The sequence below is a fragment of the Cherax quadricarinatus genome, unplaced genomic scaffold, assembly GCF_038502225.1.
Source record: "Cherax quadricarinatus isolate ZL_2023a unplaced genomic scaffold, ASM3850222v1 Contig452, whole genome shotgun sequence".
Classification (NCBI taxonomy): Eukaryota; Metazoa; Arthropoda; class Malacostraca; order Decapoda; family Parastacidae; genus Cherax; species Cherax quadricarinatus.
The window spans coordinates 14,448-158,626 of NW_027195478.1; the positions used below are offsets into that span (position 1 = coordinate 14,448).

General features: G+C 42.5%; 2 protein-coding genes across 9 annotated transcripts; both read right to left on the reverse strand.

Moving 5' to 3' along the window:
- Positions 1-40,945: 40,945 nt before the first annotated feature.
- On the reverse strand, positions 40,946-80,627 carry LOC128700996 (uncharacterized). 8 transcript variants are annotated; one of them, XM_070080444.1, is made up of 8 exons: positions 80,590-80,621; positions 72,739-72,841; positions 71,798-72,019; positions 57,097-57,623; positions 54,135-54,303; positions 46,671-47,737; positions 44,650-44,873; positions 40,946-43,229 (listed from the first exon to the last, which is right to left on the reverse strand). In XM_070080444.1, exons 4-8 carry the CDS (start codon positions 57,115-57,117, stop codon positions 41,546-41,548), a joined length of 3,165 nt encoding a protein of 1,054 aa, XP_069936545.1. In that variant the 5' UTR covers positions 57,118-57,623; positions 71,798-72,019; positions 72,739-72,841; positions 80,590-80,621; the 3' UTR covers positions 40,946-41,545. The 8 variants fall into 8 exon arrangements, with proteins under 8 accessions (XP_069936545.1, XP_069936544.1, XP_069936541.1 ...); XM_070080443.1 differs by having other exon boundaries at positions 71,758-72,019; XM_070080440.1 differs by having other exon boundaries at positions 71,433-72,019.
- Positions 62,154-120,440, reverse strand: LOC128705420 (zinc finger protein 271-like). The gene is made up of 5 exons (XM_070080449.1): positions 120,393-120,440; positions 112,664-112,841; positions 101,610-104,661; positions 71,882-72,019; positions 62,154-71,370 (listed from the first exon to the last, which is right to left on the reverse strand). Exons 3-5 carry the CDS (start codon positions 102,931-102,933, stop codon positions 69,524-69,526), a joined length of 3,309 nt encoding a protein of 1,102 aa, XP_069936550.1. The 5' UTR covers positions 102,934-104,661; positions 112,664-112,841; positions 120,393-120,440; the 3' UTR covers positions 62,154-69,523.
- Between the last annotated feature and the right edge of the window lie 23,739 nt (positions 120,441-144,179).

Below are 144,179 nucleotides of genomic sequence, written 5' to 3' on the forward strand. Positions count from 1 at the left end.
ACTACACATACATGTACAAGCATGTATATATATATATATATATATATATATATATATATATATATATATATATATATATATATATATATATATATATATATATATATATAGAGATACACACACACACACACCCCTCTGGGTTTTCTTCTATTTTCTTTCTAGTTCTTGTTCTTGTTTATTTCCTCTTATCTCCATGGGGAAGTGGAACAGAATTCTTCCTCCGTAAGCCATGTGTGTTGTAAGAGGCGACTAAAATGCCGGGAGCCTTGGTGGACCACCCTGCCTTGGTGGACCACCCTGCCTTGGTGGACCACCCTGCCTTGGTGGACCACAATGTCTTGGTGGACCACCCTGCCTTGGTGGATCACAATGTTTTGGTGGACCACCCTGCCTTGGTGGACCACCCTGCCTTGGTGGACCACCCTGCCTTGGTGGACCACAATGTCTTGGTGGACCACCCTGCCTTGGTGGATCACAATGTTTTGGTGGACCACCTTGCCTTGGTGGACCACAATGTCTTGGTGGACCACCCTGCCTTGGTGGATCACAATGTCTTGGTGGACCACCCTGCCTTGGTGGACCACAATGTCTTGGTGGACCACCCTGCCTTGGTGGACCACAATGTCTTGGTGGACCACCCTGCCTTGATGGACCACAATGTCTCGGTGGACCACCCTGCCTTGGTGGATCACAATGTCTTGGTGGACCACCCTGCCTTGGTGGACCACCCTGCCTTGGTGGTCCACCCTGCCTTGGTGGGTCACCCTACCTTGGTGGACCACCCTGCCTTGGTGGATCACCCTGCCTTGGTGGACCACCCTACCTTGGTGGACCACCCTGCCTTGGTGGACCACCCTACCTTGGTGGTCCACCCTGCCTTGGTGGGTCACCCTACCTTGGTGGACCACCCTACATTGGTGGAACACCCTGCCTTGGTGGACCACCCTGCCTTGGTGGACCACCCTACCTTGGTGGACCACCCTGCCTTGGTGGACCACCCTGCCTTGGTGGACCACCCTGCCTTGGTGAATCACCCTGCCTTGGTGGATCACCTGCCTTGGTGAGCCACCCTACTTTGGTGGGCCACCCTACCTTGGTGGACGACCCTGCCTTGGTGGACCACCCTGCCTTGGTGGACCACCCTGCCTTGGTGGACGACCCTGCCTTGGTGGACGACCCTGCCTTGGTGGATCACCCTGCCTTGGAGGGTCACCCTACCTTGGTGGACCACCCTGCCTTGGTGGGCCACCCTGCCTTGGTGGACCACCCTACCTTGGTGGACCACCCTGCCTTGGTGGACCACCCTACCTTGGTGGACCACCCTGCCTTGGTGGGCCACCCTGCCTTGGAGGGTCACCCTACCTTGGTGGATCACCCTGCCTTGGTGGGCCACCCTACCTTGGTGGACCACCCTACCTTGGTGGACCACCCTGCCTTGGTGGATCACCCTGCCTTGGAGGGTCACCCTACCTTGGTGGACCACCCTACCTTGGTGGGCCACCCTGCCTTGGTGGACCACCCTACCTTGGTGGATCACCCTGCCTTGGTGGATCACCCTGCCTTGGTGGACCACCCTGCCTTGGTGGATCACCCTGCCTTGGTGGACCACCCTGCCTTGGTGGACCACCCTGCCTTGGTGGACCATCCTGCCTTGGTGGACCACCCTGCCTTGGTGGTCGACCCTGCCTCGGTTGTCCACCCTGCCTCGGTGGATCACCCTGCCTTGGTGGTAAACCCTGCCTCGGTTGTCCACCCTGCCTCGGTGGATCACCCTGCCTTGGTGGTCCACCCTGCCTTGGTGGTCCACCCTGCCTTGGTGGTCCACCCTGCCTTGGTGGACCACCCTGCCTAGGTGGATCACCCTGCCATTGTGGATCACCCTGCCTTGGTGGTCCACCCTGCCTCAGTGGATCACCCTGCCTTGGTGTTGCACCCTGCCTTGGTGGTCCACCCTGCCTTGGTGGACCACCCTGCCTCGGTGGTCCACCCTGCCTCGGTGGTCCACCCTGCCTCGGTGGTCCACCCTGCCTCGGTGGTCCACCCTGCCTCGGTGGTCCACCCTGCCTCGGTGGTCCACCCTGCCTCGGTGGTCCACCCTGCCTCGGTGGTCCACCCTGCCTCGGTGGTCCACCCTGCCTCGGTGGTCCACCCTGCCTCGGTGGTCCACCCTGCCTCGGAGGGATACGGCCGGTTTGTTGAAAAAATAATATATATATATATATATATATATATATATATATATATATATATATATATATATATACATATATATACATATATATATATATCTCTGCAGAGATTGCAGAGATTGGTGGATGAATTTGGTAGGGTGTGCAAAAGAAGAAAATTAAAGGTGAATACAGGAAAGAGTAAGGTTATGAGGATAACAAAAAGATTAGGTGATGAAAGATTGAATATCAGATTGGAGGGAGAGAGTATGGAGGAGGTGAACGTATTCAGATATTTGGGAGTGGACGTGTCAGCGGATGTGGCCTGTGAAGGATGAGGTGAATCATAGAATTGATGAGGGGAAAAGGGTGAGTAGTGCACTTAGGAGTCTGTGGAGACAAAGAACTTTGTCCTTGGAGGCAAAGAGGGGAATGTATGAGAGTATAGTTTTACCAACGCTCTTATATGGGTGTGAAGCATGGGTGATGAATGTTGCAGCGAGGAGAAGGCTGGAGGCAGTGGAGATGTCATGTCTGAGGGCAATGTGTGGTGTGAATATAATGCAGAGAATTCGTAGTTTGGAAGTTAGGAGGAGGTGCGGGATTACCAAAACTGTTGTCCAGAGGGCTGAGGAAGTGTTGTTGAGGTGGTTCGGACATGTGGAGAGAATGGAGCGAAACAGAATGACTTCAAGAGTGTATCAGTTTGTAGTGGAAGGAAGGCGGGGTAGGGGACGGCCTAGGAAAGGTTGGAGGGAGGGGGGAAAAGGAGGTTTTGTGTGCGAGGGGCTTGGACTTCCAGCAGGCATGCGTGAGCGTGTTTGATAGGAGTGAATGGAGACAAATGGTTTTTAATACTTGACGTGCTGTTGGAGTGTGAGCAAAGTAACATTTATGAAGGGGTTCAGGGAAACCGGCAGGCTGGACTTGAGTCCTGGAGATGGGAAGTACAGTGCCTGCACTCTGAAGGAGGGGTGTTAATGTTGCAGTTTAAAAACTGTAGTGTAAAGCACCCTTCTGGCAAGACAGTGATGGAGTGAATGATGGTGAAAGTTTTTCTTTTTCGGGGCCACCCTGCCTTGGTGGGCCACCCTGCCTTGGTGGTCCACCCTGCCTTGGTGGTCAACCCTGCCTTGGTGGTCCACCCTGCCTTGGTGGACTACCCTGCCTTGGTGGACCACCCTGCCTTGGTGGACCACCCTGCCTTGGTGGACCACCCTGCCTTGGTGGATCACCCTGCCTTGGTGGACCACCCTGCCTTGGTGGACCACCCTGCCTTGGTGGACCACCCTGCCTTGGTGGACCACCCTGCCTTGGTGGGAATCGGCCAGTGTGACAATAAAAAAAATATATATATAGTCTATAGGGATTTGTTAAAAAGTAATGAAGTAGCAGACGAAAGGACATGGGCCGCTGACTTGTACAATAATGGTAGAACTTGAGACAGAATCCCTGATTTATTTATAAGCGACTTGATAATCGAGGTATCCTTGGTGACCTCGGTGACCTCGGTAGGTGCAAGGAGGTTGGGAAATTCCCATTTAAGTAGTCACTTGCTCGGGCGTTGGTACCTGGGATTTTACTGGGGAGGTTTGATCCTATGGTTGAGAAAAAGTCATTTATATTGTTAACTGCAGCATTAGGCTGTAATTGACCTTCATACAGTTTATTATTTTAAATTTATCTAAATTATATTTACTTGGATTAGGCTAAATTAAATTGCGCTTGATATAATAAGGTCAGGTAAGTTTTCTAAGGTTCTTTTGGTACAAAATTATTAATTTTTACATTAGCATGAATTAAAAATATATTTTTAAACGTGTAAGAGAAAATTTTAGAAAGGACTTAATTTTAAATGAGTTCTTGTTAATTGACCAGTTTTTCCTATTTGACACGACATATAGATACAGTCAATGGCCATAACACATTGAAAGCACCGCTTCCCGTCTGATCAGCGAAGTTAAGCAATGATGGGTTTGGTTAGTACTTGGATGGGTGACCCAGTTAAGCAACAATGGGTTTGGTTAGTACTTGGATGGGTGACCCAGTTAAGCAACGATGGGTTTGGTTAGTACTTGGATGGGTGACCCAGTTAAGCAATGATGGGTTTGGTTAGTACTTGGATGGGTGACCAAGTTAAGCAACGATGGGTTTGGTTAGTACTTGGATGGGTGACCAAGTTAAGCAACGATGGGTTTGGTTAGTACTTGGATGGGTGACCAAGTTAAGCAACGATGGGTTTGGTTAGTACTTTGATGGGTGACCAAGTTAAGCAACGATGGGTTTGGTTAGTACTTGGATGGGTGACCAAGTTAAGCAATGATGGGTTTGGTTAGTACTTGGATGGGTGACCAAGTTAAGCAACGATGGGTTTGGTTAGTACTTGGATGGGTGACCAAGTTAAGCAACGATGGGTTTGGTTAGTACTTGGATGGGTGACCAAGTTAAGCAACGATGGGTTTGGTTAGTACTTGGATGGGTGACCAAGTTAAGCAACGATGGGTTTGGTTAGTACTTGGATGGGTGACCAAGTTAAGCAACGATGGGTTTGGTTAGTACTTGGATGGGTGACCAAGTTAAGCAACGATGGGTTTGGTTAGTACTTGGATGGGTGACCCCCTGGGAGCACTAAATGCTGTTGGCATCAGTCTTTTAAGGATCCCAATATAAGATAATTTATGTAACTTGTATTAATGTGTACCTGAATAAACTTAACAAAACATCCTCTGTAATGATCACCTAGGAGAGACAAGTATGGATCGTGTTTACGGTTTATCGCCTGAATAACAACAGTCTCCTGGTCAGACATGGTACCTGCGCTGGTTCATGACATCCAACTCGTGGATGACATTCAGCCACGTCAAGCATCCGAACACACTCCAACAGATCTCATCTCATCAGATAATGTTTTAAATATAATCTAAGCAACAGCTTCCAGGTTCACTTGATACATGGACGCATTTGTGTGCAAGGAGTACGACAAACAGTTCTGTTTAAAGGGTGGAGGCCCAGTTATTGATGCGTGCTCCAATTTCTTCATGAGAGCCATCACTCTGTATGACAACAGCAGCACTACCAGCTGCACCAGTGTATGACAACAGCAGCACTACCAGCTGCACCAGTGTATGACAACAACAGCACTACAAGCTGCACCAGTGTATGACAACAGCAGCACTACCAGCTGCACCAGTGTATGACAACAGCAGCACTACCAGCTGCACCAGTGTATGACAACAGCACTACCAGCTGCACCAGTGTATGACAACAGCAGCACTACCAGCTGCACCAGTGTATGACAACAACAGCACTACCAGCTGCACTAGTGTATGACAACAGCAGCACTACCAGCTGCACCAGTGTATGACAACAACAGCACTACCAGCTGCACCAGTGTATGACAACAGCAGCACTACCAGCTGCACTAGTGTATGACAACAACAGCACTACCAGCTGCACCAGTGTATGACAACAGCAGCACTACCAGCTGCACCAGTGTATGACAACAGCAGCACTACCAGCTGCACCAGTGTATGACAACAGCAGCACTACCAGCTGCACCAGTGTATGACAACAGCAGCACTACCAGCTGCACCAGTGTATGACAACAACAGCACTACCAGCTGCACCAGTGTATGACAACAACAGCACTACCAGCTGCACCAGTGTATGACAACAGCAGCACTACCAGCTGCACCAGTGTACGACAACAGCAGCACTACCAGCTGCACCAGTGTATGACAACAGCAGCACTACCAGCTGCACCAGTGTATGACAACAGCAGCACTACCAGCTGCACCAGTGTATGACAACAGCAGCACTACCAGCTGCACCAGTGTATGACAACAGCAGCACTACCAGCTGCACCAGTGTACGACAACAGCAGCACTACCAGCTGCACCAGTGTATGACAACAGCAGCACTACCAGCTGCACCAGTGTATGACAACAGCAGCACTACCAGCTGCTCCAGTGTATGACAACAGCAGCACTACCAGCTGCACCAGTGTATGACAACAGCAGCACTACCAGCTGCACCAGTGTATGACAACAGCAGCACTACCAGCTGCACCAGTGTATGACAACAGCAGCACTACCAGCTGCACCAGTGTATGACAACAGCAGCACTACCAGCTGCACCAGTGTATGACAACAGCAGCACTACCAGCTGCACCAGTGTATGACAACAGCAGCACTACCAGCTGCACCAGTGTATGACAACAGCAGCACTACCAGCTGCACCAGTGTATGACAGCAGCACTACCAGCTGCACCAGTGTATGACAACAGCAGCACTACCAGCTGCACCAGTGTATGACAACAGCAGCACTACCAGCTGCACCAGTGTATGACAACAGCAGCACTACCAGCTGCACCAGTGTATGACAACAACAGCACTACCAGCTGCACCAGTGTATGACAACAACAGCACTACCAGCTGCACCAGTGTATGACAACAGCAGCACTACCAGCTGCACCAGTGTATGACAACAACACTACCAGCTGCACCAGTGTATGGCAACAACAGCACTACCAGCTGCACCAGTGTATGACAACAGCAGCACTACCAGCTGCACCAGTGCATGACAACAACAGCAGTACCAGCTGCACCAGTGTATGACAACAACAGCACTACCAGCTGCACCAGTGTATGACAACAACAGCACTACCAGCTGCACCAGTGTATGACAACAGCAGCACTACCAGCTGCACCAGTGTATGACAACAGCAGCACTACCAGCTGCACCAGTGTATGACAACAGCAGCACTACCAGCTGCACCAGTGTATGACAACAACAGCACTACCAGCTGCACCAGTGTATGACAACAGCAGCACTACCAGCTGCACCAGTGTATGACAACAACAGCACTACCAGCTGCACCAGTGTATGACAACAGCAGCACTACCAGCTGCACCAGTGGACTGGTGAACAGAACCATCGACGTAAATAATTTGTGAGAGTGTTCTGTGTGACTAAGTTATCAATACAGCTTAAGGCATCATGTTTGGCTTCAAGACGAAGCTTTGGTTGTGATTTAAGAAGAGTTTTGGGGGGAAATGGAGGAATGGTAGTTTGGAATGAGGTAATATCCCATGGAGCGGAGAAGTGCCTCTGTTGTCTAACTTGACATAGATCATGTCGCTGGTTCATGCGGAGGTCGGTTCCAGTTTTCTCGATCCATCTGGAGGAGTGTTCACCAGTGCTGAGGAAAGTTTGGAGGGCTTCTGTGCAGGAGTTTGAATGGGCTTGCCTGAGCATATTGACCCCAATTAGGATATTTCTTTCAGTAACACGATCTCTAATGCTTGGAATATTAAGTGCTTTCTGCATATTTAAAAGTTTGGCAGTGCGAGGGCATCCTAGGATGATCCTCATTGCTTCGTTTTGCAGTTTTTCCAGCCCTCCAAGCTTCCAGTCAGACACGAGTGCAAGTAGTGGCGCCGCATAATCATCCAATGATCTAATATAAGCAAGATACACCATTTTCACAATTTTAACATTAGCACCATACCTGGGGTGAAGCCCTGCCACAACTCTAAGTGCTCTCAGCCTTTCTTTGTATTGGCGACAAAGTCTTGTTACAACAGGTCCAAGTAATGGCGCCTGAAAGCCTAAATACCTGTATCTAGTTACATATTCTGGTACAGACCCAGGTCCTGACACCAGGCTAGTACATTGTTAAAAATCTCTTGGGTGTTGGAGAATCCGGTGGTGTGAATCATTATATCAGCAAAGCTAATCATATAATTATCGGGCTGGCTAGGCATAGCATTTAGTAAAACATTAATTAGAATACTGAATAAGGTGGGACAGAGCACACCTCCCTGTGGGGTCCCTATTTCAAAGTCTTTAGTTACACTTCTATGTCCCTGGAACAACACAGACGACTTTCTGTTGGACAGGTAACCTTTAATCCAGCGGGCGCTGTATAGTCCTTGTGGCTTAGCGCTTCTTTTTGATTATAATAATAATAATAATTTAATCCAGCGGAGAAGCCATCCTCCAACATCCCTTCCGGCAAGTTCACTAATGATTACATGTCGGTTGGCTACATCAAAAGCAGATTTAAGGTCAAGGAACTTAGTGTATGAGCTGTCAGTGTGCAGAGTGAGAAAGGTGGTAATGCAATGATGCACACTCCTTCCATGCATGAAGCCATGCAACCGGGGAGACAAGAATTGCTTAATTCTGTGTATGAGACGATTAAGAATCATTCAGATGTTTTACACAAGCAGCTAGTAAGAGATATTGGGCGAAATGCGTTTTGTTGACTAGCCTTTAAGAAAGGGAATAATGAGGCTGTTGGTCCATGATTTAGGGAGCTCCCCAGTGACATAGCTCGTGTTATATAATTCAAGTAATGGATTACCTGGTACTCGACACAGCAATCTGAGTATGTTGTAAGTAATACCATCCTCACCAGGCGACGTGGAGTTGCCCTTAGTTAGTGCTGCATTAGTTCATAGTGAAGGGAAAGTTAGTCATCTTCCTTGCTGAGCATAAAACAAATCAAGACACAGATCAAGGACACCTCCATAGATATGTGTGGGTTCAAGGTCACCTACAATTTGCACATTATCATGACTGTTTAAGAGTGACAACAGTTGATTGCCATTACGATTACCAAACTGAGAGTTTCCAATGTTTTTGTGTCTTGCATTGTAATCACCAATAATAAGAGTAGGCTCAGACTGAGCACAAGTTGGAAGCTCCAAGTAATTAAACTTACCAGCAGGAACATACAAGTTAAATATGTTGAGCGCACCGGGCAGTGGCCCGGTGGCCTGGTGGCTAAAGCTCCCGCTTCACACACGGAGGGCCCGGGTTCGATTCCCGGCGGATGGAAACATTTCGACACGTTTCCTTACACCTGTTGTCCTGTTCACCTAGCAGCAAATAGGTACCTGGGTGTTAGCCGACTGGTGTGGGTGGCATCCTGGGGGACAAGATTAAGGACCCCAATGGAAATAGGTTAGACAGTCCTCGATGACGCACTGACTTTCTTGGGTTATCCTGGGTGGCTAACCCTCCGGGGTTAAAAATCCGAACGAAATCTTATCTTATCTTATCTTATCCTAACACCGTGGTGCCCCGTGGCCTGGGGGCAAAAGCTCTCTTTCTTCACACGGTGAGGGTCCGGGTTCGATTTCCGGCAAAGGGTTGGAAACATTAAGCGTATTTCCTTATACCGGTTGTCTGTGTTCACCCATCAATATAATCATAATCATGAGGGAGCGCTAAACCCGTAGGATTATACAGCGCACGTTGGGGGGATGGAAGGTATTCAGTCTCAATTCAGGTTAGTGGACTGGTGTGGGTGGCATCCTGGGTGTTAGTGGACTGGTGTGGGTGGCATCCTGGGTGTTAGTGGACTGGTGTGGGTGGCATCCTGGGTGTTAGTGGACTGGTGTGGGTGGCATCCTGGGTGTTAGTGGACTGGTGTGGGTGGCATCCTGGGTGTTAGTGGACTGGTGTGGGTCACATCCTGGGTGTTAGTGGACTGGTGTAGGTGGCATCCTGGGTGTTAGTGGACTGGTGTGGGTCACATCCTGGGTGTTAGTGGACTGGTGTGGGTCACATCCTGGGTGTTAGTGGACTGGTGTGGGTCACATCCTGGGTGTTAGTGGACTGGTGTGGGTCACATCCTGGGTGTTAGTGGACTGGTGTGGGTCGCATCCTGGGTGTTAGTGGACTGGTGTGGGTGGCATCCTGGGTGTTAGTGGACTGGTGTGGGTCACATCCTGGGTGTTAGTGGACTGGTGTGGGTCGCATCCTGGGTGTTAGTGGACTGGTGTGGGTGGCATCCTGGGTGTTAGTGGACTGGTGTGGGTCACATCCTGGGTGTTAGTGGACTGGTGTGGGTCGCATCCTGGGTGTTAGTGGACTGGTGTGGGTGGCATCCTGGGTGTTAGTGGACTGGTGTGGGTCACATCCTGGGTGTTAGTGGACTGGTGTGGGTCACATCCTGGGTGTTAGTGGACTGGTGTGGGTGGCATCCTGGGTGTTAGTGGACTGGTGTGGGTGGCATCCTGGGTGTTAGTGGACTGGTGTGGGTGGCATCCTGGGTGTTAGTGGACTGGTGTGGGTCACATCCTGGGTGTTAGTGGACTGGTGTAGGTGGCATCCTGGGTGTTAGTGGACTGGTGTGGGTCACATCCTGGGTGTTAGTGGACTGGTGTGGGTCACATCCTGGGTGTTAGTGGACTGGTGTGGGTCACATCCTGGGTGTTAGTGGACTGGTGTGGGTCACATCCTGGGTGTTAGTGGACTGGTGTGGGTCGCATCCTGGGTGTTAGTGGACTGGTGTGGGTGGCATCCTGGGTGTTAGTGGACTGGTGTGGGTCACATCCTGGGTGTTAGTGGACTGGTGTGGGTCGCATCCTGGGTGTTAGTGGACTGGTGTGGGTGGCATCCTGGGTGTTAGTGGACTGGTGTGGGTCACATCCTGGGTATTAGTGGACTGGTGTGGGTCGCATCCTGGGTGTTAGTGGACTGGTGTGGGTGGCATCCTGGGTGTTAGTGGACTGGTGTGGGTCACATCCTGGGTGTTAGTGGACTGGTGTGGGTCACATCCTGGGTGTTAGTGGACTGGTGTGGGTCACATCCTGGGTGTTAGTGGACTGGTGTGGGTCACATCCTGGGTGTTAGTGGACTGGTGTGGGTCACATCCTGGGTGTTAGTGGACTGGTGTGGGTCACATCCTGGGTGTTAGTGGACTGGTGTGGGTCACATCCTGGGTGTTAGTGGACTGGTGTGGGTCACATCCTGGGTGTTAGTGGACTGGTGTGGGTCACATCCTGGGTGTTAGTGGACTGGTGTGGGTCACATCCTGGGTGTTAGTGGACTGGTGTGGGTCACATCCTGGGTGTTAGTGGACTGGTGTGGGTCACATCCTGGGTGTTAGTGGACTGGTGTGGGTCACATCCTGGGTGTTAGTGGACTGGTGTGGGTCACATCCTGGGTGTTAGTGGACTGGTGTGGGTCACATCCTGGGTGTTAGTGGACTGGTGTGGGTCACATCCTGGGTGTTAGTGGACTGGTGTGGGTCACATCCTGGGGGTTAGTGGACTGGTGTGGGTCACATCCTGGGTGTTAGTGGACTGGTGTGGGTCACATCCTGGGTGTTAGTGGACTGGTGTGGGTCACATCCTGGGTGTTAGTGGACTGGTGTGGGTCACATCCTGGGTGTTAGTGGACTGGTGTGGGTCACATCCTGGGTGTTAGTGGACTGGTGTGGGTCACATCCTGGGTGTTAGTGGACTGGTGTGGGTCACATCCTGGGTGTTAGTGGACTGGTGTGGGTCACATCCAGGGTGTTAGTGGACTGGTGTGGATCACATCCTGGGTGTTAGTGGACTGGTGTGGATGACATCCAGTTTCTTAGTGAACTGGTGTGGGTGGCATCCTGGGTGTTACTGGACTGGTGTGAGTCACATTCTGGATGATAATTGACTAGTGTGGATCACGTCCTGGGTGTTAGTGGACTGGTGTGGGTCACATCCTGGGTGTTAGTGGACTGGTGTGGGTGGCATCCTGGGTGTTAGTGGACTGGTGTGGGTCACATCCTGGGTGTTAGTGGACTGGTGTGGGTCACATCCTGGGTGTTAGTGGACTGGTGTGGGTCACATCCTGGGTGTTAGTGGACTGGTGTGGGTCACATCCTGGGTGTTAGTGGACTGGTGTGGGTCACATCCTGGGTGTTAGTGGACTGGTGTGGGTCACATCCTGGGTGTTAGTGGACTGGTGTGGGTCACATCCTGGGTGTTAGTGGACTGGTGTGGGTCACATCCTGGGTGTTAGTGGACTGGTGTGGGTCACATCCTGGGTGTTAGTGGACTGGTGTGGGTGGCATCCTGGGTGTTAGTGGACTGGTGTGGGTCACATCCTGGGTGTTAGGTGACTGGTGTGGGTCACATCCTGGGTGTTAGGTGACTGGTGTGGGTGGCATCCTGGGTGTTAGTGGACTGGTGTGGGTGGCATCCTGGGTGTTAGGTGACTGGTGTGGGTCACATCCTGGGTGTTAGGTGACTGGTGTGGGTGGCATCCTGGGGACAAAACTGACCTAATATGCAGGAAATGCTGTACATAACAAGGAACTTTCTATATAGTAGTATGTCATAGGTGTCAGCTATGGTCTGTATAAGTTGTGTCAGGTACTGGTAGTAATAAATATTATTATTATTATTATTATTATTATTATTATTATTATTATTATTATTATTATTATGGTCTGTATAAGTTGTGTCAGGTACTGGTAGTAATAAATATTATTATTATTATTATTATTATTATTATTATTATTATTATTATTATTATTATTATTATTATGGTCTGTATAAGTTGTGTCAGGTACTGGTAGTAATAAATATTATTATTATTATTATTATTATTATTATTATTATTATTATTATTATTATTATTATTATTATTATTATTATTATTATTATTATGGTCTGTATAAGTTGTGTCAGGTACTGGTAGTAATAAATATTATTATTATTATTATTATTATTATTATTATTATTATTATTATTATTATTATTATGGTCTGTATAAGTTGTGTCAGGTACTGGTAGTAATAAATATTATTATTATTATTATTATTATTATTATTATTATTATTATGGTCTGTATAAGTTGTGTCAGGTACTGGTAGTAATAAATATTATTATTATTATTATTATTATTATTATTATTATTATTATTATTATTATTATTATTATGGTCTGTATAAGTTGTGTCAGGTACTGGTAGTAATAAATATTATTATTATTATTATTATTATTATTATTATTATTATTATTATTATTATTATTATTATTATTTTGGTATTGAAGCCTCTCTTTTCTCTTATTTGTAAGAGGTTGATTGGGAAGTGATTTTTTAATATATAGAACACAAGAGTTCATAGATTTAAGGTTATATGTGACAAGTGAGGGCAATTTAGGGGGCTGGAATTTTTCAGGCACTCTGCACTCTCGTAGAGTGCAGAGTGCGTGCAAATACTCTTGCAGACACAACATTAATGGGTTCAGTAGTTACTTACTCACCCACTTATTCACCCACTTACCCACTTATTCACCCACTTACCCACTTATTCACCCACTTACCCACTTACTCACCCACTTACCCACTTACTCACTTATCCTAGACTAAATACTCGACACTCAATATTTAACTTCACCAAAAAATCTCCCAATTACCTAAATCTTAAAACTTCGAGACTAAACGACCAAGTTCATACATTACTAATAAAACACAGTAGTATAAATACCTACCCAGAACAACACTGACCTACACACAATAGTTACATTATCATACTGTAACTACCAGAACAACACTGACCTACATACAATAGTTACATTCTCATACTGTAACTACCAGAACAACACTGACCTACATACAATAGTTACATTATAATACTGTAACTACCAGAACAACACTGACCTACACACAATAGTTACATTATCATACTGTAACTACCAGAACAACACTGACCTACACACAATAGTTACATTATCATACTGTAACTACCGGAACAACACTGACCTACACACAATAGTTACACTCTCATACTGTGAACTACCAGAACAACACTGACCTACACACAATAGTTACATTATCATACTGTAACTACCAGAACAACACTGACCTACACACAATAGTTACACTCTCATACTGTAACTACCAGAACAACACTGACCTTCACACAATAGTTACATTATCATACTGTAACTACCAGAACAACACTGACCTACACACAATAGTTACACTCTCATACTGTGAACTACCAGAACAACACTGACCTACACACAATAGTTACATTATCATACTGTAACTACCAGAACAACACTGACCTACATACAATAGTTACATTCTCATACTGTAACTACCAGAACAACACTGACCTACATACAATAGTTACATTATAATACTGTAACTACCAGAACAACACTGACCTACACACAATAGTTACATTATCATACTGTAACTACCAGAACAACACTGACCTACACACAATAGTTACATTATCATACTGTAACTACCAGAACAACACTGACCTACACACAATAGTTACATTATCATACTGTAACTACCAGAACAACACTGACCTACACACAATAGTTACATTATCATACTGTAACTACCGGAACAACACTGACCTACACACAATAGTTACATTATCATACTGTAAACTACTTATAGCAAACCACAATGTTATATTCCCATAATATAATTTAAAACTACTGTACATGGTCGACAGGAATATAATTGAATCACGTTTCATAAAAAGCAGTTTTAAAAATATAATTTCCTGTTGTTTATATAAATTAGATTAATTTAAAATTAATATAACTTCTGTATAACTTAAACTATGATAATTTTCTTTAGTATTAAGACAATGGTTATAAATGACCGTAATTTTTAAAGGGGTGGACCGGTTAGCCAGCGGAAGGCCTCGGTCAGGTGACCAAAAGCTCCAAACGCGGGTCATCATCTAAGACCCGCGTTAGGAAACATTTGTCCTGTTTCCTGACGAACCTTACCTAACCTTTAGTATTAAGTAGTCAGTAAACCATTACATTAAGTCTGCCCATAATGCCCAGGCATGATAGATTATGTATTATAAATACATAATCTCAGTGTACAACTTGTAAATAAAACCGAGTGAAAGTCAGGATATCATTGTCCAGGTGATACAATATCCCAACTTAAAATATAAATTTAATACGACTTTTGTTCCAATATATAAGTCTTGGGATAGTATTTACTTTCTCAGCAACCTGAGAAAATTTGCTTACTATAAAACAAAAAGTATTATCAACAGGATTTCCCTTCTCCGTGGGGTATACTTCCGTTATGGAGGCCGTGTGGGATACCACCTGTTCTTGTTCCCGTTTGTACCACGGTGTTGAGACTCTCTAATCGCGGGTTCTATCCCCACCCGTGGCCCGGTGGCCTGGTGGCTAAAGCTCCCGCTTCACACACGGAGGGCCCGGGTTCGATTCCCGGCGGGTGGAAACATTTCGACACGTTTCCTTACACCTGTTGTCCTGTTCACCTAGCAGCAAATAGGTACCTGGGTGTTAGTGGACTGGTGTGGGTGGCATCCTGGGGGACAAGATTAAGGACCACAATGGAAATAAGTTAGACAGTCCTCGATGACGCACTGACTTTCTTGGGTTATCCTGGGTGGCTAACCCTCCGGGGTTAAAAATCCGAACGAAATCTTATCTTATCTTATCTTATCTTCTATATTATGTTTGGTAGCAGAGCAGGTGTTGCATAACCGGATATTATCACTGGCAACACTCTTATTACCAGACATAATGAGGGTAAATTTCTGGGCCAACACCTCGTCAGCAACCTGAAATTCATCACCCATATCCAACACATAACAGTATCCAAAAGGTTGGGATCCTCTCTAAGATACGTTACTACGTACTACAATCACCTCTACTCACACTATACCATTCATTCATCTATCCCTACCTCACTTATGCTATTCGTGTCTGGGGATCAACAGCAACAACCCACCTAAAGTCCGTGTCTTTATTCCCGTCTCTTTCCAGTCCTGAGGTCGTTGACTCATTCCCACTGGGGTCCTCGATTTTTCTCCATTGGGGTCGTTGTTCATGGCTGAGCTTGGTACAAGAAATATAAAATTTTGGACAACTATTTCCCTTATAAAGAAAGAAAAGGCACAATACCGTGACTGGACAATACACAAATAATCCGGACATAGGAGAGAGAAGCTTACGACGACATTTCGGTCCGACTTGGACCATTTACAGTCATATGCTTCTCTATCGCCTAGTTGTGGCTGCAGGGGTCGATTCACAGCTCCTGGCCCCGTCTTTTCACTGGTCGCTACTAGATCATCCTGCTCCATGAACTTCATCATACCTCGGGTTATGTGTGTACAGTATTCCTTTGTTTCTTCCTGGGTTGTCACCACATTAACCACAGACTTACTTTCTTCTAACCATTCTAACTGTGAGTTTCTTGTTTGCTTTCTATGCCCGACTGTGTGAGTTTAGGCTTGGGTGAGGCAAGTGGGTTTATGAGTGGTTAGGTTAGGTTAAGTTAGGTTAGGTTAGGTTAGGTTAGGTAAGGTTAGGTTAGGTTAGGTTAGGTTAGGTAAGGTTAGGTTAGGTTAGGTTAAGTTAGGTTAGGTTAGGTTAGGTTAGGTAAGGTTAGGTTAGGTAAGGTTAGGTTAGGTAAGGTTAGGTTAGGTTAGGTTAAGTTAGGTTAGGTTAGGTTAGGTTAGGTTAGGTTAGGTTAGGTTAGGTTAGGTTAGGTAAGGTTAGGTTAGGTTAGGTTAAGTTAGGTTAGGTTAGGTTAGGTTAGGTTAGGTTAGGTTAGGTTAGGTTAGGTTAGGTAAGGTTAGGTTAGGTTAGGTTAGGTTAGGTAAGGTTAGGTTAGGTTAGGTTAGGTTAGGTAAGGTTAGGTTAGGTTAGGTTAAGTAAGGTTAGGTTAGGTTAGGTTAGGTAAGGTTAGGTTAGGTAAGGTTAGGTTAGGTAAGGTTAGGTTAGGTTAGGTTAAGTTAGGTTAGGTTAGGTTAGGTTAGGTTAGGTTAGGTTAGGTTAGGTTAGGTAAGGTTAGGTTAGGTTAGGTTAAGTTAGGTTAGGTTAGGTTAGGTTAGGTAAGGTTAGGTTAGGTTAGGTTAGGTTAGGTAAGGTAAGGTAAGGTAAGGTAAGGTAAGGTTAGGTTAGGTTAGGTTAGGTTAGGTTAGGTTAGGTAAGGTTAGGTTAGGTAAGGTTAGGTTAGGTTAGGTTAGGTAAGGTTAGTTTAGGTTAGGTAAGGTTAGGTTAGGTTAGGTTAGGTTAGGTAAGGTTAGGTTAGGTAAGGTTAGGTTAGGTTAGGTTAGGTTAGGTTAGGTTAGGTTAGGTAAGGTTAGGTTAGGTTAGGTTAGGTAAGGTTAGGTTAGGTTAGGTTAGGTTAGGTTAGGTTAGGTTAGGTTAGGTTAGGTTAGGTTAGGTTAGTTTAATTTAGGTTTGGTTAGGTCAGGTTAGGTTTGGGTAGGTAAGGTTAGGTTAGGTTAGTTTAGGGAAGGTTAGTTTAGGTTAGGTTAGGTTAGGATAGTTTAGGTTAGGTTAGGTTAGGTTACGTTAGGTTAGGTTAGGTTAGGTTAGGTTAGGTTAGGTTAGGTTAGGTTAGGTAAGGTTAGGTTAGGTAAGGTTAGGTTAGGTTAGGTTAGGTTAGGTTAGGTTAGGTTAGGTTAGGTTAGGTAAGGTTAGGTTAGGTTAGGTTAGGTAAGGTTAGGTTAGGTTAGGTTAGGTTAGGTTAGGTTAGGTTAGGTTAGGTAAGGTTAGGTTAGGTTAGGTTAGGTTAGGTTAGGTTAGGTTAGGTAAGGTTAGGTTAGGTTAGGTTAGGTTAGGTTAGGTTAGGTTAGGTATGGTTAGGTTAGGTTAGGTTAGGTTAGGTTAGGTAAGGTTAGGTTAGGTAAGGTTAGGTTAGGTTAGGTTAGGTAAGGTTAGTTTAGGTTAGGTTAGGTTAGGTTAGGTTTCGTTAGGTTAGGTTAGGTTAGGTTAGGTTAGGTTAGGTTAGGTTAGGTTTCGTTAGGTTAGGTTAGGTTAGGTTAGGTTAGGCTAGGTTAGGTTAGGTTAGGTTAGATTAGGTTAGGTTAGGTTAGGCTAGGTTAGGTTAGGTTAGGTTAGGTTGGACTAGGTTAGGCTAGGTTAGGTTAGGTTAGGTTAGGTTAGGTTAGGTTATGTAAGGTTCGTCAGGAAACAGAACAAGTGATGCCTGACGCGGGTCTTAGATGACGACCCGCCGTTGGAGCTTCGGTCATCTGACTGAGGCCTTCCGCTGGCTTACCGGTCCACCCCTTGAAAAAATTATGGTCAATTATAAGTATTTAAATTCTTTATGAGTGGGTTGAGGACAGTACACAAGTGTTGAAGCATGTATGTGCAAATATACATTGCATGTATCTTAACAAGGACACACATAGGTCCCTGGACCCATTATGTACCTCTGTAATGTTGTGGTACAGTTCCTGGGCCCATTATGTACCTCTGTAATGTTGTGGTACAGTCCCTGGACCCATTATGTACCTCTGTAATGTTGAGGTACAGTCCCTGGACCCATTATGTACCTCTGTAATGTTGAGGTACAGTCCCTGGACCCATTATGTACCTCTGTAATGTTGTGGTACAGTCCCTGGACCCATTATGTACCTCTGTGATGTTGTGGTACAGTCCCTGGACCCATTATGTGCCTCTGTGATGTTGTGGTACAGTCCCTGGACCCATTATGTGCCTCTGTAATGTTGAGGTACAGTCCCTGGACCCATTATGTACCTCAGTAATGTTGTGGTACAGTCCCTGGACCCATTATGTACCTCTGTAATGTTGTGGTACAGTTCCTGGACCCATTATGTACCTCTGTAATGTTGTGGTACAGTCCCTGGACCCATTAGGTACCTCTGTAATGTTGTGGTACAGTCCCTGGACCCATTATGCACCTCTGTAATGTTGTGGTACAGTCCCTGGGCCCATTATGTACCTCTGTAATGTTGTGGTACAGTCCCTGGGCCCATTATGTACCTCTGTAATGTTGTGGTACAGTCCCTGGACCCATTATGCACCTCTGTAATGTTGTGGTACAGTCCCTGGGCCCATTATGTACCTCTGTAATGTTGTGGTACAGTCCCTGGACCCATTATGTACCTCTGTAATGTTGTGGTACAGTCCCTGGACCCATTATGTACCTCTGTAATGTTGTGGTACAGTCCCTGGACCCATTAGGTACCTCTGTAATGTTGTGGTACAGTCCCTGGACCCATTATGCACCTCTGTAATGTTGTGGTACAGTCCCTGGGCCCATTATGTACCTCTGTAATGTTGTGGTACAGTCCCTGGGCCCATTATGTACCTCTGTAATGTTGTGGTACAGTCCCTGGACCCATTATGTACCTCTGTAATGTTGTGGTACAGTCCCTGGACCCATTATGTACCTCTGTAATGTTGAGGTACAGTCCCTGGACCCGTTATGTATCTCTGTAATATTGTGGTACAGTCTCTGGACCCATTATGTACCTCTGTAATGTTGAGGTACAGTCCCTGGACCCGTTATGTATCTCTGTATTCTTTTGTCTACCGCCCACATGATGGGTCTGAGGTGCCTAATGAAGATGTTAAACTATATGGGTCTGTGAATGAGAATAGACTTAATTGTGGTTGCAGGGGCCGAGTTTAAGCTCCTGGCCCCTCGTTTAACTTGCTTGGTGCTGGGTTCACCTCTCACCTGGCTGCGAGAGCCCTGTCATACCTATCTTTAAAGCTATGTATGGATTCTCTCTCTCCCTACCTCTTCGCTGTATACATCGTTCCATACGTATACATGTACATACATAAATTTATTGCATGGCCACATACTCAGATACAATGTATATACAATACATAATACAATCATAGACGATTCCTCACAATACAACAACAACCTCGGGTGGACAGGGACTATGGAATTTTTGCAAGATCTGCAGGAGGCAGATTTAGGGAAAGTTGTCTCAGAATAAAGGTAATCTGCTGATGCTGACTGTCATCTCCCGCCTGGGAAAGATGCCAGGAACCTCTCCCATCACTCACACTTCCTGTTCCCTCACTCCCCCCTCCCTTCCCGTGTGTAGTAGTTGCAAGGGACCCCTGACGTTATAATAATAATAATAATAATAATAATAATAATAATAATAATAATAATAATAATATTTATTACTACCAGTACCTGACACAACTTATACAGACCATAATAATAATAATAATAATAATAATAATAATAATAATAATAATAATAATAATAATAATAATAATAATAATAATAATAATATTTATTACTACCAGTACCTGACACAACTTATACAGACCATAATAATAATAATAATAATAATAATAATAATAATAATAATAATAATAATAATAATAATAATAATAATATTTATTACTACCAGTACCTGACACAACTTATACAGACCATAATAATAATAATAATAATAATAATAATAATAATAATAATAATAATAATAATAATAATAATAATAATATTTATTACTACCAGTACCTGACACAACTTATACAGACCATAATAATAATAATAATAATAATAATAATAATAATAATAATAATAATAATAATAATATTTATTACTACCAGTACCTGACACAACTTATACAGACCATAATAATAATAATAATAATAATAATAATAATAATAATAATAATAATAATATTTATTACTACCAGTACCTGACACAACTTATACAGACCATAATAATAATAATAATAATAATAATAATAATAATAATAATAATAATAATAATATTTATTACTACCAGTACCTGACACAACTTATACAGACCATAATAATAATAATAATAATAATAATAATAATAATAATAATAATAATAATAATATTTATTACTACCAGTACCTGACACAACTTATACAGACCATAATAATAATAATAATAATAATAATAATAATAATAATAATAATAATAATAATAATAATATTTATTACTACCAGTACCTGACACAACTTATACAGACCATAATAATAATAATAATAATAATAATAATAATAATAATAATAATAATAATAATAATATTTATTACTACCAGTACCTGACACAACTTATACAGACCATAATAATAATAATAATAATAATAATAATAATAATAATAATAATAATATTTATTACTACCAGTACCTGACACAACTTATACAGACCATAATAATAATAATAATAATAATAATAATAATAATAATAATAATAATAATAATAATAATAATAATAATAATAATATTTATTACTACCAGTACCTGACACAACTTATACAGACCATAATAATAATAATAATAATAATAATAATAATAATAATAATAATAATAATAATAATAATAATAATATTTATTACTACCAGTACCTGACACAACTTATACAGACCATAGCTGACACCTATGACATACTACTATATAGAAAGTCCCTTGTTATGTACAGCATTTCCTGCAAATTAGGTCATTTTTGCCCCAGGATGCCACCCACACCAGTCACCTAACACCCAGGTACCTATTTTACTCATGGGGAACATAGACAACCGGTGTAAAGAAACACGCCCAATGTTTCTACCCTCGCCGGGAATTGAACCCGGATCCTCGCCGTGTGAATCGAGACCTGCAGCCACCAGGCCACGGACCACCATAAAGGTTTACAGAAAGCAAGTTACAGAATAATATGGAAGAGTACTTATGAACCCAAAGCTGCACCTGATTACCATCAGCTTGTCAAGTAAGTAATTAGGACACTCACACAGATTTCATGTGAATCTTTGTGTTTGTGAGTTCTAGATACTGTTGAGAACATTAGTAAGGTTAGCAAACAAGTTTATTTAGGTACGGGTACACATATATACAATTACGATACATAGTGTAAATTATCTACCAGTGATTTATTTTCATTGGGATCCTACACAGAGGTTAAGGGAACTCGACCCGACGACACTGGAGGACAGGAGAGATAGGGGAGACATGTTAACGACATACAGAATGCTGAGACGTACAGACAAGGTGGACAGAGACTGGATGTTCCAGAGATTGGAAGTTGAAGACTCAGATGAGTCACAGGGATGTTAGGAAGTATTTCTTCAGTCACAGAGTTGTCAGGAAGTGAGACAATCTGGAGAGTGATGTAGTGGAGGCTGCATCCATACATAGCTTTAAGAAGAGGTACGCTGAAGCTCATGGAGCAGGGAGAGAGAGGACTTAGTAGCGATCAGTGAAGAGGCGGGGCCAGGAGCTGAGTATCGACCCCTGCAACCACAATTAGGTGAGTACACACACACACGACATGAACGACATGACGGAAGGAATAGACTTCGGTGTCCCTGTTTGCAGATGACGTGAAGTTGATGAGAAGATCGAAGACCAGGCAGAACTACAAAGGGATCTGGACAGGCTGCAGACCTGGTCCAGCAATTGGCTCCTGGAGTTCAACCCCACCAAGTGCAAAGTCATGAAGATTGGGGAAGGGCAAAGAAGACCGCAGACGGAGTACAGTCTAGGGGGCCAGAGACTACAAACCTCACTCAAGGAAAAAGATCTTGGGGTGAGTATAACACCAGGCACATCTCCTGAAGCGCATATCAACCAAATAACTGCTGCAGCATATGGGCGCCTAGCAAACCTCAGAACAGCATTCCGACATCTTAATAAGGAATCGTTCAGGACCCTGTACACCGTGTACGTTAGGCCCATATTGGAGTATGCGGCACCAGTTTGGAACCCACACCTAGCCAAGCACGTAAAGAAACTAGAGAAAGTGCAAAGGTTTGCAACAAGACTAGTCCCAGAGTTAAGAGGTATGTCCTATGAGGAGGACAGGAGAGATAGGGGGGACATGATAACGACATACAAAATACTGGGAGGAATTGACAAGGTGGACAAAGACAGGATGTTCCAGAGATGGGACACAACAACAAGGGGACACAGCAACAAGGGGACATAGCAACAAGGGGACACAGTTGGAAGCTGAAAACACAGATGAATCACAGGGATGTTAGGAAGTATTTCTTCAGCCACAGAGTAGTCAGTAAGTGGAATAGTTTGCGAAGCGATGTAGTGGAGGCAGGATCCACACACAGCCTTAAGAAGAGGTATGATAAAGCTCATGGAGCAAGGAGAGAGTAGACCTACTAGCGACCAGTGAACAGGGGACAGAAGCTGTAACTCGACCCCTACAACTACAAATAGTTGAGCACACACACCAGCAACACCGAACAACATAACGACCAGAATAACACACAGTGTGGCAGCGTCGCTATGCATTATTACCTACAATAAACACTACATTGCAAGGATACACATTGCATGCAATGAGATACATCCGGCAAGTATGCACAGCAGGACCCGCGTTGCTTAAATCTTGTAATAAGATAACTCTCCGTTGTCTTATTACGAGTGTAGTAAGTATAGCACTTTTTAATATCAGTTTATAATAATATTTCTTTAAATACGACTCATAACACTTACAGGCGTTGTTGTTATTATTGTGGAGTTTATTGGCGGTGGTTGATGGAGTGTAAATACTGACAAGATTTTCCTGGTACCGAACGTTTGAGTGTGTGTGTGTGTGTGTGTGTGTGTGTGTGTGTGTGTGTGTGTGTGTGTGTGTGTGTGTGTGTGTGTGTGTGTGTGTGTGTGTGTGTGTGTGTGTGTGTGTGTGTGTGAACTCACCTAGTTACTCACCTAGTTGAGGTTGCAGGGGTCGAGTACAAGCTCCTGGCTACGCGTCTTCACTGGTCGCTACTAGGTAACTCTCCCTGAACCGTGAACTTTATCATACCTCTGCTTAAAGCTATGTATGGATCCTGCCTCCACTACATCACTACCCAGACTATTCCACTTCCTGACAACTCTGGCTGAAAAAATACTTCCTAACATCTCTTTGTCTCATCTGAGTCTTCAACTTTCAATTGTGACCCCTTGTTTCTGTGTCCCCTCTCTGGAACATCCTGTCTCTGTCCACCTTATCTATTCTCTGCAGTATTTTGTATGTCGTTATCATGTCTCCCATAACCCTCCTGTCCTCCAGTGTCGTCAGTCCGATTTGCCTTAACCTTTCTTCATAGGATATTCTCCTTAGCTCTGGAACTAACCTTGTTGCAAACCTTTGCACTTTCTCTAATTTCTTGACGTGTTTGACCAGGTATGGGTTCTAAACTGGTGCTGCGTACCCCAGTATGGGCTTGACATACACGGTGTACAGTCTTAAACGATTCCTTACTGAGGTATCGGAATGCTATTCTCAGGTTTGCCAGGCGCCCATATGCTGCAGCAGTTATCTGGTTAATGTGTGCTTCCGGAGGTGTGCTCGGTATTATACTCACCCTAAGATCTTTCTCCTTGTGTGAGGTTTGCAGTCTTTGGCAACCTAGCCTATACTCCATCTGCAGTCTTCTCTGATTTCCCTGATCTTCATGACTTTGCATTTGGTGGAGTTAAATTCTAGGAGCCAGTTGCTGGACCAGGTGTCCAGTCTGTCCAGGTCTCTTTGTAGTCCTGTCTGATCCTCATTTGACTTAATTCTCCTCATTAACTTCACATCATCTGAGAACAGGGACACTTCTGAGTCTATCCCTTCCATCATGTCATTCACATATACCAAAAATAGCACTGGTCCTAGGACTGACCCCTGTGGGATGGACCCCACTCGTCACAGGTGCCCACTGTGATACCTCATCACGTACCATGACTCGCTGTTGCCTCCCTGTCAGGTATTCTCTGATCCATTGCAGCGCCCTTCCTGTTATATGCGCCTGATCCTCTAGCTTCTGCACCAATCTCTTGTGAGGAACTGTGTCACAGGCCTTCTTGCAGTCAAAGAAAATGCAATCAACCCACCCCTCTCTCTCTTGTCTTCTGTTACTTTATCATAAAACTCCAGTAGGTTTGTGACACAGGATTTGCCTTCCATGAATCCGTGCTGGTTGTCGTTTATACTCTTGTTCCGTTCCAGGTGCTCCACCACTCTCCTCCTGATAATCTTCTCCATGACTTTGCATACTATACACATCAGTGACACTGGTCTGTAGTGTAGTGCCTCGTTTTTGTCTCCTTTCTTAAAGATGGGGGACTACATTTGCCGTGTGTGTGTGTACTCACCTAGTTGTGGTTGCAGGGGTTGAGTCACAGTTCCTGGTCCTGCCTCTTCACTGGACGCTACTGGGTCACACTTCCTGCTCCATGAGCTTTATCATACCTCTTCTTAAAGTTAAGTATGGATCCTACCTCCATTACATCACTTCCCAAACTATTCCACTTCCTAACTACTCTGTGACCGAAGAAATACTTCCTAACATCCTATTGATTCATTTGTGTCTTCAACTTCTGTGTTCCCTTGTTGCTGTGTCCCCTTCTTGCTGTGTCCCCTTGTTGCTGTGTCACATCTCTGGAACATCATGCCTCTGCCCTCGTGTGTGTATGTGCGCGCGCGCGCTAGTGTGGGTGTATGATCCACTTAATATTTGTATTTATAACTCATTACAATTGTGACCAGGTGTGGACGTATCAGTGGTTCATTACTTTGTAATTTGTTCATGACTGTAACCATGTATAGGAGTGAAGCTGATTCATTACCTCTGTAACTTGCCATGATTAGTGACCAGATCTACCTGGAGTTCATTACCTTTGTAACTAGTTCAGCTATCATAACTTTGGGGTCCAGTCACTGGACCCATTATGTACCTTTGTAATCTTTTGACTACCGCCCACAGGATGGGTATGGTGTGACTACCGCCCACAGGATGGGTATGGTGTGACTACCGCCCACAGGATGGGTATGGGGTGCATAAAGATATTAAACTAAAGTGTGTGTGTGTGTGTGTGTGTGTGTGTGTGTGTGTGTGTGTGTGTGTGTGTGTGTGTGTGTGTGTGTGTGTGTGTGTGTGTGTGTGTGTGGTGTGTGTGACTCAACAATCAATATTTGCACCAATAACTCACTACAGTTGTGACCGGGTGTGGAAGTGTGAATTGCTCATTACTCTATAATTTGTTCATGATTGTAGCCAAAGTATAAACGTAAGTAACCATTCTACAGAATTCATTACCTTTGTAACTTGTGAGCTCATTACCTTTGTACCTAGTTCAGCTATCAAAACTTTGGGGGCCCAGTCCCTGGACCCATTACGTACCTCTGTAATCTGTAAATACCTTTGTAACTTGTCATGATTGTGACCAGACTTACCTGGAGTTCATTACCTTTGTAAATTGTGAGTTCATTACCTTTGTAAATTGTGAGTTCATTACCTTTGTAAATTGTGAGTTCATTACCTCTGTAACTTGCTCAGCTATCAAAACTTTGGAGTCCAGTCCCTGGACCAATTATGTACCTCTGTAATCTTTTGACTACCACCCACAGGATGGGTATGGTGTGACTACCGCCCACAGGATGGGTATGTGGTGACTACCGCCCACAGGATGGGTATGGGGTGCATAATAAACATATTAAACTAACTCTGCCCACCTTGCCAATTCCTCTCAGTATTTTGTATGTCATTATCATGTCCCCCCTATCTCTCCTGTCCTCCAGTATCGTCAGGTTGATTTCCCTTAACCTCTCCTCGTAGGACATACCTCTTAGCTCTGGGACTAGTCTTGTTGCAAACCTTTACACTTCTCTTTTCCTTACGTGCTTGGCTAGGTGTGGGTTCCAGACTGGTGCTGCATACTCCAATATTCAGTTTCAAATTCAAATTCAAAGTTTATTCTCTATAAGGATTACAATGCTGAGTTTACAGAATTTGGTTATTGTGTGGTTTACATGTAGTAAAATTGTGATTACAGAGTGTACCACTAGAACACCTAGCATGGCTACGCATTACACAGCGTACCACTAGAACGCCTAGCATGGCTAGGTATTACAAAGTGTACCACTAGAACGCCTAGCATGGCTAGGTATTACACAGTGTACCACTAGAACGCCTAGCATGGCTAGGTATTTCGGGCAGACTTAGTTTAATTCTTTATTTTAAAGTATTACAAATTATGAGGTAAGTTGGTATTATGGCTAAGTGACTAAATACTAGTTTGTGAGTTTAGCAATGTGAATGCTTTTGTTTTGGCACAGTACATAGTTTCAGTATTGGAGTATCATAGGATTCATTATTTTAAATTTGAGATTAATATTTCTGTTTATGGTCAAATGGGTGAGTGAGTGTAAGTGTGAACCACCAGGTGGTATTAGTGTAGTTAGTTGACGGGGTGTATCAGGGAGATAAGATGCTTTCTAATGGTAGTTTTGAAGGTGATGAATGTGTCTGCAGTTCTAGAGTTCTCAGGTAGGGTGTTCCAGATTTTAGGGCCTTTGACATACATTGAATTTTTGTAAAGATTTAGTCGGACACGGTGTACAGGGTCCTGAACGATTCCTTATTAAGATGTCGGAATGCTGTTCTGAGGTTTGCTAGGCGCCCATGTGCTGCAGCAGTTATTTGGTTGATGTGCGCTTCAGGAGATGTGCCTGGTGTTATACTCACCCCAAGATCTTTTTCCTTGAGAGGCGTGTGTGTGTGTGTGTGTGTGTGAGTGTGTGTTAGTTACCATTTTGTCCTAGGCACATGTCGATTAGACACTAGGCCTGTTGTGTGTGTGTGTGTGTGTGTGTGTGTACTCACCTATTTGAGGTTGCAGGGGTCGAGTCCAAGCTCCTGGCCCCGCCTCTTCACTGGTCGCTACTAGGTCACTCTCCCTGAACCATGAGCTTTATCGTACCTCTGCTTAAAGCTATGTATGGATCCTGCCTCCACTACATCGCTTCCCAAACTATTCCACTTCCTGACTACTCTGTGGCTGAAGAAATACTTCCTAACATCCCTTTGATTCATCTGTGTCTTCAGCTTCCAACTGTGTCCCCGTGTTGCTGTGTCCAGTCTCTGGAATATCCTGTCTTTGTCCACCTTGTCAATTCGTCTCGGTATTTTGTAAGTCGTTATCATGTCCCCCCTATCTCTCCTGTCCTCCTCATAGGACATACCTCTTAACTCTGGGACTAGTCTTGTTACAAACCTTTGCACTTTCTCTAGTTTCTTTACATGCTTGGCTAGGTGTGGGTTCCAAACTGGTGCCGCATACTCCAATATGGGCCTAACGTACACGGTGTACAGGGTCCTGAATGATTCCTTATTAAGATGTCGGAATGCTGTTCTGAGGTTTGCCAGGCGCCTATATGTTGCAGCAGTTATTTGGTTGATGTGCGCTTCAGGAGATGTGCCTGGTGTTATACTCACCCCAAGATCTTTTTCCTTGAGTGATGTTTGTAGTCTCTGGCCCCCTAGACTGTACTCCGTCTGCGGTCTTCTTTCCCTTTCCCCAATCCTCATGACTTTGCACTTGGTGGGGTTGAACTCCAGGAGCCAGTTGCTGGACCAGGTCTGCAGCCTGTCCAGATCCCTTTGTACTTCTGCCTTGTCTTCGATCGAGTGAATTCTTCTCAACTTCACGTCATCTGCAAACATGGACACCTCGGAGTTTATTCCTTCCGTCATGTCGTTCACAAATACCAGAAACAGCACTGGCCCTACGACTGACCCCTGTGGGACCCCGCTGGTCACAGGTGCCCACTCTGACACCTCACCACGTACCATTACTTGCTGCTGTCTTCCTGACAAGTATTCCCTGATCCATTGCAGTGCCTTCCCTGTTATCCCTGCTTGGTCCTCCAGTTTTTGCACTAATCTCTTGTGTGGTACTGTGTCAAACGCCTTCTTGCAGTCCAAGAAAATGCAATCCACCCACCCCTCTCTCTCTTGTCTTACTGCTGTCACCATGTCATAGAACTCCAGTAGGTTTGTGACACAGGATTTCCCATCTCTGAAACCATGTTGGCTGCTGTTGATGAGATCATTCCTTTCTAGGTGTTCCACCACTCTTCTCCTGACAATTTTCTCCATGACTGGTCTGTAGTTTAGTGCTTCATGTCTGTCTCCTTTTTTAAAGATTGGGACCACATTTGCTGTCTTCCATGCCTCAGGCAATCTCCCTGTTTCGATAGATGTATTGAATATTGTTGTTAGGGGTACACATAGCACCTCTGCTCCCTCTCTCAGGACCCATGGAGAGATGTTATATGGCCCCATTGCCTTTGAGGTATCTAGCTCACTCAGAAGCCTCTTCACTTCTTCCTCGGTTGTGTGTACTGTGTCCAGCACATGGTGGTGTACCCCACCTCTCCGTCTTTCTGGAGCCCCTTCTGTCTCCTCTGTGAACACTTCTTTGAATCTCTTGTTGAGTTTCTCACATACTTCACTGTCATTTCTTGTTGTCTCTCCTCCTTCCTTCCTTCCTTAGCCTGATTACCTGGTCCTTGACTGTTGTTTTCCTCCTGATGTGGCTGTATAACAGCTTCGGGTCAGATTTGGCTTTTGCTGCTATGTCGTTTTCATATTGACGTTGGGCCTCCCTTCTTATCTGTGCATATTCGTTTCTGGCTCTACGACTGCTCTCCTTATTCTCCTGGGTCCTTTGCCTTCTATATTTCTACCATTCCCTAGCACACTTGGTTTTTGCCTCCTTGATTCTTTGGGTGAACCATGGGCTCATCCTGGCTTTTTCATTATTCCTGTTACCCTTGGGTACAAACCTCTCCTCAGCCTCCTTGCACATTGTTGCTACATATTCCATCATCTCATTAACTAGCTTCCCTGCCAGTTCTCTGTCCCACTGAACCTCATTCAGAAAGTTCCTCATTCCTGTGTAGTCCCCTTTCCTGTAGTTTGGTTCAATTTGTCCTGGCCTTCCTGCTTCCCCCTCCACTTGTAGCTCTACTGTGTATTCGAAGCTCAAAACCACATGATCGCTGGCCCCAAGGGGTCTTTCATATGTGATGTCCTCAATATCCGCACTACTCAAGGTGAATACTAGGTCCAGCCTTGCTGGTTCATCCTCTCCTCTCTCTCTCTTGTAGTGTCCCTTACGTGTTGGTACATGAAGTTTTCCAGTACCACCTCCATCATCTTAGCCCTCCATATATCTTGGCTCCCATGTGGCTCCAAGTTTTCCCATTCGATCTCCTTGTGGTTAAAGTCGCCCATGATCAGGAGCTTTGCCCTGCATGCATGAGCTCTTCTGGCCACTGCAGCCAGTGTGTCAACCATCGCTCTATTGCTCTCGTCATACTCTTGCCTTGGCCTCCTGCTGTTCTGTGGTGGGTTATACATCACTGCAATTATCACCTTGGGACCTCCAGAGTGAAGCGTTCCCACTATGCAATCACTTTCTTCTCCGCTGTCTCCTCTCTCCAGCTCATCAAAATTCCATCGGTGTTTGATCAGCAATGCCACTCCTCCACCCCCCCTGTTCCTTCTGTCTTTCCTCAGGATCTGGTATCCCGTTGGAAAGATGGCATCTGTTATCATACCTGTAAGCTTGGTTTCTGTGATCGCTATGATGTCTGGTGATGCCTCTTTGACTCTTTCGTGCCACTCCTCCCACTTGTTTGTTATTCCAACAGCGTTTGTGTACCGTACCTTCAGTTTCCTTTCCAACACCGTGGTTTGGGGGGCCTGTGGGGGTGGGAGATCTGGTAGCATACTGTGGAATTCTATGGTTGGGGGTTGGGTGGAAGCTGTGGGTATGGATTGTATTTGTGTGTTGGGATGGTGTGATAGGTTGTGGGGTTCTGAGGATAGTTGTGTGTGTGCTTGCCCTTGCTGCTCTGTTCTGCTCTGACTGACCTCTGCTGGTTCCATCCTTGTCTCCTTTCCTAGCTCCTTTCGCTTTTTTATCCTCTCCCTCAGCTGCTCTCTCTCTCTGTTCTGTCTCTGTCTAGGAACACCTTCTTGTACTCTTCCGAGCTTTTCAACCGTGGTTTCTCTTGGAGGATTCTGTTCTGCACTGTTTCTGTCCTGAGAATCAGCTTGATCGGTCGGTTTCTCCCCTCCAAGTACCCCCCTATTCTCTGAAAATTTACAATCTCGTCCATGTCTTCTCCCCCTATTTCCGTGATGATTTTCTCAATCTCCTTTCTTTCTTCCTGCCGTCTTTCAGTGTGTCCTTTCCTCTCTCTCCCGAAGCCCATGGATAAACACTGATTTTGCCCTTTCCTCCTCCCATTGCCTCTCCCTCTGTGACTCTGGTTCCTGTCTGTATGTGGTCATTTTCTCCCTTGATTTTTCCAGTGGCTCTTGGTAGCATGGTTGTGCCTCAGCATTCGACCTATCTCCCTCTCCATCTGCACCCATCTGCTCTTCCCTTCCACTCCCTGGCCCTTCTTTGCAGGCTGATATGACCTTAGCATAATTCATATCTCCTTCCTTCCTGTTCAGCCTCTCAGCTTCATATGGTGTGTCTTCTCTGGTCACTACCCCTGAGACTTGCTTCAGCCTGTTTACCTCAAATTCTAGGACCTTTACCCTGGCTACTGCAGTTTCGACTTGTGCCTCCCAATTCTTCGTCTCCTTCTCCAACCTCTTTTCCCATTTCACAGAGAGCTCTTTCTCCATTTTTTCAGAAAGCTCTCCTAATTTTCTCTCCCATTCTTGCTCTATCCTTCTCCACTGCTCCTCCATCCATTCCTCCCTACCAGTACCATTGTCATCTGATCCCTGATTCCTGCGAGTTCCAACCATTTTTTTTTTTAGTGAAAGAGAGAAAGAAAGAGAAAAAGAAAAAGGGGGAGAGAGTGAGAGGGAGAAAGAGAGAGAAGGGGAAGGTAGAAGGAGAGAGGGGAAAAGAAGGGAAAAGGGGGGAGAAAGTGAGAAAGAGGGAAAAGGGTTTAGTTATAGGTAATACATATTTTAAGAAAAAGAGGATAAATAAGTATACAAGATATGACATAGGGCGAAATGACAGTAGTTTGTTTAATTATGTATTGGTAGATAAAAGACTGTTGAGTAGACTTCAGGATGTACATGTTTATAGAGGGGCCACAGATATATCAGATCACTTTCTAGTTGTAGCTACACTGAGAGTAAAAGGTAGATGGGATACAAGGAGAATAGAAGCATCAGGGAAGAGAGAGGTGAAGGTTTATAAACTAAAAGAGGAGGCAGTTAGGGTAAGATATAAACAGCTATTGGAGGATAGATGGGCTAATGAGAGCATAGGCAATGGGGTCGAAGAGGTATGGGGTAGGTTTAAAAATGTAGTGTTAGAGTGTTCAGCAGAAGTTTGTGGTTACAGGAAAGTGGGTGCGGGAGGGAAGAGGAGCGATTGGTGGAATGATGATGTAAAGAGAGTAATAAGGGAGAAAAAGTTAGCATATGAGAAGTAGAAGTGATGCAAGGAGGGAAGAATATATGGAGAAAAAGAGAGAGGTTAAGAGAGTGGTGAAGCAATGTAAAAAGAGAGCAAATGAGAGAGTGGGTGAGAAGTTATCAACAAATTTTGTTGAAAATAAGAAAAAGTTTTGGAGTGAGATTAACAAGTTAAGGAAGCCTAGAGAACAAATGGATTTGTCAGTTAAAAATAGGAGAGTTATTAAATGGAGAGTTAGAGGTATTGGGAAGATGGAGGGAATATTTTGAGGAATTGTTAAATGTTGATGAAGATAGGGAAGCTGTGATTTCGTGTATAGGGCAAGGAGGAATAACATCTTGTAGGAGTGAGGAAGAGCCAGTTGTGATTGTGGGGGAAGTTCCTGAGGCAGTAGGTAAAATGAAAGGGGGTAAGGCAGCTGGGATTGATGGGATAAAGATAGAAATGTTAAAAGCAGGTGGGGATATAGTTTTGGAGTGGTTGGTGCAATTATTTAATAAATGTATGGAAGAGGGTAAGGTACCTAGGGATTGGCAGAGAGCATGCATAGTTCCTTTGTATAAAGGCAAAGGGGATAAAAGAGAGTGCAAAAATTATAGGGGGATAAGTCTGTTGAGTATACCTGGTAAAGTGTATGGTAGAGTTATTATTGAAAGAATTAAGAGTAAGACAGAGAATAGGATAGCAGATGAACAAGGAGGCTTTAGGAAAGGTAGGGGGTGTGTGGACCAGGTGTTTACAGTGAAACACATAAGTGAACAGTATTTAGATAAGGCTAAAGAGGTCTTTGTGGCATTTATGGATTTGGAAAAGGCATATGACAGGGTGGATAGGGGGGCAATGTGGCAGATGTTGCAGGTGTATGGTGTAGGAGGTAGGTTACTGAAAGCAGTGAAGAGTTTTTACAAGGATAGTGAGGCTCAAGTTAGAGTATGTAGGAAAGAGGGAGATTATTTCCCAGTAAAAGTAGGCCTTAGACAAGGATGTATGATGTCACCGTGGTTGTTTAATATATTTATAGATGGGGTTGTAGGAGAAGTAAATGCGAGGGTCTTGGCAAGAGGCGTGGAGTTAAAAGATAAAGAATCACACATAAAGTGGGAGTTGTCACAGTTGCTCTTTGCTGATGACACTGTGCTCTTGGGAGATTCTGAAGAGAAGTTGCAGAGGTTGGTGGATGAATTTGGTAGGGTATGCAAAAGAAGAAAATTAAAAGTGAATACAGGAAAGAGTAAGGTTATGAGGATAACAAAAAGATTAGGTGATGAAAGATTGGATATCAGATTGGTGGGAGAGAGTATGGAGGAGGTGAATGTATTCAGATATTTGGGAGTGGAAGTGTCAGCGGATGGATCTATGAAAGATGAGGTGAATCATAGAATTGATGAGGGGAAAAGAGTGAGTGGTGCACTTAGGAGTCTGTGAAGACAAAGAACTTTGTCCTTGGAGGCAGAGAGGGGAATGTATGAGAGTATAGTTTTACCAACGCTCTTATATGGGTGTGAAGCATGGGTGATGAATGTTGCAGCGAGGAGAAGGCTGGAGGCAGTGGAGATGTCATGTCTGAGGGCAATGTGTGGTGTGAATATAATGCAGAGAATTCATAGTTTGGAAGTTAGGAGGAGGTGCGGGATTACCAAAACTGTTGTCTAGAGGGCTGAGGAAGGGTTGTTGAGGTGGTTCGGACACGTAGAGAGAATGGAGTGAAACAGAATGACTTCAAGAGTGTATCAGTCTGTAGTGGAAGGAAGGCGGGGTAGGGGTCGGCCTAGGAAAGGTTGGAGGGAGGGGGTAAAGGAGGTTTTGGGTGCGAGGGGCTTGGACTTCCAGCAGGCATGCGTGAGCGTGTTTGATAGGAGTGAATGGAGACAAATGGTTTTTAATACTTGACGTGCTGTTGGAGTGTGAGCAAAGTAACATTTATGAAGGGATTCAGGGAAACTGGCAGGCCGGACTTGAGTCCTGGAGATGGGAAGTACAGTGCCTGCACTCTGAAGGAGGGGTGTTAATGTTGCAGTTTAAAAACTGTAGTGTAAAGCACCCTTCTGGCAAGACAGTGATGGAGTGAATGATGATTTAAGTTTTTCTTTTTTGGGTCACCCTGCCTTGGTGGTCCACCCTGCCTTAGTGGGCCACCCTGCCTTGGTGGGAATCGGCCAGTGTGTTAATAAAAAAAAATATATATATACACACACACCTTGTTCCAAGGTTCGTAGATTCAAGTCTACTTCAGCCAGAGATCAGTGTTTGTGTATATTTCGCCTGCTCTTGCGAATTCCTTGCATTGTTAAAATCTCTGGTAAGGCTGATGCATGCAGGGGATGAGATGAAAAGCTGTAAGCCTTCTCCCTGGAAGCTGGGGAAGTGGAACAGAATTCTTCCTCTGTAAGCTGTGTGTCGTAAGAGGCAACTAAAATATCGGGAGCAAGGAGCTAGTAACCCCTTCTATTGTACAAATTACTTAATTTAAAAAGAAAAGCTGAAGTTTTTCTTTTTGGGCCACCGTGCCTTGGTGGGATATGGCCAGTTTGTTGAGAATACACTTCCCCATGCAGTATACCCAGTCTGTGACTTGGCCTTGTGGAAGTTGTGGTGGATCAGAATCTTTTCAACCAGGTGATTGCTGCTGGCTACAGGTAAACCAACGAACCACACCAGGCTAGTCAGGTACTGACTCTAGGTGCCTGTCCAGTGCCTTTTCGAGGACAGTCAGGCATCTATTGGTAATCCCCCTTATGTATGCTGGGAGGCAGTTGAACAATCTTGGGCCCCTGACACTGTGTTGTTTCTTATAGTGTTAGTGGCGTCCTGCAGAGTCTTTTGCTTTCATAGGGAGTGATTTTCGTGTGCAAGGTTGGTATTAATCCCTCTAGGATTTTCCAAGTGTTTATTATCATGTATCTTTCTCGCCTGCATTTCAGGGAGTACAAATGAAGGGAAATCAACCATTCCCAGTACTTTGGGTGCTTTATTGTACTTGTACATGCCGTGAAAGTTGTGTACATTCTCCAGGTCTGCCTTGAAAGAGTCCATTTGAAAGGGGCTTGTAAGATAAGATAAGATAAGATTTCGTTCGGATTTTTAACCCCGGAGGGTTAGCCGCCCAGGATAACCCAGGACTGTCTAACTTATTTCCATTGGGGTCCTTAATCTTGTCCCCCAGGATGCGACCCACACCAGTCGACTAACACCCAGGTACCTATTTGCTGCTAGGTGAACAGGACAACAGGTGTAAGGAAACGTGTCGAAATGTTTCCACCCGCCGGGAATCGAACCCGGGCCCTCCGTGTGTGAAGCGGGAGCTTTAGCCACCAGACCACCGAGCCACGAATGGTATACAATACCAACAAGATGAAATTGAGACACATGTGTAACATCTGGGTATCTTTATTGTAGACGTTTCGCCATCCAGTGGCTTTATCAATACAAATTCCAGGACATAACTGGAAGACAGGAGAACTATGTACAGAAGATGAGGTAATCAGTCCCTCAACCTAGCAGTAGTGCGAAGACCACCGTAGTTGTGGAGATTCTGAAGCAGAAGCAAGGCACCTGATGCTTATATAGTAGCGTCAGGTGGAAATGGGACAGGTAGCAGACTACGGTGCTCTTCGCACCTACTGTTAGGTTGAGGGACTGATTACCTCATCTTCTGTACATAGTTCTCCTGTCTTTAAGTTATGTCCTAGAATTTGTACTGATAAAGCCACTGGATGGGCGAAACGTCTACAATAAAGATACCCAGATGTTGCACATGTGTCTCAATATATCTTTTGTGGTGTACCTGGAGGGAGTCTGGGTTGTTCCCCCCACAGCCCGGTCTGTGACCAGGCCTCGTGGTGGATCAGGGCCAGGTGTTTAGTAATTTCGAGCAAATGAGTGACTCTGTGACATACAGATGAACCACCTCCCATCTTTTTGCCTGTTTTTCCTGTCACATCTAAGTTATAACCTGAAATCTATATTTCGTTGTCAAAGTGATCCTTTACGTGGGTCTCTTGGAAAGCCACAAACACTGCATTTGACTCTGTGAGCAGTCCAGTGATGAAAGGTGTTTTATTGTTTGTTGGTGACTTTAGGCCCTGTATATTTGCTAATACAAATGTTGTCATATTGATTTATGTGGGTCGGTTTATTTGGCATTAATATCTGTTGTATTATTCCCCTGGGTGGTTGTTGTTTACCAACCTACTACCACAGGATGGTAGTACCTCCCTGGGTGGTTGTTGTTTACCAACCTACTACCACAGGATGGTAGTACCTCCCTGGGTGGTTGTTGTTTACCAACCTACTACCACAGGATGGTAGTACCTCCCTGGGTGGTTGTTGTTTACCAACCTACTACCACAGGATGGTAGTACCTCCCTGGGTGGTTGCTGTTTACCAACCTACTACCACAGGATGGTAGTACCTTCCTGGGTGGTTGCTATCTACCAACCTACTACCACAGGACGGTAGTACCTCCCTGGGTAGTTGCTATCTACCAACCTACTACCTTATCCCCTACTAAGTGAAGGAGTTTACCCTCACGGTGAACACCAGTTATACTCCCAAGATGAATAAATCAATACCGTACAATATTTATTACCCAGTGCCAAAAAGGGATCAACACGTGCTGGATATTTAACCATAACTCGCCGTGTGACCCTTATGGGAGCAGCGCATAGTTACCATACTAGATATTCATATCTTTTATTATGGTCCTCTCTGTTTTATATTCCTTTTTAGCCGTGATAATTCTGGGATAATCAGAGAGGGTCATAATGCAAGTTGTCTTTATTCTAAAACCTCAGACCTAACCATCTCACATCTACAACAAATGTCTTCCCTTAGCCATTAACCAATGTCTTAGCCATTAACCAATGTCTTAGCCATTAACCAATGTCTTAGACATTAACCAATGTCTTAGCCATTAACCAATGTCTTAGCCATTAACCAATGTCTTAGCCATTAACCAATGTCTTAGCCATTAACCAATGTCTTAGACATTAACCAATGTCTTAGACATTAACCAATGTCTTAGCCATTAACCAATGTCTTAGACATTAACCAATGTCTTAGACATTAACCAATGTCTAGACATTAACCAATGTCTTAGACATTAACCAATGTCTTAGACATTAACCAATGTCTTAGACATTAACCAATAACTTAGACATTGGTTATAAAGAACATAGATACAGATACATAAAGATAATTAAAGTTATAAAGAACAAAGATACAGATACATAAAGATACTTTACAGAACATAAAGATATACATACAAAAAGATACTTATAGATACATTATTGAACTCAAAGATACCTTATACAACATACACATTATAGATACATAAAGATACATCACAAAACATAAAAAGATACATTATAGAAGATAAAGATAATTTATAGATACATAAAGATACATTATAGAAACATATGGATGCCTTATAGATATATAAAGATACTTTGTAGATACATTACAGAACATAAAGATACTCTTTAGATACATATACTTATAGATACTTAAGAGACACATTATAGATAACTAAAGATACTTTAAATATACCTAAAGATACTTTATAGATCATAGATACTTTATAGATACACAGAACATAAACATGCATTATAGTTACATAAAGATACCTTACAGATACTTAATAGTTACATAAAGATACCTTACAGATACTTAATAGTTACATAAAGATACCTTACAGATACTTAATAGTTACATAAAGATACCTTACAGATACTTAATAGTTACATAAAGATACCTTACAGATACTTAATAGTTACATAAAGATACCTTACAGATACTTAATAGTTACATAAAGATACCTTACAGATACTGAATAGTTACATAAAGATACCTTACAGATACTGAATAGTTACATAAAGATACCTTACAGATACTGAATAGTTACATAAAGATACCTTACAGATACTAATAGTTACATAAAGATACCTTACAGATACTGAATAGTTACATAAAGATACCTTACAGATACTAATAGTTACATAAAGATACCTTACAGATACTGAATAGTTACATAAAGATACCTTACAGATACTAATAGTTACATAAAGATACCTTACAGATACTAAAAGTTACATAAAGATACCTTACAGATACTAATAGTTACATAAAGATACCTTACAGATACTAAAAGTTACATAAAGATACCTTACAGATACTAATAGTTACATAAAGATACCTTACAGATACTTAATAGTTACATAAAGATACCTTACAGATACTAAAAGTTACATAAAGATACCTTACAGATACTAATAGTTACATAAAGATACCTTACAGATACTAATAGTTACATAAAGATACCTTACAGATACTAATAGTTACATAAAGATACCTTACAGATACTAATAGTTACATAGATACCTTACAGATACTAATAGTTACATAAAGATACCTTACAGATACTTAATAGTTACATAAAGATACCTTACAGATACTAAAAGTTACATAAAGATACCTTACAGATACTAATAGTTACATAAAGATACCTTACAGATACTAAAAGTTACATAAAGATACCTTACAGATACTAATAGTTACATAAAGATACCTTACAGATACTAAAAGTTACATAAAGATACCTTACAGATACTAATAGTTACATAAAGATACCTTACAGATACTAATAGTTACATAAAGATACCTTACAGATACTAATAGTTACATAAAGATACCTTACAGATACTAATAGTTACATAAAGATACCTTACAGATACTAATAGTTACATAAAGATACCTTACAGATACTAAAAGTTACATAAAGATACCTTACAGATACTAATAGTTACATAAAGATACCTTACAGATACTAATAGTTACATAAAGATACCTTACAGATACTTAATAGTTACATAAAGATACCTTACAGATACTAATAGTTACATAAAGATACCTTACAGATACTAATAGTTACTTAAAGATACCTTACAGATACTTAATAGTTACATAAAGATACCTTACAGATACTAATAGTTACATAAAGATACCTTACAGATACTAATAGTTACATAAAGATACCTTACAGATACTGAATAGTTACATAAAGATACCTTACAGATACTGAATAGTTACATAAAGATACCTTACAGATACTTAATAGTTACATAAAGATACCTTACAGATACTTAATAGTTACCTAAAGATACCTTACAGATACTTAATAGTTACATAAAGATACCTTACAGATACTTAATAGTTACATAAAGATACCTTACAGATACTAATAGTTACATAAAGATACCTTACAGATACTAATAGTTACATAAAGATACCTTACAGATACTTAATAGTTACATAAAGATACCTTACAGATACTTAATAGTTACATAAAGATACCTTACAGATACTTAATAGTTACATAAAGATACCTTACAGATACTTAATAGTTACATAAAGATACCTTACAGATACTTAATAGTTACATAAAGATATCTTACAGATACTTAATAGTTACATAAAGATACCTTACAGATACTAATAGTTACTTAAAGATACCTTACAGATACTTAATAGTTACATAAAGATACCTTACAGATACTGAATAGTTACATAAAGATACCTTACAGATACTGAATAGTTACATAAAGATACCTTACAGATACTAATAGTTACATAAAGATACCTTACAGATACTTAATAGTTACATAAAGATACCTTACAGATACTTAAAGATACTTTATTCTTAAAATCAGATCACATTAACTGCCATATTAACCCTTAACCCGTAAACGGTCCAAACGTATATATACGTTTTTTCAACATTTGAAAGTATGAAAAAAAAGTAGATCTTCTTTTGTTTTTTTTTCACATTTGAAAATGTGTAAAAAAAACTTTGATCTACGTTTTGTTTTTTTGTTATGTTTGAAAATATGTGAAAAAAACGTAGATCTCTTTTTGGAGTACTATGCGTATGAACGTAGATCTGCTTGGACCGTTTACGGGTTAAACTGTCCAAACAGATCTACGTTCACATGCGTGGTGCTCCAAAAGTTTTTTTACATATTTTCAAATATAACGAAAAAAAACGTAGATCAAAGTGTTTTTACACATTTTCAAATGTAAAAAAAAAAAAGAAAGTCTATCTACGGCTTTTTTCCAAACGTAGATCTACGTCATGAGCTCAGCTCACTCTGATAAACTGTGAGTGGTACATTTGGGCCTAGATATGAGAAAACATCTATGTGGTATGTGTGCACCACATAGATCCTGCAGCACACTGTGTATAATGAGAGAAAAAACTTAAATCATGATTTTTCGATTAAAACAGCAACTTTGCAGTGTTTTTTCGTATGTTTTTTATAGTTGTATTTGCGATTTCTTGGTCTCATTTGATAGAATGGAAGATATATTACAGAAATAGAGATGATTTTGATTGGTTTTAGCACTGAAAATGGCTTGAAACTGAGCTCAAAGTAGCAGAAATGTGCCGATATTCAAATAAACAAACGACCTCACACGCATCAGCTGGTGGGTCTAATATACATTCACAAAATGGTGATGATATTTATACAAAAAGTATCATAACAGTAAATCTTCATTCAATGTGATCAGTGCCTCAAAACATAACTAATGAACAGAGGAAATGTTATGGCCAGGAATGCCTACAGTAGGACCCTGAACTTTGTGATTGGACGATCACTTTATTTTGTAGTTGAAACAGTTGTGGCGGTGCTCAATCGATAGAATAGAAGTACTAGTGAAATATTGGCCTAAAATGGGAGTCAAAGTTTGACACATCACGATTTCATAAATGAAAATTCTTGGACACTGGTGCGTGACTCCAGATTTGGGCCTTGGACCCTGAAAGGGTTAAGGGTTAAACACAAATTTAACTGAAGAAATGGTAATTAGATGGCAACTATCACAATAAATAAAAAAAATCCTATTCAAAGATCAGTGCTAATATGGAGGCCTAGTAGGCCTAGTGAGAACTCTTTGTGGGGCCTAGTAAGAAATATTTCAGAATCTGGATAGGCATGTAAACAAAAGATATAGAGTGGAAGACCTTTTATTTGAATGGCTTTTGAAATCTTTTATTGGTATGGGTTTCAAACCTTTGATTTATATGGGTTTTTCAAGACCTTTTATTGCATATCACAGAGGTATCCCATCAAAGGCCACTATGACCTTTTAATGCTAATTTTATATTTGTATTAAGTGTACTTTATATGCAGAATATACAGTATGTATAATGGTGAGTGAGGATGGTTGATATGCTGGGTAAATGGAGGCTTTAGAATAGAGGGAGAACGAGTTGTGTAGTAGCTGACTCATTCTAACAGAGGGGGAGAGTGATTTATGCATCACCTGATTGATCATTCTAACAGCGGATTTATAGTTTGATTGTCAGGCTGAGGGATTAAGCCTGACAGTGGCAGGGTGCTTGATCTTGACTGGTAGAGATACCTTGATCTTAACAGGTAGATACCATGATAGCGAGTAGTAGAGTGAACTTGATAGTGACTAGTAGAGAGATACCATGGTACATAGCTTCATAGTGATACCAGAGAATGTTTAAGAGTGACAGAGGGTAACTATCTCCTCGCCTGTCTACTAACGACAGGTGAGGAGATAGTTACCTGGTGGTATAATGAAAATGTCTGCAACAAAACATGGGTTACCGAGTTGGGTTATCATGAAGGAGTGTTGGGAGTAGCCTCTGCATATCACCAGGCACATTGACCAGCATTCTCTTCAAAAATCTTCGCAGATTGTTGTATATTGGTAGCCATTTTGGCAACCCAGGCCAGTTCATCATGGTACAAACCCCTGTGACATATGTGATCAAAATCACCACCTTCGGAACTGTTAAGTTGACATCCTCTCGTTGAAACACTGATTGAATTCTCCTATAAACTTTATGTCCTACTTCAATAACACTAAGTGAAATAAATTTTGCATTGATTTTCCCTCGTGGTGCCAAAACATTGCTCAACATAGCCAACAGCCTAGCTCCAGCCATAAAACCACTGCGCCATACATTGGTAATGACTCCATTGGTTTTTGTGTATGATGGATCTAGCATGAGTGGCTGAAGGCGTGTCAGTGTTACCTGCCTAAGCCTTTCCTTCACAAATTTTCCAGGGCTTTCGTAAGTGTTTAGGCGCATCGTATATTTAGGATAGCCAATGGCTAGGCTGGAGGTATTCACCAGAAGTTGGAGTGATTTCAAACATACGATTATACCACAAAAACTAACGCGGTGCTCAATCTGTGTGTCAAGATTATGAAGAGTTTTCTCTTTGTTCATTGAACAATTAAACTCAGGGATGCCACTCTTCACATGTTCCATGAATTGCTCTGCATCTCTGCGAGCTTCAGAAATGAAAAGAAAATCATCAACAGCTCGAAAAAGGACATTGCTGCCATGATTAAATCGACAAAAGTAAGCTGCACACATTGCTGCATAATAGAACTCACAGAGTGCGGCAGACAGGGAACCTCCCTGGGGCAAACCGCGAACAATTCTAAATAGCTTAGAGCCATTAGATATAATTAGCTTACATAAAAGTTGTTTAATTTCTTCAACAACTTTCTGTGGCTGAACAATCACTGGTGTGTACACTTCTACTAGTCTCTCTGCGCCACGTATGAGTGAAGTGGTGGGCTGTTTATTCCCGTCAAGAAGTATGTAGGTAATCTTTTTACCTGTCTTGCCACCCATCCTCATTGATACATACTGGCCAAATGCCAGTGTAGGGGCTAAATTTTCAATACACTGCTGCAGTAAATCTACTAATTTATTATGTAGAATTGATCCATAAGCATCTCTGATGTCCGTCCGCACAAAATACAAACGGTTGTTGCTGTTTTCCTTGACAAGTATTTTTTTGGTATACATGCACCAAGCATTGTGTAAGTCTGAAGATGATTTTGTTTTCATACTTCCTTTCATGTGCGCCTTGCTGAGATGGCCTAACAGAACACGAGCCTTTAACAAAAGCGATAGTGACATTCCACCTCTTCCTAGTGGCATAATGGGCCTTACATCTTGTTTTTTAGGTATAAATCTAATGCGAGGAAATTTATTTTGCCGGGGCTCGTCAGGGGATACCACCTGGGATATTTCTTGGGAAAACCTCACCAAAGAGTCGTTGTTCATTAGTGCATTCAATCCCCGGTCGTGTTGCTGTTGCCACACTCTCTTGCGGTAATACAGAAGCTGGTTGTGGTAGGCGGCATGTTCCGTCAAGTAGAAAAAACTATTCAATGTTACCATAACGAGTCGGCACATGACCCACACGAACAATTTGGCAATGACGTTCGTCTTCAGCCTGAAGTTACTTAGGGATGAAGCCCACCTGGAAATGATAAACAATTGTTCTCTTTAAAATATGGTGAAAAATATATAAGACTATTACTGCAGAATACCCTGTGGACCAAACTCACTAAACATAAATACTTGCCCAATCCTTATTCAACTTTGATAACCCTATTAACTCATGTGCAAGTCCCACTCAAATCCAGCCCCTCTTACTCAATATATATCTATATATATTTTTTTAAACAAGTCGGCCGTCTCCCACTGAGGCAGGGTGACCCAAAAAAGAAAGAAAATCCCCAAAAAGAAAATACTTTCATCATCATTCAACACTTTCACCTCACTCACACATAATCACTGTTTTTGCAGAGGTGCTCAGAACACAACAGTTTAGAAGCATATACATATAAAGATACACAACATATCCCTCCAAACTGCTAATTTTTTTATTATTTTTTATTATCACACTTGCCGATTCCCACCAAGGCAAGGTGGCCAGAAAAAGAAAAACTTTCACCATCATTCACTCCATCACTGTCCCGCCAGAAGGGTGCTTTACACTACAGTTTTTAAACTGCAACATTAACACCTCTCCTTCAGAGTGCAGACACTGTACTTCCCATCTCCAGGACTCAAGTCCGGCCTGCCGGTTTCCCTGAACCCCTTCATAAATGTTACTTTGCTCACACTCCAACAGCACGTCAAGTATTAAAAACCATTTGTCTCCATTCACTCCTATCAAACACGCTCACACACGCCTGCTGGAAGTCCAAGCCCCTCGCACACAAAACCTCCTTTACCCCCTGCTAATATCTAACCTAAATTTGAAGCTGGCCAAGGTTTTAGCTTCAATGACCTTACTAGGCAGACTCACTTGTCATCCACTCTTCAGTTAAGTGGGATTTCTAGAGCAGGCTCAAACTGTCTAATACTTATATCGATTGCTAGATTGCTAGCACACTCAGATCACACACTGAAGTCTGTGGTTCAATCCCTGGGATGGGTGGAAACATTAGGATGTATTTCCTTAAGACACCTGCTGTCCATGTTCACCTATCAGTTAAATAGGTACCTGAGTGTTAGTCAACTGGTGTAGGTTGCATCATGGAGACAAAACTGACCTAATTTGCCCAAAATGCTGTACATAACAAGGGACTTTCTATATAGTAGTATGTCATTGATGTCAACTATGGTCTGCATACATTGTGCATATACAGTGGACCCCCGGTTAACGATATTTTTTCACTCCAGAAGTATGTTCAGGTGCCAGTACTGACCGAATTTGTTCCCATAAGAAATATTGTGAAGTAGATTAGTCCATTTCAGACCCCCAAACATACACGTACAAACGCACTTACATAAATACACTTACATAATTGGTCGCATTCGGAGGTAATCGTTATGCGGGGGTCCACTGTACTTGCAGAAATGAAGATTATTATTATAATTAAGAAACTCACTTGCAATCCTTTAAATTGATGTTGGTCATTATGTGTCCAACATGGAAGCTATCATAGCGACCAAGAGATATAAATCTCTTCACAGCCCTCTTCATCATCCTGAAGTTATGAAATGATCCCCACACTTCCCTGGGCACAACGCGACGCAACATTGCAAGGAGGACTGAAAACACCTGCTGCCATCCCAGTGGTGGTGGGTTTGTAGGAGCCTGGTTTTTGAGCCCCTGTAAAACACACATATAAAAAGCATAAGTTAAGGACCAGAATGTAAATATGGTATTTTTTTTTTTTTGTTTACTGCCTAGTTGATCAGGCAGTGATCCATGGCGAGGCCTGGTCGTGGACCGGGCCGCAGGGGCACTGACCCCTGGAACACCCTCCGAGTATACATCACAAGTTTTTCCATCAAGGTAGGATGACCAAAGTTGGAAATATTGAAATTCAAATGAATAAAAAACAATTGAATTTAATGGAGCCAAAATCCCAGTACCTGAATAATGGCTTGTACAAACACTGCCTGGTACAAACACTGGAACAAGCACTGCCTGGTACATACATTGCCTCTCACAAACACTGCCTGGTACATACATTGCCTCTCACAAACACTGCCTGGAAGAAACACTGCCTGGTACAAACACTGGTTGGTACAAACACTGCCTTGTACAAACACTGGCTGGAAGAAGCACTGCCTGGGACAAACACTGTTGGAACAAGTGTAGAAGCCTTCAAGAATAAACTGGACATTTACCTTCACCAGGTGCCAGATCAGCTAGGCCACTAACAGCAATAGCCTGGTTAACCAGGCAAGCGCCAGACAAGCCTGGCTCAGGGCCGGGCTCTGGGAGCAAAACTCTCGGAACTCATCAAAGGTATACCAAAGGTAAAGATATATCTGGCAAAACAAACTCAACAACTGGACGGGCAACTAAAGTTAGTACCTGACCAGCTGGGCTGTGGTTCATACATCAGTTTGCGTGCAGCCAGCAGTAACAGCCTGGTCTCAAACTGAGCCACAGGGGCGTTGAACCCCAAAACCCCCTCCAGGTCCAGGTCCTATCCAAAAATACAGACCCATTCCCATTATAATCATTAAGAAGAGCAAAACCCACAGGGTTATACAACATCTGGGATGTGCGAGGTAATCAACTTTCATTATAGAAATGGGGTGTGTGGATCCTTATCCTTGGATCAAGAGCACTTGAAGAACAACTTAATACACAGATAACCCACACATAAGAGATAAAAACTTTTGACGATGTTCTGCTCTGCCATGGTCCATCAACTAGTCAAGACTAACACATGAAGGTAAGGGAGCCAGAGATTGTAAATTTTAAAATTCAGGCAAATTAATTTAATCTTTTCCATGGGGAAGTGGAACAGAATTTTTCCTCCATAAGCCATGTGCGTCGTAAGAGGCGACTAAAATGCCGGGAGCAAGGGGCTAGTAACCCCTTCTCCTGCGTAAATTACTAAATTTAAAAAGGAATTTTTTTCCTCTCTAGGCCACTTTGCCTCATCAAGATATGACCAGTGCACTGAAAAAAAATAATCTCAAAAATGTTTGTAGTTATAAGTTAATTTAAAATGTTCTGCATAACCAGTGGCTTTCTATAAAGTATAGAAAAAATGTATATAGAGCATTCTGGGCAAACTTAAGCCTATCTTAAGACATAATAAGGCTGGTCATGGACCGGGTCGCAGGGGTGTCAACCCCCAGAATATCCTCCAGGAATTCCTGTATTAATTATACAGTGGACCCCCGCTTAATGATCACCTCCCAATGCGACCAATTATGTAAGTGTATTTATGTAAGTGCGTTTGTACGTGTATGTTTGGGGGTCTCAAATGGACTAATCTACTTCACAATATTCCTTATGGGAACAAATTCGGTTAGTACTGGCACCTGAACATACTTCTGGAATGAAAAAATATCGTAAACTGAGGGTCCGCTGTATTATGTAATTTTAGAGAAATAAAGATTATCATTATCGCAAGACTTTCCAGAAGAAGGTAAATAATACCTGCAATTCTTGCTGTAACAGTGTTTCTTGAGTGTCATCAACAGTATGGTGAGGCTGTGCAGTGCTCAACAGTATTTGAGTGTCATCAACAGTATGGTGAGGCTGTGCAGTGCTCAACAGTGTTTGAGTGTCATCAACAGTATGGCGAGGTTGTGCACTGCTAAACAGTGTTTCTTGAGTGTCATCAACAGTATGGTGAGGCTGTGCAGTGCTCAACAGTGTTGCTTGAGTGTCATCAACAGTATGGTGAGGTTGTGCACTGCTAAACAGTGTTTCTTGAGTGTCATCAACAGTATGGTGAGGCTGTGCACTGCTAAACAGTGTTTCTTGAGTGTCATCAACAGTATGGTGAGGCTGTGCACTCCTCAACAGTGTTGCTTGAGTGTCATCAACAGTATGGTGAGGCTGTGCACTCCTCAACAGTGTTGCTTGAGTGTCATCAACAGTATGGTGAGGCTGTGCACTCCTCAACAGTGTTGCTTGAGTGTAATCAACAGTATGGTGAGGTTGTGCAGTGCTAAACAGTATTTCTTGAGTGTCATCAACAGTATGGTGAGGCTGTGCACTCCTCAACAGTGTTGCTTGAGTGTCATCAACAGTATGGTGAGGCTGTGCACTCCTCAACAGTGTTGCTTGAGTGTCATCAACAGTATGGTGAGGTTGTGCAGTGCTAAACAGTGTTTCTTGAGTGTCATCAACAGTATGGTGAGGTTGTGCACTCCTCAACAGTGTTGCTTGAGTGTCATCAACAGTATGGTGGGGCTGTGCACTCCTCAACAGTGTTTCTTCAGTGTGATCATCAGGAGGGCAGGGGTGCACACACCTCAACAGTGCAGCTAAATCATCAACACTAAAGTGGCACCTTTCGGCAGATGTCGGACCTTCACTGGTGTTGCAATACGTCTGCAGCAGGTGTCTAATGCACAATCTTCTAAAGTTAGCAATAATACGCTCAACTACACGTTTAAAGCCGGCCACTTGAAGGGCAATTTTAAGAGTGATGTTGTGCCTATGACCCACGTCTATGGATAGAATATCTTCTATCACCTTGGTAATTCCAGCATCATCTGCAAATCAAGGAATGTATATTAGTAGTAATACTGTAATAATAAATTCTCACAATTATATTTATACGTGTCATAAGAGTCAAGTAAAATGCCGGGAGCAAGAGGCTGATAACCCTTTCTCTCATGTAAATTACTAAATGTAAAAAGAAAAATTTTTGCTTTTTTTTTTTTAGGTCACCCTGCCTCAGTGGGATATGGCCAGTTTGTTGAAATAAAAAATTGTATTTATCAAAAGTAATAGGACTGTAATGGTCATTCAGTGGCGCAAGGCAGAGGTGGCTGGTGGTGGTGGTGCTTTTGAGGCCGCCTCTGTATCTGACTGAAGAAGCTTACTGTGTAGGCGAAACAGTTTGGAATAAAGACACCTAACTGTTGCATGTGTGTCTTATTTCTCAGCATCATCCATGCTACCTCTATCAGATGCAAAATTGGCTATTTCTAAACATAAAAAACTTGCAATTACTGGATTATTAGCAACACCTGGAGAATGCCTCCTCCGATCAGAGATAGTGGGCCTTGCTCAAGTGAAAATCTATCATGATTTTAGGCTGTGAATAGTTAAATTGAACAATTTTATTAAACAAACTGATTTTGATGCAATAATTGAAAGTTTCTTCTGTCTTTAAACCTTAAATGATGGAGCAGAGTAAACCTGCATTATAACAAGCTAATATGGAAGTCCCTTATATCAAGATAATGTTGAAAACTAGCAATAAAATAAACTCAAAGACAACATCTGTATAAATTGCTAAATACCAGTAGCAAGGTGCTAGTAACTCCTCCTGTATAAATTACTAAATACCAGTAGCAAGGTGCTAGCAACTCCTGTATAAATTACTAAATGCTGGTAGCAAGGTGCTAGTAACTCCTGTATAAATTACTAAATGCTGGTAGCAAGGTGCTAGTAACTCCTGTATAAATTACGTACTAAATACAGTGGACCCCCGATTAACGATATTTTTTCATTCCAGAAGTATGTTCAGGTGCCAATACTGACCGAATTTGTTCCCATAAGGAATATTGTGAAGTAGATTAGTCCATTTCAGACCCCCAAACATACATGTACAAACGCACTTATATAAATACACTTACATAATTGGTCACATTAGGAGGTGATCGTTAAGCGGGGGTCCACTGTACTGGGAACCAGGTACTAGCAACTCCTCCTGTGTAAATTACTAAATACCGGGAACAAGGTGCTAGCAACTCCTTTATAAATTCCTGAATACCGGGAACAAGGTGCTAGCAACTCCTGTATAAATTACTAAATACCGGGAACTAGGTGCTAGCAACTCCTCCTGTATAAATTACTAAATACTGGGAACTAGGTGCTAGCAACTCCTCCTGTATAAATTACTAAATCCCAGGAACAAGGGGTTATAACCTCTTCTCCTGTATAAATTACTAAACGTTAAAAGAAGAAAAACTTCAAATGAATTTTTTGGGGAGGTCACCCTGCCTTAGTGGGAGACGATCAGTGTGTTGAAGAAATAAATTGGGATACTGGTTTCCATGTGAGAAGTTGTAAATACCTATTGTGACTAGCCTCAAAATTTCAATGCTGATATTTAGCTACATTAGAAACTAATTAAGCTACAATCCGTACTACCGTATTTTGTTATACAGCCTCTCCTCACTTAACGACGGAGTTCCGTTCCTAAGACCACGTTGGTAAACGAATTCGTCGCTAAGTGAGGAACATACAGTGGACCCCCGCATAACGATTACCTCCGAATGCGACCAATTATGTAAGTGTATTTATGTAAGTGCGTTTGTACGTGTATGTTTGGGGGTCTGAAATGGACTAATCTACTTCACAATATTCCTTATGGGAACAAATTCGGTCAGTACTGGCACCTGAACATACTTCTGGAGTGAAAAAATATCATTAACTGGGGGTCCACTGTATTTTGTTATACAGCCTCTCCTCACTTAACGACGGAGTTCCGTTCCTAAGACCACGTTGGTAAACGAATTCGTCGCTAAGTGAGGAACATACTATAATGATAGTGGATTTGTGTCAATCATCTTTGATATTGTTTTAATGTCACATTTGCATGATTTATTACATTTTTAGTATATTTTTAAATGTTTCTTTAGTGGTGTACTGCATATTGTAATATACAGAATAGAGGAAATCAGCTCTAATATACATAATTTAGGTATGTATACTGGTCAGAGAGCCTGTTGTAAGTCCAAGTTGTCAGTAAACGAGTACATTGCTAAGTGTGGAGAGGCTGTAATGTGATAGAGAGGGCTGGGCTAATGGGATCCTGGGATATTTCTCTCGGATCATGCATCAACCAAAGCACATGTAGTTATGTCTATATTTCACTCAGTGTTGTAAGAGCAAATAATGAGGCAATGTTTCACTCAGTGATGAACATTTTCACGTTATGATTTAACAATGCTGCACAAAACTCGTGCAAAAACGTGAATGTTTTCCGAAGTCTTGGCTTAGTAAATCTTGACAATGAACAAATTATTACCAGAAAAGACTTGTTCTACAAACTGCAATTCTTCACCAAACTTGTTGGCAACATTTGCCAGTCAGAACACAAAGTGATGAACATGATAATGGTGTACAATCCTGAGATATGAGACACATGTACAACAGTTCTTCTTCTTTCAATAAACTGGCTGTATCCCACTGAGGCAGAATGACCCAAAAAGAAAAACAAAAGTTTCTCTTTTTACCTTCAGTAATGTATACAGGAGAAGGGGTTACTAGCTCCTTGCTCCTGGCATTTTAGTTGACTCTTAGGACACGCATGGCTTATGGAGGAACAATTCTGTATCACTTCCCCATGGAGATAAGAGGAAATAAACAAGAACAAGAGCTATCAAGAATACAGAAGAAAAACCCAGAGGGGTGTATATATATGCTTGTACATGTATGTGTAGTGTGACTTAACCCTCTGAGGGTTTCGGCCGTACTAGTACGTCTTACGCGCAGGGTTTTTTGACGTACTAGTACGCATAAATTCTAGCGTCGTCAAATCTCTCTGGAAAAGGCTGGTAGGCCTCCTTATGAAAGAATGGGTCTATGTGGTCAGTGTGCATGGTATAAAAAAAATCCTGCAGCACACAGTGCATAATGAGAAAAAAAAAACTTTGACCGTTTTTTTGGCATAAAACAGCAACTTTGCACTGTATTTTCGTATGGTATTTATTGTTGCATTCTAGTTTTCTTGGTCTCATTTTATAGAATGGAAGGCATATCACAGAAATGGAGATGATTTTGACTGGTTTTACAATGAAAAGTACCTTGAAATTGAGCTCAAAGTAGCGGATATGTTCGATTTTTACCAAAGTTCAAAAGTAAACAAATCATGTCAAGCGTCCAATACACGTCAACTGGTGAGTCTAACATTCTTTTGCAAGTGCGCCAATATGATTTATACCATTTTTTACACTAATGCAGTAATCTGCATAACAGTAAATCTTCTATTTTTCGTGAGAATAAAAATTCAAAGTGGAAAGCAAAAGAATGTAAGAGGGGCCTTGAGACGTGACTAATGAACAGAGGAAATGTCATTTTATTGCCAGGAATGTATTTCTTGTTTGTTCTGGACCCTAGACGGAAATTGGCATTTTTTTAAATTTGTGTGAAATTGGCAAAGTTCCTAAATTCTGACCACTGTATTGGATAGTTGAAAATGGTAAATGGGTGGTTTCTTGCACTCATTCAGTAGAAAAAATATAGTTCTAGCGAAATATTCATGTTTTTTGTCGACTAGTACAGTGGAATTGGCCGAAAATGGGGCTCAAAGTGGGCAAAATCGCCGATGCGTAAACATCGCCGAGACCGCTAACTTCGCGAGAGCATAATTCCGTAAGTTTTCCATCAAATCTCATAATTTTGGTGTCATTATGATCGGGAAAAGATTCTCTATCTTTTCATAAGAAAAAATAATTTTTTTTTTTTTAAATTTGGCCGACCCTGAGAACGAGTTTCTGAGAGGGCCTGTCGACCCTCAAAGGGTTAAGTGTAAGTAGAAGTAGCAAGACGAACCTGAAATCTTGCATGTTTATGAGACAGAAAAAAAGACACCAGCAATCCTATCATCATGTAAAACAATTACAGGCTTTCATTTTACGCTCACTTGGCAGAACGGTAGTACCTCCCTGGGCGGTTGCTGTCTATCAGCCTACTACCTAATATGTGCAACAGTTACACGTCTTTATTCTGAAATGTTTCACATACACAGTAAGTTTCTTTGCCTACTATATAGGCAAAGCATTTCAGTATAAAGTGCAGACTTTTTTGACAGAAGAAGCCTACTGTATAGCTTAGGGTTCCCAACCTGAGGGTACGAGACAGCATTTCAGGGGTTGCGACAAAGAGTCCTGATGAACGACACAGTTCTATTTGTAGGGGTGCAACAATAATTAACCCTTTGACTGTCGCAACCCCCAATCCTGAGGTGTCTCCTGGTGTCGCAAAATTTCAAAACAAAAAAATTATTTTTTCTTATGAAATGATAGAGAATCTTTTCCCGATTGTAAAGACACCAAAAAAATTAAATTTGATGGAAAACTGACGGAATTACGCTCTCGCGAAGTTAGCGACCTCGGCGATGTTTACAAATCGGCGATTTCGCCCACTTTGAGCCCTATTTTCGGCTAATTCCATTATTCCAGTCAACCAAACTCATAGCTATTTTTTCTTCAGAACTCCATTTTTTTCCATCGATTGAGTACAAGAAACTGCCCATTTATCAATTTCAACTACCCAATAACATGGTCAGAAATTTGCAATTTGGCCAATTTCACGAAAATTAAAAAATAAGACAATTTCAAAATAAGGACCAGAATGAACAATGCAGACATTCCTGGCTCTAAAATAACATTTTTTTTGTTCATCAGTCATGTCTCCAGGCCCCTCTGATATTACTCTTGCTTTCTATTTTGAATTTTTATTCAAACAAAACATAGAAGACTTACTGTTATGCAGACTACTGCAATATTGTAATAATTGTACAAATAATGTCAACCCATTCATGACTGCATATTAGAATGGCTATTTGGACATTTATTGGACAATGACATCATTTGTTTACTTTTGAACATTGGCAAAAATCAAACATTTCCCCTACTTTGTGCTCCATTTTCAGGTTCTTTTTATAGTAAAATTAATCAAAATCACCTCTATTTCTATAATATAGTTTCCATTCTATCAAATGAGACCAAGAAAACGAGAATACAACCACAAATACTATACGAAAATAGACCACAAAGTCGGCATTTTAATTAAAAAAAACGGTCGGAGTTTTTTTTTTCTCATTATGCACTGCGTGCTCCAGGATTTTTTTTATATGGTGCACACTGACCACACAGACCCATTCTCTCACATGTGGGCCTACCAGCTTTTTCCTGCCTGATTTGAAGCCGCTAGAATTTATGAGTATATATACGTGAACACGGTACCTCGTAAATGTATATATACGGCCGCGACAGTCAAAGGGTTAAATACAGTGGAACCTCAAAAATCAAACTTTCTTCGGTCCAGAAGTCTGTTTGAGAGCCTTTACCGAATGAATTTATTCCCATCAGGAATAATGTAAATTAGATAAATAACAAAAAGGCACAATACCGTGACTGGAACGATACACAAATAACCCGCACATAAAAGAGAGAAGCTTACGACGACGTTTCGGTCCGACTTGGACCATTGACAAAGTCACACTTTGTCAATGGTCCAAGTCGGACCGAAACGTCGTCGTAAGCTTCTCTCTTTTATGTGCGGGTTATTTGTGTATGTAAATTAGATTAGTCCATTTCAGACCCTTAAAAATACACTTATAAAAGCACTTACAAAAATACACTTACATAATTGGTCGTGTTGGGAGCAGTTCGATTTTTGAGGTTCCACTGTATTTCTTAGGGGTGTGGGGCATAGAAAAGGTTGGGAACCTTTGGAATAGGCAAAACATTTAAAAATAAAGACTAGGCTTCTTGTCTGAGGAAGCCTACTGTATAGGCAAGAAGTTTTAGAATAAAGAGTAGGCTTCTTTGACAGAAGCCTACTGTAGAGGCAAAAGTTTTAAAACAAAAAGTAGGCCTTTTTTGACTGAGGAAGCCTATTATATGGGCAAAATGTTTTGGAATAAAGAGTAAGCTTCTCTGACAGATGCCTACTGTACTGATGAAATGTGCCGGAATAATGAGTAGGCTTCTGCGACTAAAGAAGCCTACTGTATAAGCAAAATGTTTTGGAATAAAGAGTAAGCTTCTCTGATGGATGCCTACTGTACTGATGAAACGTGCCAGAATAATGAGTAGGCTTCTTCGACTAAAGAAGCCTACTGTATAAGCAAAATGTTTTGGAATAAAGATAATTAACTGTTGTACTTGTGTTTTACTTATCATCAGAACGCAAAGTATCACAACTTACTATTACGAATGTTGTCTAAGTAGAAAGTGGCGGGAAATTGTTCGTAGAACTTTCGGTTGAAGAGAATGTGTGAAAATGGTATTTCACTGGTGATGTTATATCCAAGATCATTGCAGGACACATGTTTCCTCTTCTTTGCTCCACCTTCTCTGACGTCGGTTCGTTTACGCTGCGGAGACAAAAAAAAATGTCATGGGAAGCACTAAACCCTTAAGGAATGGTGAATGAAAAATTATGCTCAATAATAATATTTTATTTTAGTGTGATACAATATTCTTACAGTGATGGGTGATATTTAGTTGTGCATGCAGAAAGTTCATAGATATGCATGACTCAAAAAATCGTAATGACATGATTGCAAACAAACCAGGGTATGGGTGGGGACTGAACCCATGGTGAGTGAATTCAGTCCCCGCCCGTACTGTGGTTTGATATGCAGAGCATTTCGGTCAAGCTTAAGCAATGGTGGCTAAATGCCAAATGCTCAATATAAAAAGAATGAAGAACTCAAAACAGCACTGGATACAGAGCTAAGGAGGAGCATCTCATAAAACAAAAAGTAAAAGACTTGAATATAATGCCAGATAATACTTTTAGAGAACACATAAAAGGGGCTCCTTTTATGTCTTCTCTGTTTCTTTTTTAGAGAACATATGTAGGTGTTCCTCGACTTACAATGGTTCGACTTAAGTTATTTCAATTTTACTATGGTACAAAAGAAATTACTTTGGAGAAGAAACTTAAGATAATTACCCAGCATGAAGGCAACAAATCCCTAACTTGAATTTATTTGTTTACTATCAATATTGGTATTTAGTTAGTTACAGTAATTACAGCCTCTCCTCCTCACTTGCTGACATACTCGTTTATCAATGCCTTGGACTTATGACGGGCTATCTGACCAGTATTCATACCTAAATAATCTATATTAGAGCTGATTTCCTCTATTCTGTTTATTACATTATAGAGTACACTACTGCATAAGCATTTAAAAATATACCAGAAATGTTATAAATGGTGCCAAGGTGACATTAAAACATTATCAAAGATAGTTGACACAAACTCACTACCATTATAGCATGATCCTCACTTAGCGATGAATTTGTTTAATGACGTGGTCTCAGGATCAAAACTCCGTCGTTAAGTGAGGGGGGCTGTACAAAATAATAATAATAATAATAATAATGCCTTTATCTCTACTTGTACAAGGTATACAGACCATAGATGACATCAATTACATACTACTATACAGAAAGACCCTTGTTATGCAGAGCATTTCCTGCAAATTAGGTAAATTTTGTCCCCAGGATGCAACCCACACCAGTCAACTAACACCCAGGTACCTATTTTACTGATGGGTGAACAGGGACAGCAGGTGTATTAAGAAAACACATCTTAATGTGTCCAGGTGACATATGAATGCAAGCAGAAAGTCCATGGTTATGCAGAGTATTTTGAGCAACCTGAAGGCTGACTTAAGACCACAAGGTCTTAGGTTAGCCTTCAGGTTGCTCAAACGTTGCTCAGGTTGCTCAAACATTGCTCAGGTTGCTCAAACGTTGCTCAGGTTGCTCAAACGTTGCTCAGGTTGCTCAAACGTTGCTCAGGTTGCTCAAACATTGCTCAGGTTGCTCAAACGTTGCTCAGGTTGCTCAAACGTTGCTCAGGTTGCTCAAACGTTGCTCAGGTTGCTCAAACGTTGCTCAGGTTGCTCAAACGTTGCTCAGGTTGCTCAAACATTGCTCAGGTTGCTCAAACGTTGCTCAGGTTGCTCAAACGTTGCTCAGGTTGCTCAAACGTTGCTCAGGTTGCTCAAACATTGCTCAGGTTGCTCAAACGTTGCTCAGGTTGCTCAAACGTTGCTCAGGTTGCTCAAACGTTGCTCAGGTTGCTCAAACGTTGCTCAGGTTGCTCAAACGTTGCTCAGGTTGCTCAAACGTTGCTCAGGTTGCTCAAACGTTATTGAAACCATGGTCCCTCATGAGCTCAGCTCACTCAGATAAGCTGAGATAATGGGTCTGTACAGTAAGTGTTCACAGTGTAAAAAAATCCTGCCCCATGTGGTGCATGATGGGAAAAGGAAAACCCTGATCATGCGTTTGGTTTAAAATAGTGACTGAGGTGTTTTCTAGGATTGATTTCATAGGCTGTTTCTTGGTATCATTTGATAGAAATGGAAGAAATTCTACTGAAATAGAAAGGATTTTGGTTGGTTCCAGGAAAAGAAGTAGCTTGAAATCGGCCTAAAAGTGGCGGAAATATTTGAATTTTGCCAATTTTCCTGTGGATGGGTAAGGTGCCCCACACCCAAACCATGACCAATCATTCCTGGTTATATTTTGTTATCCGAGAAATAGAGTAAATCTTCTATTGTTGTGTGATTATGAATTCAAAATGGAAGGCAAGTGCAATATAGGAGAGGCCTAGAGATGTGATTAATGAACAAAGAAAGAGTTTTAGTGCCAGGAATATCTACATACGTTCCTTATTTGACACTATTTTTAAATTGGTATATTTTTAATTTTGCATAAAACTGACCAAATTACTGATCCCTGTGAATGTTATGGGGTAGTTGTTGAAGTTGAATGGGCAGTTTCTTGTGCTCAACTGATATAACAAAAGGCAAGCTGGCAAAATAGCTAAGAATTTAGTCAAATGAAACTATGGAATTGACCTAAAATGGGGCTCAAACTGGGCAAAATCACAGCTGCATAAATTGCATCCCAAATTTTGTACTTTTGGTGTCATTACTATCAGAAAAGGATTCTTGATCATTTCACAAGGATTGTTTTTTAAAGTGGACACTGGGAGCAATATTAATTTTGGGGATCTGGAGAGTGAGAGAGTTAAGGAAAACAGACATTAATCGTGTTTTATCCAAGGAACAGCTCCACTTCCATGGATTAAGAACCTTCCAGCAGCCTCAAGGCACATCACTGAAGGAATGATAAGAAAAACCTACCTTAAGGGAAGCACTAGCCATTGTTTCCTCATCAAAAAACCGAAGTAAACTTAAGAGACTTTTTCAATCCTGATGACTGCACCAGTGGCAGTAACTTGTTGCCCTTGTTGTCTTGGTTCAATGATGTCAGCTGACACACTTGTTGTCTTGGTTTAGTAATATCAGTTGATGCACTTGTTGTCTTGGTTTAGTAATATCAGTTGATGCACTTGTTGTCTTGGTTTAGTAATATCAGTTGACACACTTGTTGTCTTGGTTTAGTAATATCAGTTGACACACTTGTTGTCTTGGTTTAGTAATATCAGTTGATGCACTTGTTGTCTTGGTTTAGTAATATCAGTTGACACACTTGTTGTCTTGGTTTAGTAATATCAGTTGACACACTTGTTGTCTTGGTTTAATATCAGTTGATGCACTTGTTGTCTTGGTTTAGTAATATCAGTTGATGCACTTGTTGTCTTGGTTTACTGATGTCAGTTGTCACTGTTGGTTAATGGTTGGAATCTTCATTTCAGCTTCTCATTACTCTGTAAAAGAGAACAAGTGCTTTATGTGTGTTCTTAAGGTTGCAACACCTCGTCCCTGATAATGTATTTACACTATCATATATTAAGTGCTCAATACAACTAGGCATAAAAAAAAAGACGCATAAGTAAAATACATTGCACATACAATACTTGCCTTAAAATATGGCACTTTCCCTTATGCAACTGATGTGTGGAAACAGTAGAAGAGAGGTAAAAGCACCGAACATAACGAACAATGGCTCAATTGAATGCCAACGAAAATGTGGAACACCGAAAAGAGGTGCTGTATATGCGAGGCAGTTCTATATTCCTTTATATATTAAGTGGCGTTCATCACCATTTGTAACCATAAGCCATCCTCCCTTTGCCAGTTGTGATGGAACTGGATCTGCTAGTTCTTTTCTTTACTATTCTTGTTTTCCCAAATAACATTCTACTGTTTTCCAAATGCCATAAGAATGATAAGAACAACTCACCTTAAGGGAAACACTAGCCATTGTTTCTTCATCAAAAACCCAAGTTAACTTAAGAGATTTCTTCGCCTCCTGATGACTGCACCAGTGGTAGTAAGTTGATGCTGTTGTTGTCTTGGTTTAATGATATCAGTTGATGCACTTGTTGTCTTGGTTTAATGATGTCAGTTGATGCACTTGTTGTTTTGCTTTAGTGATGTCAGTTGATGCACTTGTTGTCTTGGTTTAATGATGTCAGTTGATGCACTTGTTGTTTTGCTTTAGTGATGTCAGTTGATGCACTTGTTGTCTTGGTTTAATGATGTCAGTTGATGCACTTGTTGTTTTGCTTTAGTGATGTCAGTTGATGCACTTGTTGTCTTGGTTTAATGATGTCAGTTGATGCACTTGTTGTTTTGCTTTAGTGATGTCAGTTGATGCACTTGTTGTCTTGGTTTAATGATGTCAGTTGATGCACTTGTTGTTTTGCTTTAGTGATGTCAGTTGATGCACTTGTTGTCTTGGTTTAATGATATCAGTTGATGCACTTGTTGTCTTGGTTTAATGATATCAGTTGATGCACTTGTTGTCTTGGTTTAATGATGTCAGTTGATGCACTTGTTGTTTTGCTTTAGTGATGTCAGCTGACAAACTTAGTTAGGAGATTTTCCAGACAGTGGTCGATTTTCTCAAGCTGCTCCCAGAATTGCTGTGAAGTTGCATCCAGAGGTTTCTTTACAACCACAATGACAATGTTTTGGTTTTCAGTCTTTACCGTCAAAACTTCAACTACATCATTTGAGGTGTTTAGTGGTTCTGAGCAAATGAACGACTGTGTGATGCACAGGCCTCAATTTTTTTTTATTGTATTACCTACAGAAAATTTTTATCTTAAATTCTATAAGAAATTTTTTTTTTTTGTTTTCAAAAATTCTTGGACCCTGGCTCACACTTTTGAGGTTTGGCCTCTGGGCCCTGAAAGGGTTAAAAACTGTAGTGTAAAGCACCCTTCTGGCAAGACAGTGATGGAGTGAGTGATGGTGAAAGTTCTTCTTTTTCGGGCCACCCTACCTTGGTGGGAATCGGCCAGTGTGCTAATAAAAATACAGTGGACCCCCGGTTAACGAACTTTTTTCATTCCAGTAGTATGTTCAGGTGCCAGTACTGACCGAATTTTTTCCCATAAGGAATATTGTGAAGTAGATTAGTCCATTTCAGACCCCCAAACATACACGTACAAACGCACTCACATAAATACACTTACATAATAGGTCGCATTTGGAGGTGATCGTTAAGTGGGGGTCCACTGTAATCTTATATTTACTACCAGTACATATACAAAGTATACAGACCATAGCTGACATCAGTGACATAGTACTATATAGAAAGACCCTTTTTATGCAGAGCATTTTGGGCAAATTAGGTTAGTTTTATCCTAGGATGCAACCTACACCTGTCAACTAACACCCAGGTACCATTTTACTGATGGGTGAACATAGACAATCGGTGTATGGAAACACGTTCGATGTTTCCGCCCCTTTGCCGGGAATGGAACCCGGACCCTCACCATGTGAAGCGAGAACTCTTGCAACCAGGCCACAGGGCATCATATTCCAGTGGTTGTTTACTAATGTTTGTTAAGATGAAGGTGGGGTAGTGGTCAGTAGTGCTGTCTGTGATTATCCCTGATTTAAGGGGAGCTAGTATATTAGTCCATATATGGTCAATTATGGTTGCACTTGTCTCAATTAGTCTGGTTGATTTTGTTATAGCTGGTATGAGTAGTGTGTTGTTCATATTGTTGATGAAATCAGTTACTGGTTGGTCATCTGATAGGCCAAGGTAAATGTTGAAGTCTCCGGCTAGGAGAAGGTGGTGGTTGTTCATTTGGTTGTTTGTTATTAGTGTCTTTAATTTATCACTGAAATCTGGGATGTTTGCATGAGGCATCCGGTAAATGGCACCGATTGTTATAGGAGTCTTAAGGCTTTTTACGGTAAAATTTGCAAAAATATATTCTCCATATTCATCACTATAGCAAGTGGTGTTATAAAATGATAGTTCATTAGAGTAATAGATGGCAATACCACTGCAAACTTGGTATGGTCAGCAGCAGTGGATTGATGTGTATTCTGGTAGTGAGTAGGTATCTATTGTGTCCTGTGAGAATAATACAGGAGAATAATACAGGAGAATAATACAGAGAGAATAATACAGAGAGAATAATACAGAGAGAATAATACAGAGAGAATAATACAGAGAGAATAATACAGAGAGAATAATACAGAGAGAATAATACAGGAGAATAATACAGGAGAATAATACAGGAGAATAATACAGGAGAAATAGATGGCAATACCACTGCAAACTTTGTATTGTCAGCAGCAGTGGACTGATGTGTATTCTGGTAGTGAGTAGGTATCTATTGTGTCCTGTGAGAATAATACAGGAGAATAATACAGGAGAATAATACAGGAGAAGATTGTCTTTAGGGAATGAAGAAGTACCAGGAAGTCATCATAGTGTTTACTTAGGGATCTAATATTGTAATTGAGAACTGTTATGTTTGTGGCATTACTTAGGAGAGTGCAGGCTTGTGATGCTGTGTAATAGAGGCAGTTACTTTCCATTAAATTTTGATTGGGAGTTAGGTTACATAGATTTAGATCTGGGTCGACATGATCATTCAGCATTTAGGTTAAATAATAGTTATTTATATTATTTACAGTGTGTTGAGTTCCAGTAATGATATATGTAATAAGGGGATGATTGGACAAGTGTATCTAATGTATGTTGGTCAAGTAGAGTGTAAAAACTAATTATTATTATTATTAGAATCAAAAAGAAGCGCTAAGCCACAAGGGCTATACAGCTTAAAAAAAAAAAAAAAAAATAATAATAATAATAATAATAATAATAATAATAATAATAATAATAAAGATAAAGAACTTAAGTATTGACTATGTATTAAGATATTAAGACTAAGATTATAAGATAATGTAGCACCAGACTATGACTTATAATGGCACTGAAGCCAACATAAGTTGTTTACAATAGATATTTTTATTTTAATCAAGGGGTAAGCGCTAAACCCGTAGGATTATACAGTGCCTGAGGGGGGGGGGATGTGGAAAATATTCAGTTTTAATTCAGGGAACTGGAGCACAGATCCAATTCCCTAGATCAAAAGCCTCTCACCAGCATCAAGGAACCTTCTTTGAGGGGTTTACAATAGACAGTAGAATAAAATATGCACAGTTTTAAATTAAAGACTATATGGGTTTTAGCAGTAATATAATAAGATGGTAAATCTTGATAAATACTGACCCAAAAAATTTTTTGGTGCGAGACCTGGTCACAGACCGGGCTGCAGGGGGCGTTGACCCCCAAAACCCTCTCCAGATATACTCTAGGTAATTATTACACACAGAAAATTACCCACTTCATATAATTTTTTTTTTTTAAATATTATGAGCACTAGCAGTAGAAACATAGATGAACATTTGGACAGTTAAGGGTTTAAACACAGCCACTAATTATTTACAACACTTCTACAGTGGACCCCCGGTTTACGATCACCTCCCAATGCGACCAATTATGTAAGTGTATTTATGTAGGTGCGTTTGTACGTGTATGTTTGGGGGTCTGAAATGGACTAATCTAATTCACAATATTCCTTATGGGAGCAAATTCGTTCAGTACTGGCACCTGAACATACTTCTGAAATGAACCATACCCCGACCGGGATTGAACCCGCGGTCAGAGAGTCTCAAAACTCCAGCCCGTTGCGGGTTCAATCCCGGCCGGGGTATGGTTTGTTTGCAATCGTGTCATTACGATTTCGTGAGTTCTGGAATGAAATAATATCGTAAACCGGGGGTCCACTGTATATATTCTGCCTTGGTGGGATACAGCTGGTGGTTTGTTGGAAGAAGACATCCACGTATCATATTATCCACCATGCAAAAATACAGATTAACTGGGATACTCCTTCCAAATCAGTATTACCTTCTAGTTAATTATCCAACAATGGTATGTAAGGGAGGGGTGACATACAAGGATAAAATCAAAATGGATAAAATGGCTACAATTTACTGATTAAATGAAAGGCAGGAAGTACACTTTTACCTTATACTTCACACAATAACTTTAAGAATACAAATATTACACATTATAACATTGTGAGGTATGCATAAGGCACATTTCCCTAAGAAAACAGAAAAGATGTAAACTAGAAACAGAGGCGGCCTCTACAAACAAAGGCGAAGAATTGCAGCTACTCAAAAGGGCAAGTTTATCTGAAGCACTGGCCAGAGAAATGGAAAATACTGAACTTAAGCTTAAGGAATCATACAAGAGCCAAGAAACAGAGAAAGAACGTAAAGCCATAAATGAAAATTGAAAAACCCAAAATATTCCATTTCTTACATCAATGAAAAGCAGGGGTGCCACTTGCATGATAAAAGACAACTCAATAAATGTCAGGGGCCCAAAACTGTTTGCCTCCCAGCATACAAAAGGAGACAGTCAATAGACCCCTTGGCTGTCTTCAAGAAGGCTTTGGACAGGCACCTAAAGTCAGTACCTATCAGCCGGGCTGTGGTTCATACGTTGGTTCATGTGCGGCCAACAGTAACAGCCTGGTTGATCAGGCCCTGATCCCTAGCTCCTACACTTCTCTTGTATAGCAAAGAAACATTATACAGCATTATTATGCTGAAGGCACATACCATATCTTAAGTACCGTCTGGTACCAGTAAGCAATTATAAACATAATACGTACTAATATGTACGTACAAGTGAGTGTGTGAGAATGTGTGTATGTGCTCCAAGTAGTTCGCCATGTCTCAAGACTTGACTCGACTTAAACAGTGACTGACTACATGTTCTCAAATAATTGAACTTCTTGATCAGCCTGGCAATCAGAACAGCTTGCTTGAAAAATAAGGTGAACAATTTGCTGAACACAATTTGACAAGTAGCAGCACAGTGTCAGGAAGGAGACAAAATAACAACCCTAACTGGGGACCATCAGGAGATCCTCCATGAAAGTGACAAAACTCCCTTAATACTGAATCTAGGTTCTGCATAACTAAATCCACGACTATGACGGCGCACAGATACCAAGCAAATTAGGTCAGAAGCTACAGCTCAGGACCTGGGTAACCTTAGAGTGTCAGTGTGACACACAACCTCAGTAAAACATCAAAAATCACTAAGTCTGAGCTATGTTTTGTGAACAGAGTTACACAAAGTTCCAAGAAGTACGTTTCATCTCACCACCGAAATCATACTCTACCAAAACAGAGTCTAAATAACGAACAAACAACAGGAGAGAGCGAGAGAGATGTTGGTCGCACAAGGACCAGCAGAGAAGAGAGCGATGAAGGCAAGACAGTCTCCAATCACAGGTGCAATCACGCGACTGATCACATGATTTGCCCAGCAACTGCTCCAGCCCGGAGCCGGCAGGTAAACAAGTGAATGGTAGTTAACAAGGTAGTTTGCCAATGCGGGCAGCCACTCAACTCTCAAACAGCGAGCACAGAAAGTGTAAATGTTACATCCTACCTAATAATATAAGCCAAGTCAAATAATTACATAAGTAAAGATATTTTCAGTTTCGCTAATACTGAAAATATCAGCAATATAAAATTATACGAAATACACTTTATAATTACAATATATATAGATACATTATTTATAAATACATACTGTGTCCCATTTAGGGAGTGCAATATGGACCAAGCTGCATTTGCATTGACCCACACAATACCCTCTAGATATACTCCAGGCAGGTATAGATATCTCTCTCGCAGATTTGGATGAAAGAAATGAGGGTCACAGATGGAGCTCCTGAGATATATAGTTGAACCTCGGTTTTTGTACGCCCCAGTTTTCACAGGATTCAGTTTTCGACGACTTTTTCCGTCAAAATTTTGTCCCAGTTTTCATACATCACCTCGGCTTTCGTAGAGCTGACAATGGTCCATACCAAACGCGCCCACGTCACTTGGCCATTCAAGCGCTGAGTGACTCAGTCTGCCTTTGTTTATTGTTGAGTGAGCATCACCCTGCGCATTCAGCCAAAACATTTCATAATAATCTAGGATTTTAAAGGATTTGAGACTGACCCTGACGACCCTGTGCCTGTTGTGGAATCTATTGTGTCTTGGGGAAGTCCACGGGGTTGGATGTGAGTGGCCAGGATGTGGAATAGTTGGTGGACGACCACAGGGAAGAGATAACCACTGAAGAGCTGCAACACCTTCAACTGGAACAGCAACGGATCACAACTGAGGAAATTGCTTCAGAGGAGGAGGAAGACAGGGGAGAATGTGCCTTTTTTAGTGATTAAGAATATGTGTGCAAAGTGGAGTTGCAAAGTTTTGTGGAGAAATATCACCCTAACAAAGCTGTTGCAAGCCATGTCTGCAACATGTTCAATGACAATGCCTTGTCCCATTTTAGCCAAATCTTAAAGACACCAGAAACAGATCTCTCTGGACAGACGTTTTATGTGACAGGAGTACAGTAACTCTCAAGTTGGTCCTAGTGCCAGTAAAAGACAAAGAGAAGTAACCCCGAAAAGGGCCTTGATACCAGAAGTCCTTATGGAAGGTGATTCCACTTCCAAACAATAGCCTCTCCTCCCTTTCCCCTCCTCGCTGTCTTTCATATGCCAACAAGTCTTCAATAAAGGTAAAAGTGATGTTAAATGTTCATTTATCCATTTCATTAGTCATTTATATTTACAGTGGTCCTTCGTTTTTCGTAATTAATCCGTTCCTGGAGGAGCTACTATAAACGAAATTTACGATTTGCTAATCAATTTTCCCCATAAGAAATAATGTAAATACAATTAATCCGTTCCTGACACCCAGAAGTATTAAAACAAAAAAATTTTTTACATGAAATATACATGTAGTACATAAACAATACAATGGGAAATGATGAATGAAACATTAACAGCATAACACCTTTATTGGAGATTCTTCTAAGTGTATGGGAGACTGGAGGAGGAGAGAGATTGGATTCTTTACAGTTTGGAAGGGAAATCCCCTTCCAGCAACACCTCAGATACCAATTGCTTCTCTGGGTTTGCTTCTCTTCTCTGTTTCTTAATGCCACTAGGACCACCTTGAGAGTCACTGGAGTCCTGTCTCGCAAAGTAACTGTGGAGAGAGCTCTGTTTCTGGCGTCTCTTTAACACTTCCCTAAAATGGCCCAAGACTTTGTCACTGTACATATTTCTCACCTTTACCACAGGCTTGGCACAAGGAGCTTTCTTTGGAGTCATGGTAGCTTATTTAGTACTTGCAAGCACTAAAATGAGTGGAATATTATGAAATATTTCATAGGAGCACTTGCGGGGACCTTCACTCACTGGTAAACAATGCCAGACTGGCTGGGTAGGGAGGCCTCCCCGGCTCACACCGTGCATACGCGTCCCGAACGAACTACTATTCGCGAGTCAACCTATGAAAACCGAGTCCATGTTTATACAAAAATACCCCTATGATTTGCGAAATTTATGAGTGCCGAGAACTACGAAAAGCGAGGGACCACTGTATTTCTAATTGTTTTCTGTATGTAAAACTATAGTTATTCTCTATAAAATGTATTTTTTGATAATATTTTTGGGTGTCTGGAAAGGATTAATTGGATTTACATTATTTCTTATGGGAAATATTGCTTCAGTTTTTGTACAATTCGGTTTTCGTCAGACTTTCTGGAATGAATTAATCACGAAAACAGAGGTTCCACTGTATTGACAAGATGGCTTCCAATTGCTGTTGCAACTTCAGAAGGGTCTGCTATGCTGACACCAGCAACCCTAAGGATGAGAGCTGCATCTGGAGAGAACCTGACACTCAATTTCTGTACTTTCTTCCAAACTGTACTCATAGAGGAAGTGGGAGTGATGGTAGAAACATAATCCTGCCAATGTCTTTTGTTTCATGGATTATGGGTCGGGCAACTGCCCTCTCGTTTAAAATCAAGAAGTTGCTCTGTGGTTCTATTGTAATGCTAACTGCTGTATGCGGTACACTTCAAATGCACGACATGTGCACAAGTAGACCACCATTTCTGAGAGGATCTACTTATTGTTTAGGAATTGTACTTAAAGCTGTGGTTAAATCTGAGGTAAATAACAGCTCACCAGAGGACAACAAAGAAAAAGGCGCTGGGTTTCCTAATGGTACAGTTTCCTCTGACCCCCACTATATGCAGCACTAGCATCACCACCACCACCAGTTATTTCTAGTAATGTATCAACACCATTTTGCAAAGCATCATCTGCATTTTTGACACCACAAGTTGAAGCTCTATTTTGTATTCCTAGAGTTTGTATGTCTAGGTCTGTACCAGTTTTGTCAGAAATAGCAGGATCACTATCTCCAGCTGGCATACTGCCTCTTATTTTGAGATCTTTACAGGCACTGTCTTTGTGGAAACTTACTTGGTCCCCAAAAATATTCCACTGATGGGTTCACACCGTATGAGCTGTAGAAGCTCCTAACATTTCACAGATAGGTCCTCTGAGTTTTGCAAGCCCCCACAACCACCCAAAACACACACACTCTTGTTGGGAAAGGTTGCGAGACTGTACATATTAACTGATAAATATACCCTTCAAGGAAGGTGTGGGTAGGTTTATACAGTTCTTCTTTCTTTCTTTCAATGTACCAGCCGTATCCCACCGAGGCGGGGTGGCCCAAAAGAAAAAACTAAAGTTTCTCCTTTTAAATTTAGTAATATATACAGGAGAAGGGGTTACTAGCCCCTTGCTCCCGGCATTTTAGTCGCCTCTTACAACACGCATGGCTTACAGAGGAAGAATTCTGTTCCACTTCCCCATGGAGATAAGAGGAAATAAACAAGAACAAGAATTAGAAAGAAAATAGAAGAGAACCCAGAGGGGTGTGTATATATATGCTTATACATGTATGTGTAGTGTGACCTAAGTGTAAGTAGAAGTAGCAAGACTTACCTGTAATCTTGCATATTTATGAGACAGACAAAAGACACCAGCAATCCTACCATCATGTAAAACAATTACAGGCTTTCGTTTTACACTCACTTGGCAGGACGGTAGTACCTCCCTGGGCGGTAGCTGTCTACCAACCTACTACCTACAGTTTATACAGTTAGTAACTAATATTAGGATTATTGAGGCAACTTTAGATATTAATAATGTAATCCTAGGGCCTTAACATTGGTAGGCTTAGGCTTTTAATAAAGGTGAATATTAGGTTATGTTAGCCAAGGAGAACTGGCAACCCCATGCTTGAATTAGGCGGGAGAGAGATGCCAGCTCTCCCTTCTTGGACTGGACACCGTGGAGACAACAGTACCCAGAGCTACAGCTTGGTGCCCCACGTGTCTCCAAAATACTTGGCCTGAGGAATAAAGAATCATAGAGGCTTCCCAATGTACTGTGGGTATTCGTCTCTATCCAGGTCCCCACAGTAAGACAATACCTTTCATTTCTCTTAGTATAAGTATAGCTGGCCGGCGATATTCTGAGGAAGGTGCGTCATTTGAGCTGTGGGTTATAAGCGGGCAAATGCCCACTGAAAGGTAATAATTGTGGGCATCTCCCCTTAAGCATTAGTCTGGAAGCTAGCATCACTTACTGCATAAATATGGCTTTGGGAATATCCTTTGAAATCAGAGAGCTGAGGTGCAGGTAGGACACTAATACCTTCTGAATACTTGCAGAAATTAAGCCCTTCACTGCACGTGTTGTCATGAAGGTGAGAGACCAGAGGGGTCTAAGTCTTGAGGAGACTGGAAGAACCTGGTGACATTATTCTCCACCAAGTAAGATAGTCCTTTTATTTGTGCATGTAGTTGGGAATTTTTCTTGCGAGTTCAGTTATATATGGAAAAGTGTCCCATAAATTACTTGAGACTGAGAACTATTCTCGGGGTCTGTGTCAACAGCACCTGCTAGGGTAAGCATCTCACTTGGAGGCAGTCCAGACAAATTTCTAGTCTTTGAAGGAAGCACCAGGGCTGACAGCACCAACTTGAACATTATCTTGCATCACTGAGTTCCCCCTGCTGTCCTGCTTTCTGATCCCCACGTTTCATTGTGACATGCTGTACTTTCTAGATCCTCTCTTAACCCTTTGACTGTCGCGGCCGTATATATACGTCTTACGAGGTACCATGTTTGACGTATATATACTCATAAATTCTAGCGGCTTCAAATCAAGGAGAAAGCTGGTAGGCCCACATGTGAGAGAATGGGTCTGTGTGGTCAGTGTGCACCATATAAAAAAAATTCTGGAGCACGCAGTGCATAATGAGAAAAAAAAAACTCCGACCGTTTTTTTTAATTAAAATGCCGAGTTTATGGTCTATTTTCGTATAGTATTTATGGTTGTATTCTCGTTTTCTTGGTCTCATTTGATAGAATGGAAAACATATTATAGAAATAGAGGTGATTTTGATTGATTTTACTATAAAAAGAACCTGGAAATGGAGCTCAAAGTAGGGAAAATGTTTGATTTTTGCCAATGTTCAAAAGTAAACAAATGATGTCATTGTCCAATAAATGTCCAACTAGCCATTCTAATATGCAGTCATGAATGGGTTGACATTATTTGTACAATTATTACAATATTGCAGTAGTCTGCATAACAGTAAGTCTTCTATTTTTTGTTTGAATAAAAGTTCAAAATAGAAAGCAAGAGTAATATCAGAGGGGCCTGGAGACATGACTGATGAACAAAGAAAATGTTATTTTAGAGCCAGGAATGTCTGCATTGTTCATTCTGGACCTTATTTTGAAATTGTCATATTTTTTAATTTTCGTGAAATTGGCCAAATTGCAAATTTCTGACCACATTATTGGGTAGTTGAAATCGGTAAATGGGCAGTTTCTTGTACTCAATCGATAGAAAAAATGGAGTTCTAGAGAAATAGCTATGAGTTTGGTCGACTGGAACAACGGAATTAACCGAAAATAGGACTCAAAGTGGGGGAAATCGCCTATTTGTAAATATCGCCGAGGTCGCTAACTTCGCGAAAGCATAATTCCGTCAGTTTTCCATCAAATTTCGTTTTTTTGGTGTCATTACAATCGAGAAAAGATTCTCTATCATTTCATAAGAAAAAATAATTTTTTTTTTAAATTTTGCGACACCAGGAGACACCTCAGGATTGGGGGTTGCGACAGTCAAGGGGTTAATTCTTCACTTTCCAGTCATATAAAACTCAATTCCTCAAAGGATTTTTTTTTTTTGTTAGTGTTTCTATAGTTTATGATGTAATATGCTCCCACTATCTTGTGTCTTCCAAGGAGACCCCAAAACACTTCGCTACTTTAATATCAGTGTTGGTACAGGTAACAATATTGATGCATGAAACTTGACACCACTTCTGGCAAAGGTTCCTCTTCAGTATGACTTCTCATGTGACTTACTTAAGCTCCTTTTAAAAGAAGTCTTTCGGATATTCTGAACACTGATACGGCTTCTCTCCAGTATGAGTACTCATGTGACGAACTAATCCCGATTTAGCAGAAAAGTCTTTGAGACATTTTGAACACTGATATGGCTTCTCTCCAGTATGAGTTCTCATGTGACTGACTAAATTTGATTTTGTAGAAAAATCTTTGAGACATTCTGAGCACTGATATGGCTTCTCTCCAGTATGAGTTCTCATGTGATTCATTAAATCAGAGTTTCGAGAAAAGTCTCTAAGACATTCTGAGCACTGATATGGCTTCTCTCCAGTATGAGTTCTCGTGTGACTAACTAAATTTGATTTTACAGAAAAGTCTTTGAGACATTCTGAACACTGGTATGGCTTCTCTCCAGTATGAGTTCTCATGTGATTCATTAAATCAGACTTTCGAGAAAAGTCTCTCAGACATTCTAAACACTGATATTGCTTCTCTCCAGTATGAGTTCTCATGTGACTAACTAAACTTAATTTTGTCGAAAAGTCTTTGAGACATTCTGAACACTGATATGGCCTCTCTCCAGTATGAGTTCTCATGTGATTCATTAAATCAGACTTCCGAGAAAAGTCTTTGAGACATTCTGAACAGTGATATTGCTTCTCTCCAGTATGAGTTCTCATGTGACTAAATAAATTTGATTTTGTTGAAAAGTCTTTCAGACATTCTGAACATTGATATGGTTTCTCTCCAGTATGAGTTCTCATGTGATTCGTTAAATCAGACTTTCGAGAAAAGTCTTTGAGACATTCTGAACACTGATATGGCTTCTCTCCAGTATGAGTTCTCATGTGACTAAATAAATTTGATTTTGTCGAAAAGTCTTTCAGACATTTTGAACACTGATATGGCTTCTCTCCAGTATGAGTTCTCATGTGATTGACTAAATTAGACTTATAAAAAAAGTCTTTCAGACATTCTGAACATTGATATGGCTTCTCTTCAGTATGAGTTTTTATGTGTCTTATTAATCTTGATTTTACAGGAAAGTGTTTCAGACATTCTGAGCACTTAAATGGCTTCTCTCCAGTATGAGTTCTCATGTGACTGGCTAAACATGACCTTCTAGAAAAGTCTTTTAGACATTCTAAACACTGATATGGCTTCTCTCCAGTATGAGTTTTCATGTGTCTTATTAATCTTGATTTTGTGGAAAAGTCTTTGAGACATTCTGAACACTGAAATGGCTTCTCTCCAGTATGAATTCTCATGTGACTGACTAAACATGAGTTTCGAGAGAAGTCTTTCAGACATTCTGAACACTGATATGGTTTCTCTCCAGTATGAGTTCTCATGTGACTAACTAAATTTGATTCTGTAGAAAAATCTTTCAGACATTCTGAACACTGATATGGCTTCTCTCCAGTATGAATTCTCATGTGACTAACTAAATTAGACTCATAAAAAAAGTCTTTTAGACATTCTGAACAATGATATGGCTTCTCTCCAGTATGAGTTTTCATGTGTCTTATTAACCTTGATTTTACAGAGAAGTCTTTCAGACATTCTGAACACTGATATGGCTTCTCTCCAGTGTGAGTTCTCATGTGCTGTAGCAAGTAACAATTTTTAGAAAAATCTTTCAGACACACTGAACATTGAGGTGTTTTTTTGTCTGTAATAAATTCGGTCAGATATTCACACTGAGGTTGTTGTGAAGATTGTTTGAGTGAGTGTGATTGTTGATCTAATTGGCCTCGTACATGAACAACTGTACATTGTGTTGCCTCAACACATTGTTTTCCAAGTATTTTGGACATAGTGAACAATAAATTCTCAAATGTATTAACCTGTTTAACCAGAGGAGATTTTGAGATATCTTATTTCACATAAAAATATTTCTGTAAAATACTGTTATTATAAATATAAGAAGCACTAAACCTGTAAGGGTAATAGTGTGTCCGAGGAATGTGATGAAACTAGCTGATATTTATGACGCATTAACCACATGACACTGTTGCTGACACTGTAACTGTTGTATTAACACTGTAGTTAGTATTATCTTTATTATCAACACTAATTGTCACTGTATCAACACCCTCGTGTTGTTACTATTAACACTATTGTTGTCACTATTATTTACACTGTAGTTAATGTTACTGTATTACCACGGTAGTTATTATTGACACTGTAGATGGTGTTGTCATTGCATTAATACTGTAGTTACTGTTGTCACATTATACATTATAGTATTTGTAGAACTTACAGGAGATTTCTAACACTGATGTTGGAACTACAAGTATCACCTTGTACCAGGATAACCTGCAGTACAAGTGCCACTTTGTACCAGGATGACCTGCAGTACTGACACAACAAGTGCCACCTTGTACCAGGATGATCTGGAGTATTGATATAAGTGCCACTTTGTACAAGGATGACCTGCAGTGTTGACACTACAAGTGCCACCTTCTTGTACCAGGATGACCTGTAGTATTGACACAAGTGCCAGCCTCCATTATCAGAATGACCTGCAAAATGAAACTGAAATTTATATTTTATTAATCATTAGATTATTATTATTTTAAACACACCAGCCATCTCCCCTATGGCAGGGTCAGTTGATAAAAAAAGAAACACTGTCTCCATCACTCACTCCATCACTGTCTTGCCAGAGGACTGATATTACAGTTTAGATGCCAATCCAAACTGCAAATATCCTCACTTATCCTTCAGAGTACAGGCACTGTTCTTCAGATCACCAACCCTCCTTAAGAATGCAGGCCCTGTACTTCGAACCTCCACTGATCATTCAGAGTGCAGGTAATGTACTTCCCACCACCACTCCTTCAGAGTGCAAATACTGTACTTCTCACCACCATTCCTCCTTCAGAGCGCAAATACTGTATTTCTCACCACCACTTCTTCAGAATGTAGGCACTGTACTTTGATGGAAAACTTACAGAATTACACTCTTGCAAAGTTAGCGTTCTTGGCGATATTTACATGTCGGCGATTTTGCCCACTTTGAGCTCCATTTCTGGCCAATTCCAATGGTCCAGTCAACCAAACTCATAGCTATTTTCTAAGTACAGTGGACCCCCAGTTTACGATATTTTTTCATTCCAGAAGTATGTTCAGGTGCCAGTACTGAACAAATTTGTTCTCATAAGGAATATTGTGAATTAGATTAGACCATTTCAGAGCCCCAAACATACACGTACAAACGCACTAACATAAATACACTTACATAATTGGTCGCATTGGGAGGTGATCGTAAAGTGGGGGTCCACTGTACTCCTTTCATTCCAGCATTTGAGTACAAGAGTCGTCCATTTACCTATTTCAACTACCTAATAAAGTGATCAGAAATTAGTAATTTGGCCAATTTCAAACAAAATTCAAGAAAGGCAATTTCAAAATAGGGTCCAAAATAAACAATGCAGACATTCCTAGCACTAACCCTTTCAGGGTCCAGAGGCCAAATCTCAAAGTGTGAGCCAGGGTCCAAGAATTTAAAAAAAAAAAAAAAAAAAAAAAAAAATCTTACAGAATTAAAGATAATTTTTTTGTAGGTAATAAGAGAAAAAAAAATTCCAATCAGTACTTACCGAGATATAGAGGCATGAGGTTGACCCTCAATGACTGGGTGGCGGCAACATCCGTGACTTGCGTAAAGTTGTATTATTTTATTTTACGTTTTGGTTGCTGTTTTTCTTTTCCTTTCTAAATTTTTTCCGCAACTTTTCTGGCCTATGAGACCAATATAATGTATAACTGTACACTCGTATGCAACACAATAACTGCGCTAATTTAACATTATTTTCCTTACAAAACTTGTTTACAAGGTTATTGTAAACAAAATAATGATAAAAATATTAGTGCAGTTATTCTGTTGAATACAACGGTACCATATAGTACCATATGGTACAATGGTACCATATGGTACAATTTACCATATGGTACAGATACAGGGATCCCAGTGGAAATAAGTCACCCTGACTTTTTTGGGTTATCCCAGGATATTTACACATTTACTGTTGCATTGGGCTGGTGCAGTGTGCTGCATGCTCGTGGCACCATATGGTACATTGTACCATATGGTACCATTGTACCATATGGTACTATATGATACCGTTGTATTCAACACAATAACCACTAATATTTTCATCATTATCTCATTTACAATAATTGTTTACAACAAAAAATATACAAAAATGTTATATACTGTATTAGTAATATTCTGTTACATATTTACATAGGTACAGCCACTGGACATGTTGCTAGAACTGCCACAGTCTGTGAAAGTCTCTGAAAGAAGGTGTCATGTACAGTTGTGTTTTGCTTATCTGTGAACCAGTATGATTTTATATTATGCTTATAGACATGAGGCAGAAGCATTATTGTTGCAAAAAAACAAAACAAAAGAACATATACATTTCAGCCACGGTTGTCTTCCACTGGTGGATGACGAAGCGCTGAGTCAGTGGCTTGGGTCCCAGACTCACTCCCAGTCTGGGATGGTGCCTCGTGGCACCACCGCCACCTACTGACCATGTGATACAGGGTGTCATGTGGTGTAGGGTACCATATGATACAGAGTACCATATGGTGCAGGGTACCATACAGTACAGGGCACCATATGGTACAGATACAGGCATCGCTACGGAAATAAGTCACCCTGACTTCTTTTTGGGTTATCCTAGGATCTTTACACATATGCTGCTATGTACGATAATATATGTAATATTATTTGTGTATACCTGAATAAACTTACTCGAGCGCATGTGGCATCGTAAGTTTATTCAGGTATACACGAATACACTTACATAGATTATCATAGCAGCATATGTGTGGAGAACCTAGGATAACCCAAAAATATCAGACAGACTTATTTCCATTATGGTACCATTGCACCATATGGTATCATTGCACCATTGTACAAAAAAGTACCATTGTACCATATGGCACTATTGTACAATATGGTACCATTGTACCATATGATACCATTGTACCACTTCCATCAGTGTTAGAACTATAACTTGGGAAGAGGAGAGTCAGAATTCGCCAGGGAGTGAGAGGTTCCTTGCCGCCAGGCATGGTGAACAAAGCGTACTTAGGCAGCATTCCCATAATAATATGTGGATGCCCAGATTTTTTGCTTACTGTGCACACTGACCACACAGACCCAGTCTCTTAGATGTAGGCCTACCAGCCTTCTCACGCTAAATTTGAGGCCACTAGAATTTTGGTGTAATTCTACGGTTTGGACCCTGGCTTCATAGCCATAGAACTACAGCACGGACCCTCAAAGGGTTAATATATGATAGTGAAAATGTGTTATCAGGCTTTTGTATGCATTTGAAAGTAAAAAAAAGTTTAAGATTCACTTTACAGATAATTTTTGCTTTACAGCAGCAGCCTGGAACCTAACCTGCTGTATAAGCAGGGCCCTACAGTAGCCTGGAACCTAACCTGCTGTATAAGCAGGGCCCTACAGTAGCCTGGAACCTAACCTGCTGTATAAGCAGGGCTCTACAGTAGCCTGGAACCTAACCTGCTGTATAAGCAGGGCCCTACAGTAGCCTGGAACCTAACCTGCTGTATAAGCAGGGCCCTACAGTAGCCTGGAACCTAACCTGCTGTATAAGCAGGGCCCTACAGTAGCCTGGAACCTAACCTGCTGTATAAGCAGGGCTCTACAGTAGCCTGGAACCTAACCTGCTGTATAAGCAGGGCCCTACAGTAGCCTGGAACCTAACCTGCTGTATAAGCAGGGCCCTACAGTAGCCTGGAACCTAACCTGCTGTATAAGCAGGGCTCTACAGTAGCCTGGAACCTAACCTGCTGTATAAGCAGGGCCCTACAGTAGCCTGGAACCTAACCTGCTGTATAAGCAGGGCCCTACAGTAGCCTGGAACCTAACCTGCTGTATAAGCAGGGCTCTACAGTAGCCTGGAACCTAACCTGCTGTATAAGCAGGGCCCTACAGTAGCCTGGAACCTAACCTGCTGTATAAGCAGGGCTCTACAGTAGCCTGGAACCTAACCTGCTGTATAAGCAGGGCCCTACAGTAGCCTGGAACCTAACCTGCTGTATAAGCAGGGCCCTACAGTAGCATGGAACCTAACCTGCTGTATAAGCAGGGCTCTACAGTAGCATGGAACCTAACCTGCTGTAAAAGCAGGGCTCTACAGTAGCCTGGAACCTAACCTGCTGTATAAGCAGGGCCCTACAGTAGCCTGGAACCTAACCTGCTGTATAAGCAGGGCCCTACAGTAGCCTGGAACCTAACCTGCTGTATAAGCAGGGCCCTACAGTAGCCTGGAACCTAACCTGCTGTATAAGCAGGGCTCTACAGTAGCCTGGAACCTAACCTGCTGTATAAGCAGGGCTCTACAGTAGCCTGGAACCTAACCTGCTGTATAAGCAGGGCCCTACAGTAGCCTGGAACCTAACCTGCTGTATAAGCAGGGCTCTACAGTAGCCTGGAACCTAACCTGCTGTATAAGCAGGGCCCTACAGTAGCCTGGAACCTAACCTGCTGTATAAGCAGGGCCCTACAGTAGCCTGGAACCTAACCTGCTGTATAAGCAGGGCTCTACAGTAGCCTGGAACCTAACCTGCTGTATAAGCAGGGCCCTACAGTAGCCTGGAACCTAACCTGCTGTATAAGCAGGGCTCTACAGTAGCCTGGAACCTAACCTGCTGTATAAGCAGGGCCCTACAGTAGCCTGGAACCTAACCTGCTGTATAAGCAGGGCCCTACAGTAGCCTGGAACCTAACCTGCTGTATAAGCAGGGCCCTACAGTAGCCTGAAACCTAACTTGCTGTATAAGCAGGGCCCTACAGTAGTCTGGAACCTAACCTGCTGTATAAGCAGGGCCCTACAGTAGCCTGGGTCCTACAGTAGCCTGGAACCTAACCTGCTGTATAAGCAGGGCCCTACAGTAGCCTGGAACCTAACCTGCTGTATAAGCAGGGCCCTACAGTAGCATGGAACCTAACCTGCTGTATAAGCAGGGCCCTACAGTAGCCTGAAACCTAACCTGCTGTATAAGTAGGGCCCTACAGTAGCCTGAAACCTAACCTGCTGTATAAGCAGGGCTCTACAGTAGCATGGAACCTAACCTGCTGTATAAGCAGGGCCCTACAGTAGCCCAGAACCTAACTTGCTGTATAAGCGGGACCCTACAGTAGCCTGAAACCTAACCTGCTGTATAAGTAGGGCCCTACAGTAGCCTGAAACCTAACCTGCTGTATAAGTATGGCCCTACAGTAGCCTGAAACCTAACCTGCTGTATAAGCAGGGCCCTACAGTAGCCCAGAACCTAACTTGCTGTATAAGTGGGACCCTACAGCAGTCTGGAATTTAACTGCTGTATAAGCAGGGCCTTAAAGTAGCCCAGAAGCTAACCTGCTTTATAAGTGGGGACCTACAATAACTCAGAACATAACCTGCTGTATAAGTGGGGCCCTACAGTAGCCCAAAACCTAATCTGCTGTATAAGCAGTTCCTGCCTGTATTACCATGGCTGTAAAATTATACACAAATAACCCGCACATAGAAGAGAGGAACTTACGACGATGCTTCGGTCCGACTTGGACCATTTACAAAGTCACACTGACGAAAAGTGGAGCAGGATGGCTATATACAGTGGACCCCCGCTTAACGATCACCTCCAAATGCGACCAATTATGTAAGTGTATTTATGTAAGTGCGTTTGTATGTGTATGTTTGGGGGTCTGAAATGGACTAATCTACTTCACAATATTCCTTATGGGAACAAATTCGGTCAGTACTGGCACCTGAACATACTTCTGGAATGAAAAAAGTTCGTTAACCGGGGGTCCACTGTATAGGCAGGAAGAGGTAGTGGTGGTGGTAGTAATAGTAGTGGTGGTAGTAGTAGTAGTAGTAGTAGTAGTAGTAGTAGTAGTAGTAGTAGTAGTAGTAGTAGTAGTAGTAGTAGTAGTAGTAGTAGTAGTGGTGGTAGTGGTAGAAGTAGTAGTAGTAGTAGTAGTGGTAGAAGTAGTAGTAGTAGTAGTAGTAGTAGTAGTAGTAGTGGTGGTAGTGGTAGAAGTAGTAGTAGTAGTAGTAGTGGTAGTAGTAGTAGTAGTAGTAGTAGTAGTAGTAGTAGTAGTAGTAGTAGTAGTAGTGGTGGTAGAAGTAGTAGTAGTAGTAGTAGTAGTAGTAGTAGTAGTAGTAGTAGTAGTAGTAGTAGTAGTAGTGGTAGTAGTAGCGGTAGTAGTAGTATTGGTAGTAGTAGTAGTGGTAGTAGTAGTGGTAGTAGTAGCGGTAGTAGTGGTAGTAGTAGCGGTAGTAGTAGCGGTAGTAGTAGCGGTAGTAGTAGCGGTAGTAGTAGTGGTAGTAGTAGTGGTAGTAGTAGCGGTAGTAGTAGCAGTATTGGTAGTAGTATTGGTAGCAGTATTGGTAGTAGTGGAAGTAGTAGTGGTAGTAGTTGTAGTAGTAGTAGTAGTAGTGGTAGTAGTAGTGGTAGTGGTAGTAGTGGGGAATAAGGAGGAGGAGCCAGTCAAATACAAAGAAAGGGGAGCACTGCAAGGGAGCTAGGTGCCCACAAGGGAGCTAGGTGCCCACAAGGGAGCTAGGTGCCCACAAGGGAGCTAGGTGCCCACAAGGGAGCTAGGTGCCCACAAGGGAGCTAGGTGCCCACAAGGGAGCTAGGTGCCCACAAGGGAGCTAGGTGTCCACAAGGGAGCTAGGTGCCCACAAGGGAGCTAGGTGCCCACAAGGAAGCTAGGTGCCCACAAGGGAGCTAGGTGCCCACAAGTGAGCTAGGTACCCACAAGGGAGCTAGGTGCCCACAAGGGAGCACTGCAAGGGAGCTAGAGTGCCCACAAGGGAGCTAGGTGCCCACAAGGGAGCTAGGTGCCCACAAGGGAGCTAGGTGCCCACAAGGGAGCTAGGTGCCCACAAGGGAGCTAGGTGCCCACAAGGGAGCTAGGTGCCCAAAAGGGAGCTAGGTGCCCACAAGGGAGCTAGGTGCCCACAAGGGAGCTAGGTGCCCACAAGGGAGCTAGGTGCCCACAGAGGGAGAGCAAGTGCACAGAGGTGGGGGGAAGGGGAAGTGATGAAATCATCACTTCCCCTTCCCCTGGCTCCTCCTCCTTAATTCCCCACTACTACCACTACCACAACTACTATTACTACTTCTACCACTACTACTACCACCACCACCACCACCTCTTCCTGCCTATATATAGCCGTCCTGCTCCACTTCTGGTCAGTGTGACTTTGTAAATGGTCCAAGTCGGACCGAAACGTCGTCGTAAGTTCCTCTCTTCTATGTGCGGGTTATTTGTGTATCGTTCCAGCCACGGTATTGTGCCTTTTTTGTTATTGTAAAATTATCATATTTCATTAACCCTTTCAGTAGCTGTCAGGTAGTTTTATGTCATGAACTCAGCTCAATAAGAAAAGCTGTGAGTGGTAGATTTTAATTAAGCAATACCTAACCAAATCTTAATGATGCAATACCTAACCTAATCATAATTAAGCAATAACTAACCTAATCTTAATTATATGATACCTTACCTTACAATACCTAACTTAACCTAACTTTATCACAAAAAGTACGTATTGCGTAACATACACTGGTTCTATTTATTGAAAGTGCAAAAAATGTTCGACTTGAAGTGTTATGATTATTATCATTACTAATATTATTATTATTATTTTGAATTATTATACCTGGAGTGCTATGATTATTATTATTATTATTATTATTATTATTATTATCATTCTGAATTACATTCAAGAGAGAAGCACTAAACCCATAGTAGAATTTAGTGTCTGGAGAAATGGGAGGCAATTTAGGTCAGTTCAAGGAAATGGAAGACAACTCAAGTTCCTTGGATCAAGACTCTCTTATCATGAAGGAATTTTCCACATAAGAAATACACTATTAAAACTGAAGTGTAAATAACTGCCACATTTAGCTACATAATAACAAATCTAGGCCTATGAGGGCCTACATTACTTCCCAGGAAGTACAAGTAGATCAATGAATAGTATAGTGTAAGTAGTGCTGTTTGTGATAAGATTTCGTTCGGATTTTTAACCCCGGAGGGTTAGCCACCCAGGATAACCCAAGAAAGTCAGTGCGTCATCGAGGACTGTCTAACTTATTTCCATTGGGGTCCTTAATCTTGTCCCCCAGGATGCGACCCACACCAGTCGACTAACACCCAGGTACCTATTTGCTGCTAGGTGAACAGGACAACAGGTGTAAGGAATCACGCCGAAACGTTTCCACCCCGCCGGGAATCGAACCCGGACGCTCAGCGTGCGAAGCAAGAGCTTCGCCCGCCAGGCAGCGGGGCACACAGTAACACATATTTGACAGGATCCCAACTGTTTTTAGAGACTTTTATTACGTGTTGGATATCGATGTTGATTTTCCGATTATTATCGAGGTCCAGAAATTTTCCCTCATTATGTTTACCAATAATAATGTTAAACTTAATGTTTAGTTCAACATTGAGTTAACACACAAAATATTGATCTCTTTCTAGACCAAATAGGCCTATGAAGGCCTAAATTACTTGCCAGGTGGGATATATATCACAAAATAATAATATAATAGGTAAAATAAGGCCTACACACCGTCACCTGAGAAATAAAAACTAGAGTGCAAATTTTTAGTAAAAAATAGGCCTATGAAGGCCTAAATACGTCCCCTGGTGCGATATATATCACAAAATTGTATTATAATAGATAAATTAAGTACAACACAACACCTGTAAGAAATATATTAGTGAAATATACGAGTTTTGCATGAAACAAAATTTAACATGTAGGTCTATGAAGGCCTAAATCACTTAGTAGTCTGTCAATAATAACACAAAATATAAGAAAATAATATTAAATAAATGGTAGATAAGAGGAGCTGGAAGAAATATATTGTTGAAAGATACAAGTTGAGGGAAACGTCAATATTTATCATCAATAAAACAACAAGTTAGGTCTATGACGTCATCAATAACTAACATCAACATTAACATCAATATTTCTCACATCATCAATTATCTTGGACCATCAGGTCCCTTAAAACACAAAAAAATAACTAATAAACTCACCTGGAAGATAAATTTGTCGCCGCCATAACAACAACAATAACAACACACATTCATTATTAACAAAATTAATATTTTAAACCATATACTTAATAGTTCATAAATAAATAACATTTATTTTAAAGAGTATATATTATTTTAAAACTTTTCATTAATAACTATACTATAATAAATTTATCTTCAAGAAATTTTGGCTCTAGTGAACAACATCACATTCGTTATTAACAAAATTATTAATATATAACTAATACTTAAACTTCAATAACGATGAATATTTATTTTATTAAGTATAAATTACTTTCAACACATATAATAACTAAAGGTACAATAAATAATAATAAATTAATCTCTGATACCTGGAGAAGGTTCTCGGGGGTCAACGCCCCCGTGGTCCGGTCTGAGACCAGGCATCATGGTGGAACAAGCGTTGATCAACCAGGGTGTTACTGTTGGCCGCACGTAACCCGAAGTACGACCACAGCCCGGCTGGTCAGGTACTGAGTTTAGGTGCATGTCCAGTGCTTTCTTGAAGACAGCCAGGGGTCTTGAAGACAGCCAGGGGTCTTGAAGACAGCCAGGGGTCTTGAAGACAACCAGGGGCCTTGAAGACAGCCAGGGGTCTTGAAGACAGCCAGGGGTCTTGAAGACAACCAGGGGTCTTGAAGACAACCAGGGGTCTTGAAGACAACCAGGGGTCTTGAAGACACCCAAGGGTCTTGAAGACAACCAGGGGTCTTGAAGACTGTAGACAGCCTGTACTGTTAACACAGACAGCCTATGCTGTCTGCCAGCTTAGTTCATATTCCGCGACATTTAAGTGCTGCCCTCTGTAGGCTTACCCAGGTCGGTGGGATGCTGGGCCCATTCGTCCTCACTTCCCCGCCGACTGACTTGAGAGGTACAAGTGCTTCCCCTCCACGGACTGGCTATCGGTCATTCCCTCACATTACCTGTTGTGTACTCACTCCTACCCAATTAAAGCCAAACTAGTCCACGGCCGTATCATTGCTACCTACGCTACCTCCATCGGCACTAAACCGTTGTTCAACAGCAAGAACAGTAATAACAAGACAGCCAGGGGTCTTGAAGACAACCAGGGGTCTTGAAGACAGCCAGGGGTCTTGAAGACAACCAGAGGTCTTGAAGACAGCCAGGGGCCTTGAAGACAGCCAGGGGTCTTGAAGATAACCAGGGGTCTTGAAGACAGCCAGGGGTCTTGAAGACAACCAGGGGTCTTGAAGACAGCCAGGGGCCTTGAAGACAACCAAGGGTCTTGAAGACAGCCAGGAGTCTTGAAGACAGCCAGGGGTCTTGAAGACAACAAGGAGTCTGGAAGACAGCCAAGGGTCTTGAAGGGAGCATGGATCACGGGGGTCGTCCCACAGTTACTAAAAACAACAGACATAGCCCCACTCCACAAAGGGGGCAGTAAAGCAACAGCAAAGAACTACAGACCGATAGCACTAATATCCCATATCATAAAAATCTTTGAAAGGGTCCTAAGAAGCAAGATCACCACCCATCTAGAAACCCATCAGTTACACAACCCAGGGCAACATGGGTTTAGAACAGGTCGCTCCTGTCTGTCTCAACTATTGGATCACTACGACAAGGTCCTAAATGCACTAGAAGACAAAAAGAATGCAGATGTAATATATACAGACTTCGGCAAGTGTGACCATGGCGTAATAGCGCACAAAATGCGTGCTAAAGGAATAACAGGAAAAGTCGGTCGATGGAACTATAATTTCCTCACTAACAGAACACAGAGAGTAGTCGTCAACAGAGTAAAGTCCGCGGCAGCTACGGTGAAAAACTCTGTTCCACAAGGCACAGTACTCGCTCCCATCTTGTTCCTCATCCTCATATCCGACATAGACAAGGATGTCAGCCACAGCACCGTGTCTTCCTTTGCAGATGACACCCGAATCTGCATGACAGTGTCTTCCATTGCAGATACTGCAAGGCTCCAGGCGGACATCAACCAAATCTTTCAGTGGGCTGCAGAAAACAATATGAAGTTCAACGATGAGAAATTTCAATTACTCAGATATGGTAAACACGAGGAAATTAAATCTTCATCAGAGTACAAAACAAATTCTGACCACAAAATAGAGCGAAACACCAACATCAAAGACCTGGGAGTGATCATGTCGGAGGATCTCACCTTCAAGGACCATAACATTGTATCAATCGCATCTGCTAGAAAAATGACAGGATGGATAATGAGAACCTTCAAAACTAGGGAGGCCAAGCCCATGATGACACTCTTCAGGTCACTTGTTCTATCTAGGCTGGAATATTGCTGCACACTAACAGCACCTTTGGCAGGTGAAATTGCTGACCTAGAAAACATACAGAGAACCTTCACGGCGCGCATAATGGAGATAAAACACCTCAATTACTGGGAGCACTTGAGGTTCCTAAACCTGTATTCCCTGGAATGCAGGCGGGAGAGATACATGATTATATACACCTGGAAAATCCTAGATGGACTAGTACCGAACTTGCACACGAAAATCACTCACTACGAAAGCAAAAGACTTGGCAGACGATGCAACATCCCCCCAATGAAAGGCAGGGGTGTCACTAGCACGTTAAGAGACCATACAATAAGTGTCATGGGCCCGAGACTGTTCAACTGCCTCCCAGCATACATAAGGGGGATTACCAACAGACCCCTGGCAGTCTTCAAGCTGGCACTGGACAAGCACCTAAAGTCGGTTCCTGACCAGCCGAGCTGTGGCTCGTATGTTGGTTTGCGTGCAGCCAGCAGCAACATCCTGGTTGATCAGGCTCTGGTCCACCAGGAGGCCTGGTCACAGACCGGGCCGCGGGGGCGTTGACCCCCGGAACTCTCTCCAGGTAAACTCCAGGTAAACAGCCAGGTGTCTTGAAGACAACCAGGGATCTTGAAGACAGCCAGGTGTCCTGAAGGCAGCCAGGGGGCTTGAAGACAGCCAGGTGTATTGCAGACAACCAGGGGTCTTGAAGATAGCCAGGAGTCTTGAAGACAGCCAGGGGTCTTGAAGACAACCAGGGATCTTGAAGACAGCCAGGTGTCCTGAAGGCAGCCAGGGGGCTTGAAGACAGCCAGGTGTATTGCAGACAACCAGGGGTCTTGAAGACAGCCAGGAGTCTTGAAGACAGCCAGGGGTCTTGAAGACAACCAGGGATCTTGAAGACAGCCAGGTGTCCTGAAGGCAGCCAGGGGGCTTGAAGACAGCCAGGTGTATTGCAGACAACCAGGGGTCTTGAAGACAGTCAGGGGTCTTGAAGACAGTCAGGGGTCTTGAAGACAGCCAGGAGTCTTGAAGACAGCCAGGTGTCTTGAAGACAGCCAGGAGTCTTGAAGACAGCCAGGGTTCTATTGGTAATCCCCCTTATGTATGCTGAGAGGCAGCTGAACAGTGTTGAGCCACACTCTTATGTATTTCAAATCCTACCTTACTAACAGGTATCAATACGTCATCATTAAGGACACAAGGTCATCTACACCACCACTTGGTACTGGAGTGCCACAGGGAAGTGTACTTGGTCCCCTGCTCTTTCTCTTATATATCAATGATCTTCCTAATGTATCACAACACCTGAAACCAATTCTCTTTGCTGATGACACGACTTAGGTCATCTCCCACCCTAACGTTGCCTCACTCAACAGCATTGTTAACGAAGAGTTTGTAAAAATATGAACCTGGAGGACTGCCAATAAAAGTTTATTGGCAGTCCTCTTAACATTGACAAAACCTTCTATATAATGTTTGGAAACAGAGCAAGTGTTGCACAACTGAACATTATGATTGACAACACTCTTATTGCTAAACATAATGAGGGCAAATTCCTGGGCCTACACCTTGACAACAACCTGAATTTCGACACCCATATCCAACACACAGGGAAAAAAAAGTATCCAGAACTGTTGGGATCCTCTCCAAGATATGTTACTACGTACCACAATAAGCCCTTCTCATGCTGTAGTATTCACTCATCTATCCCTACCTCACCTATGTTATTTGTGCCTGGGGATCAACAGCAGCAACACACCTAAAGCCAATAATAACCCAACAAAAAGCCGCAGTAAGAATTATCATGCAGTCCAATGCTAGACAACAACTTTCCCCCAACTCTTCAAAGACCTAAACTTACTCACTGTACAGAACATCCACACTTACTACTGTGCAACCTACATTTACACAACTGTCAATTCCAATATTAACCCTGAACTAAAACACTTTCTTGATAGTTGTGACAGGAGCCACAGGCACAACACCAGACACAAACATCTCTATGACATTCCCCGTGTCCAACTAAAATCTGGAACTCCCTGCCTGGAAACTCTAGAACTGCAGACTCAGCCACCATTTTCAAAACTACCGTCAAGAAACATCTTATCTCCCTAACACACCCCATCATCAGCTAACTACATAAAAACCACCCTTTCACATACATACACACACACACACACACACACACACACACACACACACACACACACACACATATTTAAGGAAACAGAAACGAGGTGCTAAACTACAGACCTGTGTCTCTGACATGTATTGTGTGCAAAGTCATGGAGAAGATTATCAGGAGGAGAGTGGTCGATTATTATTATTATTATAATCAAGGGGAAGCGCTAAACCAGGAGGATTATACAGCGCCTGGGGGGGGATGTGGAAGGCATTCAGGCTTAATTCGGGGAACTGGACCACAGATCCAATTCCCTAAATCAAGAGCCCCTCACCAACATCAAGGAACCTTCCTTGAGGGGGAAGAGTGGTCGAACACCTGGAACGGAACAAGATTATAAATGAAAACCAGCATGGGTTCATGGAAGGCAATCTTGTATCACAAACCTCCTGGAGTTTTATGACAAGGTAACAGAAGTAAGACACGAGAGAGAGGGGTGGGTTGATTGCGCTTTCCTAGACTGCAGGAAGGCCTTTGACACAGTTCCCCACAAGAGATAAGTGCAGAAGCTGGAGGATCAGGCGCATGTAACAGGGAGGGCACTGCAGTGGATCAGGGAATACCTGACAGGGAGGCAGCAACGAGTCATGGTACGTAATGATGTATCACAGTGGGCACCTGTGACGAGCGGGGTCCCACAGGGGTCAGTTCTAGGGCCAGTGCTATTTTTGATATATGCGAACGACATGATGGAAGGAATAGACTCTGAAGTGTTCCTGTTCGCAGATGATGTGAAGTTGATGAGAAGAATTAAATCGGATGAGGATGAGGCAGGACTGCAAAGAGACCTGGACAGGCTGGACATGTGGTCCAGAAACTGGCTTCTCGAATTCAATCCTGCCAAATGCAAAGTCCTGAAGATTGGGGAGGGGCAAAGAAGACCGCAGACAGAGTATAGGCTAGGTGGACAAAGACTACAGACCTCACTCAGGGAGAAAGACCTCGGGGTGACCATTTATTTATTTATTTATTTATTTAGTAATTTTAGCATACACACAGAGGTACAAAAAATACAGGTAAGAGCAGCATGCCAAAGCCACTTATATGCATAGCATTACGGGCTGGCTTAAAATTAACTTAAGATTAACTAAGCAATGATGAAATCAGTGATAAAACATTATTGTAAACAGATAACTATAAAATACAAATGAGTATTACAAAGACAGGTCATAAGGTTGCATGCATTGTTGTACATTCAGTCGTATGGAGTATTCTGTTAGGTAGTGTATTTAAAAAATAATAAAGTTAGATTGGGTTTTAGGCTTAACATTTGTGATATAATTGTGAGAAACATTTAAGATATACAATTTATAAGGTTCAGTTATTCAGTATTTATTTGGTTTTGGGTGAGTAAGTGATCTTTGAGAAGAGACTTGAATTTATAAACAGGTAGTGTTTCTTTTATATTTACAGGTAATGAATTCCAGATTTTAGGGCCTTTTATGTGCATTGAGTTTTTGCATAGTGTGAGATGGACACGAGGAACATCAAAGAGTGATCTGTGCCTTGTGTTATGGTCAAGTGTTCTGTTGAGCACATCACCGGAGGCGCACATCAACCAAATAACTGCTGCAGCATATGGGCGCCTGGCAAACCTACGGATAGCGTTCCGATACCTCAGTAAGGATTCGTTTAAGACTCTGTATACCATCTACGTCAGGCCCATACTGGAGTATGCAGCACCAGTTTGGAATCCACACCTAGTCAAGCACGTCAAGAAATTAGAGAAAGTGCAAAGGTTTGCAACAAGACTAGTCCCAGAGCTACGGGGATTGTCCTATGAAGAAAGGTTGAGGGAAATCGGCCTGACGACACTGGAGGACAGGAGGGTCAGGGGAGACATGATAACGACATATAAAATACTGCGCGGAATAGACAAGGTGGACAAAGACGGGATGTTCCAGAGATGGGACACAGACACAAGAGGTCACAATTGGAAGTTGAAGACTCAGATGAATCAAAGGGATGTTAGGAAGTATTTCTTCAGTCATAGAGTAGTCAGGCCGTGGAATAGCCTAGAAAGTGATGTGGTGGAGGCAGGAACCATACATAGTTTTAAGGCGAGGTATGATAGAGCTCATGGGGCAGGGAGAGAGAGGACCTAGTAGCAATCAGCGAAGAGGCGGGGCCAGGAGCTGTGACTCGACCCCTGCAACCACAAATAGGTGAGTACACACACAAGTGGTAATGCCTTATTTGCAGGGAGCAAAGTCAGGGTATATTTTTTCAGAATGCTCTGTCACCACAAATGCAAGTTTTGACAGACGAATCTCCCACTAGCATGGCCGTGACGAACTCTAGCTCAGGTCCCCTTAAAGCCGCCGACATGACTCACAAAATCGCAATGACACGATTCCAAACAATCTATCGTATCATTATGATCCCCTGACTGAATCCGTACATAAGTAAACATCAGGGAAGAGCTTTGTGGCCCAATATATCATCCCACCACAAACATACCTTTGTACCTAGTTCAGCCATCACAACTTTGGGGGCCCGGTCCCTGGACCCATTACGTACCTCTGTAATCTGTTAATACCTTTGTAACTTGTCATAGTTGTGACCAGACCTACCTGGAGTTCATTACCTTTGTAAATTGTGAGTTCATTACCTTTGTAAATTGTGAGTTCATTACCTTTGTAAATTGTGAATTCATTACCTCTGTAACTTGCTCAGCTATCAAAACTTTGGAGTCCAGTCCCTGGACCCATTATGTACCTCTGTAATCTTTTGACTACCGCCCACAGGATGGGTATGGTGTGACTACCACCCACAGGATGGGTATGGTGTGACTACCACCCACAGGATGGGTATGGTGTGACTACCACCCACAGGATGGGTATGGTGTGACTACCACCCACAGGATGGGTATGGTGTGACTACCACCCACAGGATGGGTATGGTGTGACTACCACCCACAGGATGGGTATGGTGTGACTACCACCCACAGGATGGGTATGGTGTGACTACCACCCACAGGATGGGTATGGTGTGACTACCACCCACAGGATGGGTATGGGGTGACTACCACCCACAGGATGGGTATGTGGTGACTACCGCCCACAGGATGGGTATGGTGTGACTACCACCCACAGGATGGGTATGGTGTGACTACCACCCACAGGATGGGTATGGTGTGACTACCACCCACAGGATGGGTATGGGGTGACTACCACCCACAGGATGGGTATGTGGTGACTACCGCCCACAGGATGGGTATGGTGTGACTACCACCCACAGGATGGGTATGGTGTGACTACCACCCACAGGATGGGTATGGGGTGACTACCACCCACAGGATGGGTATGGTGTGACTACCACCCACAGGATGGGTATGGGGTGACTACCGCCCACAGGATGGGTATGGGGTGACTACCGCCCACAGGATGGGTATGGGGTGACTACCGCCCACAGGATGGGTATGGGGTGACTACCACCCACAGGATGGGTATGGGGTGACTACCACCCACAGGATGGGTATGGTGTGACTACCACCCACAGGATGGGTATGGTGTGACTACCACCCACAGGTTGGGTATGGGGTGACTACCGCCCACAGGATGGGTATGGGGTGACTACCACCCACAGGATGGGTATGGTGTGACTACCACCCACAGGATGGGTATGGTGTGACTACCGCCCACAGGATGGGTATGGTGTGACTACCACCCACAGGATGGGTATGGGGTGACTACCACTCACAGGATGGGTATGGTGTGACTACCACCCACAGGATGGGTATGGGGTGACTACCACCCACAGGATGGGTATGGTGTGACTACCACCCACAGGATGGGTATGGGGTGACTACCACCCACAGGATGGGTATGGGGTGACTACCACCCACAGGATGGGTATGGGGTGACTACCACCCACAGGATGGGTATGGTGTGACTACCACCCACAGGATGGGTATGGGGTGACTATCGCCCACAGGATGGGTATGGGGTGACTACCACCCACAGGATGGGTATGGGGTGACTACCACCCACAGGATGGGTATGGGGTGACTACCACCCACAGGATGGGTATGGGGTGACTACCACCCACAGGATGGGTATGGTGTGACTACCACCCACAGGATGGGTATGGTGTGACTACCACCCACAGGATGGGTATGGGGTGACTACCGCCCACAGGATGGGTATGGGGTGACTACCACCCACAGGATGGGTATGGTGTGACTACCACCCACAGGATGGGTATGGTGTGACTACCACCCACAGGATGGGTATGGTGTGACTACCACCCACAGGATGGGTATGCTGTGACTACCACCCACAGGATGGGTATGGGGTGACTACCACCCACAAGATGGGTATGAGGTGACTACCACCCACAGGATGGGTATGAGGTGACTACCACCCACAGGATGGGTATGGGGTGACTACCACCCACAGGATGGGTATGGTGTGACTACCACCCACAGGATGGGTATGGTGTGACTACCACCCACAGGATGGGTATGGTGTGACTACCACCCACAGGATGGGTATGGTGTGACTACCACCCACAGGATGGGTATGGGGTGACTACCACCCACAGGATGGGTATGGTGTGACTACCACCCACAGGATGGGTATGGTGTGACTACCACCCACAGGATGGGTATGGGGTGACTACCACCCACAGGATGGGTATGAGGTGACTACCACCCACAGGATGGGTATGGTGTGACTACCACCCACAGGATGGGTATGCTGTGCATAATAACCACATTAAACTAAGAACTAACACAAACACACAACATAACTCACATACCGTCACCACCACCACTACAATAGATCCTAAATAAACACATAACTCGACCTATACCATATATGGTCAGGAACATTGTACCTTCTAACTCAACCACTCTACATCACATTGTACCTTCTAACTCAACCACTCTACATCACATTGTACCTTCTAACTCAACCACTCTACATCACATTGTACCTTCTAACTCAACCACTCTACATCACATTGTACCTTCTAACTCAACCATTCTACATCACATTGTACCTTCTAACTCAACCATTCTACATCACATTGTACCTTCTAACTCAACCATTCTACATCACATTGTACCTTCTAACTCAACCATTCTACATCACATTGTACCTTCTAACTCAACCATTCTACATCACATTGTACCTTCCAACTCAACCACTCTACATCACATTGTACCTTCTAACTCAACCATTCTACATCACATTGTACCTTCCAACTCAACCACTCTACATCACATTGGTTCATTATATACAATTCCGCTAAAATGTTTTTTTGGTGTGAGGTTCTGGTCACAGACCGGGCTGCAGGGGGCGTTAACCCCCAAAACCCTCTCCAGGTATACTCTAGGTAATTATTACTTACAGAAAATTGCCCTCTTTATATATATATATATATATATTTCAGATATTAGAAGCACTAGCAGTGGACACGTGAATCAATATTTGGACAGTTAAGGATTTAAACATGATAATATACACTTGGAAAGTCCTGGAGGGATTGGTACCAAACTTACACACGGAAATCACTCCCTGTGAAAGTAGAAGACTGGGCAGGAGATGCAACATTCCCCTGATGAAAAGCAGCGGTGCCACGAGTACACTGAAAGACAACACAATAAGTGTCAGGGGCCCAAGACTGTTCAACTGCATCCCAGCATACATAAGGGGGATTACCAATAGAGCCTTGGTTGTCTTCAAGACCCCTGGTTGTCTTCAAGGCCCCTGGTTGTCTTCGAGACCCCTGGCTGTCTTCAAGACCCCTGGCTGTCTTCAAGACCCCTGGTTGTCTTCAAGACCCCTGGTTGTCTTCAAGACCCCTGGTTGTCTTCAAGGCCCCTGGTTGTCTTCAAGGCCCCTGGTTGTCTTCGAGACCCCTGGCTGTCTTCAAGACCCCTGGTTGTCTTCAAGACCCCTGGTTGTCTTCAAGACCCCTGGCTGTCTTCAAGACCCCTGGCTGTCTTCACGACCCCTGGCTGTCTTCAAGATCCCTGGTTGTCTTCAAGACCCCTGGTTGTCTTCAAGACCCCTGGCTGTCTTCAAGACCCCTGGCTCTCTTCACGACCCCTGGTTGTCTTCAAGATCCCTGGTTGTCTTCAAGACCCCTGGCTGTCTTCAAGACCCCTGGCTCTCTTCACGACCCCTGGCTGTCTTCAAGACCCCTGGTTGTCTTCAAGACCCCTGGCTGTCTTCAAAACCCCTGGTTGTCTTCAAGACCCCTAGCTGTCTTCAAAACCCCTGGTTGTCTTCAAGACCCCTGGCTGTCTTCAAGACCCCTAGCTGTCTTCAAAACCCCTGGTTGTCTTCAAGACCCCTGGCTATCTTCAAGACCCCTGGCTGTCTTCAAGACCCCTGGTTATCTTCAAGACCCCTGGCTGTCTTCAAGACCTCTGGCTGTCTTCAAGACCCCTGGCTGTCTTCAAGACCCCTGGCTGTCTTCAAGACCCCTGGCTGTTTTCAAGACCCCTGGTTGTCTTCAAGACCCCTGGTTGTCTTCAAGACCCCTGGCTGTCTTCAAGACCCCTGGTTGTCTTCAAGACCCCTGGCTGTCTTCTAGACCCCTGGCTGTCTTCAAGACCCCTGGTTGTCTTCAAGACCCCTGGCTGTCTTCAAGACCCCTGGTTGTCTTCAAGACCCCTGGCTGTCTTCAAGACCCCTGGTTGTCTTCAAGACCCCTGGCTGTCTTCAAGACCCCTGGCTGTCTTCAAGACCCCTGGCTGTCTTCAAGACCCCTGGCTGTCTTCAAGACCCCTGGCTGTCTTCAAGACCCCTGGCTGTCTTCTAGACCCCTGGTTGTCTTCAAGACCCCTGGCTGTCTTCAAGACCCCTGGCTGTCTTCAAGACCCCTGGTTGTCTTCAAGACCCCTGGCTGTCTTCAAGACCCCTGGTTGTCTTCAAGACCCCTGGCTGTCTTCTAGACCCCTGGTTGTCTTCAAGACCCCTGGCTGTCTTCAAGACCCCTGGCTGTCTTCAAGACCCCTGGCTGTCTTCAAGACCCCTGGCTGTCTTCAAGACCCCTGGCTGTCTTCAAGACCCCTGGCTGTCTTCAAGACCCCTGGCTGTCTTCAAGACCCCTGGTTGTCTTCAAGACCCCTGGCTGTCTTCTAGACCCCTGGTTGTCTTCAAGACCCCTGGCTGTCTTCTAGACCCCTGGTTGTCTTCAAGACCCCTGGCTGTCTTCAAGACCCCTGGCTGTCTTCAAGACCCCTGGCTGTCTTCAAGACCCCTGGCTGTCTTCAAGACCCCTGGCTGTCTTCTAGACCCCTGGTTGTCTTCAAGACCCCTGGCTGTCTTCAAGACCCCTGGCTGTCTTCAAGACCCCTGGTTGTCTTCAAGACCCCTGGCTGTCTTCAAGACCCCTGGTTGTCTTCAAGACCCCTGGCTGTCTTCTAGACCCCTGGTTATCTTCAAGACCCCTGGTTGTCTTCAAGACCCCTGGTTGTCTTCAAGACCCCTGGTTGTCTTCAAGACCCCTGGCTGTCTTCAAGACCCCTGGTTATCTTCAAGACCCCTGGTTGTCTTCAAGATCCCTGGTTGTCTTCAAGACCCCTGGTTGTCTTCAAGACCCCTGGTTGTCTTCAAGACCCCTGGTTGTCTTCAAGACCCCTGGTTGTCTTCAAGATCCCTGGTTGTCTTCAAGACCCCTGGTTGTCTTCAAGACCCCTGGTTGTCTTCAAGACCCCTGGTTGTCTTCAAGACCCCTGGCTGTCTTCAAGACCCCTGGCTGTCTTCAAGACCCCTGGTTGTCTTCAAGACCCCTGGTTGTCTTCAAGACCCCTGGCTGTCTTCAAGACCCCTGGCTGTCTTCAAGACCCCTGGTTGTCTTCAAGACCCCTGGTTGTCTTCAAGACCCCTGGCTGTCTTCAAGACCCCTGGTTGTCTTCAAGACCCCTGGCTGTCTTCAAGACCCCTGGTTGTCTTCAAGACCCCTGGTTGTCTTCAAGACCCCTGGTTGTCTTCAAGACCCCTGGTTGTCTTCAAGACCCCTGGTTGTCTTCAAGACCCCTGGCTGTCTTCAAGACCCCTGGTTGTCTTCAAGACCCCTGGTTGTCTTCAAGACCCCTGGCTGTCTTCAAGACCCCTGGCTGTCTTCAAGACCCCTGGCTGTCTTCAAGACGGCACTGGACAGGCACCTAAAGTCAGTACCTGACCAACAGGGCTGTGGTTTGAACGTCAGCTTGCGTGCGGCCAGCAGTACCAGCCTGGGTGATCAAACCCTGATCCACCATGAGGCCTGGTCTTAGACCGGGCCGCGGGGGCGCTGACCCCCGAAATCCTCTCCAGGTAAACTACTGAAAGAATAAAGACTTCGATATGGCATATTATCCACTATGCAAAAATACCGATTAACTGGGTTACTCCTTCCAAAACAGTATTACGTTCTCTTTAATTAAGAACATAAGTGGGTTACTCCTTCCAAAACAGTATTACGTTCTCTTTAATTAAGAACATAAGTGGGTTACTCCTTCCAAAACAGTATTACGTTCTCTTTAATTAAGAACATAAGTGGGTTACTCCTTCCAAAACAGTATTACGTTCTCTTTAATTAAGAACATAAGTGGGTTACTCCTTCCAAAACAGTATTACGTTCTCTTTAATTAAGAACATAAGTGGGTTACTCCTTCCAAAACAGTATTACGTTCTCTTTAATTAAGAACATAAGTGGGTTACTCCTTCCAAAACAGTATTACGTTCTCTTTAATTAAGAACATAAGTGGGTTACTCCTTCCAAAACAGTATTACGTTCTCTTTAATTAAGAACATAAGTGGGTTACTCCTTCCAAAACAGTATTACGTTCTCTTTAATTAAGAACATAAGAAAGAAGGAGCACTGCAACAGGCCCACTGGCCCATGCGAGGCGAGTCCATTTCACTCACCGGCTTACGCCAATGCCTTAAGGTAGTCATGTCAGGTTCCATTCACTAAGGAAGGAGCACGGCAACTGACCTACCAGCACAAGCTAGTCAGGTCCAACTCACACCCACCCACATCCACTCATGTATTTATCCAACCTGTTTTTAAAGCTACACAACGTTCTGGCCTCTATAACTGTACTCGGGAGTTTGTTCCACTCATCCACAACTCTATTACCAAACCAGTACTTTCCTATATCCTTCCTGAATCTGAATTTTTCCAACTTAGAACCATTGCTGTGAGTCCTGTCTTGGCTGGATATTTTCAACATGCTATTTACATCCCCTTTTTTAATTCCTGTTTTCCATTTATGCACCTTAATCATATCCTCCCTAATTCTACGCCTTTCTAGAGAGTGCAGATTCAGGTCCTCAGTCTATCCTCATAGGGAAGATTTCTGATACATGGGATCAACTTTGTCATCCTCTGTACGTTTTCCAGAGCATTTATATCCATTCTGTAATGCAGTGACCAGAAGTGAGCAGCATAATCTAAATGAGGTCTAACCAAGGATATATAGAGTTGAAGAACAACCTGAGGACTTACATTATTTATATTTCTTGATATGAGGCCAAGGATTCTGTTAGCTTTATTGCGAACACTAATGCACTGTTGTCTTGGTTTCAAATTACTGCTAACCAGAACTCCTAAATCCTTTTCGCAATCAGTAGTATTAAGATCTACATTATTTAGTTTATATGTGGCATGGTTATTGTCCTGTTCAACATTTAGAACTTTGCATTTGTCTATATTAAACTGCTTCTGCCACTTCTCTGACCATTGCATCAGTCTATTGAAATCATCCTGGAGTGCTCTAGTGTCCTCATTAGGATGAATTGGATGGCGTATATTGGTGTCATCAGGAAATTTGCCTATATCGCTATTTATTCCCTCATCTATGTCGTTTATGTAAATTGTGAACAACAACGGGCCCAACACTGACCACTGCGGAACACCGCTTGTGACGTGCCCCCATTCTGATTTCTCCCCATTTATGCAAACTCTCTGCTGCCTATTTGTCAACCAAAACTCTACCCAGGAAAAGATTTCTCCTATTCCGTGTGCCTTAAGTTTCCTCAATAGCCTCTGGTGTGGAACTCTATCGAAAGTCTTACTGAAGTCCATATACACAATATCATATTCATTACCATGATTTACCTCCTCAAACACCTTAGTGTAGAAAGTTAGTAAATTCGTAAGACAGAAACGCTCCTTTTTAAAACCGTGCTGAGATTCATTAATCAGTTTATGCCTTTCAAGATGGCTACGAATTGCCTCAGCAATTATTGATTCCATAAATTTACCAACTATGGAGGTAAGGCTTATTGGTCTATAGTTCGAAGCTAAGGATCTGTCACCTGCCTTGTAAATAGGTATTACATTTGCCATTTTTCCACTTATCAGGCACTATGCCAGTTTGTAGTGATATGTTGAAAAGATTAGCCAAAAGTATGCTAAGTTCCTCTTTACATGGTATGTAAGGGAGGGGTGACAAGGATAAAATAAAAATGGATAAAATGGCTACAATTTATTGAATAAATAAAAGGCGGGAAGTATACTTTTTCCTTATACTTCACACAATAACCTTAAGAATAAATATTACACATTATAACACCGTGAGGTATGCTTAAGGAACATTCCCCTAAGAAAACAGAAAAGATGTAAACTAGAAACAGAGGCGGCCTCTACAAGCAAAGGCGAAGAATTGCAGTTACTCAAAAGGGCAAGTTTATCTGAAGCACTGGCCGGAGAAATGGAAAATACTGAACTTAAGCTTAAGGAATCATACAAGAGCCAAGAAACAGAGAAAGAACGTAAAGCCATAAATGAAAATTGAAAAAAAAAACAAAATATTCCATTTCTTACATCAATGAAAAGCAGGGGTGCCACTTGCATGATAAAAGACAACTCAATAAATGTCAGGGGCCCAAAACTGTTTGCCTCCCAGCATACAAAAGGAGACAGTCAATAGACCCCTTAGCTGTCTTCAAGAAGGCTTTGGACAGGCACCTAAAGTCAGTACCTATCAGCCGGGCTGTGTTTCGTACGTCGGTTTGCATGCGGCCAACAGTAACAGCCTAGTTGATCAGGCCTTGATCCACCATGAGACCTGGTTACAGACTGGGGCACTGAGGCACTAACTTCTGAAATCCTCTCCAGGTAGACTCCAGGTAAATCTAGGGCAAAAATCACATCCAGTATTCGGCCTTTGCTTAAACAAGCTGGCTTACACAGATCACAGCAAAGAAATGAGTGAGATACTAAAATCCCAATATGACTCGGTGTTTAGTCAGCAATTAACCAGACTAAGGGTCGACAATCTAAATTAATTTTTTATGACTAAGACTCAAAATTTGGTGAATTCAAGAATTTCTTACATAATCGTCACACTACAGGACACTGAAAAAAACAATACGTGACATGCCCATGCACTCTGCCCCAGGCCCAGACTCATGGAACTAAATGTTCATCAAGAACTGCAAGAAGCCCCTTTTACATACGTTAAATATTTTATCGAGAGGGAGCATATACATTGGGGCCATCCCACAGTCATTGGCGGGGGCAGGAGTGTCCTGCAGTGGAACTGGAGAGGAAGGAGGTTTGAAGGTAACTAGGGAAGAAGACTGGGGTGGAACAGGAGAAGAGGGGACTAAATGAGGGAGTGGGTGAACCTCCACCTTTGTGTGAGGGTAGAAGATAGATTCAAATTCACAGGTGATAGGCGTGAAGGTGTAGGCTTGCAAGATCTCGTAGACTGAGAAACTAGCGAGCAAGATGAAGAAGTAGAAGCAGGAAGAGGTATGGAGGTCTGAGTTTCAGAGGGTAAAACCACAAAAGAATTAGAAAAGGGGGGTGACCCTAGAAAACATGATAGCAGAGGAGCTGGTAGGTGGGAGGACCATCAGGGTGGGAGGTCTCGGAGCTACTCGAGAATGAGAAACACGAGGAAGATTTCCCTGAAGGCGGAGCTGAGAGAGAGCCATGGCGTAAGGCCTTCACTCTCCTTAATTATTATTATAATAAAAAGAAGCGCTAAGCCATCACTCTCCTTAAGATAACAGATTTCTCGTTCATTACGATAGACTTGACAACAGTATGAAAAAGAAGGATGAGATTCATTGCAATTGAGACAAGAGGAGGGAAGACCGCTAGATGTATCGGCATGATCTGCGGCACCACAGATCTCCAATATTTAGCGGAGTGTCCAAAGCGCCAGCAATTACAACATTGTTGGAGAGTAGGGACTACTTTACAGACCTCTAGGCGATGGCCTGCAATATAAATGGAGGATGGGAGTTCATAGCACTTGAAGGTTAGGCGGCAGATGTTACTGGGAAAGGGCCTCTGCCCACGAGCAGGAAGGACGTATGTATCCACTTTGAGAACAGGAAGGTCCTGAAGGGTTAATTGCTCTAAAATATTGCTGCAAGACAGAAAATCACTCTGTACAATGGTACGTGGTAAAACCACCATACCACTGCAAGAATTGAGAGTAGCATGCTTATGAACTGTGATTGGAATGTTATCTATGGAAGTTATATGGGAAAGATCATGAGCTTGTTCTGAATTCTGAACTGTAATAACACACATACCACTTCGAAGAGTGTGAAAGGATATATGTATTTTGGCTGTGCCGTAAAAGAGCTTTACCAATACTATGATCAGAAAGATAATCAGTTGGAGATGTTGGTTGTAGGGAAAAGAATTCAGTTCGCTGCATACTTGTAAACATGGTGTGCAAAGGAAGTGGGTGTCGCATAGGTCGTTTTTGGGCAAACATCGAAGAACCGTCGTCAGTAGATCTTCTGGAATGTTTAGTAGTACTGTGGACAGTCCAACCTGAGGGAGGTGGGCAATCCAAAAGCTATCACACGGCATTCAGGGAAGCAGGATGCATTGTTAAAGGCATGCAAGAGGCAGAAGCATTAACAGAAATGGGTGGCGCCTAAGCACCTGGAGCAGGTGATGAAGCGTCACCAGCAGAGGGTACAGGGGTATGAGAAGAGACTAGAGAATGGTTCAGTAATGAAGCCACGTCAGAACAGGAAGTGGGAACAGAAAGGGGCGTGGGAGGAGGAGGATTATCACAGAATGGAGACTCTATGATAGTGGTGCTTTTTTCTTGTTACTTTAAAGAAAAAAAGAAAGAAGGAAAGAAAAAAAAGAGGGACAGTCACAAGAAGGCACGGAAGGGCCGTAAGTTCTTCCCCCTCATCCAAGAGGGCCTTGAGCCCACTATCAGTGCTGATGCAGCATGGAACCCATAACCATACCCTACCCTTCAACCAGTAAACCAGCACTCCGGGAAAAGAAAGGGCAGTCGGAAACATGCCACAAAGTATACCTCCTTCGGCTGTCACCTCCCAGAACCGACAGGCAGCCTCTGGAGATACACCCATCATCTGCAGGACACCCCACCCACTTCTCGGAAATTCGGGAAGGGAGTAGGGCACCTCCAGACAATTCAAATTCCACGGCAAACTACACCACCCCTGAGGGACCCTATGGAGTGGGATGAACCCCAGCGCACTTTCCCCTACCTAGAAACAGTAATGCCAGAGGGGAGGACCCCAGAGACTACAAACGAGATAGTGAAAGGGGAGGGTTGGGAGGGGGGGAGGAAAGGGGAAAAAGGGGGGGATGGGGAGGATGGGATAGGGAAGATTATGGGGGATACTTAGATTCAGTTTGAGGAAGGAGACCAAAGGGCTTAATCCCTTAGACCACGAGCCTCTTCGCCATGTCACAGAGCCCCCTTGAAGAGGCTGGATTCCCTAATGGTGCAGTTTTCTCTGACATCCCCCTCCACTATCTGCATCACCACCAGTTATTTCTAGTAATGTATCAACACCATTTTGCAAAGCTTTATCTGCATTTTTGACCCCACAAGCTGAAGCTCTATTTTATATTCCTAGATCTTGTATGTGTAGGTCTGATATAAACCTAGGTAATAAATACCTACAAGTTGGTTTAGATTAGCTGGCCACCTTGCCAAATACCTTTCAGCACTTCTGTGCACCATAAGTCAAGCCCACCTCACTCAGGTGACCTTCTCTCTCGAATTTCATGGCTTCCTTCGATATCATAGTCCTCTTTACCAACATTCCTACTGATGCTGCAATAAACATTCTGAGACAGAGGCTCACTGAAAACTACGACCTCCCTTTACCTCTTCTAGATTTCATCAGTATAGTGGATCTCTATGTTAATTTCAACTTCAAGTATCAGGACAACTGTTACAAACAGTGCTTTGGGATGGCAATGGGCAGCCTGCTCAGTGCTGTGCTTGCCAATCTCTTCATGAAAAACCTGGAGACAGAAATTCAGCAGCCTCATTCCCAACACCATTACCTGGCTAAGATACGTTGATGATATACTAGTTTTCTATCGTCGATGTCTCAATATCCAGGCCCTTCTCAACAAGATCAATGCAGCCGAACCATCAATAAAGTTTACACTTGAACTCAAAAAAGGATGACAAACTTCTTTTTCTCGACGTCCTACTGTGCAGATCTCCCAACAGTGACAAACTTCTCTTCAAAGTACTACATAGAAAACCTACCAACAAGGATGATCTTATACACTTCTATTCACACCAAGACACCCGCACTAAAAGAGGAGTCCTCATTGGCTTCTTCTTGAGACCTCTTCGCATCTCCAGCCCTTGTTTTCTTGAAGAAGAATGTATTTTCATAGCACAAGCCCTTACACGTCTTCAGTTTCCATCTTTCTTTATCCAAGATTGCAGACTCTAGGCACAAGCTATCTTCAACAAACCATCCAAGGAACAATCCTCTGAGCAGTTCATAGTGCTCCCATGTGGTGATGTTGCCACGAATACTCACCGGGCACTTGCTAAGAGTAACATTAACGTTTCCACCATAAACACATCATCTATCAAAGACCTCACTACAAAACAGACCACAAAATTTCTAAAACATTAGCATATATGATACTCAAGCAGGCAAAGCACCAACAACACAGGAGTCACATGATCTCATTGTCTACCCGTCTTCATCCCAACATGGCATTCTTCAGGTCACCATGCGTCACACCTCACTCTCTGCCTATATATGTCTTTCAACCTCTGTATGTTAGAAGTGAACAGGGTCCCAGGGCCAAAATGTTTTTTAATAAATATGTCCTAGCATTTGCTCAAGTGTTTTTCATGTTAAGGTCTGTACCAGTGTCTTCAGAAATACCAGGACAACTATCTCCAGCTGGCACACTGCCTCTTTATTTTGAGATCTTCACAGGCACTGTCTTTGAAGGAAGCAACAGGACTGACAGCATCACTGAGTTTCCCTGCTTGTCCTGCTTTATGATCCCTGTGTATTGTTGTACCTTGGTGCACTTTCTAGGACCTCTCTTAATTCTTCACTTTCCAGTTATACGTAACTCAATTCCTCGAAAAAGGATTTTTTTTCGTTAGTGTTTGTATTGTTTATGATGTAATATGCTCCCACTATCTTGTGTCTTTCAAGTAGATGTAAAAACACTTCCCTACTTTAATATCAGTGTTGGTAGAGGTAGAAATATTGGCGCATGAACCATGACACCACTTCAGGCAAAGGTTTCTCCTTAGTACAAGTTCTCATTTGACTTTGGAAATACAGTGGACCCCCGCATAACGATGGCATCACATAGCGATTTTTCCGCATACCGATTACTTTTATCGCAAAATTTTTGCCGCGCATACCGATTAAAAACCCGCTTACCGATTTTCGTCCGAGACGCGTCCAATGTGCCCTCAGCTAACCTCACATGTGCCGGCCGTCCCATTGTTTACCAGCCAGCCTCCGCGGTAACATCCAAGCATACACTCGGAATATTTCGTATTATTACAGTGTTTTCGGTGCTGTTTCTGGAAAATAAGTGACCATGGGCCCCAAGAAAGCTTCTAGTGCCAACCCTGTGGTAAAAAGGGTGAGAATTAGTATGGAAATTAAGAAAGATTTTGAAGGGTTTGGGGCTAACCCTGAGAAGCCTATGCCAGTTGTGGAATCCATTGTGCCTACTTCAAAGATTAAGGAAATGTGTGCACAGTGGGTTGAACTGCAAACCTTTATAGATGAAAATCACCCTGACACAGCTGTTGCAAGCCGTGCTGGTGACTATTTCAATGACAATGTTGTGGCCCATTTTAGACAAATCGCAAAGGAACGGGAGGTACAGAGCTCTATGGACAGATTTGTTGTGCGACAGAGGTCCAGTGACTCTCAAGCTGGTCCTAGTGGCATTAAAAGAAGAAGGGAAGTAACCCCGGAAAAGGACTTGCTACCTCAAGTCGTAATGGAAGGGGATTCCCCTTCTAAACAGTAAGAAGATAATGCTCTCCCCTCCTCCCATCCCATCAATCATCACCAGATCTTCAATAAAAGTAAGTGTCATTTAATTGTGCATGCCTTTTTCAGTTTGTGTGTATTAAAATTAACATTTCATGTGGTAAAAAAAATTTTTTTTCATACTTTTGGGCGTCTTGCACGGATTAATTTGATTTCCATTATTTCTTATGGGGAAAATTCATTCGCATAACGATTATTTCGCATAACGATGAGCCCTCTTGCACGGATTAAAATCGTTAACCGGGGGTCCACTGTATAATTTTTAAAAAAAGTCTTCCAGAGATTCTGGACATTAATATGGCTTCTATCCAGTATGAGTTCTCATGTGTCTTACTAAATGTGATTTTGTAGAAATGTCTTTCAGACATTCTGAGCACTGATATGGCTTCTCTCCAGTATGAGTTCTCATGTGAATAACTAATCCTGATTTTCGAGAAAAGTCTTTCAGACATTCTAAACACTGATATGGCTTTTCTCCAGTATGAGTTCTCATGTGTCTAATTAATACTGATTTTACACAAAAGTTTTTCATACATTCTGAACAGCGATATGGCTTCTCTCCAGTATGAGTTCTCAAGTGACTGACTAAATCTGCTTTTTGAGAAAAGTCTTTCAGACATTTTGAACACTGATATGGCTTCTCTCCAGTATGAGTTCTCATGTGAATGACCAAATTAAACTTTTCAGTAAAGACTTTCAGACATTCTGAACAGTGATATGCCTTCTGTGCAGTATGAGTTCTCATGTGTTTTACTAAATCAAATTTTCCAGAAAAGTCTTCCAGACATTTTGAACAGTGATACAGCTTCTGTGCAGTATGTATTCTCATATGTTTAACTAAATCAGATTTTCCAGAAAAATCTTCCAGACATTCCGAACATTGATATGGCTTCTCCCTAGTATGAGTTCTCATGTGTTTTACTAATTCTGATTTACCAGAAAAGTCTTTCAGACATTCTGAACACTGAGATGGCTTCTCTCCAGTATGAATTCTCAAGTGACTTACTAAATGTGATTTTCGAGAAAAGTCTTTCAGACATTCAGAACACTGATATGGCTTTTCTCCAGTATGAGTTCTCATGTGTTTTACTAAATCTGATTTTCCCGAAAAGTCTTTCAGACATTCTGAACACTTATAAGGCTTCTCTCCAGTATGAGTTCTCATGTGTCTTACGAAATTAAATTTATTAGAAAAGTTTTTCAGACATTCGGAACACTGATATGACTTCTTTCCAGTATGAGTTCTCATGTGTCTTACTAAATCACATTTTCTAGAAAAGTCTTTCTGACATTCAGAACACTGATATGGCTTCTCTCCAGTATGAGTTCTCATGTGAACGACTAAATGAAACTTTCTAGAAAAGTCTTTCAGACATTCAGAGCACTGATATGGCTTCTCTCCAGTATGAGTTCTCATGTGCTGTAGTAAGCAGTATTTTTCAGAAAAATCTTTCAGACACACTGAACATTGAAGTGTTTTTTTGTCTGTAATAAATTTCGTCAGATATTCACACTGAGGTTGTTGTGAAGATTGTTTGAGTGAGTGTGATTGTTGATCTAATTGGTCTCGTACATGAACAACTGTACACTGTGTTGAGTCAACATACTGTTTTTCAAGTATTTTAGACATAGTGAACAATAAGGAATATTTTGTTACACAGAAAAATAATATTTCTGTAGTATTCTATTATAAATATAACAAGCACTAAACCAGTAAGGATAATATAATAGAAAGTCTGAGGAGTAGGATGGATGACACATTAACCCTAAGACATTGTTGTTAACACTGTAAGTGTTGCATTAACACTGTAGTTAGTGTTTTTATTTTATTATTAACATTAATTGTTACTGTATTAACACTAATGTAAACATTATTATTAACAATAATTATTGATGTCTAGGTAGTAGGTTGGTAGACAGCAACCACCCAGGAAGGTACTACCATCCTGTGGTAGTAGGTTGGTAGACAGCAACCACCCAGGGAGGTACTACCATCCTGTGGTAGTAGGTTGGTAGACAGCAACCACCCAGGGAGGTACTACCATCCTGTGGTAGTAGGTTGGTAGACAGCAACCACCCAGGGAGGTACTACCATCCTGTGGTAGTAGGTTGGTAGACAACAACCACCCAGGGAGGTACTACCATCCTGTGGTAGTAGGTCGGTAGACAGCAACCACCCAGGAAGGTACTACCATCCTGTGGTAGTAGGTTGGTAGACAGCAACTGCTGAGGGAGGTACTACCATCCTGTGGTAGTAGGTTGGTAGACAGCAACCACCCAGGGAGGTACTACCATCCTGTGGTAGTAGGTTGGTAGACAGCAACCACCCAGGGAGGTACTACCATCCTGTGGTAGTAGGTTGGTAGACAACAACCACCCAGGGAGGTACTACCATCCTGTGGTAGTAGGTCGGTAGACAGCAACCACCCAGGAAGGTACTACCATCCTGTGGTAGTAGGTTGGTAGACAGCAACTGCTGAGGGAGGTACTACCATCCTGTGGTAGTAGGTTGGCAGACAGCAACCACCCAGGGAGGTACTACCATCCTGCCAAGTGAGTGTAAAACGGACGCCTGTATATGTTATACATGATGGTAGGATTGCTGGTGTCTTGTTTCTGTCTCAAAAACATGCAGGATTTCAGGTATGTCTTGTTACTTCCACTTACACTTAGGTCACGCTACACATGCATGTACAAGCATATATATACACACACCCCTCTGGGTTTTCTTCTATTTTCTTACTATTTATTTCTCTCTTATCTCTGTAAGCTTCGCGTGTGATATCACTGTATTAACAATGTAGTTAGTGTTAGTGTAGTGTAGTTAGTGGCCCGGTGGCCTGGTGGCTAAAGCTCCCGCTTCACACACGGAGGGCCCGGGTTCGATTCCCGGCGGGTGGAAACATTTCGACACGTTTCCTTACACCTGTTGTCCTGTTCACCTAGCAGCAAATAGGTACCTGGGTGTTAGTCGACTGGTGTGGGTCGCATCCTGGGGGACAAGATTAAGGACCCCAATGGAAATAAGTTAGACAGTCCTCGATGACGCACTGACTTTCTTGGGTTATCCTGGGTGGCTAACCCTCCGGGGTTAAAAATCCGAACGAAATCTTATCTTATCTTATCTTATCTTGTCACTATATAAACATAACAGTATTTACAGAACTTACAGGAGATTTCTAACACTGATTTTGGAACTACAAGTGCCACCTTGTACCAGGACAACCTACAGTACTGACACTACAAGCGCCACCTTCTTGCACCAGGATGAACTGCAGTATTGGCACTACAAGCGCCATCTTCTTGCACCTCGATGACCTGCAGTGTTGACACGAGCTTCGGCTTTTATCGAAATCACCTGCAAAATAAAACTGAAAATTTACATTTTATTAATCAATTATTATTACTAGAATTATTTTTATTTTTTTTATTATCACAGTCTTCAAGCTGGCACTGGACAAGCACCTAAAGTCGGTTCCTGACCAGCCGGGCTGTGGCTCGTACGTTGGTTTGCGTGCAGCCAGCAGCAACAGCCTGGTTGATCAGGCTCTGATCCACCAGGAGGCCTGGTCACAGACCGGGCCGCGGGGGCGTTGACCCCCGGAACTCTCTCCAGGTAAACTCCAGGTAAACTGGCCGATTCCCACCAAGGCAGGGTGGCCCGAAAAAGAAAAACTTTCACCATCATTCACTCCATCACTGTCTTGCCAGAAGGGTGCTTTACACTACAGTTTTTAAACTGCAACATTAACACCCCTCCTTCAGAGTGCAGGCACTGTACTTCCCATCTCCAGGACTCAAGTCCGGCCTGCTGGTTTCCCTGAATCCCTTCATAAATGTTACTTTGCTCACACTCCAACAGCACGTCAAGTATTAAAAACCATTTGTCTCCATTCACTCCTATCAAACACGCTCATGCATGCCTGCTGGAAGTCCAAGCCCCTCGCACACAAAACCTCCTTTACCCCCTCCCTCCAACCTTTCCTAGGCCGACCCCTACCCCGCCTTCCTTCCACTACAGACTGATACACTCTTGAAGTCATTCTGTTTCGCTCCATTCTCTCTACATGTCCGAACCACCTCAACAACCCTTCCTCAGCCCTCTGGACAACAGTTTTGGTAATCCCGCACCTTCTCCTAACTTCCAAACTACGAATTCTCTGCATTATATTCACACCACACATTGCCCTCAGACATGACATCTCCACTGCCTCCAGCCTTCTCCTCGCTGCAACATTGATCACCCATGCTTCACACCCATATAAGAGCATTGGTAAAACTATACTCTCATACATTCCCCTCTTTGCCTCCAAGGACAAAGTTCTTTGTCTCCACAGACTCCTAAGTGCACCACTCACCTTTTTCCCCTCATCAATTCTATGATTCACCTTATCTTTCATAGACCCATCCAGGTCTCCAGGTAAACTGACACGTCCACTCCCAAATATCTGAGTACATTCACCTCCTCCATACTCTCTCCCTCCAATCTGATATCCAATCTTTCATCACCTAGTCTTTTTGTTATCCTCATAACCTTACTCTTTCCTGTATTCACTTTTAATTTTCTTCTTTTGCATACCCTACCAAATTCATCCACCAATCATTATTATTTTAAACACAAATTATCTCCCACGAAGGTAGGGTCATTTGATAAAAATGAAACACTTGCTCCATCACTCACACCATCACTGTTTTGCCACAGGTGAGATTCCACAGTCACTAAAAACAACAGATATAGCCCCACTCCATAAAGGTGGCAGTAAACCAATAGCTAAGAACTATAGACCAATAGCTCTAACATCCCACATCATAAAAATCTTTGAAAGAGTTCTAAGAAGCAGGATTACAAACCACTTGGATTCCCAACAACTGCACAACCCAGGGCAACATGAGTTCAGAGCAGGTCACTCCTGCTTCTCGCAACTACTGTACCACTATGATATGGTCTTGGATGCAATGGAAAACAAACAGAATGCAGATGTAGTATACAAAGATTTTGCAAAAGAATCTGACAAGTGCAATCATGGTGTAATAGCACACAAATCCATGCTAAATGGATAACTGGCAGAATGGACAGAGGGATCTTTAATTTTTTAACCAACTGAACACGAAGAGTAGTAGTAAACAGAGTTAAATTGGAAGCTGCCACAGTGAAGAGCTCTGTTCCACAAGGCACAGTACTCACTCCTATCCTGTTCCTTATCCTCATATCAGATATACACAAAGATGTGGCTCGTGGCCTGGTTGTAAAAGCTCTCGCTTCACACGATGAAGGTCTGAGTTTGACTCTTGGTGAGAGTAGAAACATTGGGCGTGTTTCCTTACACCTGTTGTCCATGGTCACCCATAAGTTATAATGGGTACTTGGGTGTTAGTTGACTGGTGTGGGTCACATCCTGTGACAAAGCTGAACTAATCTGCATGAAATGCTCTGCATAACAAAGGGCTTTCTATATAGTAATACAGTGGACCCCCGACATTCGATGGCATCGATATTTGATAAATCCGACATTCGATGCATTTTAACGCAAAAATTTCGCTTCAACATTCGATGGAAAACCCAACATTCGATATGATTCGTACGAGACATGTCCATGTGCGGCCTGAGCTGCCCCGTGTGTGCCGGTGTTTACAAGCCAGCCAGTGTGCGTGCATCTAAGGATACATTCGGTACATTCCATATTATCCATATTATCACTGTTTTTGGTGCTTGTTTCTGCAAAATAAGTAACCATGGGCCCCAAGAAAGCTTCTAGTGCCAACCCTTCGAGAAAAAAGGTGCTAATGACTATTGAAATGAAGAAAGAGATAATTGCAAAGTACGAAAGTGGAGTGCGTGTGTCGGAGTGCATGATGATTTGGTAAAGAAATTGCCTGCAACTAGTCGTGATGTGAGTGAAGTTAAGGCCAGTGAAGGTTGGTTTGAAAGATTTAAGAATCATAGTGGCATACACAGTGTGGTAAGGCATGGTGAGGCTGCCATTTCAAGTCCTAATGGAAGGGGATTCCCCTTCTAAACACTAACACCATCCACACTCTCCCCTCCTCCCATCCCATCAATCATCACCAGATCTTCATTAAAGGTAAGTGTCAATTATTCTATTGTTATTAATCTATTGTTATTGTAATTATTCTATTGCATTAAACTTAATATTTCATTTGGTAATTTTTTTTTTTTTATACTTTTGGGTGTCTTGCATGGATTAATTTGATTTCCATTATTTCTTATGGGGAAAATTAATTCGACTTTTAATATTTTCGACACTTGATAGCTCTCAGGAACGGATTAGTATCGAATGTCGAGGGTCCACTGTACAGTGGAACCTCGGTATGCGACCTTAAGTTATTCCAGAAGGCTGTTCGAGCACCGCTCCATTTGAGTATCAAACATGTTCTTCCCAACCAATTTTCTGTTTGGTTGGCTGTTATCACTAATCTTTGTAGGCTCCATGGTGACTTATTTATACAAATAATACAAAAAACAGCAAAAAATGCGAAGAAACACGAAATAGTTTACAGGGAGCTGGTCATATACCGAGGTTCCACTGTACGCCATTGATGTTAGCTAGGCCTGTATACCTTATATGTACATACTTGTAGGAATAAAGAAATTATTATTATTATTATTATTTTTAGTGAGACGTCAGTAAATGTGTAAGGCAGGAATGCTCCTTAGTAAAACCGTGCTGAGATTCATTAATCAATTTATATCTTTTAAGATGGCTTGGAACAGCCTTAGCAATTATTAATTCCATCAGTTTTCCCATAATGGAGGTTAGGCTTATTGGTCTGTAGTTCCAAGCTAGGGATCTGTCTCCTGCTCTGTAGATAGGTATCACATTTGTCATTTTCCACTTATCTGGCACTACGCTAGTCTGTAGTCATATGTTGAAAAGACTAGCCAAAGGTTTTCAAAGTTCCTCCTTACATTCTTTTAAAACCCTTGCAAAAGCTCATCAGAGCCTGGGGATTTGTTAGGTTTCACTTTATTTGTCTAAGAACCATGTCAGTAGCCCTCAGAGGGTCCATCCCATAGTTCTAAGGCTTTGAGGACTGGGTCCAAGCCGTAGTTCTACGCCATGAGCTCAGCTCACTCAGATAAGCTGTGAGCAGTAAATTTGGGCCTAGATAATAGAGAATGGATCTATGCAATAAGTGTTCACCATATAAAACAAATCCTACAGCATACAGTGCATTATGAGAAAAAAACTGCGACTGTGTTTCTGGATTACAACAGCAACTTTGCAGTGTATTTTTGTATGGTTTTTACAGTTGTTTTAATGGTTTCATGGTCTCACTTGATAGAATGGAAGATATATTACAGAAATAGAGATGAGTTTGATTGGTTTTAGTGCTGAAAATAGCTTGAAATTGAGCTGAAACTAGCAGAAATGTTCGATTTTTGTTGACATTCAGGAGTAAACAAATAACGTCACGTGTCCAATATACGTCAACTAGTGGGTCTAATATACATTCATGAATGCGCTGATATTATTTATACAATTATTACAATATTGCATAACAGTAAATCTTCTATTTTTTGGTGTGAATAAAAATTCTTTACATGAATAAAAAAAATCAAAATGGAATTCATGTGTAAAGCCTGGAAATGTAACTAGGCCTGGACTCTCAAACAGATAGTGACTCTTATCATGCATAACTTATTTTTGTCCTGATCTACACAATTTATTATCTCTGCGATTTCGCTAATATCTTCCTGCATAAAAACTGAGAGGAAACTTTCGAGGGTTAAACATTCTACACATTTCTTTGTCACCGTCGGTAAGGTGACCTGAATAACTTTTGAATGGGCCTATCTCATCCCTAATGTTACTTCTAAATACAGAGACTCCCCTACATATGAACATTCATGGTGTGTACTTTCAATAAAATAAACTATTTGCCCTGAATTTGAAAATCTGGGCGTAAGATTTAGTTCACAGTCCACCGCATGGTGGTGGCAATGTAGCACGGGAAATGCTGAGATGTAACCAATACATAGTATTTTTTGTCTCCTCTACTTATGAACCTGTTCATATGAACCTGCTCATAAGTAGGGGAGACTCTGTACCTGAAAGAAAACTTATGGGTTAATTTTCGAATCCCTTCCAACTTTAACTTCAAAATCTTTTTCTTTTGCTTTTCTTATTAACCTTTTTATTTCCCTCTTTAATTAACCGTTAAACTGTCTAAACGTAGATCTAAGTTCACGTGCGTAGCGCTCCGAATGTAGTTCTACATTTGTTTTTACGTTTGAAAGCATGTAAAATAAAATGTTGATCTATGTTCGGAGCGCTACGCACGTGAACGGAGATCTACGTTTGGACAGTTTAAGGGTTAAATATATTGATTCCTTAACTACCCATCTGCACTTCTGATATGCCTGTAAATGCCTCTCTTGTAGCCTATGAACCCATCGTAAATTGTAAATATCTTCAGTCGAATATGATATGATTTCATAAATAAATACCGTCACTTCATAAGTAAATAAACAAATGATTATTGTAACTAACTAAATATCAGTACAGTCAAACCTCAGTTTTTGTACGCCTTAGTTCGTGTGTAAAACTATAGTTATTCTCTATAAAATGTATTTTTAGTTAATATTTTTGGATGTCTGGAACGAATTAATTGGATTTACATTATTTCTTATGGGAAATATTAACAAAAAATACATTTTATAGAGAATAACTACAGCTTTTCATACAAACTAAGACATACAAAAACAGAGGTTTGACTGTATTAAAAGTAAATAAATGAATACAAGTTTATCCTCTCAATAAATGTAGAATACAAAAAAAGTTTTACAGTACAATGACTTGATTATCAAAGGATGATACAGGTACAGTACATGTAGTGATATGCTGTACAGGTACTCAACATTAGCCCTTTGAGGGTCGAGACTCCTGCTTGCAAACTTGCTCTCAGTGTTGAAGAATTTAAAAAAAATAAAATTATGAAATGGTGGAGAATTGTTTTCCAATGGTAATGCCACCAAAAGTATGAAATTTGATGGAAAACTTACAGTGTTATGCTCTCGCAAAGTTAGAGGTCTCGGCGATAGTTATACATCGGCAATTTCACCTACTTTGAGCCCTGTCTTCAGCCGATTCTATTGTTCCATTCAATCAAACTCATGGCTATTTCTTAAGAACTCCATTTGGTCTATCGATTGAGTACAAGAAACTGCCCATTTACCGATTTCAACTACCCAATAAAGTGGTCAGAAATTGACAATTTGGCCAATTTCACACAAATTAAAAAAGATGCCAATTTCAAAATAGGGTCCAGAATGAACAATGCAGACATTCCTGGCACTGAAATAACGTTTTCTCTGTTCATCAGTCACATCTCTAGGCCCCTCTTATATTACTCTTGCTTTCTATTTTGAATTTTTATTCACACAAAAAATAGAAGATTTACTGTTATGCAGACTACTGCAATATTATAATAATTGTATAAATAATGTTAATCCATTCGTGACTGCATATCAGAATGGCTAACTGAACACTAATTGGACAATGACGTCATTTATTTACTCTTAAATATCGGCAAAAATCGAACATTTCTGCTACTTTGAGCTCAATTTCAAGGTACTTTTCATCGTGAAACCAATCAAAATCATCTCTATTTCCATAATATGTCTTCCATTCTACCAAGTGAGACCAAGAAAACGAGAATATAACCATAAATACCATACAAAAATACACCTCAAAGTCTGCGTTTTAATCCAAAAACACGGAGTTTTTTTTTTTCATTATGCACTGCATGCTACAGGATTTTTTTATACTGCGCACACTGATCACACAGACCCATTCTTTTACACGTGGACCTACCAGCTTTCTCCCGCTTGATTTGAAGCCACTAGAATTTTGGAGTATAAATACGTACGTCAAAAACACTGGCTTGTAAGATGTATATATAAGACCGAAACAGTCAAAGGGCTAAATGATATGATACTTTACCTTTCCTAACATAACATAAGTGTGGCCTGGTTGCAAAAGCTCTCGCTTCACACGGTGAGAGTCCAGGTTCAATTCCCAGCAAAGGTTGGCAACACTGAGTGTGCTTCCTTACATTGGTTGTCCATGTTCACCCATCAGTAATAATGGGTACCTGGGTGTAAGTCGATTATTGTGGGTTGCATCCTGGGACAAAAGAGACCTAATTTGCCCGATATGCTCAGCATAACAAGGGACTTTCCATATACAGTGGACCCCCGGTTAACGATATTTTTTCACTCCAGAAGTATGTTCAGGTGCCAGTACTGACCGAATTTGTTCCCATAAGAAATATTGTGAAGTAGATTAGTCCATTTCAGACCCCCAAACATACACGTACAAACGCACTTACATAAATACACTTACATAATTGGTCGCATTCGGAGGTGATCGTTATGCGGGGGTCCACTGTAGTAGTACGTCACTGATGTCAGCTATAGTCTGTATACCTTATACATGTACTTATAGAAATAAAGATGCATTATTATTATATTATACCTAATCTAGTCTTAATTACATGATACAATACTTTACAATAACTAACATACCTTAACCTAATATTAACTAAACAATACGATACCTTAACTTACAATACCTAACCTGACTTAACCTAACATAATCTAAATTAAACAACTCCTTCTGTTAATATTTCCCAAAATAAAAATTTACATAAGTACTTATTGCCTTGTGAGACCTTTATTCACTCTGCTTGAGGTATCCCAGCAAGTGAGCACGTCTCCTGTGTTATCCCGGTGCTTAACCCGTAAACGCTCCAAACGTATATACAGTGGACCCCCGCATAACGATTACCTCCGAATGCGACCAATTATGTAAGTGTATTTATGTAAGTGCGTTTGTACGTGTATGTTTGGGGGTCTGAAATGGACTAATCTACTTCACAATATTCCTTATGGGAACAAATTCGGTCAGTACTGGCACCTGAACATACTTACGGAGTGAAAAAATATCGTTAACCGGGGGTCCACTGTATACGTTTTTCAACATGTGAAAAAAGTAGATCTTCTTTTTGTCTTTTTACATTTGAAAATGTGTAAAAAAACTTTGATCTACTTTTTTTTTGTTATATTTGAAAATATGTAAAAAAAACATAGATCTACTTCTGTAGCACTACACATGTAAACGTAGATCTGCTTGGACCGTTTACGGGTTAACAGAATAGGGAATAGCATATGGAGGTACAAATAAAAATGGGAACTATGGCTATAGTTTACTTAATAACATAAAAGGGCTAGAATACAACATCTCCTGATGGAAATTTACACAATATAACAATTGAGCTATGAGACTTATTACCAGGGGGAAGGGTAGATGTTATCAGTAACACGGACTAGTACTCACTCTTAATTCACCGACCAGCTGACCCGAGATTCCCAATGCGTGGTCCACTATACACGCGGCTGTCCAGAGCTCTCGCTCACTGGACCTGTCTCCAACAACCCCTTGCTCAGCTGTTCCCTGGCTTATATGGTCCTCTAAGCACCCTGTTCCCCATAAGGCGTAGACCACGTGTTACGACCTGACGCCGTCACAAACAAAAGACCTCAGACTTAAGCTGAAAAGGCGTGGCTGACAGACATTTGCTAAGGCAAGATGTGACCATATAATTGGTTAAATTAGGTCTCCCTTAGCGACCTACCAAACATAGTTGAACTACATCAAGGCATAGATTACACTTGTTCTATGTATCAAAAAGTGCAAAATATTGTCTGAGTTCCACTGAGAAGTTGACGGTAAGTATAACCAAAGTTAATATTATACCAAGACTGCTATTATTATTATTATTATTATTATTATTATTATTATTATTATGCATTACATTCAAGAAGCAGCAATAAACCCGTAGGAGAATTTAGTGTCTTGGGAAACTGGAGGCATTTTGGTTCAGTCTAAGGAAGTGGAAAACAACTCCAGTTCCTTGGACCAAGAGTTTCTATTATGAAGGAATTTTGTCACATAAGAATTACATTTTTATTCAGTTATACATAAATGTAGTTACATAGATTATCATACATAATCATACATAGATTATCATACATAGATTATCATACATAATCATACATAGATTATCATACATAGATTATCATACATAATCATACATAGATGATGACACTCTTCACGTCACTTGTTCTATCTAGGCTGGAATATTGCTGCACACTAACAGCACCTTTCAAGGCAGGTGAAATTGCTGACCTAGAAAATGTACAGAGAACCTTCACGGCGCGCATAACGGATATAAAACACCTCAATTACTGGGAGCGCTTGAGGTTCCTAAAACTGTATTCCCTGGAATGCAGGAGGGAGAGATACATGATTATATACACCTGGAAAATCCTATGATAAGATTTCGTTCGGATTTTTAACCCCGGAGGGTTAGCCACCCAGGATAACCCAAGAAGGTCAGTGCGTCATCGAGGACTGTCTAACTTATTTCCATTGGGGTCCTTAATCTTGTCCCCCAGGATGCGACCCACACCAGTCGACTAACACCCAGGTACCTATTTGCTGCTAGGTGAACAGGACAACAGGTGTAAGGAAACGTGTCGAAATGTTTCCACCCGCCGGGAATCGAACCCGGGCCCTCCGTGTGTGAAGCGGGACTAGTACCGAACTTGCACACGAAAATCAATCACTACGAAAGCAAAAGACTTGGCAGACGATGCAACATCCCCCCAATGAAAAGCAGGGGTGTCACTAGCACGTTAAGAGACCATACAATAAATGTCAGGGGCCCGAGACTGTTCAACTGCCTACAAGCATACATAAGTGGGATTACCAACAGACCCCTGGCACTGGACAAGCACCTAAAGTCGGTTCCTGATCAGCCGGGCTGTGGCTCGTACGTTGGTTTGCGTGCAGCCAGCACTAACAGCCTGGTTGATCAGGCTCTGATCCACCAGGAGGCCTGGTCACAGACCGGGCCGCGGGGGCGTTGACCCCCGGAACTCTCTCCAGGTAAACTCCACATATTATCATACATAATCATACATAGATTATCATACACAATCATACATAGATTATCATATATAGATTATCGTACATAGATTATCATACATAGATTATCATACATAGATTATCATACATAATCATACATAGATTATCATATATAGATTATCATACATAATCATAGGAGGCCTGGTCACAGACCGGGCCGCGGGGGTGTTGACCCCCGGAACTCTCTCCAGGTAAACTCCACATATTATCATACATAATCATACATAGATTATCATACACAATCATACATAGATTATCATATATAGATTATCGTACATAGATTATCATACATAGATTATCATACATAGATTATCATACATAATCATACATAGATTATCATATATAGATTATCATACATAATCATAGGAGGCCTGGTCACAGACCGGGCCGCGGGGGTGTTGACCCCCGGAACTCTCTCCAGGTAAACTCCAGGTACCATACATAATCATACATAGTTAGAATGATAACAAATTCTCACTATAGGCAGCACACTCCACCAATATTCAATACACTAAACCTATTCACCATACAAAACATTCATACTTATTACTGCACCTATTACATACATAGAACACTTAACTCTGATATTAACCCTCCCCTCAAACATCTCCTTGCCAACCTCAACAGAACGCATGACCATAACACAAGGCACAGATCACTCTTTGATGTTCCTCGTGTCCATCTCACACTTTGCAAAAACTCAATGCACATAAAAGGCCCTAAAATCTGGAACTCATTACCTGTAAATATAAAAGAAACACTACCTGTTTATAAATTCAAGTCTCTTCTCAAAGATCACTTACTCACCCAAAACCAAATAAATACTGAATAACTGAACCTTATAAATTGTATATCTTAAATGTTTCTCACAATTATATCACATAAATGTTAAACCTAAAACCCAATCTAACTTTATTATTTTTTAAATACACTACCTAACAGAATACTCCATTCTACTGAATGTACAACAATGCATACAACCATATGACCTGTCTTTGTAATACTCATTTGTGCTTTATAGTAATCTGTTTACATTAAAGTTTTATCACCGATGTCATCATTGCTTAGTTCATCTTAAGTTAATTTTAAGCCAGCCCGTAATGCTATGCATAGTATAAGTGGCTTTGGCATACTGCTCTTTTCTGTATTTTTTGTACCTCTGTATGTGTGCACAAATTTTTAAATAAATAAATAAATAAATAAATAAATAGATTACCATACCTGGAGTTTACCTGGAGAGAGTTCCGGGGGTCAACGCCCCCGCGGCCCGGTCTGTGACCAGGCCTCCTGGTGGATCAGAGCCTAATCAACCAGGCTGTTACTGCTGGCTGCACGCAAACCAACGTACGAGCCACAGCCCGGCTGGTCAGGAACCGACTTTAGGTGCTTGTCCAGTGCCAGCTTGAAGACTGCCAGGGGTCTGTTGGTAATCCCCCTTATGTATGCTGGGAGGCAGTTGAACAGTCTCGGGCCCCTGACACTTATTGTATGGTCTCTTAACGTGCTAGTGACACCCCTGCTTTTCATTGGGGGGATGTTGCATCGTCTGCCAAGTCTTTTGCTTTCGTAGTGAGTGATTTTCGTGTGCAAGTTCAGTACTAGTCCCTATAGGATTTTCCAGGTGTATATAATCATGTATCTCTCCCTCCTGCGTTCCAGGGAATACAGGTTTATGAACCTCAAGCGCTCCCAGTAATTGAGGTGTTTTATCTCCGTTATGCGCGCCGTGAAGGTTCTCTGTACATTTTCTAAGTCGGCAATTTCACCTGCCTTGAAAGGTGGTGTTAGTGTGCAGCAATATTCCAGCCTAGATAGAACAAGTGACCTGAAGAGTGTCATCATGGGCTTGGTATCCCTAGTTTTGAAGGTTCTCATTATCCATCCTGTCCATACATAGATTATCATACATAATCATACATAGATTATCATACATAATCATACATAGATTATCATACATAATCATACATAGATTATCATATATAATCATACATAGATTATCATACATAATCATACATAGATTATCATACGTAATCATACATAGATTATCATACATAATCATACATAGATTATCATACATAATCATACAGATTATCATACATAATCATACATAGATTATCATACATAATCATACATAGATTATCATACATAATCATACATAGATTATCATACATAATCATACATAGATTATCATACATAATCATACATATATTATCATACATAATCATACATAGATTATCATACATATATTATCATACATTATCATACATATATTATCATACATAATCATACATATATTATCATACATTATCATACATATATTATCATACATAATCATACATATATTATCATACATAATCATACATATATTATCATACATAATCATACATAGATTATCATACATAATCATACATAGATTATCATACATAATCATACTGTTATTGCTGTTCTTGCTGCTGAACAGCGGTTTAGTGCCGATGAAGGTAGCGTAGGTAGCAATGATACGGCCGTGGACTAGATTGGCTTTAATCGGGTAGGAGTGAGTACACAACGGGCAGTGTGAGGAAGTGACCGCAAGCCAGTCCGTGGAGGGGGAGTACTTGTGTACGACAAGTCGGTCGAGGCGGGAGTGAGAGAGGGTGGACTGTGCGTCCCACCGACCTAGGTAGGCCTACAGAGGGCAGCACTGAATGCCCCGAAATATGAACTAGTCAGAGCAGACGGCTAGGCTGTGTGCTCTGACAGTACAGGCTGTCTACAATACATATATTATCATACATAATCATACATAGATTATCATACATATATTATCATACATTATCATACATATATTATCATACATAATCATACATATATTATCATACATTATCATACATATATTATCATACATAATCATACATATATTATCATACATAATCATACATATATTATCATACATAATCATACATAGATTATCATACATAATCATACATAGATTATCATACATATATTATCATACATTATCATACATATATTATCATACATAATCATACATATATTATCATACATTATCATACATATATTATCATACATAATCATACATATATTATCATACATTATCATACATATATTATCATACATAATCATACATATATTATCATACATAATCATACATATATTATCATACATTATCATACATATATTATCATACATTATCATACATATATTATCATACATAATCATACATATATTATCATACATTATCATACATATATTATCATACATAATCATACATATATTATCATACATAATCATACATATATTATCATACATTATCATACATATATTATCATACATAATCATACATATATTATCATACATTATCATACATATATTATCATACATAATCATACATATATTATCATACATAATCATACATAGATTATCATACATAATCATACATAGATTATCATACATATATTATCATACATTATCATACATATATTATCATACATAATCATACATATATTATCATACATTATCATACATATATTATCATACATAATCATACATATATTATCATACATAATCATACATATATTATCATACATTATCATACATATATTATCATACATTATCATACATATATTATCATACATTATGATACATATATTATCATACATTATCATACATATATTATCATACATAATCATACATATATTATCATACATTATCATACATATATTATCGTACATAATCATACATATATTATCATACATTATCATACATATATTATCATACATAATCATACATATATTATCATACATAATCATACATATATTATCATACATTATCATACATATATTATCATACATTATCATACATATATTATCATACATAATCATACATATATTATCATACATAATCATACATATATTATCATACATTATCATACATATATTATCATACATTATCATACATATATTATCATACATTATCATACATATATTATCATACATTATCATACATATATTATCATACATAATCATACATTATCATACATATATTATCATACATAATCATACATATATTATCATACATAATCATACATATATTATCATACATTATCATACATATATTATCATACATATATTATCATACATTATCATACATATATTATCATACATTATCATACATATATTATCATACATTATCATACATATATCATACATAATCATACATATATTATCATACATTATCATACATATATTATCATACATCATACATATATTATCATACATTATCATACATATATTATCATACATAATCATACATATATTATCATACATTATCATACATATATTATCATACATAATCATACATATATTATCATACATATTCATACATATATTATCATACATTATCATACATTATCATACATATATTATCATACATTATCATACATATATTATCATACATTATCATACATATATTATCATACATTATCATACATATATTATCATACATTATCATACATATATTATCATACATTATCATACATATATTATCATACATATTCATACATATATTATCATACATTATCATACATATACCTGGAGTTTACCTGGAGAGAGTTCCGGGGGTCAACGCCCCCGCGGCCCGGTCTGAGACCAGGCCTCCTGGTGGATCAGAGCCTGATCAACCAGGCTGTTGCTGCTGGCTGCACGCAAACCAACATACGAGCCACAGCCCGGCTGATCCGGAACTGACTTTAGGTGCTTGTCCAGTGCCAGCTTGAAGACTGCCAGGGGTCTGTTGGTAATCCCCCTTATGTGTGCTGGGAGGCAGTTGAACAGTCTCGGGCCCCTGACACTTATTGTATGGTCTCTTAACGTGCTAGTGACACCCCTTCTTTTCATTGGGGGGATGGTGCATCGTCTGCCAAGTCTTTTGCTTTCGTAGTGAGTGATTTTCGTGTGCAAGTTTGGTACTAGTCCCTCTAGGATTTTCCAGGTGTATATAATCATGTATCTCTCCCTCCTGCGTTCCAGGGAATACAGGTTTAGGAACCTCAAGCGCTCCCAGTAATTGAGGTGTTTTATCTCCGTTATGCGCGCCGTGAAAGTTCTCTGTACATTTTCTAGGTCGGCAATTTCACCTGCCTTGAAAGGTGGTGTTAGTGTGCAGCAATATTCCAGCCTAGATAGAACAAGTGACCTGAAGAGTGTCATCATGGGCTTGGCCTCCCTAGTTTTGAAGGTTCTCATTATCCATCCTGTCCATACATAGATTATCATACATAGATTATCATACATAATCATACATAGATTATCATACATAATCATACATAGATTATCATACATAATCATACATAGATTATCATACGTAATCATACATATATTATCATACGTAATCATACATATATTATCATACATAATCATACATAGATTATCATATATAATCATACATAGATTATCATACGTAATCATACATAGATTATCATACATAATCATACATAGATTATCATACATAATCATACATAGATTATCATACGTAATCATACATAGATTATCATACATAATCATACATAGATTATCATACATAATCATACAGATTATCATACATAATCATACATAGATTATCATACATATTCATACATAGATTATCATACATAATCATACATAGATTATCATACATAGATTATCATACATTATCATACATAGATTATCATACATAATCATACATAAGTAGAACACAACACCTGTAAGAAATATATTAGTGAAATATACGAGTTTTGCATGAAACAAAATTTAACATGTAGGCCTATGAAGGCCTAAATCACTTAGTAGGCTGTCAATAATAACACAAAATATAAGAAAATAATATTAAATAAATGGTAGATAAGAGGAGCTGGAAGAAATATATTGTTGAAAGATACAAGTTGAGGGAAACGTCAATATTTATCATCAATAAAACAACAAGTTAGGTCTATGACGTCATCAATAACTAACATCAACATTAACATCAATATTTCTCACATCATCAATCATCTTGGACCATCAGGTCCCTTAAAACACAAAAAAATAACTGATAAACTCACCTGGAGGATAAGTTTGTTGTTGTTATTGTTATGGTATATAGGGCCACTGACAACCTCCGCCGTAACGAACCCGGTCAGCCAGTGACCCGAAAGATAAGATAAGATAAGATTTCGTTCGAATTTTTAACCCCGGAGGGTTAGCCACCCAGGATAACCCAAGAAAGTCAGTGCGTCATCGAGGACTGTCTAACTTATTTCCATTGTGGTCCTTAATCTTGTCCCCCAGGATGCGACCCACACCAGTCGACTAACACCCAGGTAAGATAAGATAAGATAAGATTTCGTTCGGATTTTTAACCCCGGAGGGTTAGCCACCCAGGATAACCCAAGAAAGTCAGTGCGTCATCGAGGACTGTCTAACTTATTTCCATTGTGGTCCTTAATCTTGTCCCCCAGGATGCGACCCACACCAGTCGACTAACACCCAGGTAAGATAAGATAAGATAAGATTTCGTTCGGATTTTTAACCCCGGAGGGTTAGCCACCCAGGATAACCCAAGAAAGTCAGTGCGTCATCGAGGACTGTCTAACTTATTTCCATTGTGGTCCTTAATCTTGTCCCCCAGGATGCGACCCACACCAGTCGACTAACACCCAGGTAAGATAAGATAAGATAAGATTTCGTTCGGATTTTTAACCCCGGAGGGTTAGCCACCCAGGATAACCCAAGAAAGTCAGTGCGTCATCGAGGACTGTCTAACTTATTTCCATTGTGGTCCTTAATCTTGTCCCCCAGGATGCGACCCACACCAGTCGACTAACACCCAGGTACCTATTTGCTGCTAGGTGAACAGGACAACAGGTGTAAGGAAATGTGTCGAAATGTTTCCACCCGCCGGGAATCGAACCCGAGCCCTCCGTGTGTGAAGCGGGAGCTTTAGCCACCAGGCCACCGGGCCTGGGGGAGCGGTAAACATGTAGGGATTATGGCGCCTGTGGGGGGGATGGAAGGTATTCAGGATTAATTCAGTGAGCTGGAGCACAGATCCAGTTCCCTAGATCAAGAGCCCTGTGGAAATTTATTTGGTCCAAATAGTTCCACAGCTCAGATCCAGCATGAGCGTCTGGTCGTCTGAGCCGAGCGACCCTTAAACCCTCCCAAACAAGCAAGGCATTCTCTGGTTGGCGGTTGGTAAGCTTATTTAATTTATAGATTTACTCTTCAGGGAAGGAGTAGGTAGGTTTACTGGTAATACACTAATATTAGGTTTACTAAGGCATCTGTAGATAATGATAGAGTAGACCTAAGACCTTAACATAGGTAGTAATAGGCCGATAATGTAGGCAAACATTAGGATAAGTTAGCTAGGGAGAACTGGCAGCCCTAGCTTGAATGGCGGGGCGCAGGTCACAAAGACAGAATAGCGTCCTTCTTACGATAGACTTCGACTGGACAAGACGTGCCGTGAACATCAGGCGGCGCCCCCACGTGTCTTCACATCTGAGACCTGGGGAAATCTGGTAGAGACACCTCGATGTACCGTAGATGATCTCCTCCATCAGCCCATACAGTAAGACGAGATATTCACCCTTTCCCGTAGGATCTGGCCAGTGACTTAGGAGATCGTGAGTTGAGTTAACTGAGGGCTCGGCGTGCTACAGAGAGAGTATGCCCAGTAAGTACCAGCGTCTCAGAGTCGTCTGAAGCTAGCGTCTGAGTCTGCAAAGTTATACTAGGGGATACATACCCTCTTGGATATAGGAATTTCTGAGGTGCAGGCAGGACACTAATAACGATTGAATATTGCAGGAATTAATGCTCCCGGTTGCACGTGGTTCCCAAGGGGAAGTCCAAGGGGGCTAAAGCTAGGCTTAGGAAGTTGAAGATCAGGATATATGCTGCAACACCAAGTAAGTTAGTCCTTTATACGTGCATGCAGGCGAGGTTTCTTGCAATACCAATCATTTGTGAAAAAAATCTGTCCTATAAGCCACTTGTGAGGCTGAGGTACCCATCTCAGAGCTCGGTGTCAACAGAGTTTGCCAGGGTAGGCGACTCACTTGGAGGCAGCCCAGACAAATTTTCACAAAAGTGGTCCTTCGAAAACCGGATGTGGAATAGCTAGGTTAAGCTATCATAGCTAGGCCACAGTTAGGAACCAGTTTTACAGAGTTAGGTTAAGCTATCATAGCTAGGCCACAGTTAGGTTAAGCTATCATAGCTAGGCTACAGTTAAGAACCAGTTTAACAAAGTTAGGTTAAGCTATCATAGCTAGGCCACAGGTTAAGCTATCATAGCTAGGCCACAGTTAGGAACCAGTTTAAAAAAGTTAGGTTTAAGTTAGCACACCTAGGTCAAAGTTACTCAGAGGCTAGGCCAAGCTGACTATACACAGAAGTTGTTATTTGCAGTAATTTACAGGCAGGCCAGGTAGGCTAGAGAAGCTTGTGAATTTAATTATTTACAGTGATTACAAGTAATCCAGAGTAGGAGACTTGTGTGTTAATTACTTACAGTGGATTTGCAAGGTAGCCACAGTTAGGCTAGGCTTGTGCAATATTTACAAAAGGTTATAGTAGCTAGGACAGATTTAACCTAGTTATTATTTACAGGGAGTTATAAAGCCAGGTTTAAGTTATAGCACACTAGCTAGGTTAGGATTTACCTTATCCAACCATCCACGCTAAACAGAGTAAGCTGGGCACAGTTAGGCCAAGCTGTTTACATACATTATTTATTTACTGTTTCACAAGTTGAATTGTTGAATTTGCTTGTGTTAACCAAGTGATTTTAATTTGTATACTGCCCTATTAGTGTGTGATTTTCATTGTCTTTGATTCATGTTAATGTGGGATTTGTGAATTATACCTGAGACTAGGTTAAGTCCCGTAATTATTTGCTGGCATTGTACAGTTGAGTGCTAGATTAAGCTTTCACATCGATACACATTTTGATTGGGATTTGAGAGCTAACAGTGTACATTTTTGATTCATAGTAGAGTCAATATAACAAAGGGAATTGTTAAGCTTGTTGAGAAGCCTTAAGACTCGTTCATTCTCACCTAACACCGTGACGTGCTGTGGGGTGGACTGGGTAAAGTACAATTAGTGTCACACTCCTCATTAAACTTCGACAATGGCAGATGGGGGTTCAGGAGAGTCTGGTTCAGTGCTAACAAAATTAAAACGATCAGTAGCAGCATACAAAGGGCATCTGAACAGAACGCGTAACAGGTGCAAGGCTACTTGCCAACGCAGTAATGTAGACTGCGATGATTTGCAGAACTGCTTGAAGAGTTTGGGGGAAAAGTGGGAAGCCTATGAACAAGCATTCTCAGCATATGAGCTACAGGCTATTGAGGATGAGGAATCCCAGGGAAGTCTTCAGCAGGCTATGGACGAATTCACTAAGGATGATGTAGATTGTCACCAGGAGATGAATATGTACAGAGATAAGTTAAGTACATTAAAGGCTAGTATTCCAAGGATGGTGTTGAACACCGCAGGTACCCCAAACAACCACACACCTGTCAATATGTTGCCCAAGTTGCCCCAGCTGAATTTACCAACGTTTGACGGAACCTTAACAGAGTACATTGGTTTCTGGGATCAGTTTAGAGCCCAGATAGATGACAGAAATGATTTGTCAGATGCCGTCAAGTTGCAGTATTTGCGGTCGCAACTCAAGGGTAAAGCCTTAGATCTGGTCCGGCACTACCCGATTACTGACGCTAATTACCAACATGCCAAAGACCAATTAGAAGACATGTTTGGCAACACTGAGGAGATAAAGGTAGCTATACTTTATCGGTTGTTGGATCTAGAGGCTTGCCGACATGACCGTCAAAGTCTAGAGAAGTTCCGTATTGAGATTATGAGCTTGACCAATAGTTTCAGAGATCTGCATGGTGAGAATGATTCAAAATGGGTCCTTAGCCAGGTGATTCAGAGGAAACTGGCTAGCACGACAGTGCATGAGTTACACTTAAAATATCGGACGAATAGGTTCACGATAAGCCAAATTATTGAAGGGTTAGGGGATCTCATATCTCACCTGAGCATAGGTCAGGGGGAGAAATTACCTACCAAGGAGAAGTCGGTCGACTTCCCCAGACATTCGAGAGATAGACCTAAACCACCTCCCACTAAAGTAGGCACGTATTATGCCCAGGGCGAACCCTCCACCCACAGGGCCAAGGGAGAAGCCACTAAAGCGGCCAGTATGAGACGGTGCGTGTTTTGTGATGAAGAACACGCTAGTTCAGGGTGTTCAAGCTTCACCACCTATAACCAAAGGGTTCAACGGCTAAGAGAGTTGAGACTTTGTTTCAAGTGTTGTGGAGAACATTTTGCCAGGGACTGTAACACCATGCTCAGGGAGTGTCGGGGCTGCCGGAAGGGAAAGCACCACAGTGCACTGTGTCCTAATGATGCCGGATTAGCACAAGTTAAGGAGAGCAAACCGCAAGAAAGGGCGGAGAGCAAGAACAAGTCAGAAGTAACGATGAGTGTGGTGAGTACGGCACCGAGAATTTGTTCTGGTGAGCAGTTTCAAGGCTCGGTGGCCTTGCCCACCATAATGGCGGTGGTCGCGAACGGGAAGAAGTCTGAAACAACCCGTTTGTTCTTCGACAGTGGGGCACAGAGATCCTTCATAGCGGAGAGTCTAGCCACTAGGTTGAAGCTGGAGACAGTTGGTAAAGTTGACATGAAGGTGGAAGGGTTTGGTGGGGAAGTCCCACGCAGGTCTTATCCAGTAGTCAATGTGACGGTCAGGTTAGCCGGGCATCGACGGGAAATTTCAGCCTTGATGGTGAAGAGGCTGCCCAATATCATTACCACTAGGGGACTGGCTGAAGCAGTCAAACGTTTGAGGGAGTTGGGTGTGAAGCTAGCAGACCCAGACATTGCTACAGACAATGTTAGTAATGTAGGCATATTGGTAGGAGGGGATTACCTAGACGAGTTCGTGTCTATGAGAAGGGTTATCAAGGAAGGTGTGGGCCTGTACAGGACTCCAGCGGGGTACATCGTAGGAGGCAGAATACCAGCTCACTTCCCTGCGACCCCGGGAAAGGAGGGCTCTGGTATTACAGCGACTGAGGCTGTACTGGTGATGCAGATTGGTGTGCACGAAGGCCTGTCAGAGGCGCAAGTTGGCATATCCGACAGTGAGCCGGTCCATAAACTATGGGACCTGGATGTAGTAGGGATTAAAGGTGACCAGCCGCCCCCCGAACACGAAGAGACGTATCGAGATTACTTGAACCATGTGCAGTTCAGGGACGGGCAGTATTGGGTGCGACTCCCATGGAAACTGGGCCACCCAACGCTGCCCACTAATTTCAAGAGGGCACGTGGTCAGTTGAATTCATTGGTGAACAGCCTGACCAGGAAGGGTCTGGTGGGGAAATATGATGATATTATTAAGGAACAGCTGGCCCTTGGGTTCATCGAGAAAGTGCCCAATGCCAGCCCTGGGGAAAACACCCATTATCTTCCACACATGGCAGTCACCAAGGAGTCGGTAACCACTCCCATCAGAGTAGTCTTCAACTGCAGCTCGCAGGCGAGTCCCCGAGAGCCATCGTTGAACGACTGTCTGCTCACAGGGCCCTCCCTGACGCAGAAATTAGCAGATGTGTTGTTGAGATTCAGGACGGAACAGTACGCCTATGCGGCAGACATTAGCAAAGCCTTCCTACGTATTGGGTTGCAGCCACAGGATAGGGACTACACAAGGTTCTTGTGGCTGGCTAACAGGGAGATGCCCAAGCAAGGGTATGATACCTATAGATTCAGGGCAGTGTTGTTTGGTGCCACTAGTTCACCATTCCTATTACAGGCTACCATAGACTACCACCTTGTGAACTGTAACAGCCCGCTTAAAGAATTACTGAAGACCCTATTTTATGTAGACAACATGCAGGGTACCACCTCAGATGAAAGGCTGTTGATGGATATTTACCGAGAGTCTAATCAGGAGATGCTCTCAGCTAACATGCCATTGAGAGAATGGGTGACAAACAATCCAACGTTGCGGGGCATGGTGGAACATGACTATACTGGCTACTCAGTGCCTGAGGTAACATCGGTGTTGGGACTAGAGTGGGAAGTCAAGGAAGACAGACTTAGGCTAAAGAGGAAGCCTGATGGGGAAGGGAAGCTGACCAGGAGGTCTTTGCTGAGCAAAGTGCAGACTGCCTTCGATCCTTTGGGTTTGTTGACACCCATCACCATTCGAGGGAGGATGCTAGTACAACAGACCTGGGAGCTGAACCTAGGTTGGGACGACCCACTGCCAGAAACAGTCTGCCAGGAGTGGGATCTGGTTAACAAAGACCTAGCGGAATTGCACGAGTTCACATTCCCCAGGTCCATCGGGTGCACCGGGCGGGATTATGACTTGCACGTCTTCTGTGATGCCTCCTCCAGGGCCTATGGGGCAGTAGCGTATTTGGTGGCCGGGGACCAAGTCAATCTGGTCACCAGTCGTGCGCGGGTGACACCCCTGAAGGATTGCTCGATCCCAAAGCTAGAGCTCACGGCGATGTTGCTGGGAGCAAGACTGGGTAAGTACGTAGAGGAGGTGTTAAGTAATCTGAGGGTGACACACACCTATGTATGGACAGACTCGGAGGTGGCCTTACAGTGGGTCCAGAATGACAGGTCTAAGCTCCCCTATGTCAGGAATCGGGTAAAGGAGATACGGGAACTACAGTCAACATCAACAATTCTGTATGTGCCTACAGATCAAAACCCAGCCGACCTGATAAGCCGAGGGGTGACACACAGAAAGTTGAGTAAAAGCGAGCTTTGGTTCAAAGGCCCAGACTGGTTACCGGCAAGGGATTGCTGGCCGGAGCAGAAATTCGTGGAGACAATCAGCAGCATAGTACATTTCGCGGGGGAACACGACACTGAATTATTTGACCCCAGGCGCTACTCCTCGTGGAGAAAACTTATAGGAGTCACGGAAATGGTATTTCGATTCGTGAGGAAGCTGCATGACAAGGTAAGCCAGGGTCGACAGTTGTCTCTAGTGGGTCCCAGAGAATATTGGATAAGGCAGTACCAAAGGGGGAGGTTTCCAGGAGTGCTGGAAGTACTTGCGACCCGGCAGCAGGTTATGGCGTCAGGACGCGTGTCCAACGATGACGACTCAGGGAACAGCAAATTGGTTCACTCATTGGGATTGTTCCTAGATCATGCGGGGCTAATAAGATGCAGGGGAAGAATACAAAACTCTGAGCTCAGCTATGGGGCCAAACATCCCGTGCTGCTGGGAAAGGAGGGATGGGCGACAGAGCTATTGATACAAGATGCCCATCAGAGGACCTTACATGGGGGGTTTGGAGATACCCTCACCTGCCTACGTCAGAATTACTGGGTACTGAAGGGTCGAGCTGCCGTCAAAAGGGTGCTAAAGAGTTGCACGGTCTGCCGGCGGTACGATGGGAGGACCCTACCCTACCCAGGTCCACCACCGCTGCCTCAGGAGCGGGTACATAGTGACAGGCCCTTTGAGACTGTAGGAATAGACTATACGGGGGCTATCACATTGAAGAACCCAGGAGACGTTAAGGAGGGCCCTCAGAAAGTATATGTCTGCCTGTTTACCTGTGCCACTACTCGAGCGGTGCATTTGGAGTTGGCAGAAGATATGACGACAGAGACTTTCGTGAAGTTGTTCAGGAGGTTTACTGCCAGATTCTCGTGCCCGCGATTGATTATCTCGGACAATGGCACAAGCTTTAGGGCGGCCGATAAAGTTTTCAGGAATCTTAGGGACAACGGAGAAGTACGAGAACACCTGAAGAGAATAGAGTGCGAGTGGAGGTTCATAGCTCCCAGGGCACCCTGGCAAGGGGGATTCTATGAACGCATGGTGGGCACAGTCAAAAGGTGCATTCGGAAGGTCTTGCACGGCAGGAGGGTGAGCTGTGATGAACTGAGGACAGTGTTAGTTGAGATAGAGGCAAGAGTTAATAACAGGCCTCTGACCTACGTACAAAATGGGATTGACGAGCAAGAAGCTCTCACCCCCAATCACATGCTGTTTGGAAGAAGGATTGAGCCCTTCCCCGCAATTTTGAGTCAGTCTTCCAAGGAGCTGGATTATTATGGGCCAGATGGTCCCCCCATCAATGAAGAACTGCACAGGAGTCAACAGACTGGTGAACATCCTGGACAAATGGAACCAGGTGTGGCGCAGGGATTACTTGACAACCTTGCGGGAACATTTCTATGGTGCCGACCCCGAGGCGAATAAGATGATGCTAAGTGAAGGGGACCTGGTGCTGGTAGAATCCGAGGCGCCGAGGGCATACTGGCCTCTTGGCCTGGTAGTGTCAACCCACCCAGACAAGGCTGGGCGGTTGAGAATGGTGAAAGTGAGAATGAACGGTGTCGAGACTATAAGACCCATCAACAGGCTTTTGCCTCTCGAGGTCCACACGGTGGGACCGGGACATGAGAAATCAGACCAGAGGTTGAGTGAGCTGAGCGGCCGGTCGACCCGTCGAACGGCGCTCGAGTCCAGGGCCCACTGGGGGGGCCTGCGGGAGGCAGACTTGATCTAGACTTAGCGCCTACCTTCGCCGGCGGGAGGATGTGGAAATTTATTTGGTCCAAATAGTTCCACAGCTCAGATCCAGCATGAGCGTCTGGTCGTCTGAGCCGAGCGACCCTTAAACCCTCCCAAACAAGCAAGGCATTCTCTGGTTGGCGGTTGGTAAGCTTATTTAATTTATAGATTTACTCTTCAGGGAAGGAGTAGGTAGGTTTACTGGTAATACACTAATATTAGGTTTACTAAGGCATCTGTAGATAATGATAGAGTAGACCTAAGACCTTAACATAGGTAGTAATAGGCCGATAATGTAGGCAAACATTAGGATAAGTTAGCTAGGGAGAACTGGCAGCCCTAGCTTGAATGGCGGGGCGCAGGTCACAAAGACAGAATAGCGTCCTTCTTACGATAGACTTCGACTGGACAAGACGTGCCGTGAACATCAGGCGGCGCCCCCACGTGTCTTCACATCTGAGACCTGGGGAAATCTGGTAGAGACACCTCGATGTACCGTAGATGATCTCCTCCATCAGCCCATACAGTAAGACGAGATATTCACCCTTTCCCGTAGGATCTGGCCAGTGACTTAGGAGATCGTGAGTTGAGTTAACTGAGGGCTCGGCATGCTACAGAGAGAGTATGCCCAGTAAGTACCAGCGTCTCAGAGTCGTCTGAAGCTAGCGTCTGAGTCTGCAAAGTTATACTAGGGGATACATACCCTCTTGGATATAGGAATTTCTGAGGTGCAGGCAGGACACTAATAACGATTGAATATTGCAGGAATTAATGCTCCCGGTTGCACGTGGTTCCCAAGGGGAAGTCCAAGGGGGCTAAAGCTAGGCTTAGGAAGTTGAAGATCAGGATATATGCTGCAACACCAAGTAAGTTAGTCCTTTATACGTGCATGCAGGCGAGGTTTCTTGCAATACCAATCATTTGTGAAAAAAATCTGTCCTATAAGCCACTTGTGAGGCTGAGGTACCCATCTCAGAGCTCGGTGTCAACAGAGTTTGCCAGGGTAGGCGACTCACTTGGAGGCAGCCCAGACAAATTTTCACAAGCCCCTTACCAGCTTCAGGGAACCTCCCTTGAGGGGAAGTGCCCGGAAAAGACACCTAGACCAAATAATAGTATTGTATATTATAATCATGGGGAGCGCTAAACCTGTAGGATTATACAGCACATGTGGGGGGAGGGATGGAAGGTATTCTCAAAGTGGATACATATATCCTGCCCACTTACAGGCTGATGCACTTTCCCAGTAACATCGCCCGCTTAACCTTTGATTCCCGTGAACTCCCGTCCTCCGTTTATATCGCGGGACATCGCCTAGGGATTCATAAAGTGGTCCCTACACCCCAACAGTGTCGAAATTGTTGGTGCTTCGGGCATCCCGCTAAATACTGCAGGTCTGCGGCGGAGTGCCCAGTCTGCAGTGCTACGGTTCATTCCAGTACATCTTGCAGCCTGCCCCCCCCCCACTTGTCCTAATTGCAATGAAACTCATCCTTCTTTCTCACGCCGATTGCAGGTGTATCTTAATGAATGCGAAATCCATTGTCTTAAGGAGAACAAAGGCCTTACATATAAGTAAGTAAGTAAGTAAGTTTATTCAGGTATACACAAATACAGTTACATAGAATTATCATATATAGCAGCATATGTGTAGAGAACCTGGGATAACCCAAGAAAGTCAGACACAGTGACTTATTTCCATTGGGGTCCTTACTTATTTCCATGGTTGTCTCTCAGCTCCGCCTTCAGGGGGATCTTCCCCGTGTTCCTTATTCTCGAGTAGCTAGGAGACCTCCAACCTTGATGGTCCCCCCACCTACCAGCTCCTCCAGTGCCGTGTCTTCCGGGGTCACCCCTGTCTAATTCTTTTGCAGTTTTATTCTCTGAAACCCCCACCTCCTTACCTCTTCTTCTTCATCTCACCCGCTAGTTTCTTTGTCTGCGAGGCCTCACATACCTGGAGTTTACCTGGAGAGAGTTCCGGGGATCAACGCCCCCGCGGCCCGGTCTGTGACCAGGCCTCCTGGTGGATCAGAGCCTGATCAACCAGGCTGTTGCTGCTGGCTGCACGCAAACCAACGTACGAGCCACAGCCCGGCTGGTCAGGAACCGACTTTAGGTGCTTGTCCAGTGCCAGCTTGAAGACTGCCAGGGGTCTGTTGGTAATCCCCCTTATGTATGCTGGTAGGCAGTTGAACAGTCTCGGGCCCCTGACACTTATTGTATGGTCTCTTAACGTGCTAGTGACACCCCTGCTTTTCATTGGGGGGATGTTGCATCGTCTGCCAAGTCTTTTGCTTTCGTAGTGAGTGATTTTCGTGTGCAAGTTCGGTACTAGTCCCTCTAGGATTTTCCAGGTGTATATAATCATGTATCTCTCCCTCCTGCATTCCAGGGAATACAGGTTTAGGAACCTCAAGCGCTCCAAGTAATTGAGGTGTTTTATCTCCGTTATGCGCACTGTGAAAGTTCTCTGTACATTTTCTAGGTCGGCAATTTCACCTGCCTTGAAAGGTGCTGTTAGTGTGCAGCAATATTCCAGCCTAGATAGAACAAGTGACCTGAAGAGTGTCATCATGGGCTTGGCCTCCCTAGTTTTGAAGGTTCTCATTATCCATCCTGTCATTTTTCTAGCAGATGCGATTGATACAATGTTATGGTCCTTGAAGGTGAGATCCTCCGACATGATCACTCCCAGGTCTTTGACGTTGGTGTTTCGCTCTATTTTGTGGCCAGAATTTGTTTTGTACTGTGATGAAGATTTAATTTCCTCGTGTTTACCATATCTGAGTAATTGAAATTTCTCATCGTTGAACTTCACATTGTTTTCTGCAGCCCACTAAAAGATTCGGTTGATGTCCGCCTGGAGCCCTACAGTGTCTGCAATGGAAGACACTGTCATGCAGATTCGGGTGTCATCTGCAAAGGAAGACACGGTGCTGTGGCTGACATCCTTGTCTGTGTCGGATATGAGGATGAGGAACAAGATGGGAGCGAGTACTGTGCCTTGTGGAACAGAGCTTTTCACCGTAGCTGCCTCGGACTTTACTCTGTTGACGACTACTCTCTGTGTTCTGTTAGTGAGGAAATTATAGATCCATCGACCGACTTTTCCTGTTATCCCTTTAGCACACATTTTGTGCGCTATTACGCCATGGTCATACTTGTCGAAGGCTTTTGCAAAGTCTGTATATATTACATCTGCATTCTTTTTATCTTCTAGTGCATTTAGGACCTTGTCGTAGTGATCCAATAGTTGAGACAGACAGGAGCGACCTGTTCTAAACCCATGTTGCCCTGGGTTGTGTAACTGATGGGTTTCTAGATGGGTGGTGATCTTGCTTCTTAGGACCCTTTCGAAGATTTTTATGATATGGGATGTTAGTGCTATCGGTCTGTAGTTCTTTGCTGTTGCTTTACTGCCCCCTTTGTGGAGTGGGGCTATATCTGTTCTTTTTAGTAACTGTGGGACGACCCCCGTGTCCATGCTCCCTCTCCATAGGATGGAAAAGGCTCGTGATAGGGGCTTCTTGCAGTTCTTGATGAACACGGAGTTCCATGAGTCTGGCCCTGGGGCAGAGTACATGGGCATGTCATTTATCGCCTGTTCGAAGTCATTTGGCGTCAGGATAACATCGGATAGGCTTGTGTTAACCAAATTTTGTGGCTCTCTCATAAAAAATTCATTTTGATCTTCTACTCTCAGTCTTGTTAGTGGCTTGCTAAAAACTGAGTCATATTGGGACTTGAGTAGCTCACTCATTTCCTTGCTGTCATCTGTGTAGGACCCATCTTGTTCAAGTAGGGGCCCAATACTGGACGTTGTTCTCGACTTTGATTGGGCATAGGAGAAGAAATAATGTACCGTCTGCTACACTAACATTTAATAAGATATTACAAATATGTACAAGTAAGTTTGTGTGTATGTGTGTAAGTGCTCTAAGTAGTTCGTTATGTCTCAAGACTCGACTAGACTTAAACAAGTGACTGACAAAGTCCACAAATAAACTAACTTCTTGACCAACTGGCAATCAGAACAGTCTGCTTGAACAATAAAAAGAATGCTAAGCCCAATAGCAATATAACAAGCAACTGCGACACAGAATCAGGAACAAGGAGATAATATAACGACACTAAGTAGGGACCATCAGCAGATCCTCCACAAAAGTCACAAAACTCCCATACTACTGAATCTAAGTTCAGCATAAGAAAATCCCCGACTGTGATAATACACAGATACCAGTACAAATTAAGTCAGAAGCTATAGCTCATGACCTGAGTTGCTCAGAGTGTCTATGCGACACACAACCTCAGTACAACATCGAAAATCACTAAGTCTATACAATGTTCTGAGAACAGAGTTCTACAGAACTAACAAGAATAGTAAGACAAGAGACGATCTTTCAACAAGGGCCAATAAGGGAGATTTAGGCACTTGTCTGGAATACGTCCAACCACCAAGAGAGTCTAGACCAGATTGAATACTTCAGGCGAGGTGATGACACCCCCTCGATCACGTGATAGCTCCATGGACAGTTGCTGGCCAGCAACAGAAGCCGGCAGAGTAACGAGCAATTAGTGATAATTACAGTAGTTAGACAATCAAGTCTTGAACTATAAGCACATAATAATAATATATCCTACCTAACAACATAACTAAGTCAAATAATAATATAAAGCTATATATTCACGATTTAGCTATTATCGCAAATATAAGCAATATAAAATTATATGAAAAGGTAATATACATGTAATATATATACATAATATACATAATATACATTGTAACCCATTCAGGGGTTGCAACAACTTACACCTGCGGTCAGTGTTCACCTAGCAGTAAGTAGGTACCATGATGTTAATTACCTTACACCTGCGGTCAGTGTTCACCTAGCAGTAAGTAGGTACCATGATGTTAATTACCTTACACCTGCGGTCAGTGTTCACCTAGCAGTAAGTAGGTACCACGATGTTAATTACCTTACACCTGCTGTCAGTGTTCACCTAGCAGTAAGTAGGTACCATGATGTTAATTACCTTACACCTGCTGTCAGTGTTCACCTAGCAGTAAGTAGGTACTGTGATGTTAGTCACCTTACACCTGCTGTCAGTGTTCACCTAGCAATAAGTAGGTACTTGGGTGTTAGTCACCTTATGCCTGCTGTCAGTGTTCACCTAGCAGTAAGTAGGTACCTGGGTGTTAATGGACTGGTGTGGGTCGCATCCTGGGACAAAACTGGCCTAATTTGCGAGAAATCTTCAGCATAACAAGTGAATATATATATATATATATATATATATATATATATATATATATATATATATATATATATATATATATATATATATATATATATATATATATATATATGATGACACTCTTCAGGTCACTTGTTCTATCTAGGCTGGAATATTGCTGCACTCTAAGAGGTTTCTAAACCTGTATTCCCTGGAACGCAGGAGGGAGAGATACATGATTATATACACCTGGAAAATCCTAGAGGGACTAGTACCGAACTTGCACACGAAAATCACTCACTACGAAAGCAAAAGACTTGGCAGACGATGCACCATCCCCCCAATGAAAAGCAGGGGTGTCACTAGCACGTTAAGAGACCATACAATAAGTGTCAGGGGCCCGAGACTGTTCAACTGCCTCCCAGAACACATAAGGGGGATTACCAACAGACCCCTGGCAGTCTTCAAGCTGGCACTGGACAAGCACCTAAAGTCAGTTCCTGATCAGCCGGGCTGTGGCTCGTACGTTGGTTTGCGTGCAGCCAGCAGCAACAGCCTGGTTGATCAGGCGCTGATCCACCAGGAGGCCTGGTCACAGACCGGGCCGCGGGGGCGTTGACCCCCGAAACTCTCTCCAGGTAAACTCCAGGTATATATATATATATATACATATATATATATACATATATATATATATACATATACATTATATATATATATATATATATATATGTGTGTGTGTGCAAAACAACCACTCTGAAAGAATAGAGAAATTCCAAGCGCTTTCGTGACTACTCACATTATCAAGGAACTATGAAAGTAAACCATCCAAGGAAGCTATATAAGGGGTCTGGCCAACACCTCACTATCAGATCCCACAACGGTTAAACACCTGACGCGCGCCGACCCAACTGGACAGGTCCTTCACACAACTCACCCACAAACTATTCTACCCAAGAAAATTTAAAAAATTATTATTTGTCCAGTGTATTATTAAATTCTTCCCAAATTCTATTAATTATAAATGGATCTAATTTATATAAACCAAAGGAAATATTCATATTATTGTCAAAACTGCTTTTTATGAAACAAGATTCAATTATATTCCTGGTTGGTAGGTAAGACACATAGGCAAAAGTTGCCTAACTGTTGCCTATGTGTCTTCCCTACCAACCTGTCAGTATTGTATACCATTTTGATCTTCAATTATATTCCTGTCGACCATGGACTTGCTTGATACTACTTTCTCAACTTTTTGAAAATCAATTGGATGGTTAAAATCTCTTACATGAATAAATAGAGCATTGGAATCTTGTCCAGTTCTAATGCTATATTTATGTTGTTTTAATCTTAGTTCGAGATTTTTACCAGTTTGACCGTAATAAACTTTATCGCAAATTTTACAAGGAATCTTATAGACACATCCATCAGCATTTTGGGGGGAATTCTTTATCAAAAGTTTTTTTACTGTATCAAGATTTTTGAATACGACTTTAATATTAAAAGTCTTAAGAAGAGAAGGCATATCAACCAAGTTTTGATGGTAAGGGAGAACCAACATATTTTATGTATATATATATATATATATATATATATATATATATATATATATATATATATATATATATATATATATATATATATATATATATATATATATATCAGTTTTCGTTAGCGCATCGGCGCTTGGTGGCCCACCAAGGCAGGGTGGTCCACCAAGGCAGGGTGGTCCACCAAGACAGGGTGGTCCACCAAGGCAGGGTGGTCCACCAAGGCAGGGTGGCCCACCAAGGCAGGGTGGTCCACCAAGGCAGGGTGGTCCACCAAGGCAGGGTGGTCCACCAAGGCAGGGTGGCCCACCAAGGCAGGGTGGTCCACCAAGGCAGGGTGGCCCACCAAGGCAGGGTGGTCCACCAAGGCAGGGTGGTCCACCAAGGCAGGGTGGCCCACCAAGGCAGGGTGGTCCACCAAGGCAGGGTGGCCCACCAAGGCAGGGTGATCCACCAAGGCAGGGTGGACCACCAAAGCAGGGTGATCCACCAAGGCAGGGTGGTCCACCAAGGCAGGGTGATCCACCAAGGCAGGGTGATCCACCAAGGCAGGGTGATCCACCAAGGCAGGGTGATCCACCAAGGCAGGGTGGTCCACCAAAGCAGGGTGATCCACCAAGGCAGGGTGATCCACCAAGGCAGGGTGGTCCACCAAAGCAGGGTGATCCACCAAGGCAGGGTGGTCCACAAAGGCAGGTTGGACCACCAAGGCAGGGTGGACCACCAAGGCAGGGTGGACCACCAAGGCAGGGTGGACCACCACAGCAGGGTGGTCCACGATGGAAATAAATGGTATAAAATACCGACACAATGGCAATATAAACACAAATGCAGTATAATGTGATCCTTTATTGACTACGTTTCGCCCACACAGTGGGCTTTTTCAAGTCACAAACAGAACTACCTGGGGTGGAAGGAACGCGAGTATTTATAGTCAGGTTCAGAATGCTGAGGTCAGGTGGAGAATGCTGCATCTGATGATGTACCGAGTGGGGTTATAGAGTCTAAAAACTTGGGTAGCTTGGAAAGGAGATTGGATAAGTTTGTGAGCAGACCTTCTACAGTGTTCTTATGTGGGATAGCGATGAAGAAGTTTCTTGGCAAGTGGTTCAGCTATGTTATAGAAGCCACTATTCTGGTTGAAGTTGTCGGATATAGAAATAAGTGATGATTCCAGGATTCTTCGGTATTGAGTGTTGTCTTCTGTGGCGATAAGTCTTGAGTTTCTGTAGTTTATCAAGTGGTTGTGTGAATTACGGTGTTGTACGCAGGCATTCCTTGTGTCGTCAGACCTGCTTGCATATTGGTGTTCTGAAATACGTCCTTTCCTTGATGTCCTGCTCTGCAAAGCTGACCACGAACTTCGTTTTAAAGTCTATCGAAAACCCACCAACCAAAACGATCTTCTCCACTTCTACTCTCACCACGACACCAAAACCAAACGTGGTGTAATTATAGGCTTCTTCCTGCGTGCACTCAGAATCTGCAGCAACGAGTTCCTTGAGGAAGAATGCACTATAATTGAACAAATATTTTCTAAACTCCACTATCCTCGTCACTTCATCAGAGACTGCAGACGGCGAGCATTAAACATCTTCAACACACCCAGAGAAGACACTGCCGAGAAGAGATACATAGTCCTTCCCACCAACTCCATTGCCAAACATGTTTCCAACATTTTTGCCAAAACATCATTCCAAGTATCTAGCTCCACAACCACGACCATCAAGGACATCACCAGTAGTAGGCAGGACAAGCCTCCATCCTCTGCAGGGGTATACATAATCCCTTGTAATGACTGCAACAAGTTATACGTTGGCGAAACATCAAGGGACCTCCAAACACGTATTTCAGAACACCAATACGCAAGCAGGTCTGACGACACAAGGAATGCCTGCGTACAACACCGTAATTCACACAACCACTTGATAAACTACAGAAACTCAAGACTTATCGCCACAGAAGACAACACTCAATACCGAAGAATCCTGGAATCATCACTTATTTCTATATCCGACAACTTCAACCAGAATAGTGGCTTCTATAACATAGCTGAACCACTTGCCAAGAAACTTCTTCATCGCTATCCCACATAAGAACACTGTAGAAGGTCTGCTCACAAACTTATCCAATCTCCTTTCTAAGCTACCCAAGTTTTTAGACTCTATAACCCCACTCGGTACATCATCAGATGCAGCATTCTCCACCTGACCTCAGCATTCTGAACCTGACTATAAATACTCGCGTTCCTTCCACCCCAGGTAGTTCTGTTTGTGACTTGAAAAAGCCCACTGTGTGGGCGAAACGTAGTCAATAAAGGATCACATTATACTGCATTTGTGTTTATATTGCCAGGGTGGTCCACCAAAGCAGGGTGGACCACCAAGGCAGGGTGGACCACCAAGGCAGGGAGGACCACCAAGGAAGGGTGGACCACCACAGCAGGGTGGTCCACCAAAGCAGGGTGGACCACCAAGGCAGGGTGGTCCGCCAAGGCAGGGTGGACCACCAAGGCAGGGTGGACCACCAAGGCAGGGTGGCCCACCAAGACAGGGTGGACCACCAAGGCAGGGTGGACCACCAAGGCAGTGTGATCCACCAAGGCAGGATGGACTACCAAGGCAGGGTGGACCACCAAGGCAGCGTGAACCACCAAGGCAGGGTGATCCACCAAGGCAGGGTGATCCACCAAGGCAGGGTGATCCACCAAGGCAGGGTGGGCCACCAAGACAGGGTGATCCACCAAGGCAGGGTGGTCCACCAAGGCAGTGTGATCCACCAAGGCATGGTGGACCACCAACGCAGGGTGATCCACCAAGGCAGGGTGATCCACCAAGGCAGGGTGGCCCCCCAAGGCAGTGTGATCCACCAAGGCAGGGTGGACCACCAAGGCAGGGTGGCCCACCAAGGCAGGGTGGACCACTAAGGCAGGGTGGATCACCAAGGCAGTGTGATCCACGAAGGCAGAGTGGACCACCATGGCAGGGTGATCCACCAAGGCAGGATGGACCACCAAGGCAGGGTGGACCACCAAGGCAGGGTGGACCACCCTGGCAGGGTGATCCACCAAGGCAGGGTGATCCACCAAGGCAGGGTGATCCACCAAGGCAGGGTGACCCACCAAGGCAGAGTGGCCCACCAAGGCAGGGTGGTCCACCAAGGCAGAGTGGTCCACCAAGGCAGGGTGGTCCACCAGAGTAGGGTGGCCCAACAAGGCAGGGTGATCCACCAAGGCAGGGTGATCCACCAAGGCAGGGTGGACCACCAAGGTAGGGTGATCCACCAAGGCAGGATGGACCACCAAGGCAGGGTGGACCACCAAGGCAGGGTGTACCACAAAGGCAGGGTGATCCACCAAGGCAGGGTGATCCAGCAAGGCAGGGTGATCCACGAAGGCAGGGTGACCCACCAAGGCAGGGTGGCCCACCAAGGCAGGGTGGTCCACCAAGGCAGGGTGGTCCACCAAGGCAGGGTGGTCCACCAAGGCAGGGTGGCCCCCCAAGGCAGGGTGATCCACCAAGGCAGGGTGGACCACCAAGGCAGGGTGGCCCACCAAGGCAGGGTGGACCACTAAGGCAGGGTGGATCACCAAGGCAGTGTGATCCACGAAGGCAGGGTGGACCACCATGGCAGGGTGATCCACCAAGGCAGGATGGACCACCAAGGCAGGATGGACCACCAAGGCAGGGTGGACCACCCAGGCAGGGTGATCCACCAAGGCAGGGTGATCCACCAAAGCAGGGTGATCCACCAAGGCAGGGTGACCCACCAAGGCAGAGTGGCCCACCAAGGCAGGGTGGTCCACCAAGGCAGAGTGGTCCACCAAGGCAGGGTGGTCCACCAGAGTAGGGTGGCCCAACAAGGCAGGGTGATCCACCAAGGCAGGGTGATCCACCAAGGCAGGGTGGACCACCAAGGTAGGGTGATCCACCAAGGCAGGATGGACCACCAAGGCAGGGTGGACCACCAAGGCAGGGTGTACCACAAAGGCAGGGTGATCCACCAAGGCAGGGTGATCCACCAAGGCAGGGTGATCCACGAAGGCAGGGTGACCCACCAAGGCAGAGTGGCCCACCAAGGCAGGGTGGTCCACCAAGGCAGGGTGGTCCACCAAGGCAGGGTGGTCCACCAAGGCAGGGTGGCCCAACAAGGCAGGGTGATCCACGAAATCAGGGTGGCCCAACAAGGCAGGGTGGACCAACAAGGCAGGGTGGTCCACCAAGGCAGGGTGGCCCACCAAGGCAGGGTGGACCACCAAGGTAGGGTGGCCCACCAAGGTAGTGTGGCCCACCAAGGTAGGGTGATCCACCAAGGCAGGGTGGTCCACCAAGGCAGGGTGATCCACCAAGGCAGGCTGGACCACCAAGGTAGGGTGATCCACCAAGGCAGGGTGGTCCACCAAGGCAGGGTGGTCCACCAAGGCAGGGTGGACCACCAAGGCAGGGTGGCCCGAGAAAGAAAAACTTTCACCATCATTCAGTCCATCACTGTCTTGCCAGAGGTACTTTACACTACAGTTTTTAAACTGGAACATTAACACCCCTCCTTCAGAGTGCAGACACTACTTCCCATCTCCAGGACTCAAGTCTAGCCTGCCAGGCTCCCTGAATCCCTTCATAAATGTTACCTTCTCACACTCCAACAGCAACTCAAGTCCTGAAAACCATTTGTCTATATTCGCTTCTTACACGCTCATGCACACTTGCTGGAAGTCCAAGCCTCTCGCTCACAAAACCTCCTTTACCCCCTCCCTCCAACCTTTCCTAGGCCGACCCCTACCTTGCCTTCCTTTCACTACAGATTTATACACTTTCGAAGTCATTCTATTTTGTTCCAACCTCTCTACATGTTCAAACCACCTCAACAACCCCTCCTCAGCACCACCTCAACAACCCCTCCTCAGCACCACATCAACAACCCCTCCTCAGCACCACCTCAGCAACCCCTCCTCAGCACCACCTCAACAACCCCTCCTCAGCACCACCTTGAGAACCCCTCCTCAGCACCACCTCAACAACCCCTCCTCAGCCCTCTGGATAATAGTTTTGGTAACCCTACACCTCGTAATTTCCAAACAACAGATTCTGTGCATTATATTCACACCACACAGACATGACATCTCAGACATGACATCTCAGACATGACATCTCCACTGCCTCCAGCCTTCTCCTTGTTGCAACATTTACAACCCATGCTTCACACCATACAAGAGTGTTGGTAGTGGTGACGTGTACTTAGCTCCAGTGGTGACGTGTACTTAGCTCCAGTGGTGACGTGTACTTAGCTCCAGTGGTGACGTGTACTTAGCTCTGTGAAGACCTGTTTGCGCGCTCTCTACGAATTGAAGTAAAATGCCCTCCATCGATCAACTCTACCAACAGCTTAAGGAAGAATTGAGGATGGCGAAGATGGAGATTCGGCGACTGACCGAGGAAAACAAGAAGATTCATAGTAGTCCTCCTGTTTTGAGTCCTCAGGTCAAGAAAGGAAACTGGTCAGTGGCTGGACAGCAGGGAACGAAGTTGACGATCAAGAAGATGAATGGAAAGGTAGAAACGATGAAGAAGAAAGAGACTGCCGTGGAAACTGTTGTGGAAACATCTAATACATTCTCAGTGCTACCCGATCGAATGTGAGTCGACTACTGGGAACGTCACGTCGAACGGCACCAAGGAAGGTAAGAATATTGTTGTTGTTGGGGATAACCAAGTTAGGTATATGGATAGGGCATTCTGCTTGAAGGACAGGAGTAGGAGACAGAGAGCTTGCTTTCCTGGGGCTGGGATGGAGGATATTGTTAGCCGTCTGGATGACATCATGAGAGGTAATGGGAGCAATCCTATTATCTGTCTCAGTGCTGGTGGCAACGATGTTGGCAGACGTAGGAGTGAAGACCTGATTAGCAGGTATAGGTCAGCAATAGAAATAATTAGGAGGAAGGGTGGGAACCCTGTCATATGTGGTATTTTGCCAAGGAGAGGAGTTGGAAACGAATGGTTGTCCAGGGCAATTGGTGTCAATTGCTGGCTGGACAAATACTGTAAGGAAAATGCGGTAACATTCATTGACAACTGGGACCTCTTCTATGGCAGAAATGACATGTATGCCAGGTATGGGGTTCACTTATCTAGGTCTGGGGTGGGGGCACTGGCAACTGCAGTGGAGGGAGCTGTTAGGACTTTAAACTAGGAATAGTTAGTGGTATGGGTTTTGGCGGGAAAACAGTCAAGTCGCAGTGTAGTAATATGAGTACTAGGAGAACTAGTAATAGGCAAAATGAGGTAGATATTGGAAAGCCAGTGGCACTAATTGACAAGGACAGTAATAGGTTTAGTGGAATAACAGAAAGGAGCAGGAAGGGTAAAGAGAGAGGAGGGTCTTTAAATATATATTACACAAATAGTCGCAGTGCTAGGAATAAGATGGACGAGTTGAGACTAGTTGCTAGTGTAGGTAACATTGATATATTTGCCTTAACTGAAACGTGGTTTAATTCAAAAAGTCGGGACATGCCTGCGGAATGTCACATTCAGGGTTTTAAATTGTTCCAAGTAGATAGAAGTGTCGGGAAGGGGGGTGGGGTGGCATTGTATGTCCGAGATCGCTTGAACTGTTGCATAAAAACGGGTATTAAGTCTGAAGTAACACATACAGAGTCTGTTTGGATAGAATTTTCAGAGGGGCATGAAAAATTGATTTTAGGTGTGATATACCGTCCCCCAAACTTAGATAGGGACCAGGGGAGACTACTATGGGAGGAAATTGTTAAGGCCACAAGGCACGATAATGTAGTAATTCTAGGAGACTTTAACTTTAGTCATATTGATTGGAATTTCTTGACTGGGAATTTAGAATCATACGACTTCTTAGAAGTAGTTCAGGATTGTTTTTTGAAGCAGTTTGTGACAGAACCTACAAGGGGTAATAACCTGCTTGACTTGGTTCTGGCAAACAATGAATCCCTTGTTAATAATTTAGAAGTTTCAGAGGAACTGGGTGCTAGCGACCACAAATCAATTACATTTAGCATTGAATGGAAGTATGATAGTAGGGATAACTCAGTAACAGTCCCAGATTTTCGCTTAGCAGATTACGATGGGCTTAGAGAACACTTATCATCTGTTGACTGGGGTAACGAAGAGAGCTATCAATATGACAGTTTTCTGAACACTATACATGCTGCTCAAAGAACGTTTATCCCTTATAAAGAAATTAGATCAAATAGAAATGACCCAAAATGGATGAATAATAGGCTGAAATATCTACTAGGGCATAAGAAAGGAATTTATAGGCTTATCAAAAGAGGTGAGTGTCATCTTATGAACCAGTATATTGACATTAAGAGGGACATTAAAAAGGGGATAAGAAAAGCTAAAAGGGACTATGAAATTAAAGTTGCTAGGGATTCTAAAACTAACCCAAAAAGTTTTTTCCAGGTATATAGAACGAAAGTTAGAGATAAGATAGGTCCCCTTAAAAATAACTATGGGCATCTTACTGACAAAGAGAATGAAATGTGCTCGATTTTTAATAATTATTTTCTCTCGGGTTTTACACAGGAAGACACTAATAACATTCCAGTAATTAATTTCTATAGTGGGCTAGAAGAAGATAAATTATGTAACATCACAGTCACTAGTGAGATGGTTGTGAAGCAGATAGACAGACTGAAGCAAAATAAGTCGCCGGGTCCTGATGAGGTTTTTTCAAGGGTTCATAAGGAATGCAAAATAGAAGTCTGTGAACCATTAACTAATATTTTTAATTTATCTCTTCAAACAGGTGTAGTGTCTGATATGTGGAAGATGGCTAATGTAATTCCTATTTTTAAAACAGGGGACAAGTCGTTACCGTCAAATTACCGCCCAATAAGCCTGACCTCAATTGTAGGCAAATTACTAGAGTCAATTATAGCTGAGATTATAAGAAGCCATCTCGATAAGCATAGCTTGATTAATGATACTCAGCATGGATTCACAAGAGGCCGGTCTTGTCTAACTAATTTATTAACTTTCTTCAGTAAAGCTTTTGAGGCTGTTGACCACGATAAAGAATTTGATATTATTTACTTAGATTTTAGTAAGGCTTTTGATAGAGTTCCGCACCAAAGACTGTTAAAGAAAGTGGCAGCTCATGGCATTGGGGGAAAAGTGCTCTCGTGGATCGAGTCATGGCTCACAGACAGGAAGCAGAGAGTGTCCATAAATGGGGTTAAATCCGAGTGGGGATCTGTAACAAGTGGCGTTCCACAGGGATCAGTCTTGGGCCCGTTGTTGTTTATAATATATATCAATGATCTTGATGAGGGAATTACTAGTGATATGAGCAAATTCGCCGATGACACAAAGATAGGTAGGATAATTGATTCAAACGTAGATGTTAGGGAACTTCAGGAGGATTTAAACAAACTCTATTCTTGGTCAGAAAAGTGGCAGATGCAGTTCAATGTAGATAAATGCAAGGTTCTGAAG

Bases quoted from the DNA above. Each gene is read 5' to 3' on its own strand.
- LOC128700996 (XM_070080445.1), bottom strand. From the start codon at position 57,117: ATGGCTAGTGCTTCCCTTAAG. The intron at 47,738-54,134 runs GTAAGTTGTGAT...CTTGATTTGCAG, and splicing joins CTTAGACAACATTCGTAATA to ATGATGCTGGAATTACCAAG. The intron at 43,230-44,649 runs GTGAGTTTCTTA...TATCATTTCCAG, and splicing joins ATCAATTTAAAGGATTGCAA to GTGGGCTTCATCCCTAAGTA.
- LOC128705420 (XM_070080449.1), bottom strand. From the start codon at position 102,933: ATGTCTAAAATACTTGAAAAACAGTATGTTGACTCAACACAGTGTACA. The intron at 72,020-101,609 runs AGAAGCCATATT...TTCATTTTGCAG, and splicing joins CATGAGAACTCATACTGGAT to GTCATTCTGATAATGGAGGC. The intron at 71,371-71,881 runs GTACAAGGTGGC...ATGTGAAATAAG, and splicing joins CAATACTCCAGATCATCCTG to ATATCTCAAAATCTCCTCTG.